Source organism: Xenopus tropicalis, chromosome 3 (assembly GCF_000004195.4).
Source record: "Xenopus tropicalis strain Nigerian chromosome 3, UCB_Xtro_10.0, whole genome shotgun sequence".
Taxonomy (NCBI): Eukaryota; Metazoa; Chordata; class Amphibia; order Anura; family Pipidae; genus Xenopus; species Xenopus tropicalis.
The window spans coordinates 90,104,548-90,248,726 of NC_030679.2; the positions used below are offsets into that span (position 1 = coordinate 90,104,548).

General features: G+C 39.4%; 5 protein-coding genes and 1 long non-coding RNA gene across 6 annotated transcripts in view; 4 read left to right on the forward strand and 2 right to left on the reverse strand.

Annotated features, from left to right (window-relative positions):
- Positions 1-4,989: 4,989 nt before the first annotated feature.
- On the forward strand, positions 4,990-23,881 carry ube2q2 (ubiquitin conjugating enzyme E2Q family member 2). The gene is given in 12 exon segments (NM_001006695.1): positions 4,990-5,225; positions 8,367-8,471; positions 11,863-11,967; positions 14,956-15,012; positions 15,431-15,571; positions 17,607-17,691; positions 19,178-19,238; positions 19,457-19,606; positions 21,242-21,290; positions 21,665-21,760; positions 22,575-22,641; positions 23,811-23,881. Coding segments are annotated over 12 exon segments (1,107 nt in total). The 5' UTR covers positions 4,990-5,066; the 3' UTR covers positions 23,843-23,881.
- A 10,490-nt stretch (positions 23,882-34,371) lies between these two features.
- fbxo22 (F-box protein 22) lies at positions 34,372-49,244 on the forward strand. Its single transcript, NM_001079429.1, has 7 exons — positions 34,372-34,559; positions 35,812-35,956; positions 38,195-38,279; positions 43,244-43,342; positions 43,878-44,033; positions 46,847-47,012; positions 48,402-49,244. Exons 1-7 carry the CDS (start codon positions 34,396-34,398, stop codon positions 48,811-48,813), a joined length of 1,227 nt encoding a protein of 408 aa, NP_001072897.1. The 5' UTR covers positions 34,372-34,395; the 3' UTR covers positions 48,814-49,244.
- A 2,606-nt stretch (positions 49,245-51,850) lies between these two features.
- Positions 51,851-57,567, reverse strand: LOC116409755. The gene is made up of 3 exons (XR_004222016.1): positions 56,548-57,567; positions 53,278-53,345; positions 51,851-51,931 (listed from the first exon to the last, which is right to left on the reverse strand). It is a non-coding gene; the product is annotated as an uncharacterized LOC116409755 (long non-coding RNA).
- Positions 57,568-62,217: 4,650 nt separating this feature from the next.
- tmem266 (transmembrane protein 266) lies at positions 62,218-95,539 on the forward strand. The gene is made up of 10 exons (XM_031899115.1): positions 62,218-62,325; positions 64,119-64,224; positions 79,975-80,129; positions 81,528-81,601; positions 81,734-81,790; positions 82,789-82,927; positions 84,573-84,688; positions 88,564-88,741; positions 92,465-92,527; positions 93,451-95,539. The coding sequence occupies exons 2-10, from the start codon at positions 64,211-64,213 to the stop codon at positions 93,966-93,968; spliced, it is 1,314 nt and encodes a 437-aa protein (XP_031754975.1). The 5' UTR covers positions 62,218-62,325; positions 64,119-64,210; the 3' UTR covers positions 93,969-95,539.
- A 955-nt stretch (positions 95,540-96,494) lies between these two features.
- On the reverse strand, positions 96,495-118,953 carry etfa (electron transfer flavoprotein subunit alpha). Its single transcript, NM_001016738.2, is given in 12 exon segments — positions 96,495-96,733; positions 101,018-101,098; positions 102,176-102,241; positions 104,854-104,936; positions 105,978-106,046; positions 107,215-107,316; positions 108,309-108,419; positions 110,444-110,543; positions 110,676-110,758; positions 115,915-115,996; positions 118,487-118,636; positions 118,912-118,953. Coding segments are annotated over 12 exon segments (1,002 nt in total). The 5' UTR covers positions 118,948-118,953; the 3' UTR covers positions 96,495-96,694.
- A 12,138-nt stretch (positions 118,954-131,091) lies between these two features.
- Positions 131,092-144,179, forward strand: part of isl2 (ISL LIM homeobox 2) — a 15,346-nt gene continuing 2,258 nt past the window's right edge. The window contains exons 1-5 of the mRNA NM_001166041.1: positions 131,092-131,158; positions 132,432-132,621; positions 135,877-136,067; positions 139,856-140,133; positions 141,793-141,960. Coding sequence (NP_001159513.1) covers positions 131,101-131,158; positions 132,432-132,621; positions 135,877-136,067; positions 139,856-140,133; positions 141,793-141,960 — 885 coding nt within the window. The 5' untranslated portion in view covers positions 131,092-131,100. The remainder of the gene's footprint in view (positions 131,159-132,431; positions 132,622-135,876; positions 136,068-139,855; positions 140,134-141,792; positions 141,961-144,179) is intronic.

Genomic DNA, 144,179 nt, shown 5'->3' on the forward strand with positions numbered 1-144,179 from the left:
GGAATAGGAATAGGTGCAAACCGACAACGGGAGGAGAGGAGAATTCCAACTCCCCCACCACGTCCAGTGGTCCGGGGGGTGTGTGAGAAAGACAGACTGCCATGAGAGAGCGCTGCGTCAGTGGTGGTGTCATCCTGCAAGAGCCAGGTTTCTGTTAGTGCGAGGAGATGAAATGATTTAGAGCAGAACAGATCGTGGATTAGTGTAGCTTTGTTAGTTACGGAACGAACATTAAGAAGGGCACAGGAAAACGGGAGGCAGGAGGAGGGAAGAGTGGGAACCTGAATAAGGTTAGAAACAGCAGAGCGACAAGTTTTAGGCATGGGGACAGAAAGACGAGGACGGATATAAGTAGGTATGGAGCAGGGCCCGGGGTTTGGAGAGACGTCCCCTGCAGCCAGCAATAGTAGGAAGAGGAGTGAGAAGACGTGAGCAGAGGATTTGAAATGATTGCGCCTCTGCATACGGACAGTAACCGGGGGACAGAGGTGACGTAAGTAGTTATAGAGGGTAAAGGAGCCGGAGTATGTAGATGGGAGCAGGGAGGAGGATATGTGTATGGAGTATGGACAGACAACAGGAGGGTTAAAGGAAGAGACTACCTTAGGGAGCACCATGCATACAATCAACAGGAATGAAGTAAGTGTAGTCATTTTCAGGCGAAGTACCAGATGGAGTATGTTCACTGCTGTTCCAACTCTGTCTAACTCATTAAAGTATACTTAAATTTGCGATACTTTAAGTTGCTATACTGCCGAGCTGCTCCCAGAGTAGGCCCAGTGGTAAAAATTACTTTATTGGTTCATAATTTATGACACTGACTTACTTATTCCCTGGAAAGTGAGATTGTCCCAGCTTGGAAAGAGGTATGTACATAACATTCATATGTGTATGCATATTTCTGGGGGTTTTGGGGTCTTATTTTATGTGTTATTACAGTTGTGCTAAAGAAGGTGAAATTGCCATTTAAGCTGCAAGTCTCAGTTCCCCCAAGAGAACTATTTAGCTTATTAGTTACAATTGTATCTCAGTGCAGGTGTAGCTTGTTAACTTTTCTGGACTCTTTGGCAAAAGTCTACTTATTTAATATAATTAAGTTTGAGAAACATTGGGGGAGATTTACTAATCCACAAACGGTCCAAAGGCGTCCGAATGCATTTTTTCGTAATGATCGGTATTTTTGCGACTTTTTTGTCGCCGTCGCAACTTTTTTGTATGTCCCAAGATTTTTTTGTCACCGTCGCAACTTTTTAGTATATTTTCCGCGACTTTTTCATTGCCGTCGCAAAAAAATCGGATTGGTTTTTCCGACGTTTACTATCGCTCAATACGAAAAAATTGTGACGGCGACGAAAAAGTAGCGCAAAATACAATAAAGTCACAACGGCGACGGAAAAGTTGCAACAAATACGAAAAATTGCGACGCCGACGAAAAAGTCGCAAAATTTTCGTTTCCAATACGATTTTTTCCCTTTCGGGATTCAGATTCGTGGATTAGTAAATCTGCCCCACTGTATCTTTTGCAGGCGATTAAAGAGAAATGACGGATTTTTCAGTAAGAATCCGGGACAGCGGGCTGAGCTGTTAAAATCAGGACTGCCTATCCTACTTTATCCTAAGAGGAGTCTACTGTTCACTAGAAACAAACTCATTTTAGGGTTCACTACTGCTTACGTTTTTGCAGGGTAGGATACAGGAAGCACTGTCTATAAGCAATGGTTAAAGCAGAGCCTTCTAGTGTTTTTGCAAACCAAATTGTTCTATGTAATTCCTTTTATTGAGCAGCATGCTCTTTCCCAAAAATAATATTGTTTTTTGCACAGAAAAGGCTGAATAGCAGCACTCTCATCCAGGGTAAGTTTTTTTAATCACTTATTATTTAAGTAGTTTACTACAATAAAAAGGTTAGAGGACTACTAACACCAAAAAATGTCCAAATTTTGTATGCATTTAAAAATAACATGCTGTCAATATACTGTAGGTTTTAGCCTAAACAATTTTGTATGTCTACTGGAATAACATATTGGCATTCATATAAATGAACTTGCCTTGGCACATGTTATAGCTCACAAAATATACTTATTTTGACATAGTGACCCCATAATCCGCCTTTTTTTTCTGTGCAAGGAAAGCCACTGCTAACAACTGGAAGCTACAGGAACTCTCATTCTTAGCACTCTAGAAGCAGCTGATCCACGATGCACTCTCCATGTATATAGTAACGTACTACAGCACAGGATGCCCTACTACATTGTAATTTTCACAAAATTTGGTACTCATGGGCCGCTATACAGAACATTAATGATATTTCCTCAGAATAATGGCCACATTGAAGACAACAAAACAACTGACCCTCCCTAATCACCCAATACCTTTCGCCATCCCAATCCTAATGTTTTATATTGTTCCTTACTTTCTATGTTACATTGAAAATAAAATATATAAACAATATAATTTACTGTCATCCTGCATTTATAAAAGTATGTGTTTGCTTCAAAAACACTACTGTTTATATAAATAAGCTGCTGTGTAGCCACGGGTTCAGCAATTCAACAAAAATATGACAATAAGGTACAGTTTACACAGACATCAAATGGCATTCGTGGACCTCTACAGAGCTACACAATAAAAACTTGTTATCATATAAAACAGGACATTTCTTCCAAGAACTGACTGAACACTGACAGGGAGTGATTTAAGAACCATCAAGCATATCAATGTTTTCTGAGCAGGATTTATATCCACTAATGGGTTCAAAAAGACCTAAAAGCTGATGAGAAAAAAAAATCCCACAATTAATGGTTCTTAAATGTAATTTTTTGTTTTTGGTGTTACTACTCTTTGATTTGACCAATGTGTAACTAAAACGTGGAAAGGTGGAACTATCTACATATACACTGGCTGTTAAAATTCGATACAGCCTTTCATTAAGGGTGTTTAAGTAAATTAGATTCTTATATTTACACCTTATATTCACCAGAATTATATTGCTTTTTGATAAGATGCTGCAAGTTCTGAGCTAAATTGATAGAAAACTCAAAATTTCAGAAAGGCAATCACCCACAGTTAAGAATATATTTCTATTTTTTATACTTTTAATGAAAAGTACTTTTACTTGAGGGTAACTAAGCTGCCCCAATCCATATTGGTGGCAATCCTTTTGGGTTTATTTACATTTTATTGATTTTTAGCAGATTTACACTATGGAGATCCAAATTAGAGAAACATCCCTTAACTGGAAAACTCCAAGCATTCAGGAGATTCTACACCCGCATTATTTAAAAACTGCAAATTTTAGTGTCAATTTGCAGTTTGGTTTCTTGGACTAAAATTACATTTTAAAAATTATCTGATGATATACTTTCTAAAAAGATATGGTTTGCTGGGATCAGTTTAGTTTTAGGGTATCGTACGACACAAAGCAGGTAGTATGTTCATTTTGCACTGGGTGAAGTGTTGTACGTCATGTACTTTGGTCTATGCATATTGGCCATGAAATTGGCATTTAAATTCATGATGTTTTATCATTGTGCTTAAGGACATGTGGGAATAAGATGCCATGCAAAGCTTTGCAGTTTATTGGATGGATTTTATTTGAATTGGAGTTCACAGATTGTGTAATCTACAAAAACATGATTTTCTGTGTGTTGTATACTCTTTGGAACCCTTATGACACATAAAATGTCAATAGTATGGATATATTGATGTAGAACAGGGGTCCCCAACCTTTTTTTACCCATGAGCAACATTTAAAAAAAGTTGGGGAGCAATGCAAACATGAAAAAAGTTCTAAATGGTAAACCACAGTGGCAGGCCCTAGGCAACCCGGTCGGCCTTCCCACCCCACCCCACCCCCACCGCAGTTCCATCAGGCGGGGATCGGCAAGGAGGGAGTCATTGCACCACCGTGTAATGACAACCGGCAGGGGCAAGAGAAGGGAGCATGGGCTAGGGGTAGGAAGGAGAGGGTCTTTAAGGTCAATAAGGAAGATCCAACCCTTTGCAAACACTATGTTAGAGTGGTCTAACCTATGGATCAATAATGCGCAAATAGGAAAACCTGTTACATGGGTCTCTGCCCATTAACAGTGGAACAAGGAAGCATAGGGTTTTAAACCATAGGGGTATATTAACCCTATGGCTCCCTACACCAGGGGCGCTGCTGCCGTGAGGCAAGTTGAGAAACTCGCCTCAGGCGGCAGCACCCAGCAAGTTACCAGGGACGGAAAAAAGTTGCTCCTGGTAACTTAAAGAACCGCAATTCTGATTTTAAATCAGAATTTCGGCTCCTCTAGTGCCGAGAGGACAATTGCGCTCTCAACACTAGCAATGCGCCCCCCCATGTGAAAAACCTAAACACAGGGGGAGTGAGGGGGCGGCTAGGACCCCTGAGGCAGCACTGCCCTATACTGTGCATTATCAATTTAACTGTTCAGAAGACTGCTGGCATTCATATTTATTATGTTAGTACCCAATGACATGTGAGAGGTACTTTGCTGTAAATACAACCTCTATGGTGTCTCTGAGGTGACTTTCAGATATATAACTTACCTTTTAGAGCTTTTGCTAAACATAAAGTTCAGCCTACGCGTTGATTAAACAACAGTTGATATAACAGTCGTGCCAATTTATATGCACTATCATTTCAGGAGTTTAGGATTTAAAAAATTTTTTTTAACATTTACAGCTACGCATTTCTACATGTTGAAGCCACTAAACGTTCTCCTGCTGCCAGAATGCTCAAAAATACCATGTTTATGCGCATGAACTGGGTAAATACCACACAGAACGGCCCCTAAAGTTTTCTTGCGGCTCTAAAGTTTCGCGCATGCGTTAATGGTAAGCGCTCCCTTAACAGCGGCGCGCTTGCGCATTGGTCTCGGTAAAGCCCCGTCTGTTACGTCATTGCGCCGGAAGCCTTCCGCTCGGTGGCCCTCGGTGGCGTAGCTCCGCATACAAAGGGAAGCTAGACCCTCTTTCTTATTTGTAGGCCGGGCGGAGAGCTCGGGCCCGGGGCATGATCCCGCTGAATACTCGGGCCTCCGCCGGGCGGAAATGAAGCCAAGATGTCGGTGTCTGGGCTGAAGGCCGAGCTGCGGCTCCTCGAGTCCATTTTCGGAAAGGAGCACGAACGGTTCCGGATCGTCAGCTGGAGGCTGGACGAGCTACACTGTGTTTTTATCCAAAGTACGGGGGGAGCTCTCACTATCCACTGCAACATCACGGTGTGTATACCCATCGTATGCAAGCAACGGGCCAGACACGGAATATACCAAGTGACTAGCTGAACTTAGGTTAAGCCTGACTATCTTTTGCGAGCGCCCTAATGTGTCCAGTCTTTAGGCGGCTGGGCAAGTTGCACTGTGTATTCAGCTATGGCTTGCTCTGCTGTACTACCGTTCACCCATGCACACACTAAACAGCTGACAAAGTACTCTGTATGTGCTTCCATCATCTGGGGGTCTCTGGGATAAACAGTGTATAGACTGTATATTGTTTTAGTTCTGTAGTATTTCTTTAACATAGCCCTCGGTTTATTGTGAATGTATGCCTTTTAACAGCAGCTGTGGGCTCAGAAACACCTAAAGGGCCATAGGTAGACTCTTTACTGTATAACTCATTGATCTACACACTGTACTGTTTAAATCACCTACCACAATAATCAGTGGTTGCTGCATGCATAATGGTCTGTGTCTTTGACCCTACATAGTTATTTGTATAGTTGCCAGTCTGCCTGTAAGGGGTACACTTGAGTTACTGGTGCCTGAATGTTTTGTATCCAGAACATTGGCTGTCTGTCAGGTATATTAGCCCATGTGATGCTTTCTTAGGTTTATTTTCTTGCACACCTGCTAGGCTGCACCAGTGCAGATGCCTTTAGCAACCCACATCCCATATGTTTTGATTATTTTGTGTTTGTAAGGTAGAAAATGAAAGCAAAGATCTGATTGGTTCTGTAGTTTAGTGCATGAATGCAGGGTTGTAGTTGTATGTAATTTAACAGCAGTGTGCCAGAATATATGCTACTTAGTACTTTTCCATAGTTTGTGCAAGCATGGCCAAACAAACATCTAGAAATTTTTAGGGTGAGAAGTTTTGGGAGTTGTAGTTAATGAGACCTTATGTATGTATGTATATCTTTATTTATAACGCACTACTTATATACGCAGCGCTGTACAGTAGAATACATTAATACAAACGGGGGGGTTATTATAACATAATAGATAAATACAAAGTATAACAATAAATACAAGATACAGTTGCAATAAGTTAAGAGTCAAAGACACAAGAGGATGTAGGTCCCTGCCCCGTAGAGCTTACAATCTATATACAGACCAGCTATCAGTTTACAGAGACATGCCTTTTTACTCAGAAGAAAAGCAATGCAAAACTATGGTACTCCCATGACAAATCCATAAATTATGCATACGGAAAATACGTGTTTTTTTTTGTGATATTGTGTTCATTACAAGACCCCATTTTGTCTTGAGGATGTGGTTTACTGCCTAGGCCCAGACTGGCAGGCTGTAGATTTTGGCAATTGCCAGAGGGGCTGCTGTAAGAAGCCATAGGCATTCACTATTTAGTGAGCTGGTGTGGGGGCTATATGGTTCTCTGTTTACTTAATATGCCAGGGCCTATTTTGAATCCCAGTACGGGCCTGTTACTACCTATGGCTGCCAAAGAAGGGTCAACTTTCCTTCCAGAAATGATTATACACACGCACACAAATCAGTCATTTGTCTGTCTCCCCAGCCAGACTGAATGATGGCTGCACCAGGAAATATTAGTATTAATCTAATCTTTATTCATTTCCTCTTATTGGTTGATGGGTTGAGTGTTGGACATCACTGTCTATACACTGTACACAACAACCATGTCAACTCTGATCACATATGCAAATTATGATTATTTTATTGCAATTTCTAATTAAGCTGCAAGTAAACATAAAAATAACTTTGTGTGTGACCTGCAAAGGACCAGTTTTGTATGTGCATTCAAAAAGTAGTCTAAACCACTCTACCATCTGAGAGCAGCTATGTTGATCTGCTCCACAGTCTTGTCTCAGAACCCAACCTCCACATTACTTTCATTGGTGGTCAGGGAACAGGGCAGATGGCAGCTTTTCTTAATACTAAATAGTAAACGTCATGCTCTTTGGTAGTAGTTAGACCAAAAACAAAAAATATATCTAAGCCGTTAGAGGGGTGATTCACCTTTATTTCAGTTTGGTACAGAGAGATATGGTTCAATTTAAAAACAGATCCTTTTCAAAATATCTACCTTCAAAGTTAGTGCTGCATAAAGTCTCATAGCTTTGCCATTGCAGGGCGGTACAGGCTATGCTTGCTTCTGTGTATACCCTTCTCTTGCTTTTTTTGCTAGTCATTGATCAGATTCGCTGATTCCTGTTTGCCAATCATATCACAGATATTCAGATGAATGGCACTTGCACAGTAGTAATCAATGCCTACTCTTCATTTACTCTGCTGGGACTGTCAGAATAATGTAGACAGGACCTTGCCCAGCCAGGGTGTCAGCGATCCGATCCCCTGCCTTGGGCAGAGTGCAGAGACTTAAGGATCTTTGCAGCACTCATTTTGCAGGTAGATATTTTACAAATATCAATTTTTTTTTACGCTAAACCAAATTTACAAAAATCATATAAATGACTATCATTTGTCCCAACCTGTAATAAAGGTGAATTACCTATTTAAAACATAATGTACTGCTGCCCTGTACTGGTAAAAGTTGTGTTTTTGCTTTAGAAACACCCCTATAGTTTATATAAATAAGCTGCTGTGTAGCCGTAGGGGTAGCTATTACAATTGAAATAGGGTCAAATGACACTAGTTACATAGCAGGTAACTCTGTAAAACACCATTGTATTCTACATTACCTCTGTTATCTGCTATGTAACGTGCCCACTGCAGCTTTGTTTATGTAAACTATAATAGTCTTTCTAAAACAAACCCTCCAGTTGTACAGCATAACAGTGCATTATATTTTAATTACATCAAAATACTTAAAAAAACATTTTTGGGTGTTACTGTTATGCTCTCTGTAGGAGCACATATACATTTCTTCAGGCAGCTCCCTCAAAGAATGCTGCATGAAGAATAGATAATTGTCCAGTTTGACAACAGACGTGGTTAGCTAGTAAAGGCCTGGTTTTTTTTCTGTAAGTCTGTTACCAGATCATTCTGTGGCACTTGCAGTCTGTCTTTATACTTATCGATGTTTTCATAGGCTGCCTTGATGGTGCTTATTGTTAATGCAGTGCTCCCTATGCATATAATAGACTGCCTGCATATATATTTTCTGTGGCATAATGTATCTGTTTTCTTCCTTATCTCTCTCTGTAGGAATCCTACCCTTCCTCAGCACCAATATGGTTTGTGGAATCAGATGACCCGAACCTGACCTCGGTTTTGGAACGCTTGGAGGACATTAAGAAAAGCAATACTTTGGTAAGGGCATATATATCTAATAAACTTGAGTGCCCAATATTTTTGTTTAGAACCGTCAATACCATATATGTGCAGGAAATAGCTTAAATTAAAAAGTAGAAAGAAAGCATGTTAGGTTTTTTGGAGGGGGTTGGCGTGGTTAAAATAAAAACACTGATGCAGCAAAAGCATAGAACTAAAGCCGAAAGTGCAGTGGTTTTAGGTAGGCACATCCTCTTTAAGCTACAGTATTAAGAGCATGACCAGAATGATTTATAATTAAAAGTTGGGTAGAGGACAACCTGGTCATCATGTTTTTGCAAGGTATTTTAACTGCTGTATGCTGCAACTGTCCAGAGATATAGTGCATAGTTTTAAGTTAAGCAGACTTTGTCAGCTAGGGTCCATGGCCCCCATATGAAAGCCAGAAAGAGTCAGAAGAAGGCAAATTATTCAGAAACTATAATAAATAAAAAAAAAAAAAAAGACCAATTAAAAAGTTGCCAAGACTTGCCAGTTCTAAAACATACTGAAAGTTAACTTGAAGGTGAACCACCCCATTAATCAGAATAACTCAAGTCAGGGGAGATCTGTGAATTGAGAGAGAAGAGCAAATTGTTATGCTCTTTATTTTTGTACTTTTTCCACACCAACACATTGGTGTTTTGTTTCCTCAGTTTTACCAATCGGTTATATTTCATGCATGTTTTGCCTTTTGTCTCAGTTTTTTACAATTTTTTTTCTGCTTAGTGTATTTGGTTATGTAATAAGAGGCTAGGTGCATGAACTAAGAATTTTCATATCTCCCCTGCCACAAGCAGGTCAGTTGATTGTAGGAGCCAGCCATTGATTTCTGAGATGGCCAGAGACTTCATACACATGCTGAGTCAGCTCATCTTTTGGTCTGGTTTTCATATTGATTAATCATTAGTTTTTGTATAATTGCACCAGAGGTTAACTGGCTAAATTTATCATTTCAAGGGGCCCATGCACAGGCAATTACTGTTGAAAACCAAACTGCAAGAAAACTGTGCATTGCCTGGCCAGCATTAAAGGGGTGGTTAACCTTCAGTTAAACCAGTGCTGTCCAACTGGCGGCCCGCGACCCCCCTCTGTGTGGCCCCCCACCTGTCTGGCTGCTTTGATGGCTTACTCTTGTGTAAGCTTTAAATGGTATCCGTACTGAGCTTAACTGGCCCCCTGCATTGTTCCCACCTCAGATTCAGGCTGTAAACCATCTGTATTGTTTAAAAATGTACTCCCCTGTGTAGTTCACACCTTTTAATCCCTGCATTGTTCACCCCCTGCAGTGTTCACACCTCAAGCTCAGACTGTAATCACCTACATTGTTCCCCTGTTCACACCTCAGACATACTGTAGGAGCAGTAGAAACCCACAAATAATACCTGCACACTACAAAAAGAACATATACTGAGGAGGTACTGCAATTAAATAGTTTTTTAATATATAGTTATTGTGCAGACTGTAGGAGCAGTGCCAGCATTGTGTCACTGTATGCTGCCTGTGTGTGCCATACAGCATAGGGCAGGCAGAGTATGACACACACAGGCAGGGTAGGGCAGGCAGAGTATGGTACACACAGGCAGGGTAGGACAGGCAGAGTATGGCACACACAGGCCAAGTATGGCACAAACCAGCCAAGAATGGCACACACAGTCAAATTATTGCACACACAGGCAGGGTAGGGAAGGCAGAGTATGGCACACACAGGCAGGGTAGGGAAGGCAGAGTATGGCAGGTTTTTGCTGTACTACAACCATTAATATGGGTATGGTCATGTGATAACACATGTGTGGTTTCAAGTGGGTGCAGTTTCAAAAAGGGGAGTGGTCAAAACTGGCTTCCATTATCGGCCCTCCACCACGTAGGTCGGAAAAATTCCGGCCCTCGGTACCACAGAAGTTGGAGAGCACTGAGTTAAACTTTTAGTATGTTATAGAATGGCATATTGTAAGACTTATTTGCTTTCTGACTCTTTCCAGCTTTCAAATGGGGGGGCAGCCGCCGCCACCACCATTAAAATCTCTTGCTCTTTGAGGCTACATTGTTATTGTTGTACAAATCTTTCTATGTATGGCCTCCCTTATTAAAGGAAAACTATACCCCCAGAATAAATATTTCACCAACAGTGACCTATTAAAGAATCTTGCCAAACTGGAAAATATATGTATCTGTAAAGATTTTTACATCCTTTCCCTTGGTCCACCATTTAGTGATGGGCTGTGTGCTCCCTCAGAGATCACATGACCAGAAATAATGCAGCTCTAACTGTAACAGGAAGTAGTGTGGAAGTTAAAGGAATCTCATATGCAGGAAAAGAACCCTGTCCATTAATTGGCTCATGTGGCCTCACATGTATGGGTGCCTTGCCTTGTTTGTGTGCACTATGAATCCTTTAATCCCAGGGGGTTGCCCATAATTATTAAAATGGCAATTTTCTATTTAGGATTACCCAATAGCACAAACTACTAAAAAGTATAAAAGCAGGGTTTTACGTATGAGCTTGTTTATGCAATATATTTTTATAGAGACCTACATTGTGTGGGGGTATATTTTTCCTTTAACACTCCAGTTTCTCTTTTAAATCAATGCCTGGTTGCTAGGATGAATTGGACCACAAACTGGAGAGCTGTTGAACAAAAATCTAAATAATTCAAAAAACGCAAATAAGAAAGTATAATGTAGAGTGCAATTGCAATTGGTCTTCATTGTTTTTCTTATTTATTTAAAAGTGAACAACCCCTTTAATGATGGGTTAAAGTGGACCTGTCACCCAGACATAAAAAGCTGTATAATAAAAGTCCTTTTCAAATTAAACATGAAACCCAAATTCATTTCGATATTTACACATCCAAACCCATTATAAAGGCATTTAAAAATCCAAGCTGTCAATCATATATTGCTTGCCCCACCTCTATGCCTTAGGCATAGAGGCGGGGCAGACAATAACTTTAGCTTTCCATTCAGCACTTCCTAGATGTCACTGCACATCTCACTTCTCCCCTCCCTCCTCATCATCTAATTGTGTAGCCAGTGCATGGGCCTGGACATCTGGTACCTCATTCTGGCACAGAAACAAGATTTTGGCATGATACAACGCTTGCCTTAATAACAGTGTCCACAAAATGGTGGCTGCCTGCTTGCTGTGATTGAGTAATTCCAAGATGGAAAAAAACAAGATTTATATTATTTATATAGAGTAAGTAAAGTTCATTTTGCTCAACTAAGAATATAGAAAATAATTTGGAGTTATTTCTTAGGGTGACAGGTCCCCTTTAAGTTTCAGTCATCTAAACATCCCATGGTCTGGAAAGTTTGTTTTCATCTGCTGGAGCCACCAAACAGTTGTTATATTGACTCTGTTCTAAAATTGTTCCTTTTGTTTCTGTAGCTTCTCCAGCAGTTGAAGCGATTAATCTGTGATCTGTGCAGATTGTACAACTTACCACAGCATCCTGATGTGGAAATGCTTGACCAGCCTCTTCCCACTGGACAGGTATATCCTATTCTTTCAGTAACACTTGCTACACAGCTCTGCCTACAGGTGTTTTTTTTTTTGTTTTTTTTTTTAAAGATGTAATATTAAAGTGGGTCCCATGATAGTTTATGTTGAACCTGTTTCCTTTATTATTTTTGCTTGTGAAAAACAGCCTTCAGATGATGCTTCCCTTGTACAGTACTATGGCTGTAGAAACTGGATGCAGCTCCTGACAGGTGGTAGAAATTGAAAATACTTTGGTCTTGGTGCAGGAAAAGCAAAACTAAGTTACCATGCAAACTTAATGAGGAAGGTAGGTTGTATTAACCACTGAGCCCCTCTTGGAGCTTGAATGGTACGCCCATGGGAAATCTCGGACTACTGTAACAATAGCTCTCACAGTTTATTGTTGTTCCACAGCAAGAAGTCAACTGTGCTACCAATTCACTGATTGGAGGTTCATCTATCCAGTTTTCTACTGTGATAGAAGAATAATAGTAGAGAGAAACCACCCCTGAGTGCTGAGCTCTGGAAAAGAGTGCTTCATGGATAGCTTTTCTTATGTTCTCGTTCTTTAGTCTTTCACTTTGCCTGTTCTCAGCTGCAGTACACTACAGTATGTCAGTATGAAATCAATGCTACATTTGACCAACTGTCTAAAATAACTAAGCACCATGAGTCTGACGCAAACAAAGCACAGGATCAAAGCCAACCATGCAGATTGACTGCTTCTTCTGCCACCATCTCAGATCAGTTGGCCAGCTTCTGACTCATATCATTTGGCTTGATGGCATCATTGGAGAAAGTGGACACAAAATGCTAGTAATAACGCAGGATATCCCTTTTCCCCAGGTGAACCATAACTTGATGGTAGAGTAAGTATGGATAGGGTCAAAAAGGTTCTATTCTAGATGGTGCAATAGACCTGAGGCATTTTAAGGCATATTGGTGGTTAGTTTTGAGATGCTAAGCCAAGTATATCCAAGCTATGGATAAATTATTAAACTTGGTTGTGAATCTTTCCATTTCTTGGTGCTATATTGGAGTTAATTAAAAAAAAAAAAAAAAGCAGTGGAAATCTCCAGACTGGAAGCAGTCATGGGTCAATTGACTAGATGCCATGTACCTATTTGACCAAGCTTATGAGGAGATGTGATCAAATACCTAGGGAATGATTTACCAATGGTCATATTTTTATTTTTCTGTGATTCATGTTTTTTGCGCTAAAAACATGATTAAGCTTTTGCCATTTAGTATCTGTCAAAGCTGCAAAAAAAGTAAATTTAAAAATACGGCATCTAAAAGCTGTCAAGGGCATGTTTACTTTGAGGTGTTTGATTTTTTTTTTTAAGGTGAGTGCTATTTGTGTTTGATTTTTTTTTTGTCAAAAGTGGAATTTAGTCTTGGTAGAAAACACCTCTAAAATTACACAAATTGAGATATTGATAAATAGGCCTCCCTAAGTAGATGTGCTAATTGTTAGATTAAGGTACAGCAGCAGAATAAAGAATCAACAGACTGTGTTCTCAAGCATATTTACAGCGAGACAAGTTACAAGCAGCAGCAAGAAAATCAACCAACAAGTCATTGCTTTCAGGAGCTGCATATGAGATTGTTGACCCAATGACAACATATCTAGTGGTCATCTCCTTTGCATAGTTTCACACAGCAAGGCATAAATTATAGTCATAGTGGAACCCCTGAATTTAATGAAATTGCAGCAGTTATCTGTTAAGTGAAAATGGGGGTCTACCTTTTTGGTCAGAGAGTCCATTATCGAACATTCAGCTAAGAATATCTGTTGCTAAATATGTCCGTTTTTGACTTGGAGGGGCATCATTTACCAACTTTTGCCAGAATTATAAGGGTGGAGGATTTAGGCATTTCCAATGCATAAAGATAGACTTTTTTGCATAGTAAAGCAACTGCAAATAGCATAGCCTGGAATAGGACTGGAGTTGTAGGTCTCCAATTACTCCTAGTAGAAACAGCTCAGGGGAGCGCATATTTGGAAGTGCTAGCTTCTCATTTATAAATTGTAATACCTCGCCCCAGAATCTCTGGCTTACTAGACAGGTCCAAAAGACATGAAACATAGTGCCAATGTCCGCTCTACATTTGGGGCATTGGTCAGACACATTATTATACATTTTAGCCAGATGATAAGGGGTCAAGTATGCTCTATTTATTTAAAAACTTTGTATATATCTGTCCCTTATAGAAATAGATAAATTGGGGACCAGCTTGAGAGCGTCCGGCCACATCTCATCATCTAATGTTGGGATGTCTTTCTGCCATTTGGTCTTGGTTTTTTTCCAGAGGGGAGGGACCTTGCTGCGGCTAGTATAGTGTAAAACCAGGAAGGGGGTTTGATCAGGTCTTGACTATGAAGGTACACCTCCAGGGTTGAATCAGCTAGTCTTATAGGCCTTGTGGGGAATTGTATGTTAAAGGCATGTTGAAGCTGTAAGTGTCCAAAGAGCATGTCTGGGGGGTGGTGGACTTCCTGCCTTAACAGGTCATCCTTTTTACATTCACCACCAGTAACTATATCCCCAAGAGTTTTGATACCCAGCTGTGCCCATCTAGCAATATCTGGGAGAGCACTAAAGTGAGAGAGATGCCTGTTAAACCACAGTGGGGTCCGGCGGTGACCAAGTCTCATAGGAGCCACACAACATCTTCTGGGACTTCTGAAAGGCCTGTACCACTGTAATCATAGCGGGTGTAGTAGGGTAATAGGAAATTCCTCGGTAGGGAAGTTTGGACAGGGCCTCAAAGGAGCCCAGTGTAGCAGCTTCTAAAACTACTGCTGGATTATCTTCATCAAATAAGACACAGCAAAACTGGGATGTGCCTTGTCTTTGTACAGTTACATAAACAAGAATGAAATAATCTTGGTCTTATATTACATAATATTAGAAGAATTTATTTTTGTGATTCACATTTCGAATTACTCTTTTGTGTTTTGATTCTATTTTAAATAGTTTTAAATTCTTTTTTTAGAATGGAACTACAGAGGAAGTCACATCTGAAGAGGAAGAGGAGGAAGACATGGGCGAGGTATCTTTTCTGTTTGCCCAGTGCCACTGACAATTTCTTATTTCATATACTCAAATATTTACATAATATGCATAGTAGTTTGTCTGATGTGGAAAATACCGCCTTACTGTTCGGGCATGTATTGCACTTTGGGGCAACCTTTACTGTCTCATCCATTGGCATGGAAAAATTATGTTGGCTGAATATTTGTGTAGCCCTAAGCCCACAATGCCCATCTGCTAGTCTTCACCCCATCAGACCAAATGAGCTAATTACAGGGGAGTCGTTTTGTGTTTGTACAGCTTTAGAGTAGGTCATGCTAGTTTTGTGTTAATTACCTGCCTGTTACCACACCCCGGCGTGTGTTATACACTATTATAATATGACTGGAAAGACCAAGCAGTGTTTTTATATATATTCTTCTGTTTTGTTGCTATAGGACATAGAAGACCTGGATCATTATGACATGAAGGAGGAAGAGCCAGTTGATGGCAAGAAGTCAGAAGATGAAGGCATTGAGAAAGAGAATCTAGCCATTTTAGAAAAAATCAGAAAGAATCAAAGGCAAGATCACCTGAATGTAAGTGGAAAGCAATCTGTAACAGCTTAATGTTTCACTTTTGCAATACTTACTGTATCATGTTAAAACCAGTAAGTAAGCTGAGCATTTTGTCCGTGTATATAATAATTGAATGGTGTGGAGCAGATAATGCCCTGTAGACGATCTTACAGTAACATAAGGTTAATGCTAAAACAGCTTTTAGTGAAACAGACTTGTTAACTTATGCTCAGGGGTCAGAGCTTTCCAGAGATGACACTCCTCATCAGCTGCAAAATCCAATCCACAATGTAGGAGAATACATTTTCAATGAATTACCTTTTGCAACATCTATTTTCCAATATAAATGTATGCTTATATGGTTCTGATTTGTATAATTCCTAAAATTCTTGACAAACCATTACGTAACTACCATACAGCAGACCCTGCAATGGCAGGAAAGAGTGGGGCTCATTTGGTCACAGGCAGTGTCCTCTCTAAGCTGTGCACGCGCAAACAGTAAAAACAGTTTTCGGCTGCGCACACCAGGTTTTTTTTTTTGTTTGTTTGTTTTTTAAATTTGCACACTTTTAATAATTGCAAACACAAGATTTTTTTTTGTGGACACAGTCAAGGAGAAATTAGAGTGAACATTGATTGTATGGTGTGCTGTATGGTTCCTGCTCCACCTGCCACTGCCACTCTGTTGTTCTTGTTACTTCTGTCTCCCTCCTTCAAACTCAAGTGCTGGAAGGGGAGTTGCACAACATGCTGCAGATGTGGAGGGGGGGGGGCTATACTGGCTTACAGATAAGCAAAAGTCCATGTCCTGTTCATGAGCTGGAACTTAAGCATAATTTGGTTATGCAGCAAGATAATGATCCAAACATCCAGACACACAAGCTAGTCTGCATCTTAATTGCTAAGGAAAAACAAAATTAAAGTTTTTGATTGGTCTTGTCAATGTCATGACTTGAACCCGGTAGACATACTGCCTTAGTACCCAAAACAAACCATTCATGCATGTAAACCTAGTAATATGTCTAAATTAAAGGGAACATTGTGTAAAAAAAAAAAAGTGCATTATACTCTTTTAAATATAGAAAGATTGTGCATAAAAAGTTGTGTTTTGGGATGATTTATTGAAAATGTTTGCAAAACAAATCTATTCCTTTTCTTGCTTGCCTCCTTGCAAGTCTTTGCAGGGGAGCTGAAGGCACTCTGCACACTGCACTATAGAATAGGAATCGGTCAGCAGCTAGGCTGACCTGATAGGGAACTGAAGCCTGTCTTTGCTTGTGCCACTGCAGGGCTCTAATTGGCTATCACCCTTATACTCTGCTTCTGGCTGGGACTGTAGGACACTCCCACCTTTCAACTAAAACACTGACAAGGACTAGAGCAGACCTATCGGGTGCCTTTTTAAAATTTTCATTTATGCTTTGTCTCCTTTTTAAAGCAGTTTTGAAAATAGTTCTTGAATTTTATTGCAGTCTTATCTTAAAAAAAAAAGATTGATGTACATTTATTGTCACTAACAGTGGTGCAACCACTAATTTTGTTGTAAGGGTGTTAATATTTTTTTTTATATGGATGTTGGATAACATTGTTCCTTAAATACTGTAAATGCAGTCATTTTGAAAACTGTTTAACTAGGCTCCCTTTGTTAAATATTGCTTTTTGTTTAAAATTGATAAAGGGCCTAGCTGTAAACACATAGTGTGTATACACAGTGTGTATTATCTACCTCCTCAATAAAACATAGCAGTAAACTTGACTGGAAGTGTTTATTTGCTACACTGCTTCTAAATACTGTTCTGAAAACTTTGTGTGATGTATGTAATTAGGGAAATGAGAGGCAAAAACCATTTTACATCAAGACTTGCTTACAAGAATAAGTGCAAATGTAGTGTGTGCCAAGCTTTAGTGTATGTATGCCACTGAGTAAAGTAGAGCTAACTACATGACTGTTTTGTTTTTAAAAACACCTGATTAATAATTGCCTAAACCTATTTGATAAGTGTGTATGTTTTTTTTATTTATTTTTTTGTTTTTTTCCCCCCAAAATGTATATTAGGGTGCGGTTTCTGGATCCGTCCAAGCTTCCGATCGTCTTATGAAAGAGCTCAGGGATATATACAGGTCACAGAGTTACAAAACAGGTAAGTTTGTATAAAGAATAATGGTCAGAGTTCCTTCTTTAATCATTTCCCTGTAAGTGGCTGCTCTGCAATCTACATTGCTGCCACTATTTTTTTTGCATCAACATAGTCTAAGTCATTGACAAGGAAAGGGTTAAGGCTAATGATCCACCATTAGCAAAAAGTAGTGGTTTTAGAATGCAAGCCCCTTTTTCCATTTTTGAGAGTTTAAATTGCATTAGGTTTGTAATAAGGTGGCCATACACGCACCGATATTATCGTACGAAACCTCGTTTCGTACGATAATCGGTGCGTGTATGGCATGTCAGCGAGCCGACCGATATCGCAGGAAGCTGCTGAAATCGGTCGGCTCGCCGATCGGCCAAGTTAGAAAATTTTGATCGGGCGCCATAGAAGGCGCCTGACCAAAATTCTCCCTTCAGAGCTGAATCGGCAGAAGGAGGTAGAAATCCTATTGTTTCTACCTCCTTACCTGCCGATTCAGCCCTGAATGGTGTGTGGCGGATCTGACGATGTTTCGTGCGACCGACGGTCGTACGAAACATCGTGAGATCGCCACGTGTATGGCCAGCTATAGATGTGTAGCTCTGCCATAGTTTACACAATCCATGTTATCTAGATTAGCAACTGATAAGAGAACTCCATTGCTTCAACAGAGCAAACATTTTGGAAGATCTGGTGGTGGTAGCCAAGAATGTAGCATAATGGCTTGTATAGAGATTCATATCTACTTTTTTTTCCTATACATGAAAATAATTAGTAAATGCTTTTTCCGGCTTTTTTGCCTCTCAAGGCCACTTTGGGGCGACTTCGGCAAATCGTAGCGGCACGTATGCCATCCCACCGGCGATTTACATTCTTGCCGGTGGGATTGCATTTCGGGGAGATTAGACGCCCGCGCAACGAAGATTTGTTGCGGGGCAACTAATCTCCCTGTCTGCCACTGCCCTAAACTGTACCCAATCCTTTGCCTAGGTTCAGCTTTGCCCTGTGAACTTTGCCCTGAGCTATTTGATTTAGTTACAATAATCACTAGGTTGCTATGGATTACGGCGTTAGGAAAACTTTATTAGTAAACCATAGATCTCTGCCAACTGACAAATCCTTTTTCAGAGTTCTATGGAAATTAACTAGTCATAGGTTACTGGGGAACATTCATCTTCTAAAGTAGTATTCATAGGTTTGAAAGCTCATAAGTGACAATAGTTGCAAGAATATGTAAATTTTGCATTTTATGTGGGCTGCCCATGGCTTTAGGCAAACTTCTAGACCTTTCTGCTTCAGTGATGGTATTGCTTTTAAATTCTTATACACAGTCTGGTTAAAGTCAACAATGCTGATAAAAGCCTTGAAACCTTGGCATAGTGAGGGCCAACAAGCATCAAAAGCCAGCAATCTGCCACAACATGTGGTGTGAGGGCTGAAAGCTTCACATAGCTATGGGGAGGTTGTGTTTTTATTAATGACTTTTTTTTTTCTTGTGCAGGAATTTATTCAGTGGAGCTTGTAAATGACAGCTTGTATGAATGGCACGTTAAGCTTCTTAAGTAAGAATTTATGATTATTTCTAAACGGCACAGGTGTCCCCATGTAATATGTATGCTGTGTATGCAGCACTGCTTCATCACCTTCTTAACTGTAACTGTCTTTTATGCACTTTTTAGCTAAATAAAAACCATTTATATCATACCTAGGGGAACGGTTATGGGTGTTTGGTAACCATATGTTTTAATTTATTCATTTTCCTCTTCATTCTCTTCCTCAGGGTTGACCCAGACAGCCCACTCCACAGTGACCTTTTGGTCCTAAAAGAGAAGGAAGGAGTAGAGTGTATTTTACTAAACTTCTCCTTTAAAGATAACTTTCCGTTTGACCCTCCATTTGTTAGAGTCGTCTCTCCAGTACTTTCTGGCGGGTGAGTTTTGCATTGAATTGTAGCACATAGGTTTTTAAAGTGGAACTTTACAATGTTCCATTGGGTTTATGTAGAAAAGGTGTATAAACACTATCTGAACTCAGATATATTTTAGTTTTACACAAACATTATTCCAGAAATTAAAGGGCACCATAGCTCCAGTTCCCAAGATCAGTTTTGCTGTGAGTGTAATGCGACAACCTTCCCAACTTTATTCCATTGAAAAGTGATAAATTATGGGACTTGAAGTCTCTGCTTACCATAGTGGGGTGGTGCACAGACTTGTCTGAAAAGCAGAGGGATCTCAAGTCCCAGAATCCATCACTTCACAATAGAACAAAATAAGGCTGGTGTTGCATTACAGTGAGACTGTGCAGGGGGGAACTGGTAAACAAAGATGCCAAACACAGTTACAGGATTTTATGGCTTCCTTTCAATTTGTGGAATTGTGTGTATCTGTGTAAAAATATATTTTTATCTTGACGTTCACTGTTTTTGCAACCTTATTACATAAGTCAAGATGTGGTCATGTTAAAATGGGGGTTAAATTTTTTCTTTAAAGGGGACATATACCATGAATTTTTACAATGCACTAAACCATGTAAAATAGAAGTAATTTTATTTTAATAAATTTGGGTTCAAATATGTCCATAACGGCTTTAAAACTGTGCTCTACCCAGCCCTTTTGCAAACTTCCGGTTTAGACTCTTCAGTATGTGGCTGGGGTTCCCGGCCCTGACAGACTTCAGTAACCGAGCAACAGCTACTGTGTAGTGAATATGCATAGGGTGGGCAGGGCTTTGCAATGTCACAGGCAGTCTGTTCCTGCTCTGCTTGCTCCTCCTTCCCCCTGATCTGGAATTCTTAATGTGGCAGGACCCCTTTAAGTAATATTATTGCAATGGCCTATGTGTGTTTAATCTATAGTTAATGTATTAAAGCTTTTATAGCTGCTATAAACTTGCAGTTCCTTGAAAAATTATGCTTGCAAAAGTAAAAGCTTAATAGTGTTTAATAGTATCTGTAACACAAAAGGGAGCTTCCAAAAATCCAAAGCAGTGGCAGCTAATCAAGTGTAACAGCAGCTATCTGTTTGGCCAACTGTGCGGTTAAGACTGTATGGATGACTATATAGCACTAATCTAGTTATTTAGTCTAAGCCTGAAGACTCACTGTAGGTGTCTCAAAACAACATGGCTGTGTTATGTATGTGTCGGCATCACTTTTTAAATGTTGATCTTTCAGCAAATCAGCTTATTTAAAAAATGATTTATTGCAAGCAAAAACGTAGAATTTGTACTTTTTTTATAGAAATGTTTATGTATTAGAGCAACCATCATTGCTCTTACAGTTGTGGATTCTGAAAACAAATTGATCTGTTGTCCAAACTTTTGCAAAGCACAGCATATTATGGTATAAGGGCTGTGACGGACGCGGAAATGATTAGTCACCTGTGACAAGGGAGTTTTTGTTGCGTGGCGACTAATCTCCCCGTCTGTCACAGCCCTAAAGGTACAGTATTTGTGCAAATATTCTCTTGACCAGAACATTACCTTTGTTTTACATAGATCATCCAGAAACACTTGGTCAGTATAGAAGTTATTATAAACACTTTTTTTTTTTTTTTTTTTAAAGGTATGTCCTGGGAGGTGGAGCTCTCTGCATGGAGCTGTTAACGAAACAGGTACAGAAAGCCTTTTCTCTAATGGCTCTTTCACAAGCATTTGGTCATGTATTCCCCTGTGGTGGCTCTTTCATGGATTCCACTCTAATAGAACATATGAGATAACATGGAAGTTGTGTTCTCACATCGAGTAAAGATTGGGCTGCATTAACACCTGTTGCCTTGTGGTGGAATGCATGAAAGAGCCCCAGAGGCGCGAATGGCCAAATGATTTTCTGCAAGAACCCTAAGGTGTGCATTTCTTGCCCACTTAATGTAATGTTAGTTATATCATGTATAACTTCACGTCATATTAGTATATACAAGATTTACTCTGCATAGACCTTTTCACAACCCCAGTGTGCTTATTAATATATCCTATTGTCTTCCTTAAGGGCTGGAGTAGTGCCTATTCAATAGAGTCTGTAATCATGCAGATTAATGCTACCCTAGTGAAGGGCAAGGCACGTGTGCAGTTTGGTGCAAACAAGGTAAGTTAACTGTACTGATAATACTTTAGTATAAAACTTTGCCGAGTTACAGATTGGCTAATAGTTACACCTGTTTTTTGACCGTAAAACAGCCTGTGTCTGCAAGTATGTTTGCTCTTTATTGGACATTTTTTTAATTTCTTGTTGCAATAAAAGTTCTAGAAATCTTATCTAAGAACAGAGACCCAATATCCAGAAAGCTCTGATTTATGGGAATGCCATCTCCCATAAACTTCATTTTAATCAAATAATTTAGATTTTTTTTTTTTTTTTTTTTTAAATGATCCTTTTTATTGGGAAATGCCTTATACTTGATTCCAACTTAGATATCATTAATCCATACAAGTTGCAAAACAATTCTGTTGAGTTTATTTAATGTTTAAGTCACTTTTTAGTAGGCTTGTGATACTTGCACAGGATTAGTTTTTTCGAAAGTTGCCTCTTGAGGAAACTTTGGGTGACATGAAACACCATGTATGTTTTCCCACTGCCGATTTATTTATTGCTGGGAAGACCCCAGCTCCTGATCATTCTGGATAACAAGTCCTATTCTGCATAAGTGTGGTGTACTCCAGAGGTACTGGTACATAGAGCTTTTCAGTCAGCATGAACTTCCTGAAATGATATAATATGATTAATAATAATTAAGAAGTGTTCAAATCAATGCAAGAGATTTTGTCTATTAGTTTCTCTCAGTACTTTCCTTTGCAGTCCAACTGGTATCACACCTGTTGTTGTCTTGCTTGTAGTGTTAAGCTTTCAGTGTTTTATATATATTTATACTGTTATAACTTTCATGCTATTCTTTTTGCAGAATCAGTATAATCTTGCTCGAGCACAGCAATCCTACAAATCACTAGTACAGATCCATGAGAAGAATGGTAAGTTTTGAGTGTATTTTGAAGTTAAAAATTTTCTTGCTTGTTTTTGTGGCGTATATAACATTTGCAGGACAACCAGGAATCTTCAACCTGCTTCTTTAAATATTACAAAATAAGGACTATTTATGAACACAGGTGATAAATTGCACATCATGCAAAGTCTGAAGAATGCTATATAAAAGCCTTGTGATCAATAGGTCAGGCATTTGGTTGTGTTTAGTCTTTCCTCTGAATAGGTCAGCAGTTAGTCAGCATCTGCATCAGATTTGGTCATTTGGACCAGGAAATAACTGGTAGTTTCTGTCAGTTTGCCCCCCCCCCCCCTTTTTTTTTTTTTATTTGGCTCCTTGTATCAATTTTGTTCAGTGGCTTGCCAAAAATGGAGAGTAGGATGTGCAGATTCAAGGCAGAAGAACTTAGTACATGTTTGAGGAGGGAAGGAGAATAGGGATCATAGGGCAATTGCTTATTTACATGATCTCTCAATCAAAATGCAACAATATCCATGCCCAAATTGCAAAAAGAATAGTGAAATTTGTATATTTGCAAAGTGTTGTTATTTAGATAAGCCTGTGTACCTGTTTTTTTAACCGGAACGTTAATCCAGTTCTTCTATTGATAAGAGCATAGTATATAACTGTAAATATGTGTTGCCTATTTGACCCCCCCACCACCACCACATGCCTTTTGTTACTAAAATTAAACTATGCTTTGCTGTGTCCAAGTGTGTGTAAATTGTAAATTACTTTGTATTCTCCCTTCATGGCATCCTTTTTTTGCTACCATTAAACAGACAAAACACTGGTCCTTTTTTTTCTTGCCCTGATCTCAGCCTGTATGTCCTGGCCATTTCAACACTATATTTAACTGGCATAGCACACTAAATGTACAAATGTGCTTCAGCCAGTTGACTTTATATAATTCCCTTGAACTATTGTTTTCACTCTTAAAATAGCATGAGAGTTGCTCTGTGAGTCTATTGTCTTTGTGTAGTCTTTCTCTTCCTTTATTCATTTTGATATATGTAAAGACTTTATTATTCTCATTGGAATGGGGGAAGAGGGCTGGGGGATATTCTGGTTGGGCAGTTTGGTGGGAGGGTGAGACAAATTTATTAAACTCACAAAGATCAACATCCTGTATTAAATGTCTGTTTGCTCTGTTTGCAGGCTGGTACACTCCTCCTAAAGAAGATGGTTAACTTGAGCATTTCTTGGACCAGGATTTAAAAAAAAAAAAACAAAAAAAAAAACTTTTTCTATTTCTTTCGAAAACAGATCCCACAATTGCCCTTTTTGATCCTCTGTACAGCATATGTTAGTTAATAGATATTTAATAGGAACTATCAGACCTGTATATTATACCATGTCTGTTTCTCTTGAAATGAGAACCAGCTGCCTTTACTGATGAGGCCACTCCAAATATTTTAATGTTCTATTTAAATCAAAGGTATAGCTTAGTTACATCCATTCCACTTTTATTAAACTATTGTAAATTGCTTTCACTTTTTTTTTTTTTTTTTTTTTTGCAGGATTTATTCTGCAAGAATTTTTTTTGCTTTGTATAGTTTCATTTAAAGCCAAACAAAAGTTTGATACTGTTTAATAACACTGTTTAAGAATGCAGTTTTAAAAATGGATAAAAAAATGTAGGTAAATCTTTGCTTTCTGCTGAGAATTCTAAAAAGGAAAAAAACACCCTCAAGATACATTTTGTAGCATTGCCAAATTTGATAGATGTCGATAAGAAGATGCATAGTGAATGAAGCCATTAAATAACGCTTGACGTGTACCAATTTTTCTATTTTGGGGTTTTCACAAGAATTTTCTTTTTTTTTTTTTTTCCAATCTTCTGTTGGCTTGTGGTGTTAAAAATGGACATGCCAGAATTCATGGCATGCAGTATTTATTTTCCATCTTTAAGATCAGCATAACTTGCACCATTTCATAGTAAAAATGTTGCATTTTGATTTGGGTTTTGGCACAATTCATTAAGAGGGGTTTCTTGGTTTTTCCTATTTCCCAAATATTGCCTTAAATCTTGTTATCCTTGTCCTAATCATAAAGTAGGTCAAGACCATAGATAGCACTTTCTGTGAATCCAGCTGTTCAGGTTGTTTGTGTCAATAGATGGGTTATCATTAGACCAGTTCATTAAGCTGCTCAGACACATAACAGCAGAGTGGATTTATTTTCTGCCTTGTGTCCTTCTACCCTAAGTGAGTTTCTAGTTCTGTCCCATGTGGGCTTCACTTAATTTAATATGCAGCTGTTGCTCTACTCCTAATGTCTCATTTGCTTAAAGGATTTTGCCAGTTTGATATATACTGGAAAAACTGACACGCAATCAGGTCTTCAGATAGTGTATTGTATGCACATTTTTTTTTTTTACATTCAGTATATCCATTCATATTTATAGAGCTGTGGATAAATCGAAGATATAGATTACACACCATTTAAGTTCAGTCTGGTCATACATCAAATGTCATTTTTCCAGGTAAACTACTTTAATTGTATGCCTTTATCCCTAATAGTGAGGGAATAATTATTGGACTACTGCAACCTTTACTTTGGCCAAGCAGTTAATCGTTCTTGGAGCTGTTTCCTACTCAGAGCCGCATCAATGAGATGGCCTTAGCGATTCTTCCTGCCTTTGGTTTCTCTTCATGCATTGGCGGTATAATGAGCCTAAGGGCTGCAACCTCCTCTTAGTGCTGCTGTGCATGGGTTGCTCTGTGGGACATCTCTTCATTGAACGCATGAGCACAGCAAGTCTCTTATGTCTGCAGCTCCAAAGCTCTATTTGCAAATTGTTGCAGTCCGTGGACAGGATGTTACAATGGCTACTTTGTGAACAAGATTGTGACAGGAAGTACTGCATGCTGTAAACTGAGCTCCGTGCCACCCACTTGGTCTGCTGTTTGTTGTTAGGGTTGACTATTTTCCTTTAACGATACACTCATGTAGTCTAGTAAAAAGTATATTCTTGACGTTAATGCCAACCACAGATTTAAAGGGTAATTTTTTTGTATTCAATGCAATTTTTTAAATGTTTCACTTGTATGTGGTGCAAAACTGTGAACGAAATTCTTTACCATGATGTAATTTCCTTGTTCTCTCCATTTTTCTTAATGCCATCTTAAGAAGTCCTACACAGGAATTATGTCACATGTAATCCACGTCATCATTTTAACTAATCTGAAGTATCCGATCAGAATCCTGAGCTACCAATATAGTAGATTACCTCAAATGAATATTATAGTACAGATAAGGAGAGATTTTAGTGTTTCTCAATTGCCTCTCCACAATATGAACAGATGTGGTTGCTATTTTCAGTGATAGAAACTCCATTTGAGATTCAGTTTTGCTCAGTTTTGATGGTGCAGGCCCCAGACAGAGGAATTATCAAGTACTGTGTTTAACCATGCTACACATAGTGCTTTTCTCCCTTTTCAGCAGTTCAGTGATCCTTTTTCTATTCTGCATTAAGAGACCAGAAATGTTTTTGCATTCTTGTTTGCACTGAGAAAAGTAAAGGGGTTCTTCAGTGAGCATATTTGTGAGCATATATGTTTCTCAACATTAAGTACATTACTGCCCAGTGAAGATTTGTTTTCCAGCTACAGTTTGAAGCCTTAGACCTGCATCAGATGCTCTCAAGGAGAAAAGTTGTGGTCAAAACACCCTTCCCTGCCTGTCTCCTTTTCATTAAAAAGAAAAGGAAATGTTCTGCCTATGGCTGATGGTGATGGGTAGCTACTGCTCAGGGGCGCTCATGTTGTTTTACCTGTGTGGTACACTGGGAAGTGTGTATTGACTTACATGTTACTGTTTGAGAGCACCTTGATGGTGAAATAACTTGATGTGTCATAGCCCTTAATCATTACATATATTTTAGTATGTTTACAGTTTCATTTAGAAGGGGATTGTCATACAAAAGTTGATAAACTTCTGTCATCACACAATGGCTTGTGCACACATGTGTGTATATATATATATATATATATATATATATTTGTGTGTGTTTAAGGTCATTATAGATATTTTCTTCAGATAAGCCTTTGCTTAGTTTTGGAGCGTTTCCCCTATGGCTTAAATCTGAATGTTATGGATATTTTATTGGGTTGGAAAGTTGCTGATTGGCATGCTTTTTGTTTTGATTTTTTTTTCTCTTCCATTGCAGACTTATTTGGCAATGTACAGTAATCTGTAAACTTGCATCAAGTTTATGATTAAAGAACCATTTTAAGAAATAACATACTGACTCTGTTTTTTTTTTTTTTAAGCAAGTTTTGCTTTGTAAATATTCTAGCAAAAGCCTTAAAGTAATACTGACATAAATATAGGATGTATGTATGTATGTATGTATGTATGTATATATATATATATATATATATATATATATATAATATATATATAATATAATATAATACAGTTATGGGATCCCTTATCCAGAAACCTGTTATCCAGAATTACGGAAAAGCCATCTCCAATAGACTTCATTATAAGCAAATCATTTCATTTTAAAAAATTATTTAATTTTTTTCTCTAACAATAAAACAGTACCTTGTACTTGATGCCAACTAAGATATAATTTATCCTTATTGGAAGCAATACAAGCCTATTGGGTTTTTTCAATATTTAAATGATTTTTAGCAGACTTAAGTTATGGAGATCCAAATTACGGAAAGATCCCTTATTCGGAAAACCCCAGGTCCCGAGCATTCTGGAAAACAGGTCCCATACCTGTGTGTATATATATAGTCAACTTTTTTTTTTTTTTCACAATACGTCAAAGATCAAAAGATCCAGATTCTTGGCACTTAGTAACATAGTAAGTTGGGTTGAAAAAAGACGTCCATGACGTTCAAGCATAATGCCTATATATAACCTGCCTAACTACTAGTTGATCCAGAGGAAAGCAAAAAACCCATCTGAAGCCTCTCTAATTTGCTGCAGAGGGGGAAAAATTCCTTCCTGACTCCAAGATGGCAATCGGACCAGTCCGTGGATCAACTTATACTAAGAGCTACCTCCCATAACCCTGTATTCCCTCACTTGCTAAGAAGCCATCCAGCCCCTTCTTAAAGTTATATAATGTATCAGCCAGCACAACTGATTCGGGAAGGGAATTTCACAACTTCACAGCTCACAGTAAAAAAACCTTTCCGAATATTTAAATGGAACCTCCCCTCTTCTAAACGGAGTGGGTGCCTTCGTGTCTGTTGGACAGCATATTCTAGATGGGGCCTTACCAGCGCTCTGTAAAGGGGAAGAATAACACCCTCCTCCCGTGAATCTATACCCCTTTTAATACAGCTCAAAACCTTGTTTGCCCTTGTAGCTGCTGCCTGGCATTGCTTGCTATAGCCAGGTTTATTATCTACAAGGACTCCAAGGTCCTTCTCCATTATGGATTTGCCTAGTGCAGTCCCATTAAGGGTATAAGTGGCTTACATATTTTTACATCCCAGGTGCATGACCTTACATTTATCCAAATTAAATCTCATCTGCCACTTAGCTGCCCAGATTGCCAGTTGGTCAAGATCCTGCTGCAAGGATGCCACATCCTGGATAGAATTGACTGGTCTGCAGAGTTTTGTGTCATCTGCAAACACTGATACATTGCTTATAATACCCTCCCCTAAGTCATTTATGAACAAGTTAAACAAAAGTGGACCCAGTACAGAACCCTGAGGGACCCCACTGAGAACCTTACTCCAAGTAACTCCACTTGGACTGTTTTTATTAACAAATGTCTATCTAGACCTCATGCTTCATTGGTATTATGAACATATACAGCACACCCATATACATGTATATTGCACCTTCCCGAATTCACCCCACTGATACCAAGTTACCTGTGAGACAATAAATAATTTTATGTGTGTACCAATAAATAACTTTACATGTACCCAACATCACATATTAAAATTTCACATCACGTTTCAGTTCTTGAGCAAGCTCTTTAAGGGCCACCTGCAGGTATCCAGCTGGACAGCCCTGTGTTAGTGTCTAGAGACTGGTTAATAGATAATTCTGTATTGTGCTCTTTTGGGGTCTTTGCGGCACATCATTCTAGATCAGTGCTGTCCAACTTCTGTGGTACCTAGGCCCGGAATTTTTCCGGCCTCCGTGGTGGAGGGCCGATAATGGAAGCTAGTTTTGACCACTCCCCTTTTTAAAACCACACCCACTTCAAACCCCACCCATGTTATCGCATGACCATAGCCATATTAATTGTGGTAGTACAGCAAAAACCTGCCTTCCCTACCCTGCCTGTGTGTGCCATACCCTGCGTGTGCCACCAGTTGGCCCGCGGGCCGCCAGTTGGACAGCACTGTTCTAGATGAATGTAGCTCCACAATGAGTTTCAAACTGGGTCTGTTTCCACTATAGTGTCCAGTTGTTATCGTGGAATCTCGGCTATATTGGTAGGACTGATAATCTGTGAAATGAGAATTTACATCACAAAGTACCCATGCAACCACTAAAGTGGGGATTATAAAGTTCCTTCACCTTTTAAAATATAATTGAAAAATAAAACAGTGGTTTATTATTGGTCATCTATAACATACATGTCGAATGCACCTGTTAGTTTTTATCTGACAATTTGCAGTTGGTTTTCATTTTTTATTTGCTGTACTTTTTGCATTATTTAGCTTAAATTCAGTTATTTGGGCTGGAATTTCAGAACCTATCTGGTTTCTAGGTTATAATTTACCTTAGCAACCAGGATGTGATATGATTGCGAGACTGGCAGATGTATAGGAGAGGGCCAAAGTAGAAAGATAAAATGTAACAATAAAAATAAACTTACAGCCTCACACAGCGAGAGAGTTTTGTTTTTTTTGTTTTTTTTTTTAAATACCTCTGGGCTCATTGAGGCCAGAAGTAAAAGGTTACACCCCCTTAAAGGAACAGTGTAAAAATGAAACTAGTTAAAATAGACTGCAAAATAAAAAAAAACATTTGTAATACAGGTATGGGATCCCTTATGGAGAAACCCGTTATCCAAAAAGCTCTGAATTATGGAAAGCCCGTCTACCATAGACTCCATTTTAATCAAATAATTCAGAATTTTATAACTGAATTCCTTTTTCTCTGTAGTGATAAAACAGTACCTTGTAATTGATCCCACCTAAGATATAAATAATCCTTATTAGATGCAAAACAATCCTATTGGGTTTAATGTTTTATTGATTTTTTAGTAGATTTTAGGTATGTTGATCCAAATTACGGAAAGACCCCTTATCCGGAATACCCTTGGTCCCGAGCATTCTGGATAATGGGTCCTATACCTGTATAGTTAGTTAGGCCAAAATGTAATCTATAAAGCCTGTAGGGGGCAGATGTCTGACATGTCTGATATGTCTTGGTACATATCGGTACTAACAACAAAATTAACGGTAGGTGGGGGACCTTAAAGAGTGTGTTCAGGGATCTAGGCTCTAAGATTAAGCAAAGGTCCTCCAATGTCATTTTTTTCGGAAATTTTGCTGGTGCCACGTGCAAGTTTAGGGAGACAGCGGGAGCTTATGGAGCTAAATGCGTGGCTAAAGTCTTGGTGTAGGAAGGAAGGGTTTGGGTTCCTAGAGCACTGGGCTGACTTTTCCTTGGGGTACAATCTATACAGCCATGACGGATTGCACCTCAATGGAAGGGGGTCTGCTGTGCTAGGGGAGAGAATGGTTAAGAGGTTGGAGGAGTGTTTAAACTAGGCAAGGGGGGGGTGGGTGAGCTAGAGTTCTATAGGAAAATTAGTGTAGACGGGGCAGGGGGACTAGCAAAGGGTTGTGGGGGAGGAGTGAGGGGGGCATATAGTTTATCAGATAAGGAGCTTCCGTTACAAGGAAAACAGTCTCATATTTGCCTTAGCTCTAACTCTCCGTTAGCTAATGTAAACATCAGAGGGAGAAGTAGTAATCTCCGCTGCATGCTGGCTAATGCGCGTAGCTTGTCGGGTAAATTAGGGGAGCTGCAAGCTATTGCATGTATTGAAAATTATGATTTAATAGGTATCACTGAGACCTGGTGGGATGATAAATGCGACTGGGCTGTGAATTTAAATGGTTATACACTTTTTAGGAGGGACAGAGAGATTAAAAAGGGTGGAGGGGTTTGTCTCTATGTAAAGTCAGATTTAAAGCCATGTAATAAAGACATTACCAATGAAAACGTAGAATCTCTTTGGGTAGAAATTTCAGTAGGTCACAAAGAAAATGATCATTGGTGTATGCTATAAACCACCCCGTGTTATTATGGGGGACTTTAATTATCCGGACATTGACTGGAGTAATGGGGTGGCTAAGTCAGAAAAAGCTAGTAGGTTTGTAAATATGCTAAATGACAACTTTTTATTTCAGGTGGTTCAAGAACCTACTAGGAATGACTCTATTTTGGACCTGGTGATATCTAATAATAATGAACTCATCTCTAACATTTGTGTGGGTGAGCATTTGGGGAACAGTGATCACAACATGGTCTCCTTTGAGATAATGCTGCAGAGACATCTCTATAAGGGAGTAACTTTAGACGTGCAGACTTTGCCAGTATAAGGGCAATGTGTCCGCTGGGAAAGGCTTTTCATGGGGTTAGACACAGAAGGAAAATGGAACATCTTTAAAACATTGCTTTGCAGGTATACACAACAGTATATTCCCCTTGTAAGCAAGGAGAGGCATGGCAAAGCAAAACCTTTATGGCTGAATAAAGGTGTTAGTGTTGAGGTTGGTAAGAAAAGACGTGCTTTTAGGGCATTCAAGTTAGCTGGGACAGCAGAAACTTTCATCAGGTACAAGGAAGCAAATAAAGCATGCAAAAAAGCTATCAGGCAAGCTAAAATAGAGATGGAAAGGGATATTGCAGCTAGGAGTAAAAATAATTATTTTTTAATTATGTGAATAGTAAAAAAATTAAGCAAGAAGGGGTGGGAACCTTATTATCACGGGGGGGGGGGGTAAGTTGGTTGATGAGAACGGGGAAAAAGCAGAAATTTTGAACTCTTACATGTCTATACATCTGAGGAGCCAGCTAATGAAGACTTCCCTTTTAATATGCCCAGTTCTAGTAATTTAGCTACTAACGCATGGGTCACTCAGGAGGAAATTCAAAAGAGACTTGAACATGTAAAGGTAAACAAAGGTCCAGGACCGGATGGGATTCATCCTAGGGTATTAAATGAGCTGAGCACTGTGATTGCCAAACCTCTTCACTTAATTTTTCAGGATTCATTGAGGTCTGGCATGGTGCCGAGAGACTGGCGGATTGCTAATGTGGTGCCGTTATTTAAAAAGGGATCCCGTTCTCAGCCTGAAAACTATAGGCCTGTTAGTCTGACATCAGTAGTAGGAAAACTTTTGGAAGGGGTAATAAGGGATAGGGTACTTGAATACATTGCAGTTCACAATACTATTAGTTTGTGCCAGCATGGTTTTATGCGTAACAGATCTTGCCAGACTAATTTAGTCACCTTTTATGAGGAGGTGAGTAGGAACCTCGATGCTGGAATGGCAGTTGATGTCATCTACTTGGACTTTGCTAAAGCGTTTGATAAAGTACCTCACAGAAGGTAAATGATCAAATTAAGGAATATTGGCCTAGAACATAATATTTGTAACTGGATAGAGAACTGGCTGAAGGATAGAGTACAAAGAGTGGTGGTAAATGGAACATTTTCAAATTGGACCAGTGTGGTTAGTGGAGTACCGCAGGGGTCAGTCCTTGGTCCTTTGCTTTTTAACTTGTTTATTAATGACCTGGAGGTGGGCATAGAGAGTACTGTTTCTATTTTTGCTGATGACACAAAATTGTGCAAAACTATAAGTTCCATGCAGGATGCTGCCACTTTGCAGAGCGATTTGACAAAATTGGAAAACTGGGCAGCAAACTGGAAAATGAGGTTCAATGTTGATAAGTGCAAAGTTATGCATTTTGGTAGAAATAATATAAAAGCGAACTATCTACTGACTGGTAGTGTGTTGGGGGTATCCTTAATGGAGAAGGATCTAGGGGTTTTTGTTGATAACAAGTTGTCTAATTCCAGGCAGTGTCATTCTGTGGCTACTAAAGCAAATAAAGTGCTGTCTTGTATAAAAAAGGGCATTGACTCAAGGGATGAAAACATAATTTTGCCCCTTTATAGGTCCCTGGTAAGGCCTCACCTTGAGTATGCAGTGCAGTTTTGGGCTCCAGTCCTTAAGAGGGATATTAATGAGCTGGAGAGAGTGCAGAGACGTGCAACTAAACTGGTTAAGGGGATGGAAGATTTAAACTATGAGGTGAGACTGTCGAGGTTGAGGTTGTTTTCTCTGGAAAAGAGGTGCTTGCGAGGGGACATGATTACTCAGTACAAGTACATTAGAGGGGATTATAGGCAGATGGGGGATGTTCTTTTTTCCCATAAAAACGATCAACGCACCAGAGGTCACACCTTTAGATTAGAGGATGGAGCTTCCATTTGAAGCAGCGTAGGTGGTTTTTCACGGTGAGGGCAGTGAGGTTGTGGAATGCCCTTCCTAGAGATGTGGTAATGGCAGATTCTGTTAATGCCTTTAAGAGGGGCCTGGATGAGTTCTTGAACAATCAGAATATCCAAGGCTATTGTGATACTAATATCTACAGTTAGTACTAGTGGTTGTATTTATAGTTTATGTATGTGAGTGTATAGATTGGTAGGTGTGGGTTAGGTGTGTTGGGTTTACTTGGATGGGTTGAACTTGATGGACACTGGTCTTTTTTCAACCCTATGTAACTATGTAATAGCCAAAACTGAACTTGCAGTACTGCTTTCAGCTCTCTAACCTCTTAGTTAGTCAGTGACGGGGGGCGGTATGCCCCGTATGCCCCCCCTCAAGTAACTGGTTACTGACTGCTAACAGCTTAGAGAGCTGAAAGCAGGAAGTAGAGTTCTGCCCACTCTGGCATTTATATATTACATTTTTGCCTAACTACATTAAAACCTTTTTTTATTTTGTGCAGTCTGTTTTACCCAGTTTCATTTTTACACTAAACTGTTCTATCAATCTATTGCCCTCTGGGTGTTTCAGCAAATCTGGAGATACGGACATATATTTCAGATAACACCATCACAATCTAAGGTGTTTATTTATTACATGATCTTGATACTCACACTAAATAGCATGTACAAATGCTCATATGTGTTTGATTTCAGGAAAGGAATAATTCTGACAATTCTTATATACAGACTAAACTTAAAACTGCAATTACTGTTGTAATCAACTTCAAAGTCTTACAACTCCAAGGGACATGTAGTTTACAGAAGGACATATATCTATCTATATTATCAGCTATTAAACTAAGAGAGAGGGGCAGCTGCACCTGTAACCCATTCTAAGCAGTGTCCCAATAGAGCGCATCTTACTTTCAGCTATCAAAGATTTAAATATCTAGGTAAACAAAATGGTATTTCTGTTGCTTAAAAGATGCCTGTCTGTCTCTAAAATAGCTGTCATATTTTCATCTCAATTCTCCTGCCATGGAGTCCGTCAAGTCACACCCTACAAAGTAAGTTTACCAGAGCTTATGGGGGGAAAGGTGGCAACTATTTGAATAGGATTTCGCCTTTCACGATGTCTGTGCCGGTCAGACGCTACAATTCCTGTACTAATCTGCCAGTATCAAAAATGGCTACTGGCATCTTTCCAGTACCATGACCGTGTGATGGTTCCCATGGCAGTGGCCGAACTTGGTGACGTTATATCGATTCCGGCGGAAGTTTGGTTGCTGTCTGAAAATGGCTGGGTCTGAGTTGGGGAATGTTAGGGAATATGAAAAATGCGGCCCCAGAAATTTAGGCAGTCTAGAGGTGCCAGAGCATTGTGTGCTGAGCAGCCTGGCTGAGGTGGTGGAAAGGATTCTGAGCTTTCTTCCTTGCAAGGACCTGCTGAGAGCTGCCTGGTAGGTGCCTAAAGGAGAACTCTGTTGGTATGGTGTGGTAGAAGTCGGTTTTACAAGACATTGGGCTCTCTCATGTAAACACATGGCCCTAACTGTATAAGGTAAATACACTGTGCCGGCTGCATACATTCCTCCCCGAACAAGTGCGCGCTAGGAGGTCACGGAGAGCTGTGCCCGCTGGAAGTGTAGGCTTTGTGCATGGCTCACAGGTGTGCTGACATCTCTGCGATTATACTGGGTTACAGTGCTGCTTCATTGGCACTTTGGTCGCACGCAGCTGCCACGGAAGGTGAATTGGCTAGAGCACATTCTTATTGTGGCTCTTGTTGTATGTTAAGTTAATAAGCTGTAATGAAACCCTGCAGTTACTGGTAATAGTGAACATGCCCACATCTCTGATCACTGCAATTGTTTTCTAAAATACACGGGGGCTAATTTACTAACGGTATAGGTGTATTTTGTTGCCACTGATAACCACACTGCTGTAATTTTCCATCTATGTTAGTCAAAATTGCCCCCTGTTTCAATAGAGATTGAAGCAGGAGTATTTCAATTTGTGCTCTCCAGTATGCAGTGGGTATTCCCATGACATATTGAAATTTGCTTTTATTAATGGGTAGTATTAATTACTATTAATGGTACTATAAGTACTATTAAGGGTACTATTAATGTTTAGTATTTTTAGCATCTGCTGTTCTTGCCAACTTTTCAGTTGGTCTTCTTTTTTTATTTTGTATAATTTCTTAATTATTTGCCTTCCTCTTCAGCCTCACTGACCCTGGCAGCTAAAAAACGTTTTAGGTGTTAGGCTATGGTCACAAGAAGCAGTCTGTTGGCCTGCGTATAAGCACATGCCAAGTAACAAGAGGTTGTTGGTATTTGGCTAGATTCCAAAAATATAGATTAATGCATCCTGATCGCGAAGGTAGATTATTCCTTGAATTGCCTTGTTCTAGGCAATATGCTGATCTAAAGGTGACCATACTTGGGCAGATTTCAGTTGCCGATTTGGGTCCTTAAGACATGCTTATTTGCCCATGTATGGGGCCCTCCGATAGGCCTCCCTAACTGATATCTGGCCAAAAATTGGCCAGATGTGGTCCTTACTCTGACTTTTCCTATCCCCTTCATTGCAATACAGTCATTTGGCAACCTCGCCAAAGAGCAAATCTTACCGTGTATGGCCACCTTAAGGTGTATAAACTAATATATCTTTTGGTTTGAGCTGCAACACCTTTTTGTGTGTTTTAAGTGTTTGCAGATTATGGAGAGATTGTGCAAGGCGCAAGATGAAAGCAAGGCAGCGTGTGACCTGGATATCCTGCTCTGGAAGTTGTGGATCCAGTCAACAAGCATCTGGTCACTCACTGCTTCAAGTGGTCAGAGATGAGCTTGAAGTAAGTCAGTGCTCTTTATTTTCTGTACATTAAAACAGTTTATGAATATGCTTATCAATTAGTGAGATATATACATTGCTCAAAAAATAAAGGGAACACAAAAATAAGACATCTTAGATCTGAATGAATGAAATATTCGTATTAAATACTTAGTTCTTTACATAGCTGAATGTGCTGACAACAAAATCACACAAAAATTATCAATGGAAATCAAATTTATCAACCCATGGAGGTCTGGATTTGGAGTCACACTCAAAATTAAAGTGGAAAAAAACACTACAGGCTGATCCAGCTTATTTCCTTAAAACAAGTCAAAATAAGGCTCAGTAGTGTGTGTGGCCTCCACATGCCTGTATGGCCTCCCCTACAACACCTGGGCATGCTCCTTATGAGGTGTCGGATGGTCTCCTGAGGGATCTCCTCCCAGACCTGGACTAAAGCATCCACCAACTGCTGGACAGTCTGTGGTGCAACGTGGCATTGGTGGATGGAGCGAGACATGATGTCCCAGATGTGCTCAATTGGATTCAGGTCTGGGGAACAGGCGGGCCAGTCCATAGCATCAATGCTTTCATCTTGCAGGAACTGCTGACACACTCCAGCCACATGAGGTCTAGCATTGTCTTGCATTAGGAGGAACCCAGGGCCAACCGCACCAGCATATGGTCTCACAAGGGGTCTGAGGTTCTCATCTCTGTACCGAATGGCAGTCAGGTTACCTCTGGCGAGCACATGGAGGGCTGTGCGGCCCCCCAAAGAAATACCTCCCCACACCATTACTGACCCACTGCAGGCAGCAGAACGTTCTCCACGGCATCTCCAGACTCTGTCACATGTGCTCAGTGTGAACCTGCTTTTATCTGTGAAGAGAAGGGCACCAGTGGCGAATTTGCCAATCTTGGTGTTCTCTGGCAAATGCCAAACGTCTTGCTCGGTGTTGGGCTGTAAGCACAACCCCCACCTGTGGACATTGGGCCCTCATGGAGTCTGTTTCTGACCATTTGAGCAGACACATGCACATTTGTGGCCCGCTAGAGGTCAATTTGCAGGGCTTTGGCAGTGCTCCTCCTGTTCCTCCTTGCACAAAGGCTGAGGTAGTGGTCCTGCTGCTGGGTTGTTGCTCTCCTGCAGCCTCCTCCACATCTCCTGATGTACTGGCCTGTCTCCTGCTCCATGCTCTGGACACTATGCTGACAGACACAGCAAACCTTCTTGCCACAGCTCGCATTGATGTGCCATCCTGGATGACCTGCACTACCTGAGCCATTTGTGTGGGTTGTAGACTCCGTCTCATGCTACCACTAGAGTGAAAGCACCGCTAGAATTCAAAAGTGACCAAAACATCAGCCAGAAAACATAGGAACTGAGAAGTGGTCTGTGGTCACCACCTGCACAACCACTCCTTTATTGGGGTTGTCTTGCTATTTGCCTATAATTTTCACCTGTTTTCTATTCCATTAGCACAACAGCATGTGAAATTGATTGTCAGTCAGTGTTGCTACCTAAGTGGACAGTTTGATTTCACAGAAGTGTGATTGACTTGGAGTTATATTGTGTTGTTTAAGTGTTCCCTTTATTTTTTTGAGCAGTGTGTATAGGGAATAATGTAACCCCTATTGTAAATTTTAATAAAAGTAACCAAGGAGTTCAATGACTACATTAAAGCACAAGGCTGAGTACATTTATACAGGTCATGGTATTCAATGGTGACTGCTTATATCCTCAGAGGGGTATATCATTTATTGTAATACACAAGTTTTAGTGAGTCATGTTACACAAATTACATCACTAAGCACTGATGATACTATTGACATCACTTAACTCTGTTAAGGACATTATTTACATGACTCTTGTGTAATTTAAAAACAAAGGCCACTGTTTGGAAGCTGATAATCTACACCACCTAAATTGATTTGCTTGATAAGCTCACTTTCATGTGACCTTTTGTCCAATTCATCTCATATTTAATACATTTTTTTGCTTTATAAAAATTCTAGGATGTATTTCACCAGAACTTTGAAGCTCTGATGTGTTACATATATATAAAGGGAAATGTATATTAATGGAACATTTACTGAACTTTAAATAATTGTAAATAAATTATTAAATAATGTCTTGCAGAACAAGACAGCTGGGTTTTTTTCCATTAGAAAGGACTGATTGGCTGTAGTCAGTATTTTAAAATGGGACTGTTGTTAACCCTCTGTCTTTTCTCCATCTTTTTTAACTCTCTTGTAGAAGATATACATTCTTCCTGACACTGTTCTTTATATCAATCAAACTGAAATATATAATGGAGACAATCGGCGTGGGTCAACAAAGGGTAAGATTAAAAGAAAACAGGGCTGCTAGTATTGCTGATTTTTCATGTTTAATGTCTTGCACAGAAATGACAGTAGGACTAATGCCATACAATTGTCATACAATATATAACAAAAATGCACTCTTTATTGCACACTAATACATTAGTCCTCTCACTATGACATTTTAAAACCTACTTGTGGGCTTCAATATGTCCTCTAACTAAGAACATTACACACAAATATGTCCACTTTCTCCACCCACCTTTTTCCTACTTCAAGTAGAAAATTACTGTATATTACTTTCCCATTCCAGTGCTTTTGACTCCAGTACATCATGGCTCTAGCCCTCAGGAATATGGAAATTATGTAAAAGCCACATCTTGAAAGTTTTTTTTTTTTTTTTCAAATGCATTGCCAGTGGCAGTGCAGATAGAGGCCAGTGGCATTATACTGGCATACACTATACAGTAAATTGGTGGTGTAATGATCAGCCGAATACCGAACCAAATCCTCGGTCAGGAAGGGTTAAAAGTTTTCCCCCCTAAATTTTAACGCTTTCTGAATGTTAATTAGCTTATGCTAATTAGGATTCAGATTTGGTTCGCCCGGGACCGTGGATTCGGACGAAACTGAATCCATCAAAAAAAGGCTGGATTCGGCCCATTCCTAGTATTTGCCCACACAGTACAGGTGGTTATATTCTGAATAGCATCTCTAACCCTCCCACAAACGCACACAGGAAATGGTAGACAATTATACATATTCTTTACAACCAGTACATAGTACCGGCAGTGGTACTATCTGTAATAAACCAGTAACAAACACAGAATCCTTGGCTCTTCTAGACAGAATACGATTAATTTTTTTATTACGCTCATTCGGCGTATTTTGGGCGACTTTTTCATACCTGCAAGACTTTTTCGAATTTTTCGTACTTTGCGACAAAATTTGTGCAACAAAATCGTATTGTCGCGCCGAGTACGAAAGTGTCGGATTCATTCAAGCTTCGGTATCGTGACTTTCCTTGGGCCAGGTTGGAGCTGCACAGTGCCATTGATTCCTATGGGAGGCTTCCAAAATCATGCACAGAAGGATCAAAGTTGGAAAGGTTTTCCTGCATTTTACGATCGTTCGATTACGAAAATTTTGTGACTTTTGGATCGCCAATACAATATTATTGTGACTAATACGATTTTTTCGTAAGCATATTTGTGATATTAAGAAATTTTCGTATCCAATCCGAATTTATCCCATTTGGGAATCGAACTCCCGTTTTCATGAATATGCCCATGAATGTGTAATCCATTTACAAATCCATATTTTATTTTTGATAAATTTAATAGGTCAGAACAAGCAAGGGTGAGTTTTTCAGTTTTGCTTTTGTGACTGTTCACATTTCAGAGAGAATAATCTCCATGTGTACCATTAACTCTTTGCATTCTTATCATCGAAATAGGTATTTTAGCCAGCACCTGATTCATTCTGTTTACCGGTGTTTCTGTATCTCATTTTGCAGAATACTTGGAACTGTTGTAGTTTACCCACCATTATAGTTGGGGAATATTGCTTTGAGCTCTGCAGCCATGCACTAGAAAATACCACACAACACATTAACCCAAAGGTGGCCAGATTGCACTGAAGTGTTACACTGCAACAGTAATTGTCATTTTGCCACATTGTGGTGAAGGAAAACTTGCCATTGTTGTAAAATCTGAATAGGAGGTGGTCTGTAAACAGTGCTGGGTTGCTGTGAAATGCTGTTTATCAGCTTGTGCAGTTTGTGAATAACTGGAACAATCTACCTTTTGTGCACACCTAATATAACACTGCAGATTTTTAGAAGACAGATTTAATCAAGAAGTTCATGAAGAAGGAAGCACTAATTCCAAATTATTGTGTAAAATTAGTGAGCTGGGGGTTTAGGGAAAGTCATATAGTTTGCAAATACCAGGCTTAAGAAATATAAAGCAGATCATTTTTCTATACAAACCCTGATTTGGTAGAAGCACAGATGTACAATAAATATGAGTTCCACAAGGGGTCAGTATTGTACCTAGTTCTTTTAAGCTACTGTTACTAATTACTTTTTAGAGCATCTTTGAATGATTATTGCTGGACAGTTATAGCTATAGCAGAGTCTATAGGTGGCCATACACAGGCCAATAAAAGCTACCAACTTTGTATGGTGCCAGCTAAAAGGCCTGTCTGACTGACATCTGGCTAAAACTGTGGCAGATATCCATTAGGCAGGTTTGATTTTCCTTTCGGATTGAGGACCACATCTGCCCATTAATGTGGTCCACATCCAACAGCCTGCATAGCAGCAATTCTGATCCAATTGTTAGTCTGAGGGCCAAATCATTGGGTCAGCCCAATATTGCCCACTTCAAGGCAGGCATATTCATAAAGATCCGCTGGTTTGGTGAGGTCTTTACATGTATGGCCGGCTTAAGGCTTCACTAAACTATAAACATATATTACTTTAGCACTACATTTATCGCTATAAAAGGGCAGTATACCACCCCTTTTAATAATAATAATAGTAACTTTTCATTTTTTATAAAATGCCATTTTCTTAGCAACTTTTCATTTAGTCTTCATTTTTCATTTCTTATAGTTTATGAAATATTTATATTTTTCTTCTGCCTCTTCCAGGTTATAAATGGGGGTCACTAACTCCAGCAGCACAACTTTGTTGTTACTGTTAATTTTTAGTATTCATCTACCAGTCTCTCATTTATACCAATGCCTGGTATAATTGGACTGGCAAATTGGACCCTAGCAACCAGATAACATCTGAAATACCAAACTGGAGAACCTCTGAACAAATAGTTATATAATTAATTAAATATATATATAATTTTATATAAGCAGGTTAAAAGTTGACAATGAAAGTAAATTCAGATTCTACATCATTTTCTTACAAACAGTGTCAAAATAAATTGCATACTACTGAGAAGCCCTCTGTATTGGGAGCTTATTTTACTGCTATGGAAGTAGTAGTCAGCACAACACCTTGGGGCAGATTTATCAAAACACGAGTTCGAATCCCAAATGGGAAAAATTCGTATTGGAAACAAAAATTTCTGAAGATCGCAAATATCATGAAAATGCTTACAAAAAATTGTATAAGTCAAAAAAATATCGTATTGGCGATCCGAAAGTCGCAACATTTTCGTACCAAACGATTGTAAACCGGCAAAACCAATCCGATTTTTTTGCGCTAAAAATACAAAAAAAGTCGAAAAAGTCGTAGAAAATACGATTGGACTGATCGAACAAACGAACGCTCTGATTGTTCGTGGATAAGTAAATGTGCCCCCTTGTATTTAGTTTGTAGCAGTGCAGGTTCCCCAATGGCCACTTTCCATCGGCATATCCTGGTACAAATGATCCGGAACAGCACCTCTTATATTTTAAATTAAAATGCCTTTATTGCAAATTTCAGGGGCAAACAACAGCAATGTTTCAGGCCATGTGTGGCCTTTTATCAAGCTAATTGGCCATTACACACATCCCCTTTTATACCCTTGTGCACCACCTAGTGGATATAACTTCAAATACAATAGTGTGGCAAACAACAATGTATCCAAGTAAACATTTATGTGTTACAATCAAGTAATTGTTACATATTATACATCCTTAAGTGTTACTTAAAATGTAACATAGCAAATATCTGTATCTTAAAATCTCAATCATTTAAAGCAGTGTTTTTCAACCTTTTTTGGGCAAAGGCACACTTGTTTCATGAAAAAAATCACGAGGCACACCACCATTAGAAAATGTTAAAAAATTTAACTCTGTGCCCAGCAGCAGTGCCCCCCTAGTACATTGGTGCCCAGCAGCAGTGCCCCCCTAGTACATTGGTGCCAAGAGCAGTGCCCCCTAGTACATTGGTGCCCAGCAGCAGTGCCCCCCTAGTACATTGGTGCCAAGAGCAGTGCCCCCCTAGTACACTGGTGCCCAGCAGCAGTGCCCCCCTAGTACATTGGTGCCCAGCAGCAGTGCCCCCCTAGTACATTGGTGCCAAGAGCAGTGCCCCCCTAGTACATTGGTGCCCTGCCTACGGCACACCAGGCAACATCTCGCGGCACACTAGTGTGCCGCGGAACAGTGGTTGAAAAACGCTGATTTAAAGCATAAAACCATGTAGGAAGAAAACATATAGAGGAAAAAGGAGAGAAGGAACATTTTTTTTTTTTGCTTATTTTACTGCTAAACAAACACTGCAGCTGGGGAAGGAACACTCTGGGTTGAAAGTTGGTTTTGACTATGGAGGCAGCAGGAACCAGCTGAACACTAGTGAGTACAGGTTGAGAGCAAGTAAAGAAAAGGAATAAAGAAATGGGACAGGCTGGGTAATTACATCACTTGATGGTCATAGGGTTGATTTAATTACATATTTAAGTTATTGTAAACTCATGACTAGCCTCTCATTAAAGGCTCTTAATTGAATGTCTAATAACTATTCCTTATTCTGGTTATAATAACCTAAATGCTAACTCTTTGTCTTCCTGTTTTTCTGCTTAATGATGCCCCACGCAATATAATAATTCTGTGTCTAGTACATAACTTGGTTAGGTGCATGCATGCATGAATTAATTATAGAAAATAGCAGTTCCACACATAAAAACATTTTATTTGATGCATAAAAATAAAGACAAAGGTCTATACCATACCAAATGACAAGAGGTATTTAACACTTATGTATAATGTATAGACTAGATAGCTATTTCATCAATATCCCCCTCAATATTAACCCCTGAGCCCCTCCCCTTTTTTAAAAAAAAAAAGAAAAAAAAGTAAATTTTAAGATTATCCCTGGAGATATATGTACTTGTTACCAGTTCCATTTTGTGTCTCTGCCTCATATGGTAATATGAATTTGTTTTTGTCTGTTTTTTTTATTGAAATATTTTTACATAGGTTAATTTGTCATATGAAAGTAATCCTCACACTGTAATACTTTTTTATGTTCCTGCAGCAAGACGGAAACAGGAGATGCTTACTGCAGCAGCAGAACTAGAGAAGTTATTACCTCAGGACTGCCAAATACTGGGCTTTGCCACACCTGGTGTTGTAGGTAATGTAGGTTCTATGGCTTGTGACTTAATTTCCTAACTACAAATACATGCACATCTAAGTGATATCAGAAATAGAACATGGTGCTGCTAAATGGGTAACACTGCATAAAGTTAAGGATACCACATTAAAGCAGAAGGAAATGCTTAATCACTGGATGGTGCAAATTTGTTAGTGATTAAAATCACTTACATCAGACCCTGGGCAGATGCTCCTCTTTGTGGAAAAGTGGTTGCTATGGGCTGTGTACATGTGCAGTAGAGTAAAACTAACTAACCCTAATGCAAAAAGCAAAACATTTACATTATTGCACAAGTGAACAGCCCAGGACTGCTTTAAACATCTCAGGGACAGGAAAGAAGATGATGCTTTGCGGTGTGGTTTTCAGCAAAGAGGAGTGCTGGTTGTGTGAGTGTCCCCAACATGGGGCATTTATAATTACTTGCATAACAGTTGCATGTGCCCCTATATATTTAAATTCTCCAACTCTTTGTTTAATTAAACTATATACCTTATGTATGTTCTCTATCTTACAGTTACTCCAATGGGATCTGCAGGTAACCGCCCCCTAGAACTGGAAGATGAGGAGGCTGGATTTGCATTTATTTTACCCAAAATTAATGGAGTGAAGGTCCAGAAATTTTGCTCCTTTAAAGGCAATGGATTTGATGAAAGTCAACTTCAAGAAACTGGTAAGTAAACACTGGCCTAGGAAAGCAGAGGTTTTATAGGTAAATGTTTTAGACCAGTGCTGTCCAACTGGCAGCCCGCAACCCCCCACCTGTCTGGCTGCTTTGATGGCTTACCTTTGTTTAAGATTTAAATGGTATCAGTACTAAGATTAACTGGCCCCCTGCATGGTTCACACCTCAGATTCAGGCTGTAAACCCCCTGTATTGTTTAAACATGTAATCCCCTGTGCTGTTCACATTTTTTAATCCCTGCATTGTTCACCCACTGTATTGTTCACACCTCAGGCTCAGGCTGTAATCACCACCCACATTGTTCACTTCTTCACACCTCAGACAGACTGTAGGAACAGTGCCAGCATTGTGTCAGTATGTACTGTGTATGATGATTTCACCTTACTTTCTTCTTTAAAGTATGAAATAGCTATAAACTTTAGGGATCAAATTCAGTGGAGCATGGGTTATGGGAGGCAGTGAAGTTAGCAGTGGGAGGGATCATATGATGAAATCTAAACTACAATGTGGAAAACTAGGAGGACAAAAAGTAGGATCACCATGTTAAATATACAGTGGTGTGAAAAACTATTTGCCCCCTTCCTGATTTCTTATTCTTTTGCATGTTTGTCACACTTAAATGTTTCTGCTCATCAAAAACCGTTAACTATTAGTCAAAGATAACATAATTGAACACAAAATGCAGTTTTTAAATGAAGGTTTACGTTATTAAGGGAGAAAAAAAGCTCCAAATCTACATGGCCCTGTGTGAAAAAGTGATTGCCCCCCTTGATAAAAAATAACTTAACTGTGGTTTATCAATTTCAATTTTCAATTTCAATATCAATTTCTGTAGTCACCCCCAGGCCTGATTACTGCCACACCTGTTTCAATCAAGAAATCACTTAAATAGGAGCTACCTGACACAGAGAAGTAGACCAAAAGCACCTCAAAAGCTAGACATCATGCCAAGATCCAAAGAAATTCAGGAACAAATGAGAACAAAAGTAATTGAGATCTATCAGTCTGGTAAAGGTTATAAAGCCATTTCTAAAGCTTTGGGACTCCAGTGAACCACAGTGAGAGCCATTATCCACAAATGGCAAAAACATGGAACAGTGGTGAACCTTCCCAGGAGTGGCCGGCCGACCAAAATTACCCCAAGAGCGCAGGGACAACTCATCCGAGAGGCCACAAAAGACCCCAGGACAACATCTAAAGAACTGCAGGCCTCACTTGCTTCAATTAAGGTCAGTGTTCACGACTCCACCATGAGAAAGAGACTGGGCAAAAACGGCCTGCATGGCAGATTTCCAAGGCGCAAACCACTTTTAAGCAAAAAGAACATTATGGCTCGTCTCAATTTTGCTAAAAAACATCTCAATGATTGCCAAGACTTTTGAGAAAATACCTTGTGGACCGACGAGACAAAAGTTGAACTTTTTGGAAGGTGCGTGTCCCGTTACATCTGGCGTAAAAGTAACACAGCATTTCAGAAAAAGAACATCATACCAACAGTAAAATATGGTGGTGGTAGTGTGATGGTCTGGGGTTGTTTTGCTGCTTCAGGACCTGGAAGGCTTGCTGTGATAGATGGAACCATGAATTCTACTGTCTACCAAAAAATCCTGAAGGAGAATGTCCGGCCATCTGTTCGTCAACTCAAGCTGAAGCGATCTTGGGTGCTGCAGCCGGACAATGACCCAAAACACACCAGCAAATCCACCTCTGAATGGCTGAAGAAAAACAAAATGAAGACTTTGGAGTGGCCTAGTCAAAGTCCTGACCTGAATCCTATTGAGATGTTGTGGCATGACCTTAAAAAGGCGGTTCATGCTAGAAAACCCTCAAATAAAGCTGAATTACAACAAATCTGCAAAGATGAGTGGGCCAAAATTCCTCCAGAGCGCTGTAAAAGACTTGTTGCAAGTTATCGCAAACGCTTGATTGCAGTTATTGCTGCTAAGGGTGGCCCAACCAGTTATTAGGTTCAGGGGGCAATTACTTTTTCACACAGGGCCATGTAGGTTTGGATTTTTTTTCTCCCTAAATAATAAAAACCCTCATTTAAAAACTGCATTTTGTGTTTACTTGTGTTATCTTTGACTAATAGTTAAATGTGTTTGATGATCAGAAACATTTTGTGTGACAAACATGCAAAAGAATAAGAAATCAGGAAGGGGGCAAATAGTTTTTCACACCACTGTACATTAAAAACATTGCCTCAGTGTTTGCCATCAGACATCGGTTTCAGTAGTTTGGCTGTCTAGTGACTCTACAACTATTTCCTCTGGACTGTACCTCATAATAATAAATCTGAATTTTCTCTTTCCCTGTTTTTTCCTCCCTGTCATTTGGTGTTTCATTTATGTTGTTCTGGGTGTTAATTCCTTAATAATAAAGACAATATTAAATAATAGAATTGTGTTGCCATGAACATTTATTTTTGCTGGGTAACTTAATATCATGTATGCATTCTCTATCAGAAGAAAAGATTATCAGTTACAACTGAAGTAAACAAGATTCAAATGGCTTTGTTGCATTTGGGATCTTTCTGGATAAGTCTGATGGCCCATGGAGCGAGTAGTCGTCTGCTATCGTGGGCAACTAACCACTTCAAAATGACTTTCCAACAGCAACAATAGGAGTCACAAGTGGAAAGACCTACGTATCGCTTCGGTTTTCCAAAGTCCCGTGAGGTTTCCTCCTGCAGGAAACTTTGCGCAACATCAGTAAGCCGAAGTGAGGCGTAGCGAGCCATCATTTTTATACATTCACAACCTTTCTTACCAATCACCTCTTTGTTTCCCCTCACTTTACAGGCCTTAAAAATAATCCAGACTTGAGGTTTGTATTAGTTTTTGGTTGCAACACATGGAAAGATGGAGGAGATCGTTTCCTGCAGGAGGTCCTAAACCCCTTAAATGAGAGAAGCATTATAATAGCAGGGGGGCAAGTTGAACATCTGTTATCCTATTCTTCAAAAAGGTATGATGCACAGTTAACTTATTATGAGTTATAACCACCAGTACCACGGGAATTTTAACAAGGGTTATACTAAGCAAGACGATGATAATTTTATAGTAGATGTGCACTAGATTTTTTAGCCAGATTTAGGTTCATAAATTAGTTAACTCCATACAAACATCTTCACATATATAGATATTTGGTCTGAGACTGCCCATGGATGTTTCATTGTTTAGGATGGAGCTTAAAATAATCCCAAGCCATACATTTATAACGAAAGCTAAATATAATCAGTGAATTTAAACTAAGATTAAGGCCTCAGTCAGCTCTATTCAGCGTCAGATTTCAGTTTGAAGCACACAGAGGAGACATCCTTTTCGCTCATATATGGAGCACTGGGAACAGGACGTGCTGATGTTTTTTGCGCATCCCATTCCCATTGCTCCGTATGTGAGCGGCGTGCCGCCCCTAAACTTATGCCACCCTAGGCCCATGCCTTTGTGACTTAGCCACAAATCCGGGCCTGGCTTTACTATGTCTTTTTCCTACTGTTAATTTGTTGAAATAAATTATTTTAATTTAATATTATATTTTTTGCGGTTTTTTAGCTTTTAGTTCAGCAGCTCTCTGGTTGCTAGGGTCTAATTTACCCTAGCAAACAGGCTGTAATTTGAATGAAAGACTGGAAAATGAATAGGCAAAGAACTGAAAAGGAACATAAGAAATAAAAAGTAACAATACCAATAAAATTGTAGCCTCATAAAGCAATAGTGCTGGGGTAAGTGACCCCCATCTAAAAGCTAGTACGCGGTAGAAAAGGAAGGCAAATAACAAAAAAAAAAAAACTATTAAAAAAAAAAACCCAAGACCTAGGGCAAAGTTGCTAGGAATATAAATCATCCATCTTAGATTAGGATGAGCTTGATTTATATAGTTCATGCAAATGTAACTAAATGTGATTTAGACAAAATACTGTAACAGAGGTGAGCCCAGAAGGATAGCTAATGAAGCATATAATATCACAGTGTACAGGTAAGGTCAGATAGTCCTGCTTTATTGCAGGTATAACCACCACCTTCTACAGAAAGTACATTATGTGGCACCTGACTGTTGATGTTTACTCTTTGATCTGTGCACATTAGTCTCATTTTTATTTTGGAAGATAAAATATTACAGAAGACCTATCCACATTATATAATGTACAGGTGGCCTACATGTTATATAGTGTGAGCAGCTCATTTGATATTTCGGGTTACAGTAGATAATGTGTGCCTACTGTCTGCATCGCCATTGCAGCAGTATGTGGATTGTATATTGTGCAGATGCAAATTCTTGTTCAATTTTATTTTGGGACATAGTTGATCTTAATAATATAGCAAATCTCTGTAATGGCTGTTTCTTTTCTTGCAGCAATGCTCAAATATCTCGATGTATTGGTGTGGTGGGACTGGCTTTTTATGGTCCACAAATTCAGGGGGCATCAGTTCTCCTAGAAAACAACGTATATGATGAAAGAACTGTAGACTCTGCCATTCACCGTTTGAAAGCTGCCAACATTCCTGAAGAGAACAGTGTGGGGTTTATGTTTGCATGTGTTGCCCGAGGGGAGCAGTATTACAAGAAGAAAAATGTTGAGGCAGATTCCTTTCGTAAACATTTCCCTAATGTGCCTTTGCTTGGTTTCTTTGGCAATGGTGAAATTGGCTGTGATCGAGTAGTGAGTAACAGTTTTATACTGAGGGAGTGTAATGGTAAAAAGGACAATCTTCTACATGGATACACCACAGTAATGGCCATCATTCATTTTGGATCCACCAAGTAGATTCCACTCATGAACTCAAACTGATTGTGGAAACAATCACACAGCACCATGATTAAAGATGTTACAATTCAAGTATCCTCAAATAAAATTGGTTCCCTGTACCTGCAAAGCCAAAGGACTGCCTTTTGCTGACCTTATCCGATGATGGGTAGATGTTTAGTAGGTTTTGCTTCCTGTTTTCAAGCCCTTCCGTAATGTAATGCTTATACTGTCCTGTACTCTTTGGGGCATATTTATTAAGCTGTGTAAAGAAAAATGTTGACTACACCAAACATTGCCACATTAATGCCATGGTACACAGTATAAAATTCAGTATATAAAGTTGTGTAATAAGGATGCACTGAATCATGTGTGTATGTATCAAGCAGAGTGTAAGATTCTGGTTTAAAGAACGCATAAAAAACATCAATGAGCTTTGCTGTATAAAAACATTTTATGATTTATGCATTATTAATGAATAGTTTTTGTTACTGTGTCATTCTCTCACATAAGGGAGTAATATAAATTACCTATTTACACCACTTTTTTTGGTGTAAATTAATTTACACAGATATATGTTAGATAAGCTCCTATATTTTTGTGAGCTACGTTTATTTTATGACCAGGGTTCTGGGCAAATATTGGATTTCGGCTCTTTAGCCCTGTTGCTTTGACAACTGCACTGAGTTCTTTTGGTTGGTCCATATGTGGGTGAGTGGATCTTAAGCTAAACACAGAATTAGGCTGCAAATGCTATGCCTTATGTTATTTACTTCTCTACCAGATCATGGTCACCACCGCCATTTAGCAATGAGGATCTGTGACTGATGGTTCCCAGTAGCTCACGCTTATCTTTTCTTGATCTTTTCTGATTTACAGCACATGCTCTAGGCTACTGAGTTTTATGGACTGACAATATACTGTATAGTGTGCCCCCCACCTATCTGGCTGCTGTGACTGCTTACCTTTGTGTAAGTTTTAAATCAGTACTGAGATTAAATGGCCCCCTGCATTGTTCACACCTCAGATTCAGGCTTTAAACCCCTGTATTGTTTAAAAATGGCACAGGGCAGACCGGGTACTTCCTGTATGTGCTATACTCTGCCTGCCCTATAGTACTTGTACCCTGCCTGTGTGGGCCATACTCTGCCTGCCCTATGCTGCCTGAGAGAGGTGAACCTGGCAGGCTGGCTTTTTTGGAAAAATGCTGAGCAAAGCACATGGCTTAAAGCACCTGTGGAGAATACTGACCCAGATAGCCAAGACTATTTATAAGTCTGCATTTACTAGGTATCATTATAGTCTTAATTAAGATGTGAGATTTACCTTAAATTGTAATTAGCTGTCATTATATTCAGAAACATTTGAATGTATATTTAAATATCCATGTGAATGAATTCTGCTTTCTAAGCCCCATTAAGACCCTAATCACCAAGATTAAACAGATGCATAATGTTTGATTCAAAAATAAAAAAAAGTCAAATATTTTCTATACTATACTATAAATTTACTAAAAGTTTAGGTGAACTAGCCCTTTAACCTGTAAGCAGTTGGCCCTCCAGCTTTTCTTAAATAGCTATATTTCGGAATTGTAAGGGGGACCTTCAATTCTTTCAAATTTTTCTTCTTTTAAATGCCATCATAATGTCTGCTACATGCCACTTTGTCTTGTTTTTAAACAACCGATGTTCCAAATGTAACTTGCATCAAAAGCACATTTCCAAATATGATTCGCGATATGCCAATATTAGAATATTTCCAAAGCAGATCTAACTACTCAAATTCATTTGTAACAATGGTAACATCCCAGTACATTTGATTACTGGTCTAAGAAAAAAATTCAAAGCCTAATATTAAAAAGAAGATAATTCAAAAGCGGCAGTGAAAATAACAATCTGACTTGAGTTTGTTCCATAAAAGCTGGCAGACTCTGACCAAAATCATAATTCGTATGTAGCTCTTAAAAACTTGATTTTGAAGTCAAAATGACAGCGCACACTGACGGGCAGGTATTTGTACTCAAACGCACACATTTAAAAGTACTTGCGGGGGAGTGCCAAAGTGCCCATCCACAATTGCATTGAAACACCTTACTAAGTGGCTGCAATGACACTGGAATTTTTGGAGAAAATGGCAATTTGCATATATTTGTACCATCAACAGAAAAGAGCCATATTTTTTTTTTTGCGTTTGTTTAAAAACAAATGATATAACTTTACTGTCCTATTGTGCTTTAGACTGTGAAACACTAGAGAAGTAATGATTGGTTCATAATTAGATTTTTATTTTTAAATATTTTACAGTCAGTGGTGTATTGTTCAGTAGATCATTTAACAGCCTTTTATACAATCAACAGTTCTTCATGCAACCAGATCAAAAAACCACAGCCAGTGTTTCTGGTCATTTTCCCAAAGGAAACAACAATTTCTTTAATAAAATCATCAATCCATAGTTTGAGGCAACAAATCTTCTTACATAACTCTGCTCAACAATCCACCCATGATTGTCTTCAGTCACCTAGAAAAAGATGTCCCATTTAGATGTTTTTTTAAGGCTGATGCTTTATTTTTCATGTAATTCTGCTTGGGCTGTATACTTTGTGTTTTTGAGCATTTAGAAACATAGTCCTTGTCTAAATCAGTTAGTATTATTCTGAAAACTGAATGGCCTGTAAATCAAGTATTGTCATCCTCTTTGGTCCACAATGTTTCAGTGTGTGCTAAATGACATACTGTATGGCATTTAAACATCTTCAATCCCATACTGTCCTCAACGTATCATTTCACAACTCCAGCTAAACAGTTCTGTAAGTGATCAGCTGAGTATCGTACCTCAGTTTATTTTGTAACTTTCCTGCAAGCCATTAGTGTCTTGTTTACAGCTCCTCTTCACTTTGATTATTCAGTTTTCTTCTATAGTTTCTAGGAAACAAAGACTGTAAATTCTACTATGTAGGAATTCAGTTGAAGTTCAGAAGTGCTAAGCTTACCTATAAAGGCAGTAGATCAAACCAAGGAACAAAAGCCCCAAGAAAATGGCCAACATAAAGAAGTGAATGAATGAATCACTTTGGGGCTGAGTTTTCTCACTAGACAGTAAAATTCCTTCACAGCGGACACCGGTGTATATCCCAACACATCTGTAAAGCAAGAAACGAGCGTTTCTGATACTTTGCTTATGAGATACAACTAAAGGTAACTTGCCCTTATCTTTTATACCAGTTACACAGGAAATCTACATATTCACTTAACTGTGTGATGGGCCATATGGATTACAGTTACAGCTGGTTGAATAAAATCTACAAACTGCATAGGTTAGTGTTGATAAAGTATATCTTGTCAGTCTTTGGGATTCAAAGGATCCTTCATCTTTTACCTTAACAATACTCATTTGTGGCGTTTATTATTCTTATAATGAATACCATATCATTGTACCTCTTTATTTAAAATACCTTGTATACTACTTCATAAATTACCAGGACAGTCTTTTAACAGGTCATTTCCTACACAACAACTGAAGACAAAAGAACCATCACTTACCTGCAGAAAGGACTGGAAACTGAAGGTATCATGTAACATACACCTCCATTCAGACAGAAAAGACCCTGATTGGTATCACAGGGTTCTCCATGACCTAAATACAGGTGATATTACCATTTAAAATACCAACATAGTTAAGTCCACAACAAAGTATGGTGGAATAATAATGCAGATTCTCATCAATGTTTGCTGACCACATAGCCATATTTATGGGCGGTGTTAAAATGCTAACTTATTAGGGGCCATGAGACTTTCAGGTTCTTACACCTGCGCAAACACTGCTGGAAAATGGTAGGCCAAGTCACAGAGACAATTAGCCAAATGGTTTTGTGTACTCAGAATTAAGATGTTGGTTAGAGAATGGGATACACAATGAGAGCATTTCCCTAGTTGGATGTTAAAGGAGAAGGAAAGTAATTTTGGTATTTTACTGCTAATAGATTACCCACATTAGTACAAGCTAGAACACTATATTTATTCTACAGAAAGCTTTACCCAAGCAAACAGCCCTAGAAGCTCCCTCTGTTTGTTTAACATTGCAGCTGCCATTTTAGCTTGGTCTCAGTAGCTTCTGTGGTGCTGGTAGCATAGATCACAAATTGATGGGAGGAGGAGAAAATGCTTATGGGAGGGGGGAGCAGGAAAAGGCAGAGAGGAGAGAGCTGCACAGACTCCAGCCTGGGAAAGAAGGCTTTTTCTAAGAGAGGTAGTCTGATACCCAAGGACATTTATACACAAAAGAAGACAAGAAATCCTGTGTTTCTTTTGGTAGAGGACTCGGGGCAGCTTTTCTGTAAGTGGTTATGGCTGTATTTACATAGACCCTTCTGACAAAGCTTACTTAGTTTTTACCTTTCCTTCTCCTTTAAGGATATATGTATTCACAATAAACTAGTTTGTTTCTTTTATAACAGTCTGTCAATAAGGTGCTTCAGGGCAGTTATACCTGTTGTCATATTATACAGACAGATATCTAGGCTTGGGTAGGATGATAATCTTCTGGTGAAAAAAAATCTGAAAAAAAAAAAAAACAAATACTTTACTATATAACACTCAGAAAGTTATAGTTAGTTGTTCAAAAAAGAACAAGTACATAAACGTGTAGTATGCTTACAGTACAACAACCCAAAATGTTTAAACATTTTTAATAAAGGTGAATGTGGTGGTGCCGATAAATAATTGTTTATGAGACAAGATTTATTAGTAGAACTCTTACCTTTAAAAGTCTGTCCATCTGTAATTATTTTAATATTATTTTTTTTTATTCAGTTTTTAATTCTGCTTTGCAATTACCCGAAAGACCTGAGGCACAGGCCCACAACCATGCACAGTGCACATAATATACAGGTATGGGATCCATTATCCGGAAACCCATTTTCCACAAAGTTCTGAGTTACGGAAAGGCCATCTCCCATAGACTGCATTATAAGTAAATAATGCTGATTTTTTAAAATTATTTTCTTTTTCTCTGTAATTATAAAAGAGTACCTTGTACTTGATCCAAACTAACATATTAAACATTTATTGGAGGCAAAATAATCCTATTTGGTTTTTTCAATATTTAAATGCAGACTTATGGTTTAGAGATCCAAATTACGAAAAGATCCCTTAGCTGGAAAACCCCAGGTCCCAAGCATTCTGGATTACAAGTCCCATACCTGTACTGTATAATGCTCAATCTTTCAGCTTCTCTGCTCTCGTTATTCCAAATTATCCTTAATCGTCGTGTTTTTGTCTATCCTTTATTCTTCCTATATTATTCTCTCTTCATCTCATCTTTTTTTTATTCTTTTTTCCACTATTTCTCCTCCTTATTCCATTTTCTCGTTTTTAACACCTTGGTTTTTCTCACATCCTTCTGATTGTTTCCTTGCTTCTTGCCCCTTTACCTTTCTTTTATGCCTCTTTTCTCCTCTGTCTCTCCTTTTCCTTCAGCCCTTTCTTATTTGTTCTCTCCCACTTGTTTCATTTATTTAATCTTCCATTCATAGTTACATCGTGTTGAAAAAAGACCAGAGTCCACCAAGTTCAACCCTTCCACACCCAGCACACACAAACTTATACTGACCTATCTATACACTCACATATATAAACCATATATACCAACATCAATACTAACTGTAGATGCTTGTTCAAGAACTCATCCAGGTCCCTCTTAAAGACATTAACAGAATCTGCCATCACAACATCACTGGGAAGGGTATTCTACAACCGCACTGCCCTCACCGTGAAAAACACCTAAGCTGCTTTAAATGAAGATTCCGTTTCTCTAATCTAAAGGCGTGGCCTCTGGTGCATTGATCTTTTTTATGGGAAAAAAGAACACCCCCATCTGTCTATAATCTCCTCTAATGTACTTGTACTTGAGTAATCATGTCCCCTCACAAGCTCCTTTTTTTCCAGAGAAAACAACCCTAACCGTCACAGTCTAACCTCATAGTTTAAATCTTCCGTCCCCTTAACCAGTTTAGTTGCACGTCTCTGCACTCTCTCCAGCTCATTAATATCCTTTTTAAAGACTGGAGCCCAAAACTGCACTGCATACTCAAGTTGAGGCCTTACCAGGGACCTATAAAGAGGCAAAATTATGTTTTCATCCCTTGAGTCAATGCCCTTTTTTTTTTACACAAGACAGCACTTTATTTGCTTTAATAGCCACAGAATGACACTGCCTGGAATTAGACAACTTGTTATCTACAAAAATACCTTTTCAAGTAAGGATCCCCCCAACACACTACCATTTAGGATATAACTCACGTTTATATTATTTCTACCAAAGTGCATAACTTTGCACTTTTCAACATTGAACCTTAATGTCCATTTTGCTGCCCAGTTTTCCAGTTTTGTCAAATTGCTCTGTGATGTGGCAGCATCCTGCACAGAACTTTTAGTTTTTCCCAATTTAGTATCATCAGCAAAAATAGAAACTGTACTTTATATGCCCACCTCCAGGTCATTAATAAATTAAAAAGCAAAGGACCAAGGACTGACCCCTGCGGTACTCCACTAACAACACTGGCCCAATTAGAAAATGTTCCATTTACCACCACTCTTTGTAATCTATCCTTCAGCCAGTTTTCTATCCAAATACAAATATTTTCCATGCCAATATTCCTCAATTTTATCATTAACTTTCTGTGAGATACTGTATCAAATGCTTTAGCAAAGTCTAAGTAGATGACATCCACTGCCATTCCAGCGTCAAGGTTCCTGCTCACCTCCTCATAAAAGGCAATTAAATAAGTTAGCTAGTGCATTAAATTGGCACCATCTCCAATTTACATGTTAGAGATCTAATAATCTATTTAAGCTTGCATATTCCAAACACTGCCTTGTTCTACATCCACACCTGTAACCAGTACATTGGCATGCAGATCACATATGTACTTTGCAATTTGTTATGTGTCGTTACTCTCTTTAATCAAAGACATGCATGAAATGCATGAAATGGTCACACTGCATGGGTAATCAACTATTAGGCAGGCCTTGATCTGGCGGGGAAAACAAACCCGCCTAATCAATAGATTGGCTAATCGCTGCTCGCCATATCGTAGCCCTTGTGATGTTGCTGGCCACCCCCTCTCTGCCCCTTGTGACTTCACCGCCCGTCCCCTGCCTGGAAATAGAAGCCAGCAGAGTTGGCAACCCTAGGCCCCATACATGGGCTGCTAAAGGGCCCCAACCGGTAGCTTAAATCTGCCTATATATGGCCACCTTTAGAGAGCTAATAATTTCACTGTATAGCTGCAGAATGATCATTCTTCCATAATACATACACTAGACAAGCCAGCAAAATAGCAATTCTTGATAGCTTTTCTTGATAGAATAGTTGGGGGAGTGTTAAAGCAATGTATGGTTGTCACTGACACATTATCAATTCTGACATAGCAAGGCAGTATTATAGATATATCAGAATAAATATTTTCTAGGTTCAAGTTTGCATTTTTGAACTCTTTACAGTATGTATCTAAAGTTCTACAGATGCTCTTAATCAAACTGAACAGTTTTTCTTTATATCTGAGAATATAAAACAGATGTTTCATCTTTTATTAAGCCTTTATTATTATTATGTAATTTTAAGTTTACACATACACTATATACTTTCAGTTCAAAAGTATTTTCTTTTCTTGTACAGTTATTAGTTGTAGAGGGACCCAAGCAGATGTACATAAACAGTCACATCTTAACAAAGCAAACACCAAGAGATTGGGCTTACCTGGCATCTACTTGAAGTAGTACCGAATGCTTGATGCTACAGAGCCGTGTGCTTGTGTGAAACAACGTGCAGTCATAACTTGCTTAGGGAATTTCCTGCATTGCATTAGTGCTCCTCCTCTTCTGGGCTGTCACTCACTTTCCTTTTCTACTTCTTACTTATTCCCTAATTTCTCCCAATTCCTCTTAAAGATTGTTCTTTGCCTTATCTCTGAGGATCTCTCCCACATTTTATCCTACTTTTTTTCTCTTCCCCTGTAACTGTGACTATGCACAACTGCCACATTAACATCCCATAATGTTAAAAATCAGATTCTACCTATATATACATTATTTTGGTAATATTCTGATTTCATTACATAACAGTGTAATGTAGTTACTGTATGCCACCCCACCCTCAAAACAGAAAGTTCTTTATATACTCTAAACATATAGTAAACAAATGATCAGTAAAAATAATTATGGGGTTTTTAAGATTTTAATTAAAGCAGCACCAACAGTTATAATTAAACCTTGCTTTGTTTCTACAGGTGTATAATGCAATGTCAAATAATGGTTCCTGATACCAAATGACCTCTGTAATTGTTAGCCATTCACATATCCTTAACCTCCTTAATTGCTCTTAGAAATACTTCTTATAATCCCTGTGCTCAAGGTTGTATTATCTAACCTGCTACCCTACAGGCTTGGCCTCCACTTCTTGTCCCTTCTGCTTGCTCCCCTGCCTGACACCCCCCCGACCAATAGAATTGGGGCTTCTACTGTATTATCCTTTATTTAGATAGTACCAACATATTCCATCTGTCCTACCCCAGCAAAACATACAGTCTGGGAGGAAAACTTCAGTACGCCAAGGAAACCCAAGCATGGGGAATTTATAAGGCTGGAATTTAAACTTAAACCCCAATGCTAGCTGTTTTCTATGTGAAAATGTGATGACAAAACAGGGGTATACTATTGTTTTTGCTTTCTTTTAGAAGAAGCTGAAAAGATTACATGACTGCACCAAAAGGCAAACTACCATAGGTTTAGCTTGAACGTAGCACTTACCAATCCAGATTGCTGATAAGGCCTCCCCCAGCACCACATTTAAATGAGGTAATTGTTGTAAAATTGCTTTTCATGACCAGCAAATTGAGCATTAATTGGATATTTGTAATGTTGTAAGGAAAGGAAATGGTTGCATCAGGCAGTTTATCCAGTTTCATGGTGATGCTGTGCATTCTTTCCATGGCAAAGAACTAGGCAGCTGAAGCTCAAGTCAGTTTGCACTCTTTACAGCAAGTGCTTAACATTCCTTCAAGTGCTGTGTCATTTCACTAAATTCCAAATTCACAAAGGTTTCTTTCTTCCATTAAAATGGTTCACCATATACAGTAATTACAATCTTTTCAACATTTTTTTAATACCAGCCTTCCTAAAATTTAACCCCCCAACTTACAATTTCAGCCCACTAAACACACATAATGCTTTATTTTCTAATTATATCAACACAACTGACATAAGTTTAGCCACAATTACACAATGGTTGTTTCCCAGTTTAAATTTATCAATGAAAACTTAAAATGAGTGTAACAAGTTGCCTCTAGTTTTCAAAATATTAGACGTTTTTACAACGTAAAAAAAAAAAAAGAGTCTTTTTATGTTGGTCTGCCTAGAAAACAGAACAGTCTAGCCCCTGGCGTGTCAGCAATGATATGATCCATGCTGTTCACCAACATGTAAATTGTATCGATTGTTGTACTGCTTCTTTGCGTGTCCTGATTTACAAAGTTGTAGCAATGCCTGTGTGTTATGAAAATGCATGAATAAAAACCTTTTAAAGGAGACATATTAGATAAATGGGGAAAACCCTAATTTTGTAGGCAATTATGAATAATATACGGTGCTGGTTTCGCTTTGGGCTAAACATTGGCCCCTTTATTGGAGCTCCCTATAGATCCTCTGGCTTCTCTGTCCGTGTGTGAAATGAAGAATGGGCGTGTCCTAACAATCCCTGTCAGAAGCACAGTAGGAGGGGGAGAGCCAATCACAGCCCTGCAGTCACACAAGCACAGGTGGGCTTCAGTTCCCTATCAGGTCAGCCTAGTTGCTGATTGGTTCCTATCCTACAGTGCAGTGTACTGAGGGCCACCGACTCCCCTGCACATCCAGAGAATTCAGCCAGCAGGAAGTGGAACAAATGGGCGGGGCTAGTGAGGTTTTGGTGGAATTTCTCAAAAAATAAGTTTGAAACACAACATTTTTAAGCACAATCCTTCTATATCTAGAGGAGTATAATTTACTGGCACATTCATAATTTTTATAGGATATGTCTCCTTTAAAAAATAAAAGGAGAGTCTAATGTCAATTTTAAAAGCAATTTTACATTTGTTTCAACAGTTTACATTTCATTTTAAGAATCCATTTAAATTAGACATAACTTTGTGAGAGGTTTCCAGAGTGGGCCAAATTATTTTCACATTCAGTTTTCTGGGCAACAAGGACAAGGTAATTTGCAGGTTCTCTGTGTTACAGCAAATATTTTTGCCAGAACATTTGATCAGCTGACCCTGTAACAAGCCTAACTAACACACAAGCCTTCAACTGTGTATGCTCAGTGTCAGCGCTTGCTTGCAAGAGAAGATTAAGCAGTGAAACATGGTGCCCGCCAACCCTGCTATGCTACTCTGCTTTGTCTACAGAGGCGGCAAAAACACGGCCATATTGAGTTGTGTTTCAGGAGGGGTGAGGGAGGCCTCCCAAGGCTGGTAACTTTCATTCTCCTTGAAGTCTCTGTTTCAGTTGCTTTTCAGTCCTCTGCATTAGCACTCACAGTCCTACCATGTCCCATCCTTCCATTCCCCTCCCCTGGGAGGCCCCTACAGGAAAATACTACTGTACATAATAACTGACTCTAACTTTATTTTGAAACTGGATATTATCGAAACCCATTGTTTTATAGGGAGGTAAAACGTCAAAACAAATGCCTCTAATTCAGGAATTTCTGCACACTGTATTTGACCTGTTAGATCACATACAACCTGACTACCTTCAGCTCTCAGGAACAATCTTATTTTTGCTCCCATATCCCTACATTGTTATTCTCATTGTCTTCCTTTCCATCCTACCTCTGGAACAACTTTGTAGCTATGGTAACTTAATTACAAGAAATGACTTTTGATCTATATTAGTTATGCTAAAACATAGGCAGGTATGAAGGAGTTTTTTCACGTGGATCTCATTAAATCCTGCCTAGGACAAGACACTATTATTAAAAAACATGGCACAGTGCCCAGAGGAGTTGGGAAGATGTTATAAATTATTTAAAAGTTGCAAGCCAGTTATTATTACCAACAGTAAAGCAGACTGGATAAGAGTAAAATGTCTCATATTATGCAACTTACTCTAACCAGCGTTGCAAACAGACATATAGCCCCCAAAGGATTCTGGGAGCTGTAGTTCTACAGCAATGGTTGCCTATTAGCCACTTTCTTAAATATACTAGCCCTTTTCACACTGAAAGCAGGTGCATGGAATAGAAAGGAGGTAGCAGTATCAGATGCACATTGATAAGGAAAAACACAACAATTTGGGTTCTCATGCAACCAGAAATGAATACAAATTCCAACTAAAAATACTACTTGATTTGTTGTACACAAGTTATTGTATTTTTTTTGGCAGACAAAGAGATGCTGAGGCACAGCTCCATCTGCCTTTAGCTTTATACTATACCCTGTGCTCTAACTAGATCTTTCACCTGCCCATGAGTTTAACTCCATATTATCTTTCATTCCCCCACAATTTCCTTCAACCCCATTTTCATTCTGCATCCCCCTTTTTCTGTGATTTCACCTCTATATTATCCTTGCCTGGCAGACAGGAATGGTGGTGATGAACAGGCAGCAGCTTTGAGGACTAATACCATTTCAACTTCACTTACTGGACATAATTTACCTCCAGAGAAGTGAGCTGCAATTAGATTGGAGAACAATTTATAAGGGTCCAATCAGATTGCAGCTCACCTTTTTAAAAAGAAGCATATCCAGCAGTGAAAGAGACTGCTATAACTCCCTCGTCTCTCATCTCTTATGGGGGGCCCAGCTGTCCTGCATTTACATACCTCCCAGCATTTGAAAAACTGAATGGGACATAATTGTCGAGTGTACTGTGGTGGTAAAAATATTAACCATGCCCACTTTATAGAAACACCTACAAAATCACACTGATTTTTACATATCTGGAACAACAAACACACTGTTCCCAAAAGCATTTCATGACAGACCCAGTGGTGGCCTTTCAAGTATTTCGCTGCAATCCACGCTCCCCCTCCTCTCCAGGCAGCCATGCTTTATTAGTATGAGTATTGACATTGTTGTCTCATCTCACAAGACTGAAATGGGCCAGCAAGAAAATTAGACTTTTAGTAGGCTATCTGGGACTGTTGGATGGGGGCCAAAAATCAGGGCAATCATCACAAAAGCAGGCCACTTTGGAGGTATGCAATATTAGCATTTGTTTGAGAGGTGTGGGGCCTATATATTTGTTCCTGTTCAGCCTTTGAATAATAATTTTAGTAAACTTTTCTCTTTACAGAAACCTAGGTCCCATCATTCTCCCGAGGAACATGTTACCCCCAAGGCCAGAGTATAAGGATCTGTATAATATCAACACAAAGCCAGTAGAAGCTAAAGCCAGAGCCAACTATCCACCTCTTGCCCAAAGGAACCTTTTTACCTAAGATCTAGTTTGCAGAAAAAACTCTTTTTTTTCCCGTTAAATTGGGAGAAGAGGTTTTGATAGTGGCAGGTAATGTTAGCAACCAAAAAAATGTCTGGTTTCCTTTGATGCCCTTGTTAAAAAAAAAGCCCCACTGTAAAAGAGACCAGCAACTAAAGATTACTGTTGGTATCCATTAGATCAGGGATCCCCAACCTCTTATACCTGTGAGCCACATTCAAATGTTAAAAGAGAGCAAGACAAGCATGCAAAAATGTTCATGGAGGTGCCAATGAGAGCTATAATTTGCTATTTGATAGCCCCTATGTTGACTGGTCTAGTCTACAAAAGGCTCTGTTTGGCAATTACACTGGGGTTTTATGCAACCAAAACTTGCCTCCAAGCAAGAAATTCAAAAATAAGAACCTGCTTTGAGGCCACTGGGAGCAACATCCAAAGGGCTGGGATGGGATCACTGCATTAGATTGTCCTAAATTAGCCCATACGTTGTCCTTAAATAGTTAAAAACCTAGTCTTTGCATAAAACACTGAAAGTCTGTTTATAGGTAACCATGAGTGACAGCTGTAGTCTAACTCCTCCATGAGACAGAAGAACCCCCTGCCAAGTCTTTAACTACGCCCCTCTGGGGCCCTGACAGGGAACCTGGCCGCATCAGTTAGAACCTGAGGAAAGAAGATTAAAAGATCTATCCATTTTCTTCTCTTGAATTAGCCCTTGTTCTGCCATTTACACAAAAATTACTTTTTAGGAAATATTTGAAGCTAGAGGGGCGTGTCGGGAAACCAACACGAAAGATGTTTTTTTTAAATGTTATGTTCTCTAACAAAAATAGAAGGTGCGAGGAGAAATACTTTGTGCGTGAACCTAACGCCACTTACTAGCAGCGTCCCATCTTTTACCCTAAGTTGCACGTCCCCGCCCCTCTCCCCCACACGGCGCCTACGTAACGTGGAACCGCATGTACGCACAGTCATGACGCCACATTCTCGCGTTATGAGCCTTGTGGGGTTCGGGCTGTCTGTGTGAGAGGAGCTGAGGGGCTCTGCGTAAGTAGGAAGCGTAAGTGGCGATTCCGGACTGCAGAGAAGCGGAACAGTTGAGCATTGTGCGCTAATTTGGATTAGCCGGGTCCCCTGATGCCAGTGAGCTTTACACTTTGGAAGTGAAATCTGAACTCCCCCTGCAGCCTATTCAATTCCCATGGCTCTACCGTGACTAAAACTTATGTGACAAAACGAGCAGCACCGAAAGCTGCTTAGGAGAAAGCGAGCAGGCACCTGAGCTCCCATCAGCAGTCTGCAGCTGACTGACAGCAGGGGCCCGATAATCCAAGTAAGTGCACCCCTTAAACCTCCAAACCCACTGGTTCCTGGACGACTGGCCCTACCGATGGCTGGCCTGGTTTTCAGTGGATGATAGCGTGTAGGGTTGTTCCACCAGATCAGCTGAATTGATGCAGTACGTTGTATTTAGCCAATGTGGTGTAAATTCATTTTTTATGATTATTGACATGCAGGTGATCTGGTACTTTAAGAGCTGGGCAGATTGTACTCAGTCAGTCTTGGGCATATTCAATATAAACTCATTTATTTATATGGGTGAAGTCAGTATCCAGGTAGGTAAGAGCATGTGGTAGGGAGGGTAAATAGGGGGCCCATGACTTTACTTTACAGCAGTCCAATGCAAGTTAATAGCACTACACACATAAATCTGTTTGGGATATTTCTTGTTTTTGACAAAGCCATAAGCACTCACAGAAACACTGCACTTTAGAAAAAGGGAAATCCTGTGTTTCTTTTGATAAACATGTTGTTCTTAATTCCTGTCTGCACAGCTCTCTCCCCCCTCCCATAAGAATGCTAAGAACTCACTCCCCCCCTTAGGAATGTGGATATGAGCCAATCAGCAGGAAGCTTCCCCATAGTCTTACAAACTGAGCATGTACACCAGTCTTGGTGCAGGAACGAAGCATTATGGGAACCTTCTTTACAGAGCTCAGCGTTTTTTTTTCCTATGAGACTTCAGATCAGCTGAACGGGAGAAATATGGGGAAACTTAAGGGCACTATTGAGAGAACTGAAGGTATGCCTGCAGCTTGAGATAAACACAGCGATGTCCCGCAGTCGCCCAAAGTTTCCATCGAAGACAACTTCGGGGCGACTGTGGCACATCGCAGCAACACATATGCCATCCCACGATTTACATTCTAGCCAGTGGGTAGGCATTGGGGGGAGATTAGCCGCCTGTGACAACGAAGATTTGTCGCGGTGTGACTAATTTCCCCGTGTACCACTGCCCTAAAGCTTATATTAGCCTTTGGTATCTTTGCCCACAGTTTATATACACCTGTGGTTCAATCTAACAGATAAAAAGTCTAGATTTTTTGATCCCCATCTTTAGATGGAAGAGATCAATGGTCTGTTAATCTGTCATTTTTATTTACCAGCAGTATTACTGTAGTTGTTTTTATTAAAGGAGAAGGAAAGGTAAAAATCACTGGGGGGTGCCAAATGTTAGGCACCCCCCAATGATTGTAATCGCTTACCTTTTACCCCTCCTGTTAGGAGAAAATCGCACTAGCCCCGGGTAGCTGCAGGGAGTGTTTCTTCTGTCTTCTGAATCCCAGAGCTACTTTTTTGTTTAAGTTCGACTTTTTACTGTACTGCACAAGCGTGAAGACAGAAGAAGGAAGAGGAAACACTCGCTCGCAGTTTCACGGGGCTGGTGCAGGTTCTCCTAACAGGAGCACCAGCCCTAACATTTGGCACCACCAGTGACTTAGCCTTTCCTTCTCCTTTAAATTTTACTAACTGAAATAATTTCTTACATTATTTTTTCTTTTAACCTTTTAGACCAATCTACAGATATATTTTCTCTCTATCAGGAAAAAAAAGGCTGTTTGAATTATGAAAACTGTGTATTCTTGGAGGCAGCTTCTGTCATTATGACATATCCACAGTATGTATCCCTGACTGTTCTATATCTCTTATGAGAAAAGTACAAGATTACTATAGTAACATATATAGAAATGTATTCTCATGCAAGTATTTAAAACTGCAAAATGTTATTGCTTTTTAAGGAAATAGTAAAGTAGAAACATACAAAAACAAGACCACAACCAACTCAGCTGTCAGAACTGTTCAAGTGTAGCAGCCATCTTCAGACACTTTGACTAACTCACCAGAACTAAGTGTAAGTGTAAATGCTCAATGACACAAGCTGTGACAGCCAAATTACGGTTTTTGTCTCCTATTTTCCTAGAAGCTTCTCATAGAGTGCTTAACTTGTCACATAAAAAGGCACTATGGGAGCAGCAGCATTTATTCATTCAGTAAGCTAAAGGGTCAGTATTGGAGAAGCAGTTATAATAATGAGAATTATAATATATGTATTGCTAGGCTTTTGCAAAAATTACACTTCTAGCAAGGCTATTCTGCCTGCAATGCATTCCAAACCATAACATTTGTTATATCCCATCAGAGTTTTAATTATTTTAGAATTGCACTAAATCCAGCAGTTGCTTACGAATTTTGCCCAGTTCTAGCACTTTTTGCAGGAATGAAATCCTCTGTTTTCTGCAAAACCAGATTCTAAAATTCATGTGTCTAAAGCTCTATATTTTAGACAATATTTTGTTAATATTATTTTATTATTTATATAGCGCCATCAATTTATGCAGCGCTTATAATGTAAATGTTGTTTTTTTACAAATTGTAGGATGCAAATTAGTAATTTCAGTTTAGCATTTAGTCAGATCTTTTAGTGAGGATTTGATATTTGTCTAAGTCAAGAATCTGTGCATGCCTAGTTTATTTGGATTATTTTGTTTTAGTGAAACTGAACTGTATGGTCTTGATTATGGAAAGTGTAACAAAGTTGAGATCTTTCTATTGTACATTTAAAGGAGAAGGAAAGGCTAAGTCACTTGGGGGTGCCGAAATGTTAGGCACCCCCAAGTGACTTAGATCGCTTACCTTTTACCCCGGGCTGGTGCCCCTGTACGGAGAGAACAGCACCAGCCCGGGGTAGCAGCGAGCGCTTCCTACTTCCTTTTGGAACTTAAACAAGAAAGTCGGCTTTCCACTCTACTGCACATGCGCCGGCCCACGGATTTCGCCGGCAGAAGAAAAAGGAAGGAGGAAGCGATTCCTACAGGTACCCTGGGCTGGTGCTTTTTTCTCCTAACAGGGGCACCAGCCCAGGTGGTACAAGGTAAGCGATCTAAGTCACTTGGGGGTGCCTAACATTTTGGCACCCCCAAGTGACTTAGCCTTTCCTTCTCCTTTAAGAGTGCATTTAAGGTTAATAAAATGCTGCTAGTGACTGTACAGGTAAAGGAACTTCTTTAGAACAAGAGTTTGTGTGCTCACTCACAGCCAGAGAATACTGGATTTAACCTGCCCTGAAAACTGTGGTTAGCGACACATAGATATCTGCATTCTGCCCTTAGCCGGATATTTCTGTCAATAGATCTCTAGTCAAAGTTATATAGACAACTTTTGTTACCTTCTATCTTTTCTGCAAAGTAAACGTTATATTGGGCCCATATGACTGATTCTGTAGATGGTTTTTACTCTTGCAGTTGTAGGAATTTGGACTTTGTTTATTTAAAGGACAAAGAAAGGGAATGAAATAGTTAATGTATCATATTAACATAGTAAGTTAGGTTGAAAAAAGATGAATGTCCATCACGTTCAACCATAATGCCTATATCTAACCTGCCTAACTGCTAGTAGATCCAGAGGAAGGCAAAAAACCCCAACTCTAATTTGCCTCAGAGGGGGAAAAATTCCTTCCTGACTCCAAGATGGCAATCTGACCAGTCCCAGAATCAACTTGTACTAAGAGCTATCTCCCATAACCCTGTATTCCCTTACTTGCTAAATAGCCATCCAGTCCCTTCTTAAAGTTATATAATGTATCAGCCAGCACGACTGATTCGGGGAGGGAATTCCACAACTTCACAGCTCTCACAGTAAAAAATCCTTTCCGAATATTTACTGGTAAATATAGCATTAGAGAGGTTATTATATGATCCCCTTATATATTTATACATAGTTATCATGTCACCTCTTAAGCGCCTCTTCTCCAAGGTAAACAGACCCAACTTGGCCAGTCTTTCTTCATAACTGAGACTTTCCATACCCTTTACCAGCTTAGTTGCCTTTCTCTGGACCCTCTCTAATTCAATAATGTCCCGTTTGAGCACTGGAGACCAGAACTGAACAGCATATTCTAGATGGGGCCTTACCAGAGCTCTGTAAAGGGGGAGAATTACACCCTGCTCCCGTGAATCTATACCCCTTTTAATACAGCTCAAAACCTTATTTGCCCTTGCAGCTGCTGCCTGGCATTGCTTGCTACAGCCAAGTTTATTATCTAAAAGGACTAGGATTTGCCTAGTGCAGTCCCATTAAGGGTATAAGTGGCTTGCATATTTTTACATCCCAGGTGCATGATCTTACATTTATCCATATTAAATCTCATCTACCACTTAGCTGCCCAGATTGCCAGTTTGTCAAGATCCTGCTGCAGGGATGCCACATCCTGAATAGAACTGACTGGCAGAGTTTTGTTTCATCTGCAAACACTGATACATTGCTTATAATACCCTCCCCCAAGTCATTTATGAACAAATTAAACAAAAGTACAGTACAGAACCCTGAGGGACCCCACTGAGGACCTTATTCCAAGTAGAGAATGTACCATTAACAACCACCCTCTGTACCCGATCCTGTAGCCAGTTTTCTATCCATGTGCAAACAACTTCACTAAGACCAAAAGACCTTAGTTTAGAAAGAAGCGAGGCAACAGTGCTGCTATTGGGTGGGACTTGGCACTCTGGCTCCTCTACTGTAGGAAAGAAAAGAACTGGTTTAGCACATCTGCCTTTTCTGTATCCGCTGTAACCATATTGTTACTATAAATCAATGGAGCCACAACCTCAGCCTGCATCGTTTTACCATTAATATACTTAAAAAACTTTTTGGGGTTAGTTTTGCCTCTGCCGCGATGCGCTCCTCATTTTCTATCTTTTCCTTCCGGATCGCTGTTTTACAACACTTGTTATAGTGTTTATCTTCATTAAACACAGCTTCTGTCCCATCTGACTTATATTTCTTAAAAGCTTTCCTTTTTTTTCCCTATTAACTTCTTTACCTCAAAATTAAGCCACATAGGGTGATTCTACATGTTCTTTTTAATGGAATAAATTGAGAACAGTAATGATTTAATATCATTTTAAATGACAACTATTTCTGCTCTTTGTTTTAGCAGAAAACCTAAGGCCCCAATCTATGCTCTGAAGCACTGCCCTTAAAGGAGAAAGAAAGGTAAAAACCAAGTAAGCTTTATCAGAAAGGTCTATGTAAATACTGCCATAAGCACTCGCAGAAATGCTGCAGTGAGTTCTCTGTCAAAAGATTTGTTGTGTCTGTTTTCCTCTGCCAGAGACACACAGCTCTCTCCCCTTTCTTGCTCCCCTCCCTCAAGAATGCTAAGAACTCACCCCCCCCCCCTTAGGAATGTGGATCTGAGCCAATCAGCTGGAAGCTTCCTCATAGTCTAACTAACTGAGCATGTACACGGGTCTTGGTGCAGGAGTGAGGCATTATGGGAACTTTCTTTACGCAGCTCAGCGTTTTTTCTTCCTGTTTGGCTTCTGATCATCTGAACGGGAGAAATATGGGGAGACTTAAGGGCACTATTGAGAGAACTGAAGGTATGCCTGCAGCTTGAGATTTACTCTTTATTAGCCTTTCTTTCTGCTTTAAGGAGCTAAAATTTGCTTTTCTAAAAATCGGGGTCTTTGTTGCCCCCGTGTATATTTGTTTCCTGCACCGAACATTCAATGAAATAACATTATGGTCACTATTACCCAGGGGTTCAACCACTTGCACATTTGCTATACGTTCTGGGTGATTAGAGATCACTAGATCCAATATAGCTTGGTTCCTGGTTGGCTCCTCAACAACCTGTGACATAAAGTTGTCATGCAACAAATTTATAAACTTGTTCCCATTTACTGTCCTGGCAGTACTATTGCCCCAGTCAATATCAAGATAATTAAAATCCCCCATTATTATCACTTGCCCCAAACTAGCAGCCTTTTCTATTTACAACAGGAGCTGAGCCTCTTCCTCTTCGCTTACATTAGAGGGTTTATAGCATCACCCCTACCATTAATTTAGTGGATTATTTATCTGTGAGAAGCTCAACCCATAAGGCTTCCCTCTGTTACCACCATCACTTCCTCCTTAATATTTGCTTTTAATTCCTGCTTAACGGACAGACACACCCCTCCTCCTTTTCTATTGCCCCTGTCCCTCTGAAACAATGTATAACCCCCAATATTAATTGCCCAGTCATGCGACTCATTCAATCAAGTTTCAGCAATGCCTATCACATCATATTTCCGCTCCAGCGCCAGTATCTCCAGCTCTCCCATTTTACCAGTCAGACTCCTTGCATTAGTAAACATACATTTAATACTAGTACCAGTGTGAGAATGACGTGTAAACAACTTATGGTCCTCCCTGCCATTATCAGTATCCCGAAGCAAGTCTCCTCCCCCATTTTCCCTTATTATGCCCACTACCTCTTCTAACCTGTCTACTACAGAATTACTTGCTGCACCCTCCCCCCCCACTTCTTGTTTACAATCTCCTCCAACACTCTAGCCATCTTCTTCCCCAAAGCAGCTGCCCCATCATCATTTAGGTGCCATCCCTGGCAATGGGCTGATTGAAAAATCAGCCCAGTTCTCCAGAAACCCAAAGCCCTCCTCCCTGCACCAATTTCTCAGCCACGCATTAACCTCCCTAAGCTCCCGCTGCCTTCTTAACGTTGCTCGTGGCACAGGTAATATCTCTGAGAAAATTACCTTGGAAGTCCTCGCCCTCAACTCTAAAGTCATACCTATAATGATTCCATCTGCCTTTGCCATTTCTTTCTGTGTTAAGGTTTTTTCCAATTCAGTTCCTGCAATTTAGGCAAACTCCAGTAACAAAAATTCCTGTGATGTATCTTTATTGCGGCAAGACCAAGACTGGTGGTCATGCACAGAATGGTAAAGGATCAGGAGGCGCATGCACATTACAAAACTTCGGAAGTGCGCTTTCTACTTCTGAAAAACAAGCGCTTATCCCTTTAAAGCCCTCCCCTCTTCATGCGCGCACCAATCGTAGCAGTCTACTAAAGTTGCCATGGTGACACGCAAAGCTAAAGAAGAAAGACACGTCTGTCAGCAAATTCTTATTACTGGGTAATGCCTTGAGCTGATCTGTGTGTGTTTTACTGCAGCTCCTGCCTCCTTCAACAATCTCGCTGCATCCTGGCAACGCTGCCTATATTTTTCTGCTCTGCTGCGCTCACCTATTCTCAGGTCTGAAAGCTTTCAAATCATGCTAAAAATTGAACATAACTATTTGATGCTAAAATTCATTTTATCCAAGTGATTTATCAAAATAAAAAAGTAGTATTATAAGTGTATATAAATCCACAATCTATTAACTGTAACATGCAGAATAGAGTTCATCAATTTATCCAGCAATGTAAATAGACAAAAGGAATTCTGGGAACCAATCCCATGGGTGAGCTTTAGCCTGTAGAATAATCTTATGTAAATGGGATTTTCTTGGAGATCTTTGGGATTAGTTCCCAGAATTCCTTTTGTTTATTTGCTTACACATGAATTGCTCTCCTCAATCCTAATGATTTGCCCAGCAATGTAAATAATTAATGTATTCAAATTTTAGTAATCAGAATTTTTTTTATCACAAAGGAGAAGGAAAGGTAAACATCTCTTGGGGGTGCCAAATGTTAGGCGCCCCCAGTGACTATAATCGTTTACCTTTTACCCCGAGCTGGTGCTCCTGTTAGGAGAAACCACACCAGCCCGGGGTAACTGCGAGCGACTGTTTCCTTTTCAATCTGCCTTCTGAATCCCGGGCCGGCGCATACGCAGTAGAGTGAAGAAGTTACTTTTAAGTTCGGCTTTTCACTGTACTGCGCATGCAAAAGCGCGCGAAGACAGAAGAAGGAAGAGGAGACGCTCACTCACAGGTACCCAGGGCTGGTGCGGTTTTCTTCTCACAGGAGCACCACCTGAGGTACAAGGTAAGTGATTATAGTCACTGGGAGGTGCCTAACATTTTGGCACCCCCGAGTGACTTAGCCTTTCCTTTTTCTTTAAATCAAATACATTGTTATCATTTCAAATGAAATAAATATTACTTTTGAATTCAACTGTTAATTATTTATTGTAGCTTTATTTTTAAGATGTATAAAAGAAATAAACATTCACTGTGATAGAAATTTGTTATAACTATTACTTTCTTTTTCATAATTTTGAACATTTTATATATCACTATGGTTGAAGTTTAAGTTATCCATTTGTGTAAAAGGCTTCAGGCACCATGTCTCCTAGCACTCCAATACCTCTTGTTTGTTCCGATAACATCTAGCCTGTAAGGGCTCTGGCACACGGGGAGATTAGTCGCCTGCGACAAATATCCCTTGTCGCGGGTGACTAATTTCCCCGAAATGCCATCCCACCGGCGTGTAATGGCATACGCGGGGCTGCGATTTCCCCCGAACACGCAGAAGTTTCCTCGCACTATCCCACTGGCGATTTACATACTCGCCGGCGGGATGGCATTTCGGGGAGATTAGTCACCCGCGACAAGGGAGATTTGTCGCGGGCGACTAATCTCCCTGTGTGCCAGAGCCCTAAAGCTGCCCATACATGCACCGATAGTATCATACGAAACCTTGGTTTGTAGAAGATTTTAAAAGATTTTGATTGGGCACCGTTGAAGGCATCCGGACAAATGCGTGCATTTAGGGCTGAATCGTCAGATATGGGTAGAATTCCTATTGTTTCTACTGCATATCTGACGATTCAGCTCTGAACGTCAGTGTAGGAAACAAACAACCAATGATCGCAGGAAAGATCAGAATTGTAAGGTGTATGGCCAATTTAAGGGCAATGGGTCAGAGGGGTGAAGACACACAAAGCTACTTGTGGCAGCTACAGAAATAGACAATGCTGATCATTTACTGCTAATTGTCTTTACATATGCTTTAGCAGAGGCAATTCTTATTATTGTCTATGAAAGGGTATTTTCTGGCGTTTATTAGCTGTCACAAGTAGCTCAGTGTGTCTTCACCCTTACAAAAGCAATGAGAACAAATACTGTTAGTCCAATGAGACATGCTGTCTGCATTGTGTGAACACAAGGGGATAGCTTTTACTTCAGCAACAGAGACAAATTAAAATATCATAATCTATTGAAAAGCAAATATTATTTATGTCATATTTATTTTAATTCCCTATGATAATTTTATTCCATATATTGATTCCAAAAAATGGCTGGTTGCTACGGTAAATGATACCATAGCAACAACATTCTTGCTACATTTTAAACTCTATGAAACACTAGTTGTGGAAGGGAAAGCGGATTGCAGGTTTGATTGGGTGCAATCTGGTTGCTATAGTTCAAATAAGCAACCATTTAGGGCAAGGCCACACTAGGCGGATTGTTAGCCTGTAGATAAGCGACAGCTGACAATCTGCCTGATATTTCTCTTTAGGACCTCCTATATTGATATAGCAGTCTTTTATTGAATTAATTAAGGGCAAGAGCAAATGGATTGTCAGGCAGCATATACGCGCGGGCTGACAATCCACCCGTACGCTTAAAAATACTTTAGTTGTGCCTGCACCCAGAAGCACTGGATCTGCCTGCAGGCACACGCATGCACATATCCACCAACTAAAGCGAGACTTGGTCTTTGTTGGCAGATATTGGCTGCATGTGCCTGTGCGGATTCAGTGCTTCTGGGTGCAGGCATTACTAGAAGAATTTTTCAGCGTATGGGCGGATTGTCAGCCTGCGCATATATGCGGCCTGACAATCCACCCAGTGTGCCCTTGCCCTTAGTGAATTCAATAAAAGACTGCTATATGAATATAAGAGGTCCTAAAGAGAAACCCGAGTTACACAAATGAGCACAAAAAATTAAACTTGTAGCCATAGATTTAATTTTTTTAATAAAGTGATTGGCCCTCATGCAAAAGCTTTGAAGGTGTAGTAAACCCCGCTGCACGGGTTGTATTTCTAGCTAATTAAAATTTTCAAAAAAATTTCCTAAACCACTATAGCCAGTAACTGAATTAAAATGCCAAAAAAACAACAATGTTAACACATTATAAATAATATAATATTTCTCCATGTTCTTTATGCAATTCTATTTTAAACATTTTGCAAGCACTGAACATTTTTTTATTGTATCCCCGTTTTTTGGTTTTAGTGTAGTATTATGTGTAAATAAAAAAAAATTAATTTATATACATGTATTATATAATTGCATGATGCCAGACATGTTGCAGGGGATCAGCATTCCTATTGGTCAGTTCCTTTTTATTTATAAGATTTTTTTTTGCTAATTAGAATTCTAATTATAAATTTTTCTTCCATCTGCAATTATTTTTTATGCCAAATTCTATTGAAAAATAAGGGATGCAGTTGGATGGCTGGCGTTATCGCTGGGTTTACAACCCATTAAAATTAGGCAAAAAAAATCTAAAGTATAACTTGTATAGAATTATCTATTCCACATCCTTGTAATAGCAAGCCACTAATAAACAATGGTATCTATCTGTAATTTCTGCATAAAAGTGTACCATGATATAGCAATTTTATAATAAATTTAGTAAGGTCCCCCCAAATTCTGCAGAGATTTACTACTGAAAATAAGGTCAGAAATACATCTAAAAAACTAAACATGTATTCATAAAAAAAAACTTCATTTATTTTTCAGATTCATCTGCAAACATGCCTAATTGTATAGTTCATGGATGTCGCCATCGAACCGGACAGAAAGAAAAATACCCTAACGTAACTCTACATAATTTCCCCAATGACATACATAAAATTAAAAATTGGCTTAGGCAGACTTCGCAGTATGGTGAAGAACTGGATTCAGTAGCAAATGCAATCCAAGAAGTTTCTAAAACTGGTAGATATCGCATGTGTTCGGTTCACTTCACCGAAGATTTATTCATGACTCAAGGCTCTAAAAGGGTACTAAAACCTAATGCTGTACCCACAATTTTTGTTACTCAACCAATTCCAGTGTCTGTAACAGCCATGGAATCTGCACCTTACCAAAGCCGCAAAAGAAGACTAGTAGAAACGGAGGTGGTTCCTTTAACCTCGCACACCATAGTGCGAGTAGTTCGAAATCTTATTACCATAGGAACGCAAACCGATGCTTCTCCTGTGTACCCCACACCAATAAAACCAACTCATGCAAATACTCGAGCTCAACACAGACAAACTTCATTACAAGAAACCCCTAAAGTATCAAATCTGGAAGAAGAACAGAATTTGTCTCTAACACTTGATGAATCCCTAAGTAGTATAGAGGAAATTGACCCCAGTAGAGAAGGTGAAATAGATACATTATTATATGAGCCTGAAGAAAGTTTCACAGAGAAAGATACTACAGAAAAACCTGACAAAATTCATCAGCGACGGTTTATAGTGTTTGAGGAACTTCTGGACCAACTTTTGTATTTGGTAAAATGTCAACACAGTACACCATGCCACGCACCTATTGTGGAAATCAAGAAAAAAAATTACGGAACAATGGTAGAAATAAATCTAACCTGTCTTGCTGGACATTGTTCTTTGGTTTGGAATTCTCAACCAACGGCAGGACAGATTTCGGTTGGAAATTTATCATTAGCATGTGCCATTTTATTAAGCGGATCTTCCTTTACCAAAGTTGAGGAAATGTTTAATATGATGGCAATACCAATTTTTTCTCACAAAACATTTTATAGATATCAGAAACAATACATTTTTCCTGCCATTGATCTAGCATGGAAAACCGAACAGGAATCATTAAAAAAGGACATACTTGGTCAAGCTGCTGCTTTGGCTGGTGATGGACAGTTTGACAGCCCTGGTCATTCTGCTAAATACTGTACATACTCAATGATGGACATTAGGATGAAGAAAATTGTGGATTTCACAATTGACCAAGTTGGCCCTGGAAAAAATGTTGCGAAAATCAAAAACATTGCACTTGAAAAATGTCTTGAAAATTTGGAACAAAAAGGAGTTGACATTAAAGTTTTGGCCACAGATAGACATAGCAGCATAAGAAATATTATGAAAACAAAAAATTACATCATCAACCATCAATTTGATGTGTGGCATATTTGTAAAAGCTTGGTTATAAAACTAAGAGCTGCAAGCAAAAAAAGAAAATGTAAAGACATTGCACAGTGGATTGGACCCATTACTAACCACTTGTGGTGGTGTGCTCAAACATGTGACCAGAACGTAGAGAATCTTTTAGATAAATGGCGTTCATTACTTTACCATATTGCTAATAAGCACACATTTAAGAACCTTAAAACTTATAAAAGCTGCCAACATAAGCAATTACCAGCTGAGGAAAGCAGAGACAGAAAATGGATTACACCCTCACATCCTGCTTACAGCACTCTGGTTGGCATTTTAAACAGCCCTCTACTAATTAAAGACATCTCGAAGATTGAAAAATTCTGCCACACAAGAGATCTGGAAAACTTTCACAGTAAAATTCTGAAGTACAGGCCAAAAAAAATCTCATTTAACATTGATTCAATGTATGCCAGAACCATGCTGGCTGTCCTGTCTCACAATAAAACTGTTAATCGCCCCCAGGTAACGATTTGCAGCAAAAAACACAAACTTTTTGTTGGTGAAAAAAAGAATTACAGTGGTATTTACCAAGGAAAAGAAGGAAAACCAACCCACCTTTTAAACATCATTTCTGATGCTGAAAAAATTGTTAAAGGGGAGCTAGTTCACCGTTGGGAGTCAAGAACGGGAGGTTACCTGCCAATATTGCGTCAAAACAAAGACCTGAAAAATTGACTGTGATTGCACAGCATATCTCGAGATTTGGGCAATAACTGTTTTGTCTAAAAACCACAGACTGAAATCAATAAAAAAAAAAAAGAATTAAATGTCTATTTTTTTGGTTTATACTCATAATTACATAGTTAAAACGCAATAGATTTGTTTTCACAATGAATAAATCAAAGTAGTTGTGTGGTCAATTTTTGTGTAAAAAGGAAAGACCATGGATATATTAATGGTAATGGTTTCCCGAGACGTTTTCATACTCTGTTTAAAAATATTCATATTATAGTGTTAAAAGCATTTTGAAAATACTGATAGTAAAAAAGCTTTTTTTTTTGTTTTGTTTGAGTTATGTATTTTGTAGTTTGTAACAGAACATGGATTTTATTAAGGAAAAAATAAACAACGCATTTAGTTAAATAAAAACATAATCTATAAACATTTTCTCTTTTGAACTAAAATTTAAATAAAATGCAATAATTTAACAGTATAAGATCATTTTTGAATTACAAAATAGTTTGTGCTGTACAGACTGAAAACTTAATAATTCTAAAGAAGTGAGGCACTGACAATTGACTGGATTAACATATTGTGCTGTGTACAATATGTTTGTACTGACCCATAGATAGGTTGTATGTGCTGGGTCTACTTGGAAGGGTTGAAATTGATGGACTCTTTTTTTTTTTTTTTTCAGCCCTATGTAAGTAAGTATAACCCCAAATATTTTTAAATACTTATTAGGTATCAATTTTGGGGTTTTAGTGCAACACAAGAACAGGTAATAACTCATACTCACTGCTGGATAATCGCAGGTCTGAAGAAATCCAACATATTTCCCCTTTGGGTCTGGGGAGGCTGTTCTGATTGCCTTGACAGCACACGCTGGTATAACCTTGCGTTTGCCAGATTCTAGGTAACCATAGATCCAAGCTGTAAAGCTGCAATATACTTCTGTTAAGAAAAAAGGGAAAATTAGTAACTATTTTAAATGTGAAAAAAATTACCTCATATTCAGCTTGCTTGTGCGTTTTTGAAATTAGTAATTTTAAATACCCATTCAGCAATTTTTGGGGGTAATTATTTCATTTTCAAATATGTCCCAATGGATAATGCATGATACATGTTCTGGAATCAGGGCATGTATTTCTGGATTATAACAACATATAGATTCCATTATGGTGGGCATAGTGAAACAGTTGCCACAAACACACCGATTATTTCCCAATCTGTCTTGATTCTTCGTGCAATGGATTTCTTCTTTACTACTCACTTTTATTAATATCCTGGTCAATGTGCTGTTCCAGTTCCTCATGACTGCCATATTATAAATTCCACCTGCTTTAATCCATTCCCATATTATCACATGCACTTTTATAAACACAATAATGCAGATGTGAACCATGCAGGGACTTGTAAGGGTGAACAATACGGGGTCTTACAGGTGTAAATAATGCAGGGCCTCCTCCTTAAGGCTACATTAACTATAATGGTCTCCGCTCAAGTCCAGCTACAAGGAGTGAAGCACAAGCGTAGATATGGCCGAAAAAGTCTGCTGCTTTTGCGTTTTCAGGCATATATACATGTACAGCTTTAGTTGTGACAATGTCAAATGGAAAACATTCATTAATATACTTTTCTATATTTAGTTTGCTAATCATAAATTGAGCCTCATGTAATAAAAAAAGAAAACCATGAAAACAAAAACAAAGCCATAACAATTAGAAAACATGAAGCGTTCATTATAAAACACTGTATACGCAGTGTATAAGTAGTTCATGACCGTTACATTAGTGACACAAATTTTCTAGAAGAATACATTAAAGGAGAATGCAAGTCAAAATTTAAAAAGCATACTGCCCAATAGTCCTATTGTTTAGTAAAAACGCCACACTTTTGGCTCACCTAATCAAATATTTACTCAGTCACACTTGCTTCACATTTTCTAGAACAGGCAGCCATCTCTAAAAAGGTATTCTCCCTTCCTTTCCCTCCTTGCTTCATACTGCACATGTGTTTCATTCCCTCCCCCCCCCCCTTCCCTCTGGCAGATCCGCTTCTGATTGGCTGGTGGGCATGTGTAGCTCAGAACATGAGACAGGATCAAGTTACACACATGCTCAGAGAATAGGAAGGCTGCCGCTGGCACCTACAGGAAGGACAGAGAGATTTCAGTGATGTCACTGTAGTCTTCACACTGCTGTAGGCTGCCAGCACCATATCTCAGAAAAGCAAGCACAAAAAATAATTAAATATAGATATTCTTACATAAGTAATGTAACTGTGACATTAGTATTTTTTTTTTTTTTTTAATGATGGATGTGCATTTACATTTAAGTTGGCCTGAAATTAATACTGAATTATAATTTGTATTTGTGAAAATACCTAGGTTGCTTAGCTACTCAATAAATTGCTTTTTATAAGGGTTAATTGATAGCTAAATGTATAATACAGGGATTGCCTCCTCTATAATCAATATAAAAAAAAGTGTACAGCTCTTATGTGAATATTTATTTTAGATTGTTACTGCACCTTTAATATTCGCCTGTGCGCTGTGTACTGAAACTTGTGTGTTGTTATTGTTGCATGTTGTTGTAACAGTGCACAAGCTTCATAGACGCGGTCATGTCCAGGAAGAGGCATGTAGTTGGCACATGTGCATTTAGTTCGCTGGCGCATCTCGATGGCATCACTTAAACCAAAAAATGGTTCGCGACTAAGTGGCAATAGCCATAACTTTGAGACAACACGATGGGAGACAGAAGTGGCATTTAAAAAAAAAAAAAATCAGCGACATACAGGTACACACAAGGGGCTATAGATAGTGTCAAACTGAGTAGCAGCCTTTCCTTGTCCTTTAAAGCAGCTACGGTAGTACTAAAGAGTCTTTAGATTATTTACAATCTTTAGATTTCATTATTGATTTGTCAGTTATGTTATTTTTTATTTGCTAAGAAATTGCTGAAGCAAGGGACAGGAATGTGTTCACTATAATGAACACTTGGAAAACTAGAAAAATCTAGATCAATCTACTCCAAAACTGTGATTTTGCCAAATTTGGTTGTGGATTGTGGAATAAGGATAGGAATAAGTAGTCCTGTCAGCTGAATTGGTATTGGAATGCTGTGGCAAACTGCTTTACTTAGGGACAGATTTCTCAAATTTAAGTTTAGAGCTTAATACATTGAAACTCGCCCATGTTCTTTTCATTCCTGTGGAATTTTGTGTCAGTGGGTAAAAGTTCACCAATTGATAAATGTGCTTCTTAAAATGAATAGAACATGAGCGAGTTTTCATGTATTAAGCTCTAAACTGATATTTTGATAATTCTGCCCCTAGGTGTGCAAGTGCTGTTAAGGTGGCCATAAACCTTACAATTACGATCCTTTCTGTGATCTTTGGATGTTCGTTCCCTCTACTGTTGATCGGGGCTGAATCATCAGATATAGAGGTAGATATAGAAACAATAGGGTGATTTAGCCCTAAATGCAGATTTTGCTGGGGTGCCTTCAATGGTGGTCAAGCAAAATCTTTTGTCCCGCCCGATCGGCGAGACTACCGATATTCGAAGCTTTTGTGATATCGGTTGTCTCGTTGATCTGCCATACACCAGCTTTACTCTATTTTAGTGGCATCGCCATACAACACAAGATGAGTCATACAGGATTTTTATCAAGTATAACACAAAGAAAGTTATAAAGTCCCAAGAAGTGCATGGGTAGTTGCTTCATGCTGTCCTCCAATTGGTTGATGTAAATGTCCATCAGTCCAAGTAAATCCAGTTGTTAAGCCCTTTACCGTCTCTTATCTGGACCTGTAAATGAAAGCTTGATGCGGGGAGCTGCAACACATGACATTTGCCTACCACTTCAGCCAGAAGTCAAAGTCACATGAAGTTTCTTCCTGCAGGCAACTATGCTCGGCTTTGGGAAACCGAAGTGTTGATGGTGAGAGGCATTTGGGAGAGGTTGGTCAACTACAATAGCAGAGATCTATTGCAAACGACTAACATGCTCTGTGGGACATCAGCCTTTCAACTCACTTAAGGTGAGTGCAGAGGATCTCTCTTTCTGTTCAAACCCTGAACCCCACTTCACAACTTAGAAATGTTTAGGATAAGCAGAACCAATACCTGTATAGTAAAGGATGCAATTATGCATTTATTACTCTAATTTGACTATAGGCTGTGTTTCCAATCTATTGCTTGAATTGTGTGCGCATTTAAGGAGGGTAGTTGATTGGGGTCAGCCTCAATATCGTATAACCATGAAGGCAACACAGAAATGTTTCAGTTTTGTCCATTTCGCAAAAAGGAGAATCTACAAAATCTCCAAAAGTAAAAATCTAAAGAATTAAAAGTTGTTGATAAAAGAAATGTAATACTCACTAAGATTTCCTTATTGACAGAAAAAGTTCTGCTTATGCTAAATATTTCTAAATTATGAAGTGGGGTTCAATAAGGGTGTGAACATAGACAGAAAGAGAGATCCTCTGCACTCACCTTAATCAGTATACAGGTGTGGGTCCTGTTATCTGGAATGCTTGGGACCTGGGGTTTTCCAGATAAGGGATTTTTCTGTAATTTGGATCTCCACATGTTGGCAAATTATGCACAAGTTTGGCACCTTGCCTGACTTCATTTCATTTTAAATGGTATTAATGTAAGGAGACTATAATTAGACTGAATGTTATCATATCACAAAGTTAATGAACATGAAACATTATCATACAACTTTCAGATGCTTTAATGAATTACCAGCATAATCCAAGTGTATTTTCTTATCCTTAGGTCTAGCTGGCTGAAGCCGTGCTGTGGTAGAAGAGCCACAATGTGGCACATGTTTCTGCTAAGTGGTGGTTTGAACTGCTTTTTGGTAGCCTGCGTGATTCTTGTGGTCATTCTCTTGACTATGGAGCTACTCATAGACACAAAGCTGCTACAATGTGAGTCCAATAAGTGATCATTGTTGTTTAGCATGTACAGTTAAGTACTCTTGGTATAGTCATAGGTAAGTAGCTGTGCTTGGAGGGTTGTGACAAGGCACCCACCTTGCTGTTGACTGTCTACGGTGGGTCTGGGTATGTATGATAATAAGGCCAGCCTCTAAAGTTTCTTTTGACAAAAGCTGTAAGTGACTTAACTGAGTATAGATTTGACAGACTGATGCATATGCTGTATGGTGGCTCTGGGATTGGATTTCTTTATATGATGTATGTGGCTACCTGAGGTGCCATAACAGGAGTTCTATCATATTTATTGCTCATATGTTCTCCTGTGTTGTGCAATGGTGCCAATGAAATCTGGTAAATGAAATTTTTACAGTTTGCGACTATGTAACAACCAAGTTTAAAAGTTATTTTGGATTCTGGTAAATGCCAGAAGAGCTGTTATAAGATGCCATAGGCGAGCACTATTTAGTGGGATGGTCAGGAGCTGTTCAAATGTCAGGGCCTGTTTTGAATCCCAGTCCGGGCCTGGTGTCAGGTAAAGAATAGCAACACTAGGGGGCAGATTTACTAATCCACGAATTCGAATCACGAATAGGAAAAATTCGGATTGGAAATAAAAATTTCTGAAGATCGAAAATATGCAGCCATATAGCAGTAATGCTTTATTCCAAAGGCCCGTGTGCCTTTTTTGTACATTACAGTGTCGGACTTGGCTGGCAGGACACTGGGTGGGCCCCCCGGTCACAGTGCACCCGATTACCAAATTAAGATTAGGGAGGAGGAAAGTATGTGCCGGTGTTGTCACATCCCTGGGGGTGGCAGTATAAGCTTGGGCACTGGGAGGAGAACAGTTTGGATTGGAGGATCCTTAAAGAGATACTGGCACTAGAAATTAAACCTTTTTTTTTTTTACATCTATTATAACATTGTCTTTGTATGTCCTTAATAATTTTGCCATAAATGTATTTGTCTGATGCTTTTACATTGTCTGTCTGATTCCCCATGTTTTTCTATGAGGGGGCTACCATATTTGTGCAGCAGAAGTCTGTTAGCATTAGAAACTATAACTGACTGGCTGAGAAGGGACAGTCACCAACATGACCTATAGGCAAATTTTTATGTACATTCATATATTAAAGAGTTGTTTTTTAGTGTCAATATCACTTTAAAGTAGCACTCCTGGTGGTCCCCAGTCCGACCCTGTACATTTACTCATAATATGTACAAAGAAAGACCTGCATCATACAGGTTTCCTGAGTAACAGTAGTTCTCTGCTCCAAAAAAATTAAGTGTATGGAACGAAAATCAGAAATTACAGGAATCACCTCATGTACATAAAATGCTGCACTGCATAAAGGAGGGTTTGGAGATTGACTTATTTTTCTTTTACAGTCTCAAGTGCCCCTCAGTGTTCAGGAATCATCCACTGGATTAGTTTAGCAATCCTGTCAATGTTTTTTGTGGAGGTAAGAAAAATCAACAATTTTCTTCATAATTTTATGGGAAAAAAAAAAGTAACCAAAAAGATCCATATTCAGAAATAAACAGCACTATTTGTGTCTTCCTTGTCAGTAATGAGTTTTTCTCTTTTTAATTAGACTGTCCTAAGGATTGTTATACTCGGTATATGGGATTATATTGAAAACAAAGTTGAAGTGAGTATCCATTTGTGGTCTTCTGAATTAGAGCATAACCAACTTGTATTTAATGTTTGCTTATCATTAGAAATATTGCATTGACATCAGAGTAATGAATACAATGGTTAAAGGGAAACTATACCCAAAACATTGCAGGTCTCTAAAAATATTCACATAAAGCAGCCCATATATAAATATGTAAGTTTAATAAAGCCTTTTCTATTAGTACGTGCCATTAGATAATTCCATATAGAAAATCTACCATTTTATTTAGAAAAGGATCTATCCAGTGCAGTCTTGTTTCTTTGTGTAAGCAGTAAGTATACAGTAAGCTAGAGCTAATAACATATAGTATAATATTTATTACATTCATTTATATTTAACTGGCACATTTAAAAGTAAAAGTACTGTATATGGTTAGGGTTTTGGTGGCTTATAATTCTAGCAATAAACACACACTGCCAACTCATGAATATTCTCAGATTGTTTGAATAGTTGTTCATAGAAGTTAGTTAGTACATAGAACTTCCAAGCTTCCATAATATAATGCAGCGTAATGGGATTTAGGGCGGCCTGCGGAATTAGAAAGCTACTAGGACTGAATAACTTGGAAAACCTTTATTAACCAGTAATACAGTAGGATACTAGTGCACTAAAATTGTGTGGTTACATAAGCTTACTGAAGCTCATTAACTACGACATGTTGACCAGTAGCATTTTGTTGTATATGCTCAGGTAGTTATGTGGTTAAAAGTGGTTAAAATTTCATTTAGTTTCCTACAGTGCCCCTACAGCTGTTTGCTGCCTCTGAACCCCTGGTATTGTGTGGGCAAAATTATGAGTTCTCAAGAGCTAGGTTATCTGTGCTGTGCTGCCTGTAGCATTGTAAATTACATGGACAAGCTTTTGCCCTTTCCTATGGCTATGTGCCTTGCCTGCCTAACTGTAACTCTACCCCTGTGTGACTGTAATAATGGGAATTATGTGCTAATATTGCTGTACTGTGTTTATGACAGGTGATTGATGGGGCAGTAATTGTTCTCTCTCTGGCTCCTATGGTTGCCTCTACTGTTGCCAATGGTCCTAGCAGCCCATGGGATGCTATCAGTCTCTTCATCTCCTTGCGCATTTGGAGAGTCAAAAGAATTATTGATGGTAAGTACTTTATAGAAAAGCAGGTTTGCTCTGTCACCATTCCTCCTCAATCTTGTTTAAACATTATGCCCATTGTGCCTGTCATAGTTGTACATGTGGCCTAGTCTTAGGGAGCATATTCAGTATATTTTTTGCTGTGGGGAGCAGAGGCTCAGTGGTTAAATGGTTGGACTCTGATGCTAGTAAACCTGGGTTTGGTTCTTGTTTTACCTCCTTATGACTTAAAGGGGGCCTGTCACCCAGACATAAAAAGTTGCACAGGTATGGATCCATTATCCGAAAACCTTTAAAGCTCAATATTTCGGAAAGGCTCTGTCCCATAGACTCCATTTTAAGCAAATAATTCATATTTGTCATTTTTCTCTATAATAATAAAACCGTACCTTGTATTTGATCCTAACTAAAATATAATGAATCCTTATTGTGGAGACAAACTAATTTGATGTTATCTGGAAAACCCAAGGTCCCAAGCTTTCTGGATAGCAGAATAAATAGTCATTTTTAAATTACATGTGATTTTCTTATTAAATTAAAACATCCAACCTATAAAGGTGTTTCAAAATCTCAGCTGTCAGTCATATATTACTTGCCCCGCCTCGGCCTATATTCACTTTCCATTCTGCACTTCCTAGATGTCACTGCCCTCCTCACATGCCCACATGCAAATCTTGTCTTAATAAGTGTCCACAAAATGGCGCCTGTCTGCTTGCTGTGATTGTGAATTCCAAGACTGAAGGAAATAAGGATTTATATAATTTATATAGTGTAAGTAAAGTTTATTTTGACTAACACATGATTAAAGAATCTTGGAATTATTTCTTAGGGTGACAGCTCTCCTTTAAGGCAAGTCTCATCCTTAAACATCAGGCATCAAACTTTGATGGATGGATTTATGGGGAAGAAAAGATCTGTGATCAGACCGGGGATGTCTTTGATGTAGTTAGACAGCTTGAATATATTGCAATATATGTACACACAATCCTTTTTTGTTTAAAAGGGAGGGCATTTCTTTATAGCTTTATGCACCATAATGGTTTAAAATTGTTTAGTGGTGAGCACAACTTTGCCTTTTTTGCTATAGTTTATACAGAAGCAGTTGCCAGATTCATATTGTAGCTCCCTTCATTTTTGAGCTGCAGTCAGGTGATCCCAGTGGAGCCAATAAAAGGGCAACCATTAGGGATTCTTAACCTTGAAAAGCAAGCATGTTGCCTGTAAAACTCTGTCCCTGTGAATAATGTCAACCGGACTAGGAGAATTCTTATTGAATCAGATAAAAGTGAGTGTAGAACTGGCCAGACCGATGACTTTAACATTGTTGGCCAACTTGAATATATTGCAATATCTGGAAAAACAATCCCTGTTTTGTTTAAAGGGGAGGGCATTGCTTGGTAGCTTAATGCACAGAATGTCTTAATGTCTTATATATATTGGTAAGGGGTGAGCGCAGAGAATCTTCTTTGCATGAATTATGTGCTCACACCCTTATTGCACCCCCACTTGATGGTTCAAAATAGTATAGTGTAAGCACAAACAATTGTATAGGGGTAAGCACAACTTCCACTTTTTTCAACAAAAAAATTCCCAAAAATGATCTGTCTGTTAGCAAGCAATTCTTATTTACTTGCCTCTGTATTTCCTGTAGCTTATATTTTACCAGTGAAAGTAGAGATGGAGATTTTGGTGCAGCAGTATGAGAAAGCCAAACTGATCCAGGAGGAGCAGATGGAACACCTAACTCAGATGTGCCAAGAGCAAGCAGTAAGTTAAAAATAAAGTGTTTGCTCCTAATTAAATCAAATAAAGACATATTTTCACACATCAGAATAGAAATGAATATGAGTTCAAACTAGGGATGCACGGAACCCAGTTTTTTGGGTTCGGCCGAACCCCCGAATCCACTCTGATGGATTCGGCCGAATACCAAACCAAATCTTAATTGGCATATGCTAATTAGGATCCGGAAGGGGTAAAAATCACAGCGCGGGCAAACATTTAACCCTTCCAAATGCTAATTAGCATATGCTAATTTCTGCTAATTCAGATTCAGTTCGGCCAGGACCGTGGATTTGGCTGAATCCGAACCCTGCTGAAAAAGCCCGAATCCTGGCCAAATACCGAACCGAATCCTGGATTTGGTGCATCCCTAGTTCAAACACCAAGTATTTTATCTAGCAGTTTTCAACTTCCCCTTTAAAAACACATACATACATCAGTAATTAAAAACAAAAGATATTCCGTTAACTCAGGAATGCTATTGCAGCGGTGTTTGTTCAATTCCCAACACCTTATAGACTCTCGGCCCACTGGGAGCCGACAAGCAGCACCTCCCAGGGGACAACAGCCGAAAATTAAACTATCTATTAGGTACTAAAGAATCCTGCTACCAAGTTGTTCTTGAATGCACTGTGCATATTTCACTTTGGCCCTACAATCAAATCCCCGGCCCAAAGCATCCTCCAAATCATTGAATTGAACACTGCTTCCACCAGGGCTGTGGAGTCGGAGGCAATTTTGGGTACCTGGAGTCGGAGTCGGCAAAAAATGAACCGACTCCGACTCCTACTAAATTTAAATGGGAATAAAAAAAAAAAATAAAGCAAGTTTAAATGTCCCAATTCACAAACATAATTAATTACTCATAATTACTCATAATTACTGACTTCTCTGCTATAAGAATAAAGCCCAATGCACGCAGTGCATAAACGAACACGTTGAGTGACCATAAAGCATGCTTTTCATTGACTGTATGAATGTATAAAATACATTAGCATATTAAATACAGAGGAGTCAGAGTCGGAAGTATCAGAAACTGAGGAGTTGGGGTCGGAGTCGAAGAATTTATCTACCGACTCCACAGCCCTGGCTTCCACAGCACAGTTTGGGAGGCCGAGAGTCTAGAAGGTGATGGTATTTAAACACCGATTCCCGAGCGTTCCCGAGTTAAGGGATTTTCCTCTGTTATTAATAAGTCTGATGTGTGTTTGAGTTTTCAAAGGGAAGTTTTTTTATGCAATGAATTAAAAGCTAATTTGTAGTATTATTGCTATACATACTATTTTAGCCCTAAGATAGATTCCCCCTTTGATATGATAGTATTTTGCTTGCTATCATTACTGTAGCTTGGCACTTCTGTCCAACAATTGGTCTAAAATTACTCCTTGATCTTTCATTTAAATTTCCCTATAAATTCTGTATGTAATAATGCACAGGGCTGCTGTACAGCTTCCTTCCACCATGCACAAGTGCTGCAGGTCTGGTCTTCCCTTTCGTCTGGTTCATATACTATGGGTTAGTCTTAGCTGACACTGATATGGGATAGTGAAGTTATCTTCTTATCAGTAGATGGCAGCAACTGTTCTGCGTTCACAATTCATTTTGAGGTAATAGGGTTAAGTTGAGCTTTACATTACAAATTTAGGGCAGTTGCTGAATATTAGTATTCATATTTTTCCAGCTTATTTGTATTAACAATGAATGCAGTAGGCAGTTTAAGGGCAGTGTTATAAAAGAGTGCAAGTGCAAGTGATCCAAATTCTATTCACTTTCTAAATCACATTTGTAGGAAAGGCTGCCAGCTTCCAGATACCTTCCCATTGCTAACCCAGTCATCTGGATCAGTTTATTGGCATGTGCCTCAGTCTGCTGCACTTCAAACCAAAGGAAAGATGTCTCAGATGGCCTATTGATTTCTCAAGTGACCTGTTCATCTCCCTGGCAAGCACAGCTGTTGGCAGCTCAAATATTTCTGTTTCAGTAGCCTTGTGCAGCTGAACATGCCTCCGCATGTGGGAAATTCTAACCATATACAATGTAAATAGCCTTGGAATGTAATATTATTGTAGTTTTAATTGTAATTATTAAAAATATGTATGTATCTACAGTTATCTCTTCCCTTTATGTAATAGATGAGCTTTAACTATGTTAGAAAGGAAGCAGCGTTTTTTCATGGTTTTTCAAATTGCCTTCCTATTCCGACTCTTTCTGGTCTGCACTAAAGTTTATAGTTGTTGCAAATACAGGTTCCAGTAACCCAAAACAGATTGACTTATGATTTATGTTACACTTCTGTATAATGTTTTCATGTTTCTTATTTTTAATATTACTCTTACAATTCATCTTCTTCCCCAACTGCTACATGGTTGCTATGGGAATCAAGTCCTAGCAACCAGATAGAACCAAGAAAAATCCAAACCTGACAGCTGCTCAACAATACATGTATACAATCAACGACCCCCCCCCCCCCTCACAAAAGACCAATTCAATTTGTTGTAGAATACCACTGTCTATATCATACTAAAAAGGGACAAATAGGACAGTTTCCGTGGTTCATCAAGTTCAACACTTCCAAGTGAAGCCAGCACACACAAACCTATACTCACCTATCTATAGACTCTCATACATAAACCATATATACCAACATCAATACTAACTGTAGATATTATGCTTGTTCAAGAATTCATCCAAACCCCTCTTAAAGTGATACTGACTCTAAAAAACTACTCTTCAAAGGATGAATGTATGTTAAAAGTTACCTATAGGTCATGTAAATGGTTTTTCATGAATACATCTGCTTTTGTGAGTAATTGTTACTTGAAGTTCCTAACTGTCCCTTCTCAACCTGTCCATTACAGCTTCTAATGCTAACTGATTCCTGCTGCACCAATATGGCAGCCCCCTCATAGAGGAACATGGGGGTTCAGATGGGTGATGTAAAAGCATCAGGCAAATAATTTTATGGAAAAAATTAGACAGAGCATGCAAAGACAGTGTTATGGCAGTTGTAAAAATGATTTAATTTCTGGTGTCAGTATCTCTTTAAAGACATTAACAGAATCTGCCATTACAGCATCACTAGGAAGGGCATTCCACAACCTCACTGTGAAAAACTACTTACGCTGCTTCAAATGGAAGTTCTGTTACCCTAATCTAAAGGGGTGGCCTCTGGTGCGCTGGTGGTTTTTATGGACAAGAACACCCCTATCTGCCTATAATCCCCTCTAATGAATTTGTACAGAGTAATCATGTCCCCTCGCCAGCACCTCTTTTCCAGAGAAAACAACCCCAACCTCGACAGTCTCACCTCATAGTTTAAATCTTCCATCCCCTTTACCAGTTTAGTTGCACGTCTCTGCACTCTCTCCAGCTCATTAATATCCTTCTTAAGGACTGGAGCCCAAAAACTGCACTGTATACTCAAGGTGAGGCCTTACCAGAGATCCTAAACTTACTTCTTATGCTGAAGCATATTATAGTTAGTGCTCTAATGAAAGTAGGAGGTAGTTTTTATGCTTCCTGTGATGTTCACTTCAGCACAGTATTTGCTAAACCACTTTATAAAACAAAATGTCCCTTTAATATTTGAATCTCCTTACAATATACCAGGAGATGGCACGAGCTATTGCCCAAATGAGTGAGGCATAGCATCACTGCAGGTATGACTTGTCAAAAATGGAACTGGAAGCATTAGCATTATCAAGGATAACCTTTTAGTGATGGTTTGTTCTTCATAGTGTCCAACAATGACAAAGGCACAAATGTTTCAACTGTTTTCAAAAGATGGTTGAAGAAGCCTTTACTGAAGTAACTGCCTGTGTATGTATGAGATTAACAGCCTTTCCTTTCTGTCTTGCCAGTTTGAGATTCGACAACTGAGGGCTCATCTAGCACAACAGGACTTGGATCTGGTTGCAGAGAGAGAAAGAGCTTTAAAAGTCCCCCATGAACTGCAGAGACAAAATGATCGATTCAAGGTGATAGCAAACCGAGATTCTGATGATGATGCCACAGAAAACATTACAGAGCTACCTCATGGTAAGTAGGATTTTCTGACATTTAACCCCAAAGAAAATGTGATAATCCAAGTGTTGTGTATGTGAACAAAGTATTAGTTCATTGCTGTCAGGGCCACAAGGCCGATGGGACCTGGAAGGGTTAGTTTAGTGAGATTGGGTGACAGGATAAGATAAGAGTAAACAGGAACAGGCCAAGAGTCAGTATACCAGAAAGTCAATAAATAGAAATAGTGCAGCCAGGAACTCACAGAGACAACATCTACATCTAGGTTAAGGTAGTGGTGTTTTTGGGGCTTCATTTGGCTCCAACATTAACATTACAATCTAATGTCACAGTGCTGGCACAATAAAGTCACTAGCAAAGCACCAAAATCAGCTTAACTTTACAATTTTGCCTGGGTTAGTTGAAAGCTCCGTCTGGGTGAGTTGGAAGCATCTGTTGGGTTACATGGGGGAACCAGTTGAGTTAGCGCACATTATATGAGATGGTAGTGCCTGTGTGCTTTACAGTGGTATAACCAAAACACTGAAGATAAAAAAAAACCTCACAAACACAAGTAGGTGCCATGAAGGCCAAATGAAGGGAAAGCATATTCTGTGATATTGGATCAAGCCTATTCCTCCTTACACGTTTCACATGTACAACAATAGAGCTATGGTGCGTTATGCTGATATTATTAGCCAATAGTAATAAGAAGAAGTGGTCTTGTAGCAATGTGGGATATTTTTATATTTGTATTTCAATTACTGCAGAAATAGGGTATTAGGATGATTCAGGAAAGAGAAATGTTTTCACACCATGCTACATAATTAAAGAGCCAGCCACCCATTTCAATCCTTTTCATGACATCCACATTATAAGAGGTGAGCTGTAAGAACTATGCAAAGACTCTTTAACTGAAGTAAAAATCTGAATTTAATCACAACGTATAGAGCCTAAAGAGTTGTGTTTGTTTTGCTTGGTCCAGCTGAAGTGCTACCAAATGGACTGGGTGTTTGTGCAGCTATTTGTGGTCAGATAATATTTAGCATGAATTATAGATGAGAACAGTGATGGGATTGAACATTAGATAGCTGAGCCTCTGTGCATGAGTCAAACAGCCCTCAGCTACACTCAGGCTCATCTAAGCTTTCCCATTAGCAGCAGCCCTCCCCTAACTGCAGGCTATCTAGCCTCAACATGGCCAAAAAAGCTTTTAAACTTCAACTAAGACCAAGAGATCAGGCTCATTTTGTCTTCTTGTCAACTCTGATTGTTGTCTTCAGGATGCATTGCAGTTAGAGGCAGCTCTGTCTGGGTGGTGTACGATGGAGAAAATGTTCAACAATAAACGGCAAACCGCAGAGTGCTGTAGCGAGACATGTTTTCTCAGTGGGCAGTGATACATATGGCTCTCAGGGAGGCACAAACATTTTTCAGATATGGCTGCAGTAAGAGCTGTACACCGCAAGAGCAGCAGGTAGCACCCATTTCCTTTAAATTGTTGTACGCACTAGTTGCTAGTTGTGTAACTTGAACCTTATTTCCTGCAATGGTATAACAGGATCCCAGTCATTTTGTATGGCCGGTCCTGGAGATATGCTGTAAAGACAGACAAGCAATTGGACAAGATCAGTAACTACAGAAGACTTTATAGGCTGTTTAGTTGCAGCAGTTGAAAGCAAAAACAGTGTTCCTATAAAACAAATGTTTTAATCGCTATGTATTTTTAGCGCCCCTATCTAAGCTTTATAGTTCTATTATACCAGGGAGAGAGCAATGTCAGGCTCATTCCTATCTGGGGTGTGCCATTATTGCACTGCAGTAGAATATAAATGAGTAGCAGGGGCAGGAGTTCCATCAGTGGGTGGGAATGCAGATGCAGTGGCGGACTAATGAGATGTGAGGCCCCTAGGCTTCACTTTCCACAAGCGCCCTCTCATCTATGCAGCAGGCTGCGTGTGTGCCTAGGGGTCCAGTGTGATCAGGGGCCCATAAGCTTTTAATAAAAGCTCCTGATCACACTGGACCCTTATGATATTGCCTAGGTTAGCCTGTGCATTAATCTGCCCCTGGGATGTCAGGTGTTTGGTGATCAAACTGTAATGAGTTTTGGAGAACTTCTGCAGCTCATCATTTCTTCTATTGATGGTAAAATTCAGTTGTGCCACAAGTAGAGTTCTTATAGCAAGTGTGCAAGTTTTAGCATAAGGCCATGTGCTTAGTCCTGCATTAGAAGTGTATTGTGCAAATGTGGCCCATTGCTAGCCACAGGTCAGTCAGTGGTAGTCATTTTTGCATGACCAGTCAGATCTAAGCCTAGCAAGGGGCCACCTGACATGCTGGTATTTATGTATAATACACAAAAGCCATAAATATCCTGTTAATGATATGCTTATTAAAGGTGCTTACTGATGTCATCGGTTATAATGATGTCATTCTGTCACATGACTTACTGAAACGTATTATAATAAAGTTTAAAGCGAAAGTGACTTATTCAGTCCGAAAACATATTCTCTAAAACCATTCACATTTATTCTTCCAAGTCAGCAGAAATCTGTCCAGTATACATAGTGGATAAAGTGCATACCCATTACACCTAACGTGTTTCATCCCCTCGTGGGGACATCATCCTCTGGTGAAGCCAGCAATGAGATAAGCCCATTAGCACTTCTGACTCCCATACTTTACTTTCTTTGCATAATGAGTTCCCCAATTGAAAAATATATGAGGATATTAGAAGTCACCTCAGATATTCATAACCTGTATAAAAGCACCCAGCCTTCTGCCTTTATACTTTTATATGGTCAGGGACCTCCTCTGTGACATAATATTCTTATATTTCACAATAAGGTGTACCTAATAAAAAAAATAATATATATATATATATATATGGTCTTGATAAAGGTCTTAGATACAGACCGAAACGTTGGCCGGTCGTGTAATGTATTTACTATAATAAAAGTTATGTTTTAAATGATTCCTGGTGTGCACCAATATTCACTAGATTTTTATATATATATTATACAGTCTAGTTTCAAATTACTTTTAGCACTTTGTTACTATTCCTATGATCATTTCTCATCTTTCCTCTATAATGTAACCTAGTGTAATAGAATGAAATAAGCAGGGCTGGGGAGTCGGTAGATAAATTCTCCGACTCCTCAGTTTCTGATACTTCTGACTCCACGACTCCGACTCCTCTGTTTTTAATATGCTAATGTATTTTATCCATTCATACAGTCAATGAAAAGCTTTATGGTCACTCAACGTGTTCGTTTATGCACTGCGTGCATTGGGCTTTATTCTTATAGCAGAGAAGTAATTAATTATGACTGTTTGTGAATTGGGACATTTAAACTTGCTTTATTTTTTTTTTATTCCCATTTCAATTTAGTAGGAGTAGGAGTCGGAGTCGGTTCATTTTTTGCCAACTCCGACTCCAGGTACCCAAAATTGCCTCCGACTCCACAGCCCTGAAAATAAGGGAACAAGCACTCAGTTGTTGCAATGATGTTGCAATGATGTTGCAACCTGCACAATGCAGATTCAGACCTCTTCAGACCTTATTCACTGGAGTATACTAGTGCAAAAAATAACTGTGAATGTGCCCCCTTTTTTCATTCTTTTATTTCTGACATGGCCATACTGTATGTCAGCAGAAAATCATGTACATCAGGTCTGAATTTGATTTTGGTTTGCACCATAATGCGGTACAGTCCTAAGTTTATGTAACATGTGGCAGGTACTTTTGTTTTGCAGAAGTCATTATGAAGGACGATATGAACAATTACATCACACAGTATTATAATGAACCCAGCAGTGGTAAGGTCTATGGCTGTATTTGTATATTTGTATTCCAGTTTGTGTGTACTGCGCTTTGTACTGTGTGTAGTGTGTTTCCAATAATAGTTATAACAATGAAACCATCTTTACTTGGCCTTGGAGAGCACTGACATGTCAAAGATTTTCCATTACTATTTTATAAATCATACATTGGGAATTTCCCTCTAAGATTGTTGGCTGAGGTTGGCACCAGGTGATGCATAAATGGCAGCCTTAGGATTTGCAGGCAACATTGTGATGCTTGTGAGCTCACCTGAGCAAACCTTGTTCTTGCTTGTGCTTATTCCTGCGTAGTGTTTTTCTTTATGTAAGTTTTAGTTTGGGTCATTCAGGACATTAATTTAACCCTTTGCCCATAAGCAGGTTATTTAAAGGGGTTGTCTTATGCTCTTTGGGACTGCCCAAAGGGGGTAAGTTTTTCATCTTGAAAAGACATCCAAAGACAGTGGGCACGTTAACAAGTGATTAAATGCTTCAATCCCCTATACTATTGATTTTTTTTTAACATTTTCCATACTGAAACAAAGCACTTTAGTTAAGACCTACGGCACACAGCATGTTTTGACTGCTTTTTGCTTTGAGCAGTGGTCTCCTTATAGCCTATACATCTACATTAAGCAGCACATTTTCCATATAGCCCTATGGAAAACGGGCAAATAGGAACGCTTTGACCACTGCTGTGCTCCGCCTGATTACTGGTCTAAACACTTCTATGCCATAGACTTAGTTAAACTGGGCTATGTGGCCTGATATGCTCTAGCAATTGTCATTCACCCATAGATTTTTGGAAATGATTGGCAGTGACGATACACAAGCTAGGATCTGCAGTTTGGAGTAAAGAGAATAATGTCTAGTTTGTGAGAAGGGTTATCTAATGTATATACATTCTTTTCTATGTGCAGAAAGTGGCGTTCCTGGCACGTGCATTTTCACTACAGCTGCCATCGATGTTCATCACCACCCTAACATATCCTCAGACCTCTACTCAGCCAAAGTACAAATCAACTCAGAACAGAACAGCAGCTCTGGCAGCGTGACATCAGGAAGTGTGTCCCGATCCCCTGAAAGCTCCGAGACATTAGCACAGAGCATAAGCAGTCAGGTGTTTTGCTCATCTACGGACTTCAGTACCAGGGAGGAGTCCACAGATTACTGTCCTTTGGCCCAAACTGTCAGACACACTGTAAATAATGTAGCAGACAAGGAACTCCTATCATCTTTTTCTGAAGACACATCTTTAATTCACAAGAGGCTGGATCCTGCCAACCTGCACCTGAGCAAACCTGCAGCCTTATGCACATCTAGCCCCAAACACAGAGGTGGGATCAACATCAGTAACCGGGTGACCAAGGAGGGATTTGGAACATTCCATGATAAGGCAAAGTTACCCGTTAATCTCCATCTTCTAGAAGGTAAATAAACATAATTATACTGGTACAGGATTTAAAAGTCCCTAATTCAAATCAGATTTCAATACTGGTTCTTGCAGCCAAACAGAATCCCACATTTAAGATCCACCATAGCTAAAGTAGCAGTAAATGAAGAGTTGCCTTCTCCCACACTGTGAAACAAAGCAAAGCGCAAGCTGCATCTCAGAGCTATTCCTCACTGGGCAGACTACTTTGGCAGTCCACGTCCTCATTCTCAGGAGATAAAGATTTCACATAAATGATCACTTGTCTGATCACACATATGTAGGGCTTAATTTCCTAAACTAACAAAAGCGCTTTACTAGGAAAATGTAATCTCTAAAGAAGAAATAACGGGCACTAATTTCTTTAATTTTTTTATATTATCGCAGCTTAATACACCCCCCCCCCCCCCCCATATCTATCTGTTACCATGCACAGTTGGGGTAGTGGGGCCTAAAGTGGTCATTGCAAAAATGTATTGGTTTTTAGTCTAGCTATTAAGATGTAGCCAGGTGGATAAATGGCAAAACAGAGTGTACCAAGCTTGGCCTTGGCTAACAACATTGATCAGTTATTAAAGGACCCCCACCGGGTGAATAACATGATTTACTTTTAATTAATTTTGTGCTGCCATCTTTACAGATTCCCAAGCAATCCATGTCCTTTAAGGTGGTACACAGACAGCACTGTGGTTAGTACTGCATTTGATCAGCAAGCACCATGCCATACAGGGCCTTAACTAGGGGTAGCCAGCAGAGATAGGGCTAGGTTGCAACTGGGGGAAACTAGGGCCTTAGACACATGCCTCTGCTGCTTTCACTAACTTTGGCCTGTAAGTACTGCACACCCGGTGCTGTATGAATTAGAGCAGGTGGGTAAGTGCAGTGGGGGAAGTGTGGATAGCAGGGTCTGGTGTCAGACAGGGAGGGGGGTCAGCTAGTGCGACATTGGGGGGGGGGGGGGGGGGGTGGTGAGAGCAGGGGTACGTGTCCTTTGCCCTGGCCTGGTAGAGTATTTTATAGGAAGATCAGGAATTTCCAAACAGGCTGCACCTATATACAGGTGCTCCCTATAGGCATGCAGCCTCTATACTGTATTATACCTGAAGGTGGGTGTAAAGAATTCTTGGTTAGCCATGTAACAAATAGGGGTCACTGGGTAGCCTGCTCGAGTGTTGGTTTTGCCACTGTGCCCCATCATGAATGCCTTCCTCCCATCCACTGGGGAACCAGCAGAAGGAAAACAAAGAAGAAAGAATGGCAGTTTATGTTCTACGTATAAGCAGTTATGTTCCATATAAGCAACTGGAGATTTATTTCATGTTTGGTAATTATGGCCCTTTACTATCTGCATGTTTAGGATCACTTGTAAGGAATTTGATCCCAGGTGCACCCCTGGAATATAAAAGATAAGAATGATGGGTTGTTTCTGCATAAACAAACTGTTTACCAAGCTGCTTTCCTATATTTCCTTGTAAAGCAGGGACTTGATATTTTCTACAAATGCTGCTATATTTTTAAATGCACAGAACATTTTGGCGGTATTTGGTAAATGCAAATAAATGATCATGTGCCAGATCCATTGGTGTGTGTTTATTCTGCTCACTTCCACTGCCTATGTAGTGGAAAATGTATCAGGGCCTAATCCAGGAAGTGATTGGTGCATGCACCGAAATGAACCCTTTGTTTAGAATAAGGGGCCCTAGTTCCTAGCCAAATGGAGGAAGTTGCACATATTGAAGAAAATACTTTGTGTCCTGTTCCCATATAGCACCTATGTTCTGTCCAGACTGACCGTTAGTGAGCCCTTATTGGTATGTACTGTCAGAATAAGCATGGCTACAGCAGCACTGGGAAGGATGGGTACCGCTCCTTTGTAGAAGCAAAGAGTGAGCTATATTCTTCTTTCTTGTTCCTGTACAGAGTGTATATGATTTAATAGCTCCTATGATCCTATCTGTACTTCCAAATGATTTACGTACCTCACTCCACAATTCTCTCTTTTAGAGGAAGAAAATTCATCTGGTGTGGTCCACTGGTTAGACATAGCTTCTCCAACCACAGTTTTTGCCCAAACCTAACTTCATATTCTACTCAATAGATGGGAAATTTGACTTGATCCAAAAAGCCCCACACACACATATATATAATTCATTACTTGGAATAGATCCAATGGTGACGGATTTGTAATGAAGGCTTAGGAACGGTGATTGGAATGTTTCCATTTGAACAAACAGACACTTTGCTGACACAGCTAAATATACCTTAGTATAGAATTTATTATATATATATTTTTATATGTATTATATTAAGCTTATATGGGGCTCTGCCCTGCAATTCATCTTTGCACAGTGGGCAGCTGATCAGCTCAGGGGGACTAAAGAGTTTTTCTTCCCTATTTCTCATCAATTATTCACTTTCAAACTGCAGATCTCAGGGTAGTTTTAGATCGACTGAACACTGTGTTTGTATTATTACAAAGGGCTGCTTCTTAATCCTTAAAATTATTCACTTTAAAAAAAGCAACAGCAAATGTTACAGCAAATATTTAATCCAGAATTTTGAAGCAGCAGAAGTATTGCTGGAACACATCAGTCGCAGCTTATACAAAAATAATTTGCCAACATTCCATTACTTTGCAGGGATCAGTGTGCTGTGGGTGAGTGCGGCACTTCAGTCTATGGCTGGATCACTGATGATTAAACAAGCATCTCTTATTCATCCAAGTGCAGAAGTCACTTTTTCTTAAGTATTTCAGTCATTTCTGGCACTGCCTACAAATTAGAACAGAATACAGTCACATGACATTTAATAACCATGTTTGTTATAGCAAAACATTATTATATATACAGAGTAATGTACAGGTTCTACTTCTACAATGTGAACTGCTTGCATTTGCACAGTGAGCGGGACCGTGCTAGCACCCTATCGCTATACAGTGTGTATCACTAGAAAAAAAGGTGAGCTCTAATTTTACACTTTCATAAATATTCCCCCACTTCTCTACAAGGATCTTAACTGATTAACTGCAATACAAATTAGAGCCCCTCATTCTGGGTTTCTGTGTTCTTATTACACTGACATTTCTCCTTCAACAAAAAGGAATCTCCAGTAATTAAAGGGATATCATTTTAAACTAATTATTGGGTCATAAACCTGACTTACAGAATGATTCTGCCCCTAAGGTTGAGAATGTCAGCTATGCAATCTGCCAATGGTCAAGTGTAACTTTGTTTCCCGTTGAGAACACGTTTTGTGCTTGTGAGACACAAGGAAGGCACAGGGGAAGTGTTAAGTAAGAACTGCAGTAAAGCACTCCCTACTTGTTGGCTTCACACACGCCAATATGGGGTAATTCCCATTTTACACATTTTCACTATTTGAATGATTTTATATAGTGGCCTAGACTGGGACTTAAAACTTTGGGAGAAATCCTAGATAAAGTCCCTACCACAGCATTCAGAACAAGTACCAGGTCACTGAATTGCCCAGTTTCAATATAAGCAATTAAACATGCATTTAAGGCCCAATTTGGATCATCCCAGATTGCATATCAGACCTATTCCATTGACACTATACTCGGAAATCCTAATCCTAAAGCTGGCCATACACGTGGCCATCTAACGATGTTTCGTGCGACCATCGGTCGCACGAAACATCGTCAGATCCGCCACACACAGTCAGGGCTAAAACAGCAGATAAGGAGGTAGAAACAATAGGATTTCTACCTCCTTCTGCCGATTCAGCCCTGACGGCAGATTTTGGTCAGGCGCCTTCTATGGCGCCCGATCAAAATTTTCTAACCTGGCCGATCGGCGAGTCGTCCGATATCAGCAGCTTCCTGCGATATCGGTCGACTCGCCGACATGCCATACACACACCGAATATCGTACGAAACGAGGTTTCATATGATAGTATCGGTGCGTGTATGGCCAGCTTAAGAAACTGGTATCCAATCTATACAGAGCACTTCATGGCACAACTGTGTCTCCTTTTGAAAGAGCACTCAATAAATGGCAATCTATCCCTGCGGATCTTCTCCTGATACCCCCACCTACGGGTGGGCGATATCTGGGAAATTAAGGCTAATTTGGTCGTTTGGCCCTGGGGCCAAACAATCGAATTATAATGACTGGAACAGGCGCAGTCAGTTCAGGGACCTGACCGATCGATATCTGGACGATTTCAGGGCAGGCCAGTCGTTGTTTCCCCTACACAGGCCGATAAGCTAACCAAATCAGTCCAAGGGACCAATATTGCCAGCTACAAATCGGCCTGTGTATGGCCACCTCATATATTGTTCAGATCTTTATTATTTTACGCAAAAAAAATTCATAATACTACAATGGCTGAAACCTGCTACACCCAGTGTTTCGCAATAGATTAACTGGTTTATGAAGCTAGGGGAATCCCAGACAAATTTGATATGGTTTGGGGGCCTGGGGTAGATATATACCCCCTATCATAAACACTATTTATAAATGTAAATGTTTTATATTAATGACCGTTTCTACTCTACAAGTTAATCTATTCCCCCATAGCATACTCCTCGGGTCCCAAATGAGCAGAGGCTTATAAGGAAGAGGCCAGGGCTTTTGCTTACCTGGGCTGTTTCTGGCCTTCACTAGGCAATTTAGATCAGATCAAGATCACAATTTAAAACTGCATTACTGTTACCAATGTGTTCAAAACTGGAACGGCTTACTAGTGGATTAATGCCAAGGGCAGTCTCACTAAAGCCAGAGAAGCAGGAATAAAGTAAATCACGTTTCCCCAACAGGCCCAACTACTACAACAGCATCATTAAAATGTAACTTCTGCATTGTTTCCACAATTTCTCTCCTGTTTATTATAAGGTTCTATCCCTGGCCTGACATGTCCTGCAGTTTTGCTTCAAATCCCCTCTGATGAAAATATTCCTTTAATTATTAACCATATCTACATTTCCACCAGGTGGAATTAATACGCTCCTACAATATGTATTGGGGGAAATGTCTACATGTTGTATGCTGCTAGTGCATGGCTTGAGATCTGCCAGCAGGCGTTAGTTCAGGAAGAGCATTAAGTGCTGGCTGTGCCACCTGCCTCTCCCAAATGGCCACATCTCAGGCACATATCTGTTCCTGGAAACTGGGGGTCCCTAATCACTTACAAGCAACAGTGCTGTCAGTCACAGTAATCCATAAGGAAAAGAAATACCTTTAGTCTGCCATGTGAAAAACATGCCCCCAGCTTTATGGCTACAGTGGTGCTTGAAAGTTTGCAAACCTTTTTGAATTTTCAATATTTCTTTAAATATGACTTAAACCATCACCTCTTTTTCACACAAATCCTAAAACTAGATAATGACAACCCAATTAAACTAGTTGTAAGGGCTTATACAGACAAGTGTTTCCTAGAGGTTCACATACGTTTGCTACATACAAATATGTAACTTTCATTTGCAATAATCATTTTCCTCAGACATGTCAGCGTAATATTTTTAAGGGCTTATACAGACAAGCGTTTCCTCCTGTGTTTTCCTGTGGTGGAGTTCTCCTGCATCCCACAGCAGGGTATGGCATGATGAAACCCTATCTATCAATGGTAAAATAATCAGGTGTGTGCGTGGCAGGCCCTGTCTTAAGGTGGCCATAAATGAAAAGATTTGCTTGCTTGGTGAGGTCGCCAAGTGAGCGAATCTTCTCCCGTTATGTCCACATTTAGGTGGGCGATATCGGGCTCATAGGCGATGCGGACCCCGATCCGATGGAAAATCAAACCTGCCTGATCGAGATCTGGCCAATTTCAGGCCAGGTATCTGTTGGGGGTGCCCATATACAGGAAGATAAGCTGCCAAATCGGTCTGAAGGACCTAAACTGGCAGCTAAAATCTGGGTTGTTACTAAGCAAGTCTGATTTTAACAAATTTTGTTTTAGTTTATATTTATGCAGAAATATCAAAAATGCTATAGGATTCACAAACTTTCAAACATCACTGTATATAAACACGTGTACATACACCAAGAAAATATTATTCAAGGTGCGAGTGTCAAAAGGTGTGTATAAAACTAACAGTTTTTTCTATATAAAGAAATTCTATACCTGCTACATTTTGCTCCATATGTGTGTAACCTGTATTTCTAGGCTATATAAATAATATTAATATTATAAACCATCACTTGAAATAGCAGGCACCATCTCACGCTGCTTTGCATCATCTTCTGTCAAAGCTCGCCAACTGGAGCATGTACAGGTAAAGCTACACCTGAATCATCTTCAACTGCAAGTGTTCATGTATGCTCAGCAATCTGACAGAAAAGCATCTGACACAACCCAACACAACCACACAGCTGAAATCTAAATTTTTATATGCGGTTCAAAAATGGGGATCCTTTTTACAGTAACAAGTGGTGCAGGGAAGGGGGCAATAGAGGGAGCCTAGGGTTTTGTTTCATTAGGAAGGAAAATTATAATCACTGTGGTGCCACTCCAGTGCCTATAATTGGTAAGCTCCTAAGGTGGCTATGAGTCTTTCAGACTGATTCAGCAGCTTATTTGTGTGTATGGGGCCCTCAGACGGGCCTACCCAACCGATATCTGGCTGAAAAACAGCACACAGGTCCTTGCTTTGACAGCTACTATTCCTGTCATTGCAATTCAATCGTTTAGCCCAACATTGCCAACCTCAGGTGGCATACTGGGAGAAAGATCCACACGTTTAGCAACTTTGCCAAATGAGTAAATGTTATGGTGTATGGTCACCTCTTCTTTGGGCTGGCACTCTTATCATATTAGACTGTTAAAATAAGACAATGCCTTGCAAATAACTGTAACAAGCCAAATATACATTTATACTGATGGCAAATAAATTGCTTTTCTTTTCTTTACTGTTATTTATTAGATTTTATATATGGTGCTCAAAATGAAGACATATTCTCTTATCTAGAACACACCAGGCTCCAAATATTCCAGATAATAGATCCCATACCTGTACTAAACAAATCAAGTTGTGTCTTTGATACTTGATGCTACTGGGGCATTCACAAGGGGAAACATATAGATTCAAATTAATTTACCTTGAACAAGTCTGCCACCAAACCATAGTCAGCCACCTGGAAGATTGGTGCCTCAGGATCCTTGTTTATAGCAACAATAGTCTGAAAATATAGATCATAATACACATGAGGTTTATAGGACTCCAATAGAAGTGGGTGGTGTTCTTCACAGATACAGAGCATGAGGAATAGCTAGGGGTTAGACAGGCACACATGATAACCAGCAGAAGAGATACAAACTAGAAAGAAAACCACTGCCATTATCAAAACTTGTTATACTGAGATAGAATTCTAGTCTTTCTTAATATTCAAAGTTGTACTGGGACTGCACTGGAATACATTCACATGAAATAAATGAACGAAAGGGCAACGTTATGGATCTCTGAGAGTTAATCATAGCGTTTGCTTTATACTTTCCTCCCATTCTTTGCCATCAAATGCCACAGGCAAGTAAGTGACTAAAACCAAGCTACAGCTTGTATTCCTCTGTTAGGGAGCCCTAGTTCTTGATGATTTGCCAGTGCTGCTAATTTTAATGATGGAGAAGAGAAGGTGCAAGTGAGTTACTAAGACACAGCTGTCAGAAGCAATGGATTCTTCCCAGAAGCTTTCTATAGACTTTCAGGACACTGAATGTGACTGTATAAATGCTAGTGCACGTGCATAATTCGGAACGCTGCTACTTGTGATGGCAATTAAACTGCCACAACTCACTCCAGACCACATGCTATCCACCTGAATGGAAATGGAATGCTATTAGTGCTTAAAAATACACCCTTTCTGAGGGATTTCTGTGGGTGGGGGCAGAACTGTGGCAAGTTGCGATTAAAGTGAAATAGCCACTACAAGTAGAAGAAGACATAGTTAGAAACCAACGCACGTGAAGCCTCTTGCTCCTAATCATTCATCATTTATAGATGAAAGAAAAAATTAGGGATAACTACAACTTTTCTATTTAAACTAAACATTAAAGGCCAGGTCAACCCAAAAATAAAATGTTGTCTAATAAAAGAAAACATAACTTTAAGGAACTTTGCAATATACAGTCAATACAAATTTGTAAATCTCTTTTAAGTTATTTTATTAGGCAAAAAAAAAGTATTTTCCAGATTGACATGTCCTTTAAACTCTCGCTCTGATATATTTCTTTCCAAAACAATGTATACATTATGGCGTTACCTTGCTATCTTTCATCCCAGCAAGGTGCTGAATAGCTCCAGAGATTCCAACAGCAATGTACAGTTCCTGCAAAACAATAACATGAACAACTTGCAAATCAGACAGATGGCACAAAGAATGCAAGAGAATAACTGCAAGTTTCCCTTAGCTACACTAACCTCCAGTAAGCCTGAACACTTCTAATAAAACAGTACAGTGATAAGGGTAGCACACATTTGGCAAAAAGTGAAACAAAATTTTGTTATACAAATTCCAATACAATTTGTTGGGAAATAAGGAAATGCACAGCACTCAGAAATAATTACGTGATTTGCTGGCCAGCAGAGTGTGAAACAAACTCCATCCATAAAACTTTAAGTAGACGATAGAGGGATAAAGGCATTTCTTTTATTTCCTTATTAAACCCTTTAAAAAGCTCTGGGCTGACAGGCTCTTTCATCCTGAATTATCCAAGTCAGCCTTTAGCTGCAATAGTACAGCCTTCACAAATTGATTCACGAGTCCTTGGGGGCAGCCGGAAAAACATTAAATTGTTGTAAAATATTCATATGTCAGTGCATTTAGCTGAGAGTAGTTGATGGGCTGGTCCCCAGGGGTTAAACATAAAAAGCTATTTGGCCGACACATTTTGAACTTCCCTTTAATCTCAGTGATTAACCCTGTTTGCTATTAGAGGTGGAGATAAAAAGTTTGGGTACCCTTGGCCAAATAACATCTTTTGTTCATTTTACTGCAGAAAAAAAAAAAAAAAATTTATATATATATATCTCCGATGTTTCGGTAGCGCTTACACAGGAAGTTGTCAACTTTGACAAAGGCTGGTGTTGCAGCCGAAACGTCAGTTGTCTGTTCACTAATAAAATTATGAAAAAAAGAATCCTGAGTCCTGTGTGAGCAGTACCTAAACATCAGAGATTATACATTTTGTGGCGACTGCACCCAGGCAAAGTATTCCAGTTTAACTTGAGTGCTGGCTCTCCATGTTTGCTATATCTATCTATATATATATATATCTATATATATCTATATATATATTATTGAGAAATGACCTAAATTGTGACTGAAATGTTGATTTTTGCACATTAAAGAATTTGTTGTTTTTTCATCATATATCCTGTATTTTCAACATATTACCCGGCACCCAGGCATTTTACCATTGTGGCGTGTGCCCTCCTTCTATTATGTCAAAATGTATTTTTAGCTCAAACTATATTTACTCAACTCATGTTGCAAAGGAGGTACACTGCCCCTTTAAATCCACAGTGTACCCAGTTACACAGTTCATTTGGGTTAAAAAAAAAAAAAAAGAATAAAAGCCCCCCATACCTATATATAGGTATATGTAGCAAAAAAGGGAAAGTTGTGCTCAACCACTAAATTTTAAGCCATTACAAAATACATATAAACAACAAGAGATCCTCTGCACTCAATCAACTCACCAACTGTAGATCTTAACATTTAATGGTTGTTCAAGAAGTCATCCAAGCCAATTTTATATTAAAGGAGAAGGCACAATCACTGGGGGAGGGGTGCCAATTTGCTGTCACCCTCTAGTGTTTATGATTACTTACACGAGATGCAAGGCCAATGCTGCTGGTTGGTGAAAACTGCACAAGCCTGGAGTCCTACATCACCATCTTTTTCCTCTCTGTGGATCCTTTTTACAGCTCCTGGTTGGTTGCACATGCGCAATGGAGCAAAACGCCTGGTTTTTGTATGTAAGTTTGGCTTTTCACACTACTGCCCATGCACACCCAGACCAGGTCCATACTGAGGATCAAAGAAGATGATGGTGGTGGTGTGGCGCTCCTACAGGAGTACCCTGCCCCAATGATTATGCCTTTCCTTCCCCTTTAAATAAAAAAAAAACTCTAATAGTCCCTGACTTCCACATATTCAATTTAATTGTAGCAACCATTTTACTACAAGATGCTACAAGCAATCTGTTTGCAATATGAAATGCTGCTGTCATTTAAATTCTAATTTGTGAAATAATAAGAGAGCACGGATTGCTACAATACCATTTTTCATGCTTTTTTTCTACTGTATTGTAACACAAGCACCATGCACCTATCAGACCAAGACCGGGATTCTAATAGCTTGTGGCTGCTTCATATTGGTTAGTTGTGAGTTACAGGACAGGAGAAAATCATGAGTGCATTTATTCACCCTCTGAAATCTGTTTTCCATTGGAAAGAGTAATGAATTACAACAAAATAGTATCACTGAATCTATCACTCTGCCTTTTCATAGAGTTTAAACTCAGTGTTTTACTTTAAATAGACTATAATATGAAGGCATTGGCAACTGTGCTCAAAATATTCCTTTTCTATACATATAATCATAATTTATGTATGTAAAAATAAATTAGAGAAATTCCTTTTATACATTATTACAACAACTGTGATATTAATATTGCATACAGACCACGCCACTGATAGAGATATATAAATGGTGCTATTGTGGTCAATACAATATACTGACAAACAGTATGTCAGTTCTCATTCTTATCTCATAATACAAATATGCTGTGTTCAGATGAATAAACCTAGTTACTTAGGCCAGGAAATTGATGTAAAAAAAGTGTGTATATATATATTTAAAAATGACAAATCATCATCAAAAAGAACATGGTAACCTCTCAAGGATATGCCCTTTTAACACAGAGAAATACTTACAGGAGCAACAATTTTGCCTGTCTGTCCCACCTGCATGTCATTGGGTACAAAGCCAGCATCCACAGCAGCACGGGAAGCGCCAACTACAGACAAACAAAAAATGAATCTGAATAACCCCCCAAACAAAATATTGTAGGCCTCACACCTGCTGCAAGACGTTAATAAACATTTTACAAATATCTATATGCATGATGCACTGCAACTTTAGAAACAGCCTAACTAACCTGCCGACATATGCACATTACTGCATCCCTGAAACTGCCTATTTAACCAAAAGCATACAGGCATAAGGTCTCTGCTGTCATCAGAAATCTGCATTTTTCTCTAGGGCACTGTATAAAAGTGTTTTTTTTATATAAAATATTGGGGGCATATACCACAAATGTTTACAATGCACAAAACCATGTAAAATAGAAGTGCTTTTATTTTAATACATTTGGGTTCAAATATGTCCATAACTGCTTGAAAACTGTGCTCTACCCAGCCCTTTTGCAAGCTTCCAGTTTAGACTGGTCAGTATGTGGCTCAGAGCCACCAGCCCTGATAGACTTTAGTAACAGCTGCAGCTACTAAAAGTGCAGTGAGTATTCATAGGGTGGGCGGGGCTTTGCAATGTCACAGGCAGTCCATTCCTGCTCTGCTTGCTCCTCCTCCCCACACTCCCCTGGCAGCAGCACAAGCAGAGAGACACAGAAGGAGTAAACTGGGAGGGGTTTTTCCCTGCTACTGCTGAGTAAAGCCTGTCAGTCAATGCTGTGACCACTTCCTGTGAGAGACTGAAGCGACACTCCCATCTTTCATTTCGCTCTGGCTTCTGACTTGTGAGGTTGTCTATGCATCATTTCACATTTTGAGGGAGGATAAATATTATAACTAAACATGAACTTTATATAAAATGTCTCCTTTAAGGGCCCCAGCAACTGTAGCCTGTGTCATACCATATGGTACAAAAACCAGCTTCAATCAGCACTTGATGCATATCTATATCAGTCACAATATATTCATGAAAAGGGCACATGTTGTTTTAGTTATTCCTAGCCTGAGAAATGGTAGCTGATAATACAGTTATGATCTATATATGCACTCCCTATAGATTTAGTGTGGCTAATTCATACAGAAATTACCTGCAGCATTCAGCTGATCTGCCAGATCATATAACAGCTTGAAATTTTCTCCACTCTTTAAACCTCGGCCTAAAATAAAACACAAAGGAGAATAAGGGCACATGTATTATGCAGCTATTTGCCTGTATTGTATCTGACTGGTAAATGCTCAGCATGCTCACTTTTTATCTGAGACCTGTCATTTAGAAATGTACAACAGAATCTTCATGAGAAAAGGACAATGGCTTCTAATGCAATCATGTTACACTTGATGGCTATAGCCCAATAAGTCATAAGCTAATAGCATGTTCACAAGTCTGGGTTTGCCTACTAAATTTTTCCAGGCAATGCCACGTTTCCAAGAAACAATGCCACATGTTACTCACAACTTATCAGTTTCAAACTGATAAGACTATGTTGGGTGTATATTTTGCATACTCACATGATAAACATGCTACCTGACTGGATGTATAAGGGCGTTATGTGCCTGTTACACCACCAAGGGGCAGAACGAGTGAATAACAGATAGCACAAGGTGTGTGCCCCAAAGGTTACCTGTTCTAAACAAAGATTAAATTACTTTATTAAGGATTCACGAGTTGGGAATAGCCAGGTGTCAATTAAAATGGATATGCATCTTGGGATTTTTGAGATGTGTTTGGTATTTTAAGCCATAATACTGAATTCTCACAGCTTACCACTATAATATATAATAATACCACTATAATATATAATAATACCACTATAATATAAATATAATATAAATCTGCCAATAACATCAATGTTAGCAGACACTAGCTAATCAGAGGACATACGCCGTCCTATCTATTTGACATATGATTATTAAAATTATTATAGAGAATACAGGATTGCCTCTACAGAATGCTGTAAGCAGAACAAGGAGAATGTAATATCCTAGCACTTTAATTGGCCTTTAATGGCAACATCACCTATTGTCACATATTAGGGGCATGGGAGTCAAGCTGTGCTTCACATGCTAAAAAATCTCCTATTAGAGTCTGTCTTTTTTTATTGTAACTTCTTTTTATTAAACATAATCAGTAATGACACCTTACATGGTTTCAGTCAAAAAAAACCATGTAATATTGCTGTCTTTTATTAGAGTCTGTGTCTTTTTGTACCTCATGCCTAAGCAAGTCATTATTTAAAGGCTTCTCAGAATCTTGCTGATTTTTTAATTACTTTATGGACCTGACAGTTTGTGAGATGTAGTATTATATGCAGGTAATTCTCTCACCTCCAGATACAACAACCTTGGCGCTAGTCAGCTCCGGACGGTCGCTTTTTGTCAAACTCTGATGAAGCCACTCAGATAGTCCAGCTGGTGCAGATGGAGCCACTAGAGAGACCAGGTAAAGAGCTCTTAGAATTAAAGCTTTTCAATAATATCACTTACACTTCTATAAATACAGGAACCTGATTTTTTTACATTCAAGTCTACTAAAAGAGCACATATTTGTTGTAGCTTCTCTGTTGCTATACCTTTTAAAGGGTAAGGTAGCACAGTCCAAATTTGTTAAGAGTGTCAAATTGCCAGATGTCTGTCTGCAATAACAAGAGGAAACAGAAGCTCTTTCCCATTTGGGGAGCTCCGAAAGGGAGCTCTGAAATATGGTGAGCTAAAAATCTTAATCTTTGAACAATATAAGTTATGATTAGGTAGTGTAGGTTATGTTTTTATAGTAATGTAGATTGATATTACTGAATTTGGAGACATGAAGCAAATACAGTCCTGTAATTTTAATACCAGTAGTTAGGAAATAAATAGGGATACTAGGGAGAAAAAAAAGCTTATTTAGAATGTATTAAGAAGATAAGGATTCAAAACATCCTAGATTTATTGATTATACAGGGAATAAATTATCTCCTGCAGTAAAATATTAGGAGTCACCAAGGAGTACCATGACCATACTTTACAAGTGGCACATTATACTTTATAATACACAAGTATAATCACTAAGCGTATCTTTTTAAGATATACACAGCACTTCTGTTTTATAACAAACAAAATATTCATCATTACTTTTAGAAAACATTGATGTTAACATATATAGCACAATAATACGTAATAATAGTGGCACATGGAAAAACTCTGATCAGCATCTTATTACACTTTTTTAAAGTGTGGATGTCTGTGCATGTCTACACATACCAAGAAATCATACATTTATTTACAAATTTATTTACATAAATAATGCTAAAAAGTGGTTTCTAAAATATATTACATACAATATATATAAGTGTACAATATTTGCACAAAGCTGGAATAATGTTTGATATATGTTAATGAATTATTTCAATCTTTAATCCACTGCATTTCAACAGTCCTACCTGTGTCTGAGCTTGCACTTCCTCCTGATGTTTCAGCAGCCTCAAAGGATGTCCCTCTTATAGAAAACACCTTGACAGACTCCTCACATTTCACAGTACATAAAGCATTACCTATATACAAGAATATTTAGAAAGTTAAATAAAGTCGTATAAGTTAAAAGCTAAGCTCTTGATACTGGTAATCCAGAGTTAATGTATCTTTTTTACTCATAAATCAACATTTCAGAGACTCCTGCCCTTTTCTGAAGCAAAACATATATTGGTAATAAAGGATAATCGGTTTTTTTACAGTAACGTATATCTAGGTATAAAAAGAAAACAGTTTTTCTCATATAATCAAGACAGTTGTGAATGCTGTTCTGATAAATAGCTCCAATGCCAGTGATTGGAAGTGCCAGCAGCTAAGGGCAGACTTAGACTCATTCATGCTCAGTAAAGTATAATCTAGACTTGTTACTGTGCATGCATGAGTCTAAGTCTGCTGAAGGAAAACTGGGAACGGTAAGTAAGATGGAGGTGCAGCACTGTGTATTTTTTCCTCAGGCTGGGAAATTATTCCCTAAAAGGAGAAAAAATTGAAAAGATTGTAGGAGCGTTAATGTTAGACACCCACAGAGAATCCAATCACTAAGTTTCCCCCAGTAAATCAGGATTTTCTTTCCATTTCAGAAATATAAAAATAAAGCCTGTGCCAGTCCCTAAATGCTAAAATGGAAATATCACTGTAGATAATACATAAAAGTTCTGCTGGGATTTCTCACCCTAGGACACAGATTGTATGTTTATGTGGCAAGATGATTCCAGCTCAGCAAGAAGCATTAATATTTGACAGAACATGTAGGGAAGCCAGCACCTGTTACTACTGTGCCCAAATGCTCACGCACAACAAAATCTACTATCAAAGGCAACCTACAGAAGGCACAACATCACTTATAATTGCATGCTTTTCACATAATATGGTATATCCAAATCATGATGCCACTTCCTCTCTTGCTTTCCCCCATTTAAACCATGCTCTTCTTACAAGACAAAAGCTATTATTACAAATATGACATTAGCAAACACATGCCTTTTTGCTTTTTTGACTAAAAGTTGAATATTCAGTATTTTCCAAATTACTGAACAGTAAATGCTACACTGTAACATTTTTAAGACATAATTTAAGTTCTAAAAAGAAATAAAAATACCTAATATTTTTGCTGCAATAACAGCAGTAAATATGTACCAGTTTTGCCCATTGTCTGGGGGTAATTTTGGCCTATTCTCCAGTCTGCTTAGGTTAGTCAGGTGACACTTTTGTGCACCTCAGGTTTAAAATTTAAATGGTTTAAAAGACCAGTATCACCAAAAAAAAACCAAAAAACTATAATATATGTAATTAAAGTATATTGTACTGTTGACCTGCACTGATAAAACTGTTTTTTTCTTCAAAAACACTAATATAGTATAGATAAACAAGCAGCTGTGTTGAAATAAGGCCAGGTTAAAAAGCAGATAACGCTTAAGCTCTGAAGAACACCATTATATTCTACAGAGCATATCTACTATGCAACCTGATCCTTTTTCAGATGAATGGGGGCCCCCATTGGTACACACTGCTCATCTGTATAACTTCCAGTGCAGGGCAACAGTACAAGAAAAGGACAAGAAAGCTCCACAAGGTGGGCCCTGCCAACCCTCCTGCACTATTCTGCTTTAGCAGCCTCTAATTTTTTGTTAATCATTAAAGGTACATAGACCTCCATCAAAAATCCTATGTAGTTCCTTGGCTGGCCTTAGGTGAGATAATGAAATAAAAATAAGAAAATATTGCTTTTAAAGTCCCAAAAGTTCTATACCCTATTGCCCCATTATGGATGCCCCAGTTCAACATTTATTTTTCACTGTCCAAGGGTGTGAAAAGCTGGAGAAAACAATAAATATTGTTGGTGAATTCTGCATTAACAACTGCAAGCATAATATGCAACTCATCCTATTACTAACCAGCAATGCAGATGGGTTTCTGAGGTATAACATTTTTCTCAGTTATTATGATTGTCAGTTTTAACATTAAAACATTAATAAGAACAGAATGTTGCACTATGGAAACAGATGAACACAATGGCACTATAGGTTGTTTTACAAAGGTTTCTCACCAGCATAGATGGTCCTCACAAATGTATCTGGAGATTTAATCTCAATGACATCAGATACAGGAGCCACATCAAGCTTTGCAGCAATTCTTGGTAGAAGACTCTAGAAATAAAAAATGAATAAAAACATCACAACATGACAACAATTCCCATCCATTTTTTTTTGTCTTTATCCAGGTGTAAGAATTCATACGTAAACACCATAGCTCTACTATTAAGTAGAACTGAGAATCACCTTTCCAAACGCTGATGCTCCGGCACAAATGTGAGTGAAATTGAACTTCTTCTGTGCTTCCAAAACCAATGGAGTCAGCTCCTCTTCAAAAAGAAAGAAAGAGTCATTACTATTTCCATCAAACTGTACACTCATTCTCACTGTTTTTATCTGGTTTAGTAACCACCAAGTTGAACATTTAAAAAAGATGGACAAAAATGCTATAAAGTACTAAGAAAGATGTATAGCAAATGCTTGTGATACTGCAGAATGGTGATACTTATGTTAAAATGTAATCTTGCACAGATCTAGTAAGGTTTATATGTCACATATGCCCACTACTGCTCAGTTGTAGGAAAGCAAAGCCTTTTTTTTTTTTTAGCAAACTGGTAATACTTTGCATTTCTGCACCATGTGCAGTCCAAGTAGAACAGAGACTCTTTTGGGACTTCCCATAAATGTCTAGTTGCCCAATGCATCCCCCAAAGACTTGGTTCTAAGGGAGATTCCTTGTGAGATTTACTGCTACAACCATTTTAGGAGATTAACTTTCTAGGGGACAACTGTTGCTTCCACTGATTATCTATGTAAAAAGCCCCCAAGGCCCCTGTAAGCTTATGCAAACAGAAATTGTGGAGTATGGATGCCTTTCTCCTTGATGCTCATAGGCTTTCTCAACAAAACAATGTGCTTCAGCAGGTGGCAGAACCCATAATAATATATCAGTAATTTGTATGTGAAAATGTAGGTTTGCTTTAAGCAATATGAAAATATGTCCAAAACACAGGGGCAACAAGCTCTCCAGTATCCTAAGTGAAGAACTAGGTAAGTGCAGCCTTTGCTTAATACTGCAAATACAGTGCTATCACAGACTCTCCATGGTTACAATATGACCTTTGTACTTGAGGCAAAGGCACACTAAGGACATTGTAGTACATTGTATTAAGGGGCAGATTTATTATAGTGTGAAATCAGAGCTTAGGGGTAAATGTCAGAGATCACCATTTTTTTAAATGTGCTTCTAAAAATCCCATAGGAAAAAACAAAGTAAGTTTCTCTGTAGTGAGCTCTATTTCCACACTTTAATATATATTCTCCAAGAGTTGAGAATTATAAACTGGATAAAACATCTGTGTAAAACATTAACAATGGGAATTAAAGCTAAATATGGTGCTGCAAAGTATCTGTAATTTTAATAATATCCATGTGGCTTGAATCGGTATAATAAAGAAACTTCTATGATTATGGCCCCCTGTATAGTGAAGTGAAGCAAGTACAAGGAGCTGGGTTGGAAGAAATGTGAATATAGGGGTATATTTATCATGCTGTGTAAAAAGTGATACCAGTGATGTTGCTCAAAGCAGTCAATCAGATGCTTTGCTTTTCTAACTGTTGAAATCTAATTGCTAATTGGTTGCCCTGGGCAACATTGCCGGTAAGGCTTCACTCCACTTTTTACACAGCATGATAAATATACCTCATATATACCTATATATACCAATATACCTCATAACGTACAAGTACAGTGTAAAATGTACATGTAAACTTGCATTTATACAAATGTATGCATTAGAATGGTAAATACAGATGACCTTTAACCTAAAGTTCTAATAAATAAAGTTACACTTTTTTAATCTGGAGAAAATGTACAAGAGTAGAGGCAGTAAAAGTGGAGTAAGGAAGACTGATGGAGTAAAAAGTATGTCACATTCACAACTGTTTCGCTCCAGTCTTCTGTGTTTTAGTGTTCTGACTTTCCAGGTCCCACTTTTATCAGTTTGGAGACCCATTTAAGAACTACACAAACTTGTCAGAATAACAATTTGGGGTATGTTATTTTGCATTTACTAATTTGGCATTTTGCTAGCATTTATAATGACATTCTGGCCTAGGGCAACACCGGACCTAAATACACCGCTGCTCAGAAGCCAGTTATGTGTAAAAGGTATGGGACATGTTATCCAGAATGCTGGGGACCTGAGGATTTACAGATAAGGGTTTTTTCTGTAATTTGGATCTCCATACCTGAAGTCTATTAAAAAATTATTTAAGCAGTAATTAAACACAACAGGACTGTCTTGGCGCCAATAAATATTAAATATATCTTGGAATCAAGTAAAAGTTGGAATCAAGTAAAAGCTACTATCTTATTATAAGATTTTTTATTTTTTTTTACAAATGTGAATTATTTGATTAAAATGGACTCCATTTTAATCAAATAATTCACATTTGTAAAAAAAAAAATTTGAGATGGGAGATGGCCTTTCTGTAATTTGTGACTTTCTGGATAACAGGTTTCCAGATAGCAGGTCCCATGCCTGTAGAACAGAAGAACTGAATACCTCTAGAATTGAAGTATAGCACTTCAAACAGGCTACTATATAATAAAAACACAACACTGAGAAAAACTGGTCTAGGCAGACATATTACAAAGTTCAATTCAAATCCATATATTTCACAACAAAGACAAATACAAGAGGCAAGAATAAGAAAGGTAGAGATGAAAATTGCAGAATCACCAAGTATACTTGCAAGCATGCAGCTATGACCTCCAGTAAAGGGCAGAAATCTAGACACACAAAATGATAAAAAAGGCCGCCTCTGCCTGACAAGCTAGACCAATTATGCATGCTAATTCTGCAAACCTATGCTTGCGCATGAACATTGCATGTATGCTGAAGGCGACTACCAAAGCAACCAGACAAGACATTCTAAGTTATCTTAAAGGCTACTTTATATGAATTTATACTTTGTATGAATAGAATTTGAGTCTGGAGTTCAAAAATTGAAAAACCAAAGGGCCAATTTTTTTATCATGCAACCTCTTCACTTATAAATGGATTTTACATTGCAAATTTTATTTTGGGGAAATAGAAAAAAATTGACAGTGGGCTCCTGTGAAAAAATATGCAAAATCTATACACATCAATAAAATGTTATGCACAAATAAAGCTCTTTTAGTATATACTATAGAAATGTATGACAGGCAGCATAACCCACACTTGTGATTCAGTTGTAGGTTACACAAGTCCCCTACTAACTCGGGAAGTCCCATTAACTCTGACTGACTCTGACTTAAGGTGCTCATACACTATAAGATCCGCTCGCTTGGCGATGTGGCCAAGCGAGTGGATCTTCACCCGATATCCCCACCTACGGGTGGGCGATATCGGGTAGCAAGTAACTTAAAAAAAAATAATCCGATAGTTTGGCCCTAGGGCCAAACGATCGGATTACATTTGTGGTTATGGGGCGGTCAGTTCGGGGACCGCATCAACGAGCCGATTCGGTCCCCGATCCGACTGGATTTTCTAACCTGGCCGATCGAGATCTGGCCAATTTCAGGCCAGATATCGGTTGGCTAGGCCGCTCTGTTCTGCCCATACACGGACCGATTAGCTGCCTAATCGGTCCAAGGGACCGATATCGGCAGCTATAGTCGGCCCGTGTATGGGGACCTTTAAGCCCTAGGGAAGGGTTTGTGTACCTAAAGGTCATGGGGTAGTGCAAATTGTTTCTGCCCATATTTTCATAAGGATGAAGGAAAAACATGGCTCTTGCTCTTTAAACTCCATCTGGTGCTGGTGATGTATGTAGGTTCCTGGAGCAAAGGCCCCAGGATGAAGCTTAGTGCCCTTAGGGAAGTGAAATCCCTTAGTGAAGTCAGGAATAGGACCCTGTGAACAAGGGGAGAGTGGATAGCAAATCCTATAGTAGCACACTGTTGAGATAGTGGTGTGGTGAGATTGAAGTAAAACTGAAGAGAGCACTCCCCATGTGTAGGGACTACAGTGGACAGGGACTGTGTGTGTAATGCCTTACGCAGCATGAGATACTTGGAGACAATAACTGCAATGTATATGGGCAAGCCCAAAGAGAACTCAGGGTGTATGCCAGTTTACCCAAAATATTGAATGTATTGAAAAGTATTTGCTGCTTTCCACTATTAAATCATTTAAATAATTCAAGTACTACTAGCTTCCTTTATTGTTTGTGTGTTGAGAGTTAAAGTTTAGCCACTTCTGGTCCCTTCCTCTACCTACTGCGATGTATTTTGCCTGAAAGCAGCTGGATTTAGGCAATACAGGTATGGGATTCCTTATCCAGAAAGCTCTGAATTACAGAAAACCCGTCTCCCATAGACTCCATTTTAATCACATGATTCAGAATTTTAAAATGATTTGTTTTCTCTGTAGTAATAAAACAGTACCTTGTAATTGATCCCGACTAAGATATAAATAATCCTTATTGGATACAAAACAATCCTGTTGGGTTTAATTAATGTTTTATTGATTTTTTAGTAGACTTAAGGTATGGAGATCCAAGTTACAGAAAGACCCCTTATCCAGAATACCCTTGGTCCCGAGCATTCTGGATAATGGGTCTATACCTGTACTGCCAAGAAAGGGGTACAAAGTTTTAAGTTTCAACCTAAAAGACAATCTGCAAGGTGCTTGTATGTTTCCCTTGTGTTGAGGATTTTCTGTATGTACTGTGTTTTCCATTAGCACTTCAAAAACATAAAAGGGTTAATTAGCTCTTAACATAAGGACCCTAGTCCAGTTTTTGAATTTGCCTGAAACCTTAGTTTGTAAGCTCCACTAGGGCTTAAATTATGAACATTCTCTGTAGAGTGCTGTGTTTAAAGAATAATAATAAATTAAATCATTGAGAATGAGCATAGTTTATGGCCCAACCCACAGCTCTCCAACAAACTTAATCCGGTTAAGATAGACTGAGCTTAATCAACACTGCTAAACCCCAATGTTGAGCATGAATAATACAACAAAGCAACCAAATATTAGAAGTTTGTATTTACTGATTGGCAACAGATTACATGGCTCTCTACACAAAAAGGTATTGATTTTTAGCAATGGATCTAACCACACCATGGCAATCGCTGTCCCACTGCGCTAAGGGACTGTTGTTTTGCAAAGTTAAATATTCTACCATCATTTGTAACCTTTAACTGTTCCTCCATTTGTTCCAATTATTTGTTTTTCTTTGAGTACAGGCAGCATACTGAGTTAGTTAGGAATGGTGAAGGAAAGTTTGTTAGGAATGGTTAAAGAAAACAAAAGGTATTTATAATTAGTAACTAGCTAATTTTTCATTAGGAAAAGGAAAATAGATGGTAAAATAAATGTAATTGTAGAGAGTCAAGAGTTTGGCCACACATACAGGAAAAAAAAAAGTTGACAGTCACAGTCAGTAAAAATCCCTGGGACCCTTACCTGGTAAAAATCCCTGGGACCCTTACCTGGTAAAAATCCCTTGTATGATTCATGCTGTGCTACGAACAGTTTTGACACTCCCTGTACCTTTGCCAGCTCCTCTGCTACCTGAGACCATAAACATAATCAGGACATGATCTAAGTACAGACAAAAATCTAGAACCCATGTCTACAAATTGTTCCTTTATTTGCAATATTAATTAAGCTTATGCGAGACGTGACTACTGCTCAAAAATAAAGTAAGTAGAATTTTCAAGAAACAGTTCATGTGTCTGCCCAAAAGCATAATCGCAAGCTATTTTAGACAACTTGAATTAACACATCCTAGCCAACATTAGATGTAGCAACATCAAGGTGGTGACATCAAATTAAATACATGCCTTGACATTATGATTATGTGTAAAGTAACAAGATAGAATGATCAAACAACTTAGGTCTACTAATAATCACAATCACTGGAGAATGATTAGCTACATTTACATCCTTGCATCCAATCTGGCTTGCATTTTTTGGAGCAGGATGGACATAGCCAATGTAGAAAAATGAAAACATCAAAACTTCCTAGCTTTCACAAAAGAGATTAAAGAGGGATCCTAGAGCAAAGAAACCCCTAAATGTAAATAAAAAACAAGGAAGAGAGAAATCCATAACAAGGAGGTGTAATATCACTGGGAGATTCTCTAGTAGAAAGGGGGAAACACAGTAAGGTGAACAACAAGCAGAGAGGGGAAACACAACTGGAAAAAAATCCTGGTGGAGACGTTGGGCCCAACAGAAACATGACAAACCAGGGAATGGCTTCAGGAATCAGAGAGCAGAAAAACAGCAGGACGAACCCGCCATATAAGGACAGAAAACACAAGGAGACCCACTAGTGTTGGGAGACAACACATAAACACATCATTCTTTGCTGAGTGGGGAGAGAGAGCAGGGAGGCCCTCAAGATAGAAAGGCTATAAAGTAGTTAAACCTATTCATTGAAAGGGGGAGAAACAGCAAAGAGACCCCCATTGGGGCTAAAGGGCAGCAAAGCAGGGATGCCCCAGGGTGGCGAAAATTAAGACACATGATGTAAGCTCACTAATAAAGAGGAAAGACGTAAGCACACTATTGAAAAGTGAGACACAGGACACAAGCAAACTATTGGAGAGGCGAGACGCAGGGCACAAGCACACTATTGGAGAGGCGAGACGCAGGGCACAAGCACACTGCTGGAGAGGAGAGACACAGGGCACAAGCACACTACTGGAGAGGAGAGACGAAGGGCACAAGCACATTACTGGAGAGGAGAGACACAGGGTACAAGCACACTACTGGAGAGGAGAGACACAGGGCACAAGCACACTACTGGAGAGGAGAGACACAGGGCACAAGCACACTACTGGAGAGGAGAGACACAGGGCACAAGCACACTACTGGAGAGGAGAGTCACAGGGCACAAGCACACTCCTGGAGAGGCGAGACACTGGGCACAAGCACACTACTGGAGAGGAGAGACACAGGGCACAAGCACACTCCTGGAGAGGCGAGACACAGGGCACAAGCACACTACTGGAGAGGAGAGACACAGGGCAAAAGCACACTACTGGAGAGGAGAGACACAGGGCACAAGCACACTACTGGAGAGGAGAGACACTGGGCACAAGCACACTCCTGGAGAGGCGAGACACTGGGCACAAGCACACTACTGGAGAGGAGAGACACTGGGCACAAGCACACTACTGGAGAGACACAGGGCACAAGCACACTCCTGGAGAGGCGAGACACTGGGCACAAGCACACTACTGGAGAGGAGAGACACAGGGCACAAGCACACTACTGGAGAGGAGGGACACAAGGCACAAGCACACTACTGGAGAGGCGAGACACAGGGCACAAGCACACTACTGGAGAGGAGAGACACAGGGCACAAGCACACTCCTGGAGAGGCGAGACACAGGGCACAAGCACACTACTGGAGAGGGGAGACACAGGGCACAAGCACACTCCTGGAGAGGCGAGACACAGGGCACAAGCACACTACTGGAGAGGAGAGACACTGGGCACAAGCACACTACTGGAGAGGAGAGACACAGGGCACAAGCACACTCCTGGAGAGGCGAGACACAGGGCACAAGCACACTACTGGAGAGGGGAGACACAGGGCACAAGCACACTACTGGAGAGGGGAGACACAGGGCACAAGCACACTACTGGAGAGGCGAGACACTGGGCACAAGCACACTGCTGGAGAGAAGAGACACTGGGCACAAGCACACTGCTGGAGAGGGGAGACACTGGGCACAAGCACACTACTGGAGAGAAGAGACACTGGGCACAAGCACACTGCTGGAGAGGGGAGACACTGGGCACAAGCACACTAACACAGAGGTGAGACAGAGGACACTAACACACTAATGGAAAGGTGAGAGAAAGTAGGAAGATCCATAGCCAGAGGGAAGATAAAGCAGAGAGAGCCATAAAGGTGAAGCATAGTAGAGAGGCTGTATAGTAGAAAAGAAAGCATAGCAGAATGGGCAATTAAGATTCTATCTGGTATTTCCCTTGTACATGTGACATCCCAGCAGTGGCTGAGAATAAACAAATGACTGAACTTACCTTACTGCAGTTGGTCCCTGCCACCAAACAGGATACATCTGCCCCAAGTCGCTTGGCTGCAGTTATGGCGCTGAGAGTGACCGGTGTCACCTGTTGGGTGTCATGCTCTGCAATAACCAGGGCACTAAGGAACCTGCGCAGAGATGGAGTCTGCAGGGAAAAGTAGAAGAGTACAGCTTTATTGTGCTGCTAAAGAGAAGTGCCCTACCGCATCATGTTAGGACTCTACTACACTTATTACGGAGTGCTCACGTATGAGTAAAGAACTTTTATCGTGACAGTGAGTGTAAATATATTATATAATGCATCCATATCTATAGCAATTATTGTTATGTCATTTACTCCCCCCTCCTATCACCACCCCGTAACTGCGGCAAGCCAACACACCCTGCTACTTCAGCTAGAGGAAACCGAAAACAACTCACCCCCTTCTGCCTCCCGGTACTCAGTGCTCGGTACATGCTGAACTCTTGGACAGACACAAAGGTGACCCGGCCTCTGACACCTTCAGCAAGCGACTCAGGCAGCAGGCGGCGCGGAATAATGACGTCAAATACTTAGTTACCTTGTGAGCGAGATAAAGGCGCAGGCTGGAAGTATTTCCAACTTACATATTACAGTTCTAAGTAGGGGAACGTTCTAAGCTTTCCAGTATAGAGTCATAACATATTTGTAATTGTCGCTGAAAGCATTAGCTGTCTGTTTCACTGATATTTTCTGCACTGCTGGTTCTGACGATATTAGTGTAGTAGTCAGCTGAAAAACATGGCTTACTTTAAATATGTCTTTTGACGGAGCGTGTAATTCCTAGTGCTCCTATCATTGTCTCTTATACCCTTTTATTAACACAGGTCTGTTAAGTAATAGCAGGGATTTTACCTTATGGATGCACCGAGTGCAGGATTGGAGTTGAGAATTCCATCACATATTGCAAGTTTAATATACTGCTGACTCCTTAGTACAGGTATGGGACCTGTTATGCCGAATGCTCGGGCCTTGGGATTTTCCGGATAAGGGCTACTTCTGTAATTTAGGCCTCAATAACTTAAGTCTGTTAAAAATCATTTAAATATTGAATAAACCCAATAGGCTTGATTTGCCTCCAATAAGGATTAATTACATCTTCGTTGGGATCAAGTACAAGGTACTGTTTTATTATTTAAAAAAAAAAGGAAATCGTTTTTAAAAATTAGAATTACTTACTTATAATGGAGTATATGGGAGACGGGCTTTCCGTAATTCGGGACTTTCTGGATAACAGGTTTTCGGATAAGGGATCCCATACCTGTATTTAGGCCAGGGAACTTTTTTTTACTCTTGAGGAACACTCAAATGTAAAACGTATTGGTGAGCCAAGCTGGTCGGGTGCCTAGGCAACCCAGTCAGCCACCTTGCTCCCCTCCATCCCCACCCATGTGCATATGCACATGCACGTGTCCGCCGTGATGTTGTGGACAGAGAGGGTAGCACGGTGAAAAGGAAAGCCAGGGGTAAGCGATGCTGGACTAGGGGTAGCCAGAAGAGGTACCTGCCTAACGCCCTCCCTAGGCAGGTGCCTCTTTTACCTACCCCTAATTCCGGCCCTGCACACAAGCACAAAACATGTTTTTTGGGGATGCCAAATAAAAACTGTGATTGGCTATTTGGTAGCTTCATGTGGGCTGCTAGCCTGCTGGAGGCTCTGCTTGTAATAAAACAGTGTCTTTGTGCTTCCAAACCTGGTCCCCAAGCCAAAAATATAAAAATTGGCACCTTATTTGAGGCCACTGGGAGCAACATTAAAGGGGGTGGTGAGCAACACTGGTTGGGGATTACTGATCTAGGGTAACACTGAAACGTTTTGAAGTGCAAATACAAGTGGTTTATTAGAGGATATATCAAATCAAAGAGGCACTCTTAACATGCTATATTGAAAACAACAAATACTACACCTGTTTATTAGTGATGCCTTTATTGGACACAAAACCACTCAGATTTAGAATGCATGTATTGAATTTATTTGAGAAAGAAAATACAGGACAATATGCAGGTTATAAATACAGTGGATGCCACTTATAATAGCTTGCTCACATGCTACCGTGCTTTCTGATATTATGTTAACAACACACACCAAATTTATACACACCTAGAAAACATGATTAACCCCTTCAGAATGTGCAATTGTCAGTGTTATCCAGCAATGTCATACTGTTTCCTGCCCACTATTCCCCCAAAGCAGTGTGCTTTTAACAAGGATGAAATAACCAGGAAGGTTTATGCTGACATTGTTCTACTAGATACGATCTCACAAGTAACAGGTATGTTAAAATAACCATCACTTGTAGGTAAGGGCCAACTTCTAATGGATGTTTAGATTGGAAATTCAGTCAAACAATTACTTATTGGTGCATGTGGAATATTACTCACCAACAGTGTAGTCGAGCTCTTTACACATCTTTTGAGAAATCTAAGGTGCAAGTAACTGAATAATTAAAAATTGGTTATCCATAATGGTTATGCACAGTAGAAAAGGGTAATGGGGAGGGGGTACAGAATAACAATATAATCTAGATGTTAGGTGGAGTAGTAAAAGAAATGTTATAATAAATGGTAGCCAAATTATGTATACTTCTTTAGGTGCAAAAGTAGTCATGCAGGGTATGTAGCAAAATCTGATCTTGGGAAATCAGGCATGCGTCCACTATGTTGGTTATTAAATGAAATACAAATGGCTAATGATAAAGATACAGCTAGTAGTCTTATTTGCAGTTCCTTAAAATGACCTTTCTTTCTTAACAGGAGAAAATAATATCTCTTAGCAAGTAGCAGATGTCTCTTCATGCACCCCATTTATACTCTCAACTAACATATAGAGAGTGGTCATACAATCAACATATACCTTGAAAGTTCCTACAACAGAATAAGTCAGACACTCTGTAGGAATTGTGGAAATGTACAGTGCAGCTACAGATATATGTTCATTGTGATTGGGGTGCAAAGGCACGATAACCCCCACCACCCTGTTGAACAAGTAAAAGAATAATAAAACACTAGATGCACATTGTATCTGTGAAAAAGTGTCCAACCAAAAGGCAACCTAATATGTGTAGCTAGCAGCAGTTTGGGGTGAGAATATAATCTTTTCTTTAGAATATGAGAACTCTGAGTGCAGATGGGGTCATGGATTAAATCCATTATGAGGTGAACAGATGGAAGCTCATCTTGTTACCAATAGCGTCAGATATCTAACAATCAGTATCTGTACACACCCTACAAATCTCAGTCAGGAAATCAAAACTATGGATTATTCCAGATAACCCAGTATTTATTTTTGTATTTTATGCAAATAAGTAATGCTGCACTTTCTTTAAAATCATTTTTTTATCACCATGGGTTGGAAAAATAATGTAGATATAATAATGTTAATGATATACTCAGTGCAGCACAAATAAGGTTTGATTTCGAAAACAAATCAAGAATTCATAAATAGAAAAATTAATAATGTAGTATAAAATAATAGGCATTTTGATTTATTTTATGGCAAAGTTTAATAAGTTACTGCAAGGCATGGCACATAAGAGATTAAACAATGGGGCCACAAGTTCTTTGAATCTTAAACAGTTTAAGCAATATTGAATACCTCCCTATGAATCAGGGCCGCCATCAGAAATCACGGGGCCCCTCACAACAAAATTTTCTGGGCCCCACCCTCCCACTGGCCCTCCCATCAATACAAGGGATACACAAGCACTGGTAGCGAGGGCCCCCTAAAACATTGGTAGCCAGGGCCCCCCTAAAACATTTGTGGCCAAGGGTTACATTTTGCATTAGTGCCAGGGCAGGGACCCACTAAAACATTGCTAGCCAGCCCAGGGCCCCCTAAAACATTGTGGTCCTCCCCCAGTGTTCCCATACAATGGCCCGCTCCCTGCTGCTTCTTGACGCTCCCCCCCCCCAGAATCCTCCTGCTTCTTCCAGGGCCCCCTAAGCATCCTTCAGCTCCCCCCACCCAACATCCTGCTGCTTCTTCCAAGCTCCCCCCCAAGCATCCTCCACCTTCCCCCAGGGCCCCCCCATGCATCCTCCACCTTCCCCCAGGGCCCCCCCAAGCATCCTCTACCTTTCCCCAGGGCCCACCCAAGCATCCTCCACCTTCCCCCAGGGCCCACCCAAGCATCCTCCACCTTCCTCCAGGGTCCCCCCAAGCATCCTCCACCTTCCCCCAGGGTCCCCCCAAGCATCCTCCACCTTCCCCCATGGCCCCCCCAAGCATCCTCCACCTTCCCCCAGGGTCCCCCCAAGCATCCTCCACCTTCCCCAGAGCCCCCCCAAGTATCCTCCAGTCCTCTACTGCCGCCGCCGCCAGCATCCTTCTGCTTCCTCCGGCTCCTCACCTGTGTCAACTCCAGCTTCATTTGTATCTTCCACTACGTCCCGAGCTCCCTGCTACATGTGTGCTTTTATAGGGTTGCGCCCCGTGCGTGTTATGTCAGTGAGCACAGGGCGCAACTTTATAAAAGCGCACATGTAGCGGGGAGCTTGGGACATAACAGCGGACGCCGGCAATGGAAGTAACAGGGCCCGGAGTTGAGTGAAGGGGGCCCGAGGTAAAAGAAAAACTCTAGCACGGCCAGGCCCCCTTTAAACGCCCGGGCCCGGGACAACTGTCCCCCCTGTGCCCCCCTGATGGCGGCCCTGCTATGAATCACTGTATTTTCTAACCTAGAGCAACCCAAGAATAAATACCAGGGCTGCATTTTTTATGTACACACTTAAGGATCTGTGCCAAGGGTGAATTTCCCAGCAATATTTTTATGTGCACGTGCCCCTGAATTGGGTAAGGGGGGATTGCTTGGATATAAATCCTGTGTAGCCTGATACTTCACTAAGGGCCACAAGTCATTGTTCTCTAATTAAGCAACCTGACTTCCAGTGCTCCATGAAAAGTCAGACCAGTATATTTGGGCTACTCTAGCTTCAAAAATACAGCGATTCTGGTGAAATAAAGCTGCATTCTTTGGACATAAGTTCAAATTTTCGAATCGGGTTTTCAGTATCAAGAAAGCCACAATATAGAATAAAAAGGACAGCATGCAGCCAGTTTACAAGGCTGGGAAATGTTGTTTAATTGCAGAATTAAAAATGGCAGTAAGATAAGTAAAACTGGCCAACATGGGCAGATTTTATCGCCACCCTGCAAATGAACTGATCACCTAACCGTTGTTTTAACAAATTGTTGTGTTGGCTACAAGATCATGTATATATTAACCAATGGCTGTCTGTTCCCCTGTTTACTTTAGCATGTAGCCCAACCCTTCAAAATAAAGCCATGCACAGCGAGCATTTATTAAACAAGGATTATCTGATCATCTCATCCACTGACTGATATCATCGTTTCACAACTTAAGTTTTTAAACTGTGTGATTGACTGTTGGGACAATGTCGCAATCATAATTTATTTTATTAGATTGTCCTAAATCATTTGTTTAACACGACAAAATCTGACCTTGTATGACCACCTTAAAGGAGAAGGAAAGCTATAATCACTTGCGGATGCCAAAATGTTAGGACCCCCAGTGATTGTAATTGCTTATCTTATACCTCTGGCTGGTGCTCCTGTTAGGAGAAAACTGCACCAGCCCCGGGTAGCTGCGAGAAAGCGATTCTCTTCCTTCTTCTGTCTTCACGCCGCTTGCACCTGCTTTTTAGCTCGTGAGCAACATTTAAATATAAAAAATGTTGGGGAGCAACACAAGCATGAAAAAAGTTCCTGAAAAGGGCTGTGGTTGGTTATTTGGTAGCTCAATATGGACTGGCAGACTACAGGAGGCTCTGGCATTATATGCAACCAAAACTTGTGGTACCTGCATCTTACATGTATTAATACAAATATACAGAGAAAGGGAAACTAGTGCACACAGTACAATACATCTTCATGGTTTGTGCTAAAACTAAGAAGATATAAACATATGAAATATATTTTAGAAATAGGACATTTCCCTTTAATGATGATTTAAGAAGCAATACAGCAGTTATAAAGATGAGTTTTCAAGGCATGATATTTATGATTTAAAGGACATATGTCAGCTGGTAGAATGAAAAATGTCTTTCATGGTTATATTTTGCATCAGTATAATGGATGTGGCCACAGACTGCAGGTTTTCTTCATCCCTCTCAACACTGCTGTCCTTCCTCAGTTTTTAGCCTGATTCCACACCCCTCTAATCTATAGTGTAGATATTTTCTGTTCTTTTTGATTAGTTCATTAGTGAACAGATTATTTTGACAATATTGGATTTTGATAGCTTAGAACAAGCCGGCATGATAAAGACAATGCCATTTACTAATTGTGCTGTGAGCTTGATTAGAGTTGTGAGGATTAGTGTGCTAGTGTTTCCCTGGATGAGCTGGATGTGGGCATGCTATCAGTCAGTGACCTAGCTATTACCTACAGTGTAACCTACAGATCACACGGCTCCCCGTGCTTTCATCTTTTGTAAATCTTAGGTACATGATTGTGGAGAAGAAGCTTTATATTTGTACTTTATTAAATCAAGGAAGATACACGAGCACAGACTGTCATTCTCATAATAACAGGACACCTGTTTCTGTGCTCTGTGGGATTATCAAATAGCTAATTATGGGCAGACTGTCATTAATGTGATTATGGATTGAATATAAACCTGATTTGGGATTGATCTAGACATTTTCAGTCTGCTCCCTGCATTTAATTGGATTGAAGGTCATGTAGACAGCTTGCCCAAGCATTTAGTAGCATAATTGTGTGATCTTAGTTCTTCTCAATCTATAAGTTAAAAATCCAGGACTAATTAGATGTATATATAACAGTTATGGAGTCTGCAGCAATCTAGCTATTGTTGAACTATAGCTTCCAGCATCAACAGACACTCTGGTGATATTTTAGATGATAAATTGCTGGAGACCCTCCCTGATATAAAAGAAATAGAGTGATTACAACATTCTGCAGTAGCAGAAAACAAAGAATTACACAGAGTTTGCACTTCTGTTTCTCCCAGCCCACCAATGAGTACTTGTGGCTAAATCCAACAGCAGAACTGTCACTGTACTGTGCCACTTTCCGGCCCAGGGTATTATTATTATTAACATTATTAACATGCATTTATCAAACCTATTTTGCAGCGCTGTGCAATAAACGGGTGTATGTGTAAAACATACAAGAAAACATACCAAAACCAACCAATACAAGAAGTAAAGATGGCCCTGTCCAGTTTAGATTACAATCTAAAAGAGTTAAAAGATTTAACTGGGGGTTGCCTATCAAACAACTCACTTATGCACACGCTGGTTTAAACTGGTTTAACATTTTAAAATGTCTTCATGGCAAACAACACAAAAAGTTAGATGGAGGGACTGAAATAAACACATATTTAAAAAAATATAAGGAAAAATACATTTGTGAAATAAAGAGTGTATAAGTCATTCGCTGCATTTTGGGGTGCATGTTAATAACTGTGAGAGTTTCCCTTTAAGTATACTTTGTCTCTAATGACTTTATTCCTCCAAAGTTCGGCAATTAGCCCCTGCCTGTAACACTGCATGCCCCTCATGCAGCTAAGTGCTTACAGAGCTTGGGGCTTGTCTGGAAGAATTGATTTACCCTGTGAATTCATTAGTTTTTTTTCCCTTTCAACAGCAAAGCAAAAAACCATCATATAAAATATTCACATGTGGAAAACATTGTAACTGTCAGAACAACATACATAATTGATACATCCATTAAGATTCTAGCTCTGTCCAATAAACACACATAACAAAATGGTGCTCCCAAAGAAATAATAAAGGAAAATTGCTTTAGGGATCTTAAATATTCCATTGCCGGAATTATACTAATCCGATGGATTTTACCCCCATAGTAATGAACTGCATGAAACCATCAAAAATGCTTTAAAAAAGCATGTGGCAATTCAGACATCACAGCAGAAACTGGGCTCTGAGATAACATGGAACAGGGGTACTGTATCTGGTTCTTCAGCTTCTGAGTCCATGATCATATAAAATGGCCAGTTAGATTCTATATTGCTTAGTTTGAAACTTTACCTAGTGGTAAAATAATTAGTTCTGAGGTTAGGGCCCACTGGGTAATCTAAGACAGGTGGTTCTGTTGAGGGGAATTGTCTTGTGAAACACATTTGCCATCCTGCAATACTTTTCTTGGTCTCTGGACCATTTCATGATTGATAAAGGTCCTAGGGTCAAACGATCAAATTAGCCCCATATCACCCACCCGTAGATGGGCATATCGGGAAAAGATCCGCTTGCTTGGCGACCTCCCCAAAGGAGCAGGTCTACAGTGTATGGTCTCCTTTGGTTTTATTCTCACAAAGATATCGGGCATCTTCCCTCATCCTCCCTAAAGTATCCCACATCCTCCGTTCCTGAAACCCGACAATAAGGGGCACACTTACAAAAGCACGAACGCTCCGAGCGTATTTTTCGCCGATTTTTTTCGGGCGTCCACACGACTTTTTCGGACATTTGCACGAAAAAATCGGAAAGGTTTTACCGCTGTTTACAATTGTTCGGTACGAAAATTTCGTGACTTTCGGATCGCCAATACGATATTATCTTGACTAATACGATTTTTACGTAAGCATTTTCGTGATATTTGCGATCTTACGAAATTTTCGTTTCCAATACGTTTTTTTCCCATTCGTGATTCGGATTCGTGGATTAGTAAATGTGCCCCTAAATGTAATTTGTTGCACATACCTATCTGTAAATTAATTACTTTATTCACCTTTGTTAATATCTAACTGTATGTATACAAACTTTCATTTGGCGCACAGTAAATTATAGTGGAAAGCACATAATTACTAACGGTTTCAAATGAATGTTAAATAGCTATTAACAAACATGAATAACAATTAATTTGCAGATCACATCAAAAAACCTTGAAAACCATTAAACAAAGAAAGCTGCAAATTGCAAAAAGGACACCTTCCATTTACTTCTACACAACCTCAACAGCTTTAGATGGCATATTTTTTCTTTTGGATTCGTCGTGGTTTTGTCACATAATAAATCACAAAAAAATCAAGTTTTTTCCATGACAAAATCGTATTTTGGTACAAAAAATTACGAATCATGAAAAAACTCAAACCTTAGTAAATGGCCCCTTTCATATTTTTTTTTTTTTTTTTTCAAATAAAGGGGAAGGCCATAATTACATTTCAGTGGATAAAATACTTTATACAAATGCTTACAGAAACTTCAGAGAGAAAAGGAATGAATACCTTAGGGAGGAAGAAGTATGTTGGATTCCACATGGAGGATACTTTAGGGAGAAAGACTGAAGGAGCATAACTGAAGGTAGGGTTGATAATTAAGAAAAAGGAGGGGTGGAGGCGCAAGTAAAAGGTGACCATACACTGTAAGATCCGCTCCAACGACGTTGCCAAGCGAGCATATCTTCTCCCGATATGCCCACCCACGGGTGGGCGATATCAGGCTAATTTGATAGTTTGGCCCCAAGACAAAAGAAAAATAAATTAAAATGGTGGGCGCAGACGATCCAGCGGAAAAATCAAACCTGCCCAATCAAATCTGCCCAATTTCAGGGAGAGGCGCATCGGTGGTGCCCATACACTGACATATAAGCTGCCGAATCAGTATAAAGGACCGATAGCAGCTGAAATTGTCCCCTGCACCTTAAGAGTTTGTGTGAAAAAGGAATTTAAAAGTGAGGGAGAGAATGGAGGTAGAACCTGCGTTATATCACATGTGGGACTCTCTAGCGAGGATGTCCTAAAATGGCCACGTAATAGTGGCTCAAAATATGAAAATAGTACCAATACATTTATTTTGTGCTACTGAGAAATTTTGAGTGATATTGTCAGATGTTCTACTAGTTTTCTTGTTAGTGCCCAGTTTTATACCTGATAATTACTTGGTCCTATACCAAAATCTTTCTTATAACTTTCTTTATTAATAACCTCTGTGTGTAGTACAGATGTATTGTATGTACTATGAATCATTGTGCAGTACAGCAATTGCCACAGATTTATGCCGTAGGGGCAAAAGTATCTGAATTCCTTCTTCTGTCCAACATCTCATTCCCAAACCAATAGCATTAATGTGATGTGGGCCTCCATTTGCTGCTATATAATACATTGTATTTATCTATTATTTTAATAAACCCCTATTGTGATATACATACATACATGTATTAAAGGAGAATCAAACCACTGAGGGGTGCCACAATGTTAGGCAACCCCAATGACTGTAATCGCTTACCTGAAACCCCCAGCCGGTGTTCCTGTTAGGAGAAAACTGCACCGGCTGGGGGTTATGCGACAAAGTGATAATCTTTCTTTTTCAGTTTTCACGCATGCACAGTGGAGTGAAAAGCCTCTTTAACAAAAATGTTGACTTTTTTTTCAACTGCCTAACTGTGATTTAACTTTCCTTCTCCATTAAGTTTGGTTGAGGTCAGGGATCATTGCAGGTCAGTCAAGTTTCACTGTAAGCATTATGAATTCAGGAAGGTAGTATTCTCCTGGTACTTGCGAAACCCAGACCTTTTCTTTAGGCTGGCAGGTGATGACCAATCTAGGGGACACATTTTCCAGCTCCAGAGTCCAGTAGCCGTGGCCTTTATGTCAATCCAGGCAGTGCTTGGGATTGCAAAAAACAATGTTTGTTTTGTTTATCTCTGATCCCCCATTAAAAAAAATATAAAATAGCAGAATATGTTAAAATTGCACTTTAAAAAATGTATCTGACTAAACTGTGACTATATATGTAGTTTTGGTTGTAGGAATACAAAATTCCAGGGTCTTTAGAATGATAACTGCGTGAAGCATTGGTGAAATACACCTGGGAAGCACTTAAAAGCACTAAAAAGTTTCTGTTAGCAGAGATAGTAAGGCCCTCAAATGAGTGACTTGGTTGATCAAACATTGGGGCAGTTGTACCAGCAATGATCTGTCAAATAGGAAAGCAGTAAGGGATGACCCCACTCTACTATATTGATGTATCTTTGTTCTTTGCTAGAATGCCAGCACATGCAATGTGACTACATGCTGGGGCACCTAGTGCTGAAACTGAACTGTGCATGAATGGCACCACACAAACACTTTTGTCCAGTAGAGGGCTCTCTTCAGCTAGATGTACAAAGCATTGAAGACAGAAGGAGATGCATGGAATATATTGGAAAACTGTATATTTGGGATGAGAGCAATGGGGGGAGGACAATTCAGTTCTCGTTACTGAGATTCATAGAGAGAATAATATAAAGGCCTAAAGGAGGCACCGATTGGTACGATAAGATACGTTTTTCTTCGTTTTGAAGACATTTAGGAGGAGAAAGCTCTAGGTTAGGGATACTTCAGCTGAGGGTTCCCATAACATTTAGGGTGGGGCACCCATGTTACATTTTAATAGTATGTTTCCCTTATAATAAAATTGAAAATAATGGTCCTGATTCATTATAAAGGAATTATTGGGTTGCGGAGCTGACTCTCAGATTTGTTCTGGGTCTCGGTAGGTAAATGTAAAAAATATCGTAGTGATAGGCCTTTTGTTAATGAAAGAGGGTCTGTGAAATGCGTGTTTGATATAGGATACACGGGAACAATGAAAATACCATTTGTGGAACGTTTTATAGCGAAATGTGGCAGAAATTGCTAGAGGGCAGCACTGGCACGACCAATAGCACAGTGCTACTAGCTGGCTTGAATTGTAGCGTTCTGTGTGGATGGCACAGAGGGTTTAGCGTTGCACGACACAGGAACAGGGGTTGGTACCTGCGCAATTTACGGAATGTAAGCGGTAGAGGAAGCGAGTAATTCTGATCACTACCGTTAGCTGCTGTTGTACGTACTGATCCAAAGCAGCTCTGCATTACCAGATACCTAGTTCAAAGCTTCCAAATTGTCTGGCTGCCCCATGGAAATTTAAAGAAGTGGGTGAGGTCATGCGGTGCGGTTCTAAATTATAAATATTGGACAATAAAGAGTAAGCTGAACTCTTAGACCTATTGCCTAGAAGTTGACAAAAGGAGTTACTACTGATGCAGGTTTTCTAACATTTTAAATCAGATAATATACACTGGACACAAGATATATATTTAATGTATATTACCTTGCATAGAAAGGGAATATAACTTGGTTTAAGACTGAGGCCTGGGATAGTTGGATACACTTCCTTACCAGTAAGAAAAATAACTCGTCTTCTTACGTTGGGTTCATTTTGTTTTTTAGTTTTATAAATTAGTTGCGCTAAGGAATCCGAGTATATTATAGGCCTGTATACATATTTATGTATAATTCTTAATACTTGATATATTGTTTACAGATGGAAGCAATACTGTGTTGTTGTGACAGAATGAGAATTCTAATACATAGACTGCCCCACATTGGCTTTTCTGTTGTGAGGCAGCGCTACAGCGTGGGCCCTATGCTGCCCCGGCTGTCCATTTAAACTCTTGCCCAATGGGCTTGTAGCAGGGTTTGTCCCGCCCTCTCCTGAGTTCCAGGGAAGCCCAAGGCTGTGCGCGGTGACATCATGCGGCGCTTGGGTTAGTGCAGTGTCCCGCCCGGGCTCCAGTGCTGGAAGTGCTCCCTGTTCGGACCTGCATCTAACTGCAGCTGTATATGGTGGATCCTATCTTGCCCTGCCCGCTCTCGGCTGCTATGGGAGAGCATCCCAAAAGTAAGTCCCGCTGCCTGGCTGGAGTTGTGCCTGACGATATCTGTACCAGGTGTATCTGTACCAGGTGTATCTGCCCCATCTACACTGGGCGCCTCAACTTTCTGCTACCCGCCTGTCATCCTCCGCCTTGCTCTCCTACTGCCGGCGCAAACTCACTTCTTAAAGGAGAACACGGGATGTGTCACACAATATTTACCTGGATGCAGAACAATGACTGTAGAGACGCTGTTCTCAAGTCTGATTGAGAGTAATAGACTGAATGGCTAAGTATATAGATGATTACAGCAAGATAGATAGATCTGTATGCATGTCTTATATAGTAACTGAGTGCAGTGCCGCGTGTAACCAGATTGAATCGAAGGATATTTGTGGCTACAGAGGGACTGTGGTTATTGGTACTGATTCTGCTACAGACCGAGGAGCAGTAGCTGTGGGTATCTGTAATGCCAATGCCACAGCTGGGCTTTTTGGTAGTAATAGTGGCACAGACGGATGGGCAGTAGGTGTGGGTAATGGTGGTGATAGTGCCACAGGGAATATCAGTACTTATTGGTAGTAATAGTAGCACAGACAGATGGGCAGTAGGTGTGGGTAATGGCATGGGTAGAAGCAGTGCCACACACAAAGGGGCAGAAACTGTGGTTATTAGTAGTGACAGTGGTAAAGAAGAAGGTTGTAGCTGTGGTTACAGGTAGTGACCATTAGCGGCATTAGGAGGGCTTTGGTTTATTAAGGTTGCTGTTGACAGTGCCACAGGTCATAGGTGAGTGGATTCTCACCCACAAGTGTTTTGACGTTCATGCATGTTTAGATAGCTGCTAATGATGGTGCGCCTCACTAAGAGGTAGTTAATTGTTCTCGTTGCACATGTACATAATTAAGGCGGGTTGCGCTTAACTTGTATCTGACTTGGTTTCGTGTGCCACTGCCACAGAAGGTATCAGTGCCACGGATTGGGCGTAGTGTGTGTGACAAGTCAGCGGCTACATAATAGCAAACAGGGTTATTTTGTTTCAGACAAGGAATCAGTTTGACGCGCAAGTACAGTTCCTATAGTGGGCTCATTCTTGGCTCCCAAAACAAGAGTCAGTAAGTCCCATGGGCCCTATCTGCAGTAAGCCCTGAAAGGGCCACTTGGGCTTCTCATTGCGTTCCTATGGTTATCTGTGGGCGCCCCACACTGAATATTCCAAAAAGCCCTAGCTGAGTGTGCCAGTGTGTGGGAGCTGATGTAGGTACAGACCACCTAACGGTGTGCTCCTCTCCCTGGCAGAGAAGGCCGGCCTGGCCGTGTGTGTGGGCTGTGGGAGCCACATCCTCGATCAGTACATCCTGAGAGTGTCCCCAGACCTGGAGTGGCACGCAGCTTGCCTCAAGTGCGCCGAGTGCAGTCAGTACCTGGATGAAAATTGCACTTGTTTTGTGCGGGACGGCAAGACTTACTGCAAGAGGGACTATATCAGGTGAGCCTCGCAGCCTGCCCCCAGGTACATTCCTATTTAGTGCTGTTATTATTTGTATTCTTATTATTTTTTCTGTGTCCCCTGCTGTGTATTGTAATAAATATACATCACCGGGCTTTTTATACTAGAGCTTGCTGTATACAGGCTACATTAATGTCACTGGGCATTTATAGGCTGCAGTTGGAAATGTGTATTGCAATTCCGAGAAAATGCAGTGTTAAACGGCGTGTGAGGCAAAACACAAGAGAAAATTCGTTGAGCTCTGTTTGTATATACCCAGCCCAGGGGGGACCCAGAAATAACGCTAAAAATGGGTTCAGGGAATGAGATTTCGTTTGGATAAAATTATTCAAACACGCTGATGATCTGGTTATTGTACAGACTGCTCTTAATCGTGGCTCTGTATAGTGTATAAAACTGTACATCATTGAGGCACAGTGCTTTTTAGTTACAATAATGTCAAACGACGTAGACTTTTCTATATAAAATGATAAGTATAATTCCCAAAGAGTGGGTCCTGGGCTAGTTCTGTCTAGGCAAATGCCCATCAGGCGCTGCCAATCCCTACAACGGAGGAAAATATACTTGTGATTAGCGCATCAGGTAGGGGCCTAATAATAAATCATGCATGGCCTAGAACTGATTTGTCACTTATTTTAAATTAACTGGCACTCCGATCAGGATTATTATTCAGCCCCATTCTGAATCTGCAGATCCAGTTAGCGCCTCATAGTAAAGGGACTGCTACTTTATTACCTAAGGCCGGGTTTGGCTACTTCTAAAATTTAGGTTGCACGGGTAAACCTCTTTGTATCGCGCTGCCAATCAGCCATTTATGTGGCCCCTAGGTCACTGTCCTGGTTTGATGTACAGTTTTATAAAAGGTAGTTGCAGTCTGTCCGTGCCAATCACAGTTCCGTTCTCCTTACTCTCTGTGCATTATTAGTGCCCTGTATATTAAGGCATCTCTAGGCAAGGCCGAAAGCAACTGTTCACGTATCAGAAAAAAATGAACCCAGTGTCTTGGCTGTATGTATTTCTAGACTAGCGTAATGTCCTATTATTATGGGACCTGCGGATAATTCTGGTATAATTATCCACACTCTATATCCATTTGCTTTTTAGCAGCTGGTGTATTATAAACACAGAAAAATGCATCATAATAAAGACGTATTTTTACAGTTCAACGGGTAAGCGACACAGGCCCCCATTTGCCTATTTTAAAGTATTTCGTTCTATAATTAAAAGACGCGGTGAACATATTAACGTTCTTTTTATCCTCTGATAAAGTGGCGTTTGCTTGGCACGATCTGTATGAATCGATTGGGTTACCCCTGCCCACGTAGCAGCCCTGGTAACTGCAACCATGACCGATTTCCGGATGCTCCCAAGCAGGTTGTTTTCCTTCTGTGGAACCGAACGTTAGTTAAGAGACTTGTGGCAGCTCTCTGAGCTCAATAAATCACTGTGCCCCATGTCCCTAGTGTATGTTCATATGTAATGCATATTGGGAGGCCACTGTGTACATGTGTATCCTTATTGAAACGTACAGCCTGTGAGAATGGGTTTTGCTTATGAATTTCCACTTGTAATTATGTTATGTACAGAATTATATCTAACGAAAACAGTGATATCAAACGCTAAGGCTCCTAGCGAGTTCAAATCATTCTGCACGCTGCATATGCTAAGCGATGTACAATACATGTTTCTGGATTAGCATTACAAATAAGGGGCCAAAAGAAATGAAAGCACTTTAGTGACATTCTGGCATCCCTGCTTTGTCGCATTTATGCCCGCTGCTTTGTCTAACCTCTTCCTCCAGTTTAGGCTGGTTGTGGGACCAGTATTTCTAACAAATCAATATCATTAATATTCCCCAGTTTTTGGGATCACCATGTAAAATCATATATTGTGGGGATCGTTAAATAATTATGGAATGGTTGTGTTGTTTTGTATTAGACACTTTTGAAGTCACTGGGGTGACGGGAATTAAAGTGCAGAAATGTACAGTTTCGAGAAAGAATCCTAATTCGTCAACGTCTAAATTACGGGTGATTTAAATGATGCGGTTTATGCTCTGTGGGATATGCATGTGTTACTGTTCATTGCTAATAAATAATGTTTGATAAGAACGCGATACATTTATACAGACTCAGTTGCGAGCAGGAATTATTAGGGACTCAAATCAAGTACCGAACTACTTTTGCCTACGACTGTTTCCTTATTGCAGTCTATAGCTGTGCATTAACTCATTTATGCTAAAACATACAACATATCCTGTTGGTGTAACACTGTAACACAATCACGCCACAATAACAGAATGTACCAGATGAAGACAACTTTACTTCTGTATATATTTTCCAATGTCAATTGGGCCCAATATAGAGATCCACCCACAAAATGTCCTTTCATTTTCTCTTACAATCCGTAGTGTATTTCTGATAAGATATGGGCTATGCACATTGCGTAAATAAATGACACCTTTTCCAAACTGCACGTTTAGCAAGTGCCCAGTACAAATGCTAAGACAAGGTTCCACGATTTATACTGTCTGTCTGTCTGTGTGTGTGTGTGTTTGTGTGTGATGAGCCCTGTATTCAGCGTCAGTAGGAGTGCATTATTAAGTGCTGAAAACTAAGCCTGCCGAAGCATGTATCAGCCTTACTGATACAATTTCATATTTATATTAGTTACTAAGTTCCAAATTTATACAAATACCATGGCTTAGTGTTCGAAAGTAATGTAATTTGCGCATAGAAAATACAGTGCATCTGTATATTTGTCTTAGTAAAATGCAACGTGAAAACGGTCTTTTATTTTTTGCTGATCAATAATTACACCAACAACTGTCAGTGCTGCAGTGAATCTGTATGCTATTAGATTGTAACTTCCACAACGTCCCAGAAGTTACAAACTACCGCTTTGCTTTTATCTACCTGTGGTCTATCTATCTATCTATCTATCTATCTATCTATCTATCTATCTATCTATCTATCATCTATCTATCATCTATCTATCTATCTATCTTTGATATATTCAGTTAATTGACTTGGTCTATCCCCTAAAGTGCACATTTGGGGGTTACTCAGTCTGACCAGCCAGTGAGAGATTTAAGGCTAATGCACTAATACAATCCGTACCACTGGCGCTCCCATCCTACTGCCGCTATATATTTTGCATAATTTTTATAGAAACACAGTAAATATGCTGCCCAGCTTTTCCTGACCAAGCTCAATTTGTATATTTCTCCCTCAGGTTATTCAGTGCCAGGTGCCCCCGCTGCCAAGGGACTCTGCCCCGCTCTGAGCTGGTGATGAGAGTGGGGGAGAGGGTGTATCACACAGACTGCTTCCGATGTTCTGTCTGCAGCCGCCGACTCCTTCCAGGGGAAGAGATCAGCCTGAGGGACCAAGATCTGTTGTGTGGGGCAGAGCACAACCTGTCAGGTAGGTACCTACTGAAGCATAATACTATAGAAAGGTAGGTTCCTTGTAGCCATCAGGGTACAATATACTTGTTGACTAAAACAAGTGCAAAATCGCAGCAGTGCTGCCACCTATAACAACTAATGCCCGACTCTTTGATTATGATGCATTTAAGCATTAGCACTGAACAGAATTCCTTATATTTATTAGCATTTAGAAATGGTTTGGGTGCCTTTCTTGAAGGCCCAACTCCCCATTTTCTTAATCTGCATGTGTTTGAGTTGCTGATCAAGTTCAACTTGATGGACTTTTACTGCATAGTTTAATTAAAAACCACTGTAAAATGTGCCCTCCATGCTGTAGGTTACTGCTATAAGATTGTTTCTCCTGCTTTTAGGAATGTCCAAGCTGTAAATATTATTCTGATCTACTTTTTAGAATAAATAATAGTACAGTAAAATTAAGCACACATTAGATGGTTATTTGCATAATATTGCATATTAGAGGAATGTCACCTAAAAACTTTTTTTTTTGACTAATGAATTAAAATGTTAAGCTAAGCAACTTTTTAATATACATTATTATTATATATTTATGAAGCACCATCATATTCCACAGAGCTCTATAATAAATGGGTGTATATAAAGAAGAACATATTACATAAAAAACAGAACAGATACAAGAAATTTTCAGTGTTTTTATTTATATGTAAACTCCTTCTAAAAGCACTATTTGTTTTCTTGTTCCTTCTCTTGAAACAATTTAGCTTTTGCTATATTGATTTAGGATTCAGAACCAACAGTGCAGATAATGTAAACAGATAATGCTGTGAACTGTTATTGTATTTACAAATTACTTAAAACCAATGCAAAATTAAATTTAAGGTATTCCAGAAAGTTACTTAGAATTATATATTCTCATACTATGTAAAGCACAGTTACAATGTAATATATTAAAATACTGCTCTCAATAGTAATTACATTTAACAACAGCTTTTAATTTTTGCAACATTTTTTTTCATTATGGGTGGCATTCTCATTTTATTTTTCCTGACCACTGAATTATATTATACATTTCACTGTTTAGTCAGGGGGGCAAGGGGGAACATCACTATGCAAACAAAACTAGATCTAATTTTTTCCATTTTCTACAACTCATTTTGTATTGATTAACTGTATATTTAAAATAAACGTGCTCCTTCAGATCACAACTATTTTGCTTTTACCTTAGGGGACAGTGCTAATAGCACTCTGCCAGGTTCTGACAATTTACTGGTGTAGAAGGTTAGATTACAGTTTACGTATGATAATCGTTATGTGTATGGTGGGATATGAGGCGACCGATATCTGTAAAAGCCTTGGATATCAGTTGCCTTGTCGAACTAAACTGAAAATTTTGATGGTGCCCGAACATCATTAAGTTAATCCTGAATCGTCAGATGCATATCTGATGATTCAGTTCTTAACCAATGATTGTGGGAAAGATCATTTGTAGTGTGTATGGCCACCTTATTTACAGTACCCCTGTCCCCTAGGTATGACAGGCACTTATTTGGAGCTAAAAGAGAGGGCAGAAAGGAGGACAGACAAAAGAGCTTGATATGTTGTGTGCAAAACTGCATTTTAAAGGTGTCTAGATTGCAGTTAAGTTAACATAATAGCAAATATTTATTCTGGAGGAGAGGCAGCAATGTATTCTGCAGTCACTTCTGTCAGTGACAAGTTGGGACACTTTGCTTACCTGCCCACACCAGAGGCACTGATTAGTTGCAAGTTCCCCTAAGGGAAAGGTAAAGTTGGTGGTATCAGGGCAGGTAAAATAAAACTATTTTAGTTCTCTTTAAAACCTCTTCCTTCCAGGTTGTGACAACCTCTAAATAGTTTTGGGGTTTTGTCACCAATGACCAAGATAGCTGCTATTCTAACTTTACCTGGAGCTGGACCTTGCAATTAAGCATTTTAGGAAAATGTATGCCTATTGCATACCACATGCTGGATTTCAGAGGTTTTTACCACTGGGTTTTCCCTCTACAATATGCAGGGTCAAAATACCAAAAATCTACATCTGTCATAGGTCTTTAGCTGCACTTTGACACACAACAAATTCACTGGTATGTATTTAGAAAATTTCTGAATTATAGTCTTTTATATTTGTTTCAAAGGTTCAATATTTGATGCATTTATGGGCCTGTGTGACACCTTTAAGAGAATCATCTGAAAGCACTCAAATTAAAATGCTATTTTGGCATTGTGTGTATGGCTGTTAAAAATATGGTGTGAATAATGCCATATGCCACTGCCTTTCAGCTGTCCCCACAGGTATGTTAAAGAACACCTACAGCCTGTTATGTTTTGGGCCATTCTGCTCTGTTGAAAGTTAAGGGGTATTAAATGCATTAGAAGTTGCCAGGTGCAGATGAAAGCAGTTTGCGGGTAAAAATGAGGCAAACATAGCACAGACACCTATATTTCTTAGTATTTGCTAAAACTAGTGTTTTTGATTTGTGATTAGTATTTGCCGATATGCAGAAGAAACCTGTATGCAGGTTACAATGCCCATGATGAAGCAGCTGAAGTTATACATCAAGCTTTACCGCCACTGTAAGGCCTCTCTAGATCATCCTACTGATAACCTCTTGGGACTATCTCACAACAATCCATCAGACTTCCAGTCTAACTAACCCCATGTTAAAAGTGTGATGATAATCCAGCTCTAAAGTTTTTTTAAACCAAATTCCTCTTTACTTTAAATAAGGTTTACCTGATCATAGATAAAACTTGATTTAACTAATAAATGCATGTTGCAGTGCTAATTGCAATTAAATTAAATCTCAATCGTTGCAGCCCTTCTAGCTGTTTTTTTTTCGTAATCCTACTCTAAATGGTCTCACATATGGTTGGGGTGGATCATTATCTACCCTTATTACATGGGTTAGATGACGTCTCTAGGAAATTGCTTGACATGAATAGAAAGCATCATGAACTACTATCTATTAGGAGATGGAAACTGGTAACAATGCCATATTTGCATCTTAAAACAGCCGTTTCCACTATTACTAAGGAAAGGTGCTCACATTTACTTCCTTCTTTTCGCTCCATCTGAAGATAACACTCTATCCCCCTTCACATTACTTGGCTCACTGAATCTCCATTACTGAAAAGCTCTACTCCACTCTGTCCTGTAATAGATGTGTCATGTTTAGTGACATAATCAAATGCAGTTAGCCATACATATTCTTTTCATGATGCACCCACATTGTCTTCTTCTCCTGTGTGATAGTCTCTTTAAGATTCTCCTTAAAGGAACAGTAACACCAAAAAATTCAAGTATATGAAAGAAATTCCAATATAATGTACTGTTGCCCTGCACTGGTACAACTGGTGTTTTGCCTCAGAAACACGACTATGGTTTATATAAAGAATGCAGCTATGTAGCCATGGAGGCAGCCATTCAAAGGAGAAAAGGCACAGGCACTTAGCAGATAACTGATAAAACACTTTTGTATTGTACAGAGCTTATCAGTTATCTGCTATGTAACCTGTGCCTTTTCTCCTTTTTTCCAGCTTGAATGGCTGACCCGGGGCTACACAGCAGCTTATTATATATAAACTATAGTAGAGTTACTGTAGCAAACACACAACTCTTACCAGTGCAGGGCAACAGTACATTATATTTCATTTACTTTAAAACTCTTTAATTTTTTGGTGTTACTGTTCCTTATCATATTATGTTAATCATGATGGCCTTATCCAAGTGTTTACTTTTGCTCTTGTAACCCTTAGGAGCTGACACTAGCCTTATTGTTTCAGACTCTGGCAGGCCCTCATCCCTCAGGTCTCACATCCACAAACAAACAGAAAAGACTACCAGGGTTCGGACGGTACTAAATGAAAAGCAACTACATACATTACGTACATGCTATGCAGCCAATCCCCGTCCAGATGCCCTGATGAAGGAACAGCTGGTTGAAATGACTGGACTCAGTCCGCGGGTTATCCGAGTATGGTTTCAGAACAAGCGATGTAAAGACAAGAAGAAATCCATTCTCATGAAACAGCTCCAGCAGCAGCAACTGAATGACAAAACAGTGAGTAATGTAGCAAATAGGCACTGCTTGCAACTTACTGACATAAATTGGCAACAGCTTTTTATTTAGCTTTGCTTTATTTAGTTTTCCTCTAAACATTAAAGGACAAACCAAGGGAGAATTTTTTTTTGAGTGATTAGATGGCTCGTGCTCTAATGACAATGGATACTGGTAATGCACAAGTGGCTTGGTATGTAGTTTTGTATAATCCTTCTAACATTGTATTATTATAAAGGTTTGTTCTTGAAGAAAATACAAACAGTGTAACATAAGTAAAGAGACTATAAAAAGCTCTGCTTGAAGTATAAAAGTAATTCTGCTGCAGACTTTGCTCCATATTTATAAATTGAAATTCTACTAGCCGAGGAAGCTTTCATTGCACAATCCCACATGCAAGGTTCATGTCCTTGCCTTGCCCAAGGAGCTGAGGGTGCTTCATGGCACATATGAAGGGCCCAATGCACAATCCCACATGCAGGTACTGATAAATATGGCTGCATAAAAGCCTGGAATTAAGAACTCTGTGTAGCTGGAGATGTGAGTGTCTGTCACTTTTATGCATCTCACCAAATATGCCCTGGCTAACAGCCATTTCATTTCCTCAAAAATAGCTTTAGAAAAAGGTACTGTGATTCTGCTAAACAAACAAATCTACATAATGAATAGCAAGGCACATGCTGATGACTGCCAAATATCTATTTGTATATGTAGAGGCTATGCTTGCTTCATTTCCAACATCAACTCATGGCTAATTTTTTTAATAGGACTGAGCCCCTTTGGCTAATGGTACATGGTGCCTACAAAAAGCCCCACCACCTCCCACTGTCCATTGACTTCAAAAGAAATTGAAAACACCATTGACACAGGTAGTTCTAAGCCAGAAAAATATATTTTCAAACCAAAATAACCTGTACTAGTGGTGTAAGACTAGTGGCTCTCATTCAAATCAACAAGATTTCAGGCCCTACTCGACTGGATAAAATGATGGACAAACTCCCCAAGCGTTAATTGTCTTTAGAAACCAGTAATTTCCTAAATTGGCTTTCTGAAAAAGGAACAAGTCAAAAACACCCTGATGACATAATGTGAGCCAGCTTTATTCTATTTGTCCAGCAGTGTCCAGACAGTAGAAGGAATTGTGTGCATCTGGCACCCCCTAGACACAAGACCAGGATAAAATACTAACATACAAGCACCGGACATATTGCCACCCCCAGTAAATCAACCTTTCATTGTCTCTTAATTGCTGTATTGTGGTGATATACAAAAACAAAACAAAAAGTAAATAGAAATTAGCATAAAATTACACAAAACAGTTATTGCAATAGTGTTCTTAAATTCCCTCCAGATACCAGAGATTTCAAAGTAAACTTTAAAACAAAATTTTACAAAATTTATTTTAGTAGTTGTGGCTGTAGCTAAGTTAGGATGATACCACTGTGTAGAGAAGCTAGAGCTAGAAGCCAGATCATTTTCATTTAGCAGAATCACTTAACCCACCATGTTTTGTGTGCCACTGCCGACATTTTTAAATATATATATTTACAGTACAGTATATCTAACCTAAATGTACCAGAAGATCATTTATGTTGCACTGGTCTATATGGATGGCAGTTCTCAGTTACTGTACGCCACTGACTTTGAGCTTCACCTTCACAGAGCCTGCAGGGTTTGACAGGAACACCAATGGTAGCAGGAAGTCCAATCCGGCATGACAGTGCTGTGCAGGGAAGTGCCGTTGAGGTACAGACATATCAGCCACCATGGAAAGCACTCAGTGACTTTGCATTACAGAGTGACCTGGATCAGCCTGCATTCCAACAACTGGTGAGAGGAAGCAAAAAATCATACAAAAAAATATTATACCAAAAGGTGAAAAGCAGTAGAAAAATAATTCTAAGCAACTTTTATACATTAATTCAAAATTTTGTAATGGTTTTTAAGTTATGTGTATTTAGATAAATATATTTGTTTGATGCTGAATGTAGTATTTGTTTGGTTGTTTATATTCTCTTTACTTCTGGTTCTGACTCATGAAACAATGTAGCAGGGGGTTATTGAGTAACAGACGGGGAGGAGAACTGAATTCTGCTATATTAGTCAGAACCAGGAGTCCATGCAGGAAGGGACAAACAAGTACCTCTTTCAACTGCAATTACATTTACAAATAACTTTAAAACCTTTGAACACCCTGAACACTTAGGGGCCTATTCATTAAAGTACAATTTAGTCCGAATGAAAAAAAGTTTTATTTTTTTCTGACTCGCGTACTCATTGCAACAAATACAATTTTGTCGTACAAATTGTTGCAAAGTTTCGGATGCATTCAAGCTTTGGTATCGTGACTTTCCTTGGGCCAGGTTGGAGCTGCAGAGTGCCATTGATTCCTATGGGAGGCTTCCAAAAACATGCACAGAAGGTTCAAAGTCAGAAAGTTTTTCATGCCTTTTACGATTGTCCAAAATTTCTGAACTTTTGGATCGTACCACAATATTTTTGTACGACCTTGATGCGTTCAAACATTTTCGTATCTAATACGTTTTTTCCCACTCGTACTTTTTGAAGTTGGAAATTCGGACTTTGATAAGTCAGCCCCTTAGTATGTTGTGTAGACAGTACAGTGTCCTTTGGGTAAATAGGATGCAGGAAAGGGATAACACAGGTTCCCTATCGACACTTTCTTTTGCCATGTTAACTCCATTTTGTTTTCACACTTGCAGTCTGCAAGAATAATTTTTGCTGTCACTTCTGAGCACACTTTCTCCTATTGCTGTTCACAAGGGACATTTCAATATAGACACCTGGACCCCTTCCATCACCTGCACAGGCAATGTAAATACAAGGGGTAGGAAGTGCAGACCACAATTTGTTTGCTGGGTGGGGGCAACTAGTTACCACTTGGCCCTTTCTCTGCAGGTTTCCCACTACTACACAGTCTGCTGCCTCTGCAATACCTTTGTTGTTTGCTTTCTTTGCCTTGATACATTCTTTCTTTTTCTTTTCAATATATTTTCTCATTCTCCTATCCATCCTGCTTTACTCTCATTTTTCATTTAGTCCTCATTTCTTACTCTGCAGTCTGCAGAATCAGTGCCAGGAATATATAAAGCAGCTGCACTTTTTTCCATGTCAAGTCTTCACCTTAGCAATCTACAGCATAAGCCTTCAGGCATTGTTATGAAAAGGAAGCAATTGGAAAATGCAAGATAGTCAGCTGAATGAACTATGAAAAGCTGTAAGCATGGGCGTCTGTCCCTTTAACACATGTAGGAAAGGCCTTGCATCTTTCTGAAACATGACACAACTAGTTCCATTGAGCTGCAACTTGTGCCTCAGAAATCCCTCCTTTGATGTCAAAATGTAGGACATTCTCTTATAGTGTAGATAAAGAAAAATATAGCTACAGGCAAGTAACTCTTTTGCTCTAATTCTGTAACAGATTTCATTTAAAGCCTCTTTGAATAGAACACAGCAAAATTCTACATAAAAATATGTTCTATGCAACATTTACATACAAATTATCCCACTTACTTTTTGGGCAATAACACATGGGTTGAAATGCAATGCCAGTAGTGCAAATCACTGCAGGTTCATTATTCAGGTCAAAGGAAAATGCCTTGGAGGGTATCTTTGTGTTATTATGAGATTTAAATTATTTTCCACAAAATGGCACAGCATTCCGGTTGTTTCATTGTCCACGTTTTAACATGGCCAGCAAAATCAGCAGTGTCCCTTCCCAAATATGTGATCGATTCCCAAGTTTCCTGAGCACCCTGAGGCTGAGCCAGCAAAGGATAGTGTTTCCAAAATTTTACATGCTACTGATTTTACATGTCAGTATCATCTAAATCGCTTACACTGTGATTCTGCAAATGATTGTCCGTATAACCACACCAAGTAATTATATCACCTTAAAAATATAGCCAGTGCCAAAGTGTCAGAGTTAACAGAATTTAGCTCACAATACCTCCAAATAGTGCATTCAGTTTTCTACAACAAATGGGAATTACCCCATTTGTAGGGCTCATTTACAAAAGCAAGTGTAA

What these genes read in the sequence shown, in the direction of transcription:
- fbxo22 (NM_001079429.1), top strand. Translation starts at nt 34,396, where the DNA reads ATGGCTGGGTCTGAGTTGGGGAATGTTAGGGAATATGAAAAATGCGGC. An exon ending in TCGGCGTGGGTCAACAAAGG is followed by an intron (nt 38,280 to 43,243) that starts GTAAGATTAAAA and finishes ATGTTCCTGCAG; the next exon opens with CAAGACGGAAACAGGAGATG. An exon ending in TGCCACACCTGGTGTTGTAG is followed by an intron (nt 43,343 to 43,877) that starts GTAATGTAGGTT and finishes TCTATCTTACAG; the next exon opens with TTACTCCAATGGGATCTGCA.
- tmem266 (XM_031899115.1), top strand. An exon ending in AGATGTGCCAAGAGCAAGCA is followed by an intron (nt 84,689 to 88,563) that starts GTAAGTTAAAAA and finishes CTGTCTTGCCAG; the next exon opens with TTTGAGATTCGACAACTGAG. An exon ending in CATTACAGAGCTACCTCATG is followed by an intron (nt 88,742 to 92,464) that starts GTAAGTAGGATT and finishes TTTGTTTTGCAG; the next exon opens with AAGTCATTATGAAGGACGAT.